Genomic DNA, 144179 nt, shown 5'->3' on the forward strand with positions numbered 1-144179 from the left:
CGCCGCCTTCCACCCGATTGTAGCTGAGATAGGCACCAGATCCCCCGCGACCCCAAGGGGAATAAGCGGTAGAAAAATGGATGGATGAATAGGTGTAAATATACTCCTCCCCTCCTAACCACGCCCCCAACTACGCCCCCGTCCCCAACCTTGGCCCTCACCCAATACCCGACCACACCCCCCAACCCCCACTTCCCGAAATCGGAGGTCTCAAAATTGGCAAGTATGATGTCAAATTAGTTTAGTGTTAGTTTATGGCGATGGTTACAAAGATGGATGGCTGCAATACTGAAGGTCTGAAGAGAGGGCCGTGACATTCTGGAGAGAAGAGTCTGTACAGTAGTCCAACCTTAAAAACTAAAGATGCAATGCAGCTTTTGCCCTGGTTGTGGAACACTGGACCAGCTCTATCTAAATTTTGTAGAGTAATGAGTGTGACTGTCCACAACCAGTCCACAAGGGCTCTCTGGACTTGGACTTGCTGTCTGTGATCCACTATTGGCTGGCTATCCACCAGTTTAGACTCAGTTTCACAGCTGGACAAACAACCATCTTACCTGGAAGTTGACACTAGCGCCACCTGCAGACTCTCCGCAAACACGACGAGTTGAGTTTATACCAAAATGGATACATGGATGATACAGCAGAGGATTGGGAGAATGTCATGTGGTCAGATGAAACCAAGATAGAACTTTATATTAATATATTATACTGTTACTTTTCATTCTGCTATTCAGCAATTCACTGTAATGATGACAATACATTGAATCTAATTTAATTTGCATATCAGTTAACATCATACATATATCTCTTTGGTTTTTCATCATTATATCATTTCATTTTATTCTTGGAATCCTATGTTTTTATTATCAGACCGTAATACTCAATGGTGTCACATACTCTTCTCTTCAGATGCACTGTTGAAGTTTCTAAATCCCGTTGTCCGTGCAGCACAGACAACAGCAAAGGAGCTGTGTGAAGAAATGAATGCGGAGGCTGAACTCAAACAAAAGCGATTGAGAACCACCAAAAGGCACTTCGGTTATGACTCTCCAGATGAGCCCATACAAGATGCACTAAAAGGCCGACTGAAACCCACTACTACCCACCACGCAGTCTGATAGTTTATATATCAATGATGAAATATTAACATTGCAACACATGTCAATACGGCCTTTTTTAGATTACTAAATTGCAAATTTAAATTTCCTGGGAGTTTCTTCTTGAAAACGTCACGTAATGATGACGTATACGTTTGACATCACGGACTGTTAGGAATATGAGCGCTGCGCACACACACACAGCTGAAAGTCGTCTGCTTTAACCGCATATTTACACAGTATTTTGGACATCTACGTTGCTGAATCTTTTGCAATTTGTTCAATTAATATTGGAGAAGTCAAAGTAGAAAGATGGAGTTGGGAAGCTTTAACCTTTAGCCACACAAACACACGGTGATTCCTTGTTTAAAATTCACAGAGGTGAAACTTTACTATAGATCACAGCGAACATGGATCCCGACCGAATGTCAACCAGCAGGTTTCGGTGAGAGAATTTTGGTAAAAAGCCGCTTCTTAACGGAGATCAGCTGAGCATGTGCCGCCCATAAAGCTGCCGTCGACTTCCCTGAGACACTGCACGTCAACACACCCGTGGACGTACACCTCCGACTATCAGGTACTGTTAAACTCACTAAAACACTAGCAACAGAATTATCCTAGTAAATGTGTCTAAAAAAATCTGCTATTTTTTTTTACTTATTTATTTTATTTTTTTTCTAGTCCGTCGCTATCAATATCCTCAAACACAAATCTTTCATCCTCGCTCAAATTTTCGTCGTTTTCTCGGTCCGGATAGCTGTTTTTGTTGGAGGCTCCCATTAAAAACAATGTGAAGATGTGAGGATCCATCAACATGTGACGTCATCGTCTGTGACTTCCGGTAAAGGCAGGGCTTTTCTGTTAGCGACCAAAAGTTGCAAACTTTATCATGGATGTTCTCTACTAAATCTTTTCAGCCAAAATATGGCAATATCGCGAAATGATCAAGTATGACACATAGAATGGACCTGCTATCCAAGTTTAAATAAGAAAATCTCATTTCAGTAGGCCTTTAAAAAATGGAAACATGTTTTGGGGTAGTCGATACAGCCATCTCTTCACTTGATGAGAGATTTCATAGCCCTGGAGAAGTGAATGACAAGTTTGGAGTACTCCTCAATTTCCACAACTTACAAAAAGAAGAGCTGCTACAGCATTGCCAAACCCTGAGTACTACTCTGACCCAGGACAGTCAGCTGGACATTAATGGCACAGATCTTGCAATGGAAATGCAGAATTTCCCACCATTACAATCAAAGAATATGACAAACATGGAACTCTTGACCTTCCTGCACGAGAATAAGCTGGCAGAAATTTACCCCAATATGTGGGTTGCACTGAGAAGCTCTGCCACTCTTCCTGTTTCAGTGGCTGCTGCTGAAAGAAGCTAAGCGCAAACTCAATAAAATCTACCTGAGATCTACTATGATGCAAGCAGGTCTCAGTGGACTTTCCATCGTAAGCATAAATCATGTGGTCTCAAATCAGTTGTCATATGATGATGTTGTAGATGACTTTGCTGCAAGAAAGACTAGGAGAGTAAGGCTGGAGCACAGGGGTCGGGAACCTTTTTGGCTAGGAGAGCCATACAAGCCAAATATTTGAAAAGGTATTTCCGTGAGAGCCATATAATATTTTTTACAACTAAATGCGTGCATTTTTTAAGTAAGACCAACATTTTTAGAGTATAATAAGTCTGTTATTCTTTTTAATAACATTGTTATTCTGAAGTTAACGAGCCATAAATAAAATACTTCTTACCATTAATGCGACTTCTTGTACAGGTGCAGTAGAAACTGGATGGATGGATTAAAATGCAAGAGAATGTTTTATATTTCGAACGTTATTTTTGACACTTTGATTACCAGCGGAATTATTCATTACTTACCATGTTAAGCAATGTCAGCTAGGATTTATCTGAGAGCCAGGTGCAGTCATCAAAAGAGCCACATCTGGTTCTAGAGCCATAGGTTTCCTACCCCTGCTGTAGGTTGATGAGGGGCTGGTGTACAGTCATTTGTAAGTCATTCTAGTTAATGCAATATAAAAAAGCACAAATAGAGAACTCTGTAGATCCCCTTTTTTTGTAATATAGTTGTTAAAGTCATGCTGGTGTTGTGTCTTGAGTGAGGATTGGATCCCAAGATGCAGAGACGGGAGGCGGAGTTGAATCCCAAAAGAAGATTGTCTTTAATAAGTTGAAAAAGGATAACTCAAGGCGATGGGGCAAAAGCGCACACCATGGAAGAGGACTAAACTGAAGGAGGACTCTCGATGGTCAGCAACAGGTTCGACAAAAAACTTCTCTCGCTTACTGGGGAACCTAAAATCTTGCCTAGGGCGCCAGATTGGTTAGGGCCGGGCCTGAACCTCGCTTCCATACTGTGCAGGGGTGTCAAACTCAAATACAGAGTGGGCCAAAATTTAAAACTGAACAAAGCTGCAGGCCAAGGTTGAACAAATTAACCTTTTAATAGGTACCCAAATAATTTTTGCAATGAATATTGAACAAGCAAGGCTTAAATAGGGCAGCACGGTGGTGCAGGGGTTAGTGCATCTGCCTCACAATACGAAGGTCCTGAGTAATCTTGGGTTCAATCCCGGGCTCGGCATTTTTCTGTGTGGAGTTTGCATGTTCTCCCTGTGACTGCGTGGGTTCCCTCCGGGTACTCAGGCTTCCTCCCATGGAACAGGCAGAGCTTATATAACGTAATAGTTCAAAATCAACTTTCAAAAAACAAATGAAAAAACATCAGTTGTGTATTAAATAAAATTTCATTTAAAAAATTAATGCCTCTTTTCTATTTGCAGCCTTCTGAGGTAAATATCAACATTAACTTTTTCCACAGGCTAATAAATTCGAAAATAAAATAAAAATGAAGTGGGCGGGGTTTGGTGGTAGCGGGGGGTGTATATTGTAGCGTTCCAGTAGAGTTAGTGCAGGAAGGGGTTCTGGCTATTTGTTCTGTTGTGTTTATGTTGTGTTACGGTGCGGGTGTTCTCCTGAAATGTGTTTTGTCATTCTTGTTTGGTGTGGGTTCACAGTGTGGCGCGTATTTTTAACAATGTTAAAGTTGTTTATACGGCCACCCTCAGTGTGACCTGTATGGCTGTTGACCAAGTATGTGTGTGTGAAAGCCGCATATATTATGTGACTTGGCTAGCACGCTGTTTATATGGAGGAAAAGAGGACGTGACGACATGTTGTAGAAGACGCTAAAGGCAGTGCCATTAAGGCACTTCTCCCAATATTGTTGTCCGGGTGGAAATCGGGAGAATGGTTGCCCAGGGAGATTTTCGGGAAGGGCACTAAACTTGGGAGTCTCCCGGGAAAATCGGGAGGGTTGGCAAGTATGAGTATTAGCGGTGAATGTGGTATTACCGGCGGGCCAGCTGTAATGTTAATTTGATATTGCCTCAAGGGCCAAATGAAATTAAACGGCGGGCCCCTGCCCTTTTTTGCCTCGTCTTAAAAAGTGCCCTCTGCCCGTAAGTTTTTTATTTTATTTTTTTATTTTTTTGTTTTTTTCTTTAAACAACGTTAATAAATTCCTGTCAGGGATGTAATATAATAAAAAAATTAAAAAAGCGGTACAAAAACTCCACGTTTTCTTGTAATACCGGATTGTTTGAGCCTGCTGCTTCCGCCAGAGAGAGAGAGAGAGGGCGAGTGAGTGAGTAAGTGAGAGGAGAGAGAGCCAACGGCGCCCCTGGCAGACGTGACAGTGGAGCAACTTGAAACTGTGAGTTATGGTCTAGTCGCCGTCCACTTATTCAGCATCTAATATGGGTTATATTTCAGAAAAAACGCTGTATTATTCTATTATTCAATGTGTCAGCTTCTGTTTTTGCCGGACGTCGGAGCACGGCGCGTCAATTCCGCACAGAGCAGAGCGGATCGTGCGAGACAGGAAGTAGTGTACAAAATACAAAATAAAACACAGGGTTAATTTTCAAAATAAAAAGCAATGTGTTTACGGCGGATCACATTTCTCTCACAGTAGAGGTTTCGATATAAAGTTTATTGTGACTTTGCTATTACTGTGTGGGTTAACAAAATTATAATGATAATGATAACAATAATAATGATAATAATTATTATTATTATTAATAATAATAATAATAATTTCAGCATTCTGGGGATATAATATGTAGGTTATCTGTTAGGAATATTACCATCTGTATTTAAACTTGATTCATGTTGATTATGCCTGCAGCACGATGCCAAAAAAAGAAAGGATACAGGAAAGGAAGGAGAAGGAGCGCCAGGATGCAGCTAAGGGTAGCAGACCTCTTAATGCATGGCTAAAACCAAGTACTAGCACCAGAATTCAAGAAAGACCACAGACCTCAGAAAGTGTCACACCTGAGATGGAGGCAAAGACCTTAGAAGCAACACCTGAGAGAAAAGAGGCTTTGGATGCAACTCGTGACACAGCATTCCATGGAAGCCCTGAATTTTAAATTGCTTACTTTTAACAATAAATAGCCCAATAATAAACCAGTGTTTTGTTGCTTTTCATGTCTTCCAAGCCTATGATAATGGGAACTAACTCATTATGACAATAATTTGTTGACACAAAATAAATGGCAATCACTTTTACCTACAAAGGACACGCAGCTAAGTAGTTAGCTTCATATTAGCAAATTTAATTTTACATTTATTTCCATATTGTGTAAAGGATAAAAAAAAATGTCCTGCCCTTTTATGACTTTGAGCCCCTGCCTCTCTATAATCATGTGGTCCTATCGGAGGTAAGAGGTGTACCCAAGTTCAGCCCAGCAAACACGTGGCCCTAGGCAGAGTGGTCATGGGGCGGTACCTACCTGCAGTCGTCCTCAATCAGCTCCAGATGATAACAGCTGTGTTTAATCACCAATGCAGGACACCTGGGTTCTGATCAGCCTGGGCCATAAATCCAGCGGCTTGAACCTTGGCTCACTTTACCTCTGCATAGGACGCTGTCGGGCGGTAAGATGCACACTCCACCTTCTTTCTAACAGAATGCTTGATGTATATACTATAGCAGGGGTCGGGAACCTTTTTGGTTGAGAGAGCCATACAAGCCAAATATTTTCAAAAGTATTTCCGTGAGAGCCATATAATTTATTTATTTTTAACACTGAATACAAAATGCGTGCATTTTTAAGAAAGACCAACATTTTTAGAGTATAGTACGTTTCTTATTCTTTTTAATAACATTGTTACCAACAATAAATAAAACACTTCTTACCATTAATGCGACTTCTTGAACAGGTGTGGTAGAAACCGGATGGATGGATGAAAATGCATGAGAATGTTTTATATTTTGAACGTTATTTTTGACAATACAATGCTGAAATGCTGTCACATACACCTCTGAAATGCTCTCACATAAACAACTGAAATGATATTTTCTCTCACACACACTACTGAAACACTCTTATACACACTACTGAAATGCTCTCACATAAACAACTGAATTGTTTTTCTCTCACACACACTACTGAAAAACTCTTATAGACACGACTGAAATGCTCTCACATACACTACTGAAATGCTCTCTAATAGTCTAATAATCTATTAGGGACGGCGTGGCGCAGTGGCAGAGTGGCCGTGCGCAACCCGAGGATCCCTGGTTCAATACCCATTTAGTACCAACCTCGTCACGTCCGTTGTGTCCTGAGCAAGACACTTCACCCTTGCTCCTGATGGGATGGTTAGCGCCTTGCACGGCGGCTCCCTCCATCAGTGTGTGAATGTGTGTGTAAATGTGGAAGTAGTGTCAAAGCGCTTTGAGTACCTTGAAGGTAGAAAAGCGCTATACAAGTACAACCAATTTATTTATTTATTTAAAACACTACTGAAATGCTCTCACAAACAGAGTGTTTCAGTAGTGTGTGTGAGAAAAAACATTTCAGTTGTTTATGTGAGAGCATTTCAGTAGTGTGTATAAGAGTGTTTCAGTAGTGTGTATAAGAGTGTTTCGGTAGTGTGTGAGAGAAAAACATTTCAGTTTTTTTTGAGAGCATTTCAGTAGTGTATGTAAGAGGTAATTCTGAATAATGTCCTTAACGGCCCCTCATAATTTGCAGTCATTTTACACAGACCATAATAATACTCATACGTTGACATTCCATCAAGCGGTACGGCTTCATACCTCACCAAAGTTGTACTAAAAACATTTTGACAGATTCTGGATCGCCGTGTGTAGTAATGTTCTATTTTCTCAATGGAGCATTTAAAGTTTTGGCGTTGTATAATGACATCATCTTGCAGTCTACCTGCATCACATATGTGTGACTGCCATTTACTGGTCACACTTATCATTACACCATGTACCAAATATAATAGCTGCGAGGTCGGTAAGAAAAACAGAATGATTCCGTTTATTAGGCGCATCGGGTTTTAAGGCGCACTGTTGATTTTTGAGAAAATGAAAAGCTTTTAATTGCGCCTTATAGTCCGAAAAATACGGTATCTCTCTTGTGCTTCACAATACAGACAAATATGAAAACACACACATGAACACAAAACTCAGAATTAAAAGTGTCTACATACTTTGATCTTGTATTGTCCTTTTAGTATCTCTTGGTCAACCTCCACACTATGTCAATGTTTACATTCCTTTGAATTGTTGCATAACTGACAGAAGATTTTCACTGCGTTTTTGGATTCTGATGTGCTCCTCCTTCATCCTCTCTTGCTCATGCAGCACCTCCTCCTGTAATTATAGTAAACACAATTTACAGGTGTGCCTACACATGTTTTGGACAGTGACATAGTTTTTATGATAAACCCCTTGAATACACCAATTAAAGTTAAAGTACCACTGATTGTCACATACACACTAGGTGTGGTGAAATTACCTTCTGCATTCGACCCATTCCCTTGTTCCACCCCCCTGGGATGTGAGGGGATCAGTGAGCAGCGGCCCCCAATTGCAACCCTTGATGCTGAGTGCCAAGCATGAATGTAATGGGTCCCAATTTTACAGTGTTTGGTATGACTCGGCCGGGGTTTGAACTCACGACCTACCAATCTCTGGGTGGACACTCCAACCACAAGGCCACTGAGCAGGTAACTATTAGATTTGGATTGAAATAACCCATATGGGTTGCGTCTTCCCGCTTATCTGAAGTTCAGTCAGGAGCACAGCAGCTTAAGCAGAGAAGCCCAGACCCTCCCTCTCCGAGGCCCCCTCGACCAGCTTCTCCTAGGGGATCACGAGGAGTTCCTAGTCCAGCTGAGAGACATAGTCTCTGCAACCTATCCTGGGTCTTCCCCGAGCCCTGGTTGTCCAGGGGGCATAACCAGGTGCCCGATCCCCCTCTTCCGGCTTATTTTGATGTGGAGGAGCAGCTACTTTACTGTGAGTTCCTCCAGAATGACAGAGTTTCTAACCCTATCTCGAAAGGTAGAGCAGAAGAAACTTATTGTCCTATCAATCACTACCCAAAACTGATGACCATAGGTGAGTTTAGGAATTTACTGTAGATCAAATGGTAAATTAAGAGCTCTGCCTTCCGGCCTCGCTCCCTCTTCACCACAACGGACCGATGCAGGGTCCGCATCACTGCAGATGCTAGTCAAACTCATTATCCAAGTACATCAACTCCTCTACTTGGAGCAAGATCTCTTTGCAGCCCACTTTTTTTCCATTGGAGAACCATATGGACTCGGGACTTTGAGATGCTGATTGTCATCCCAGTTGCTTCAGAATTGGCTGCAAACCGATCAAGTGAGAGCTGAAGATCACGGCCCGATGAAGTCAGAGATCCAGTTCTACAGCCAACAAACCAGTTCTCCTCAACACCCTAAATCTGTCTAGAAATAAGGTCCACATAAGTTAAATATCTCCAAGTTATCTCTTGGAGATATTTTTAAGAAACATGGAGTGTTTTATCACTTTTATGCAGATGACTGCCAAATTTATATGCCGATTTCAAAAAGCCACGGCCCCCTGACACCCCTTCTTAACTGTCTATGTGACGTCAAGGCTTGGTTAGCCCAGAATTTTTTAATAATGAATGAGGGAAAAACGTAAATTTTAGTTTTTGGTCCGGCCCTTACTGACTTGGGACCATTGCAAAATTATGTGCGTCCCAAAGTCACCAGCCTTGGCGTCACTATAGACAGCGATTTTAAACTAGACAAACAAGTCAATGGCGTTTTAAAATCGTGTTTTTATCACCTTCGTCTTTTAGTAAAGGTTAAACCGTTTTTATCTTTTAACCTTTTTGAACAAGTCGTGCATGCTTTTATTTCAAGTCGCCTGGACTACTGCAATGCACTTTATGCTGGCATTAGCCAAAAAGCTCTCTCCCGGTTGCAGTTAGTCCAGAACGCGGCCGCACGACTTTTAACAGGGGCCAGGAAACGTCAGCATATAACCCCAATTCTTCAGAGTTTGCACTGGCTCCCTGTTCATTTTAGAATTGATTTTAAAACATTGCTGTTTGTTTTTAAATCTTTACATGGACTGGCACCTCAATATATCTCGGACCTCATCCAAATTTACATCCCTGCGCGCGCTCTGAGGTCCAAGAGCCAGCTCCAGCTCGTGGTGCCCAAGACCAGACTTAAGACCAGGGGAGACAGGGCCTTCTCTGTGGTCGGCCCTAAGCTCTGGAACACTCTGCCGCTCCATGTTCAAACTGCTTCCACAGTGGAGTGTTTTAAGTCTCGTCTTAAGACCCACTTTTATTCTTTGGCTTTTAACACTAAGTGAGTTGTGTTGTCCTCTGTTCTCTGTTGTCCTCTGTGTTTTTTATACACTTTGATTTTTATTTTACTGTTTTAATTGATTTTACCTTTTAAAATAGTTTTTAATCATATTTGTTTTTATATCTTTTTTATTGGTTTTATTTTTATTCATTTTTTGTTTTATTCAGTCATTGGTGGAGCATAATATTGTTTTTAACATGGCTGTGCAGCACTTTGGAAACTTTATTGTTGTTTAAATGTGCTATATAAATAAAGTGGATTGGATTGGATTGGATGAACAGAATCTGCGACAAAAGGCAGCCCCGGCTGATTACAACCCTTACTGGAAAGGGGTGTGTCTTATTGCTGGCAATGCAAACTAAGCTCTGACGCTGATCATACAGGGATGGGACTGCCAAATTAGGTGGTCCGATGCCCCATACTCTCACAGCCCCCAACGCAGGATTTCAATAAGGACACAAAAACTGACAGTATAGAGTTGGTCCACAGTTACACAACCAGGGCGAAAACCACACTGCTCCACTATAATCGGAGGTTTGACTGTCTTAGACACTCCTCTTCAGTTCTCCTAAATATACAAGTAAGACCAGTACCAGTACCAGTGTTTATTACTAGCTTTAATCTAACAAAAGTTTGATTGACCTTTTACAAATTTCAGACATTTTATCCAGTATGCCTCTATTTCAGGTATTAGAACAAAGGGAAATAATATAAATGGTATCCATCATTCTAAGGTGAAAATCTTTTGTGGTCAATGACTGCCAGGGGTTCGGACACCACTGATTTCACAAACCTCTTGGGAATACTGTGAGGAGGGAAGGAATGATCTGGGACCAATGATGATGACTTCTGACTTACTGTAGTTCCGTTTAGAGCAGACCTTGGCAAGTATGCTATGGTAACGTGCGGAGTTCCATAACACTTCCCTTGTCTCTTTAACTACCATCCTTTGCTCGCCAGAAAGGAAGCCAACAAGCTAAATAATATAAGTTGTGGTTAAATTGCATGTTCAAATCTTGACCAAAAAAAGCATAGGACAATTTGTGTGTGTGTTTGTGTTTGTGTTCATTGACCCGCAATCTGCAGAGCTCCCTCCGCTCTTGGTCGTTCTCTTCAGCTCTGGCTCTAAGCCACGTTTCATTTTGAGAGCGATGTTTTTCTAGCATCTCCTGCAACTCCTGAAACAGACACACACACACACACACACACACACACACACACACACACACACACAAAGATAGAGCATCCATCCATCCATCCATCCATCTTCTTCCGCTTATCCGAGGTCGGGTCGCGGGGGCAACAGCCTAAGCAGGGAAACCCAGACTTCCCTCTCCCAAGCCACTTCGTTTAGCTCTTCCCAGGGAATCCCGAGGCATTCCCAGGCCAGCCGGGAGACATAGTCTTCCCAACGTGTCCTGGGTCTTCCCCGTGGTCTCCTACCAGTTGGACGTGGCATAAAGACCTCCGTAGGGAGGCGTTCGGGTGGCATCCTGACCAGATGCCCGAACCACCTCATCTGGCTCCTCTTGATGTGAAGGAGCAGCGGCTTTACTTTGAGTTCCCCCCGGACGGCAGAGCTTCTCACCCTATCTCTAAGGGAGAGCCCCGCCACCTGGCGGAGGAAACTCATTTCGGCCGCTTGTACCCGTGATCTTATCCTTTCGGTCATGACCCAAAGCTCATGACCATAGGTGAGGATGGGAACGTAGATCGACCGGTAAATTGAGAGCTTTGCCTTCCGGCTCAGCTCCTTCTTCACCACAACGGATCGGTACAACGTCCGCATTACTGAAGACGCCGCACCGATCCGCCTGTCGATCTCACGATCCACTCTTCCCCCACTCGTGAACAAGACTCCTAGGTACTTGAACTCCTCCACTTGGGGCAGGGTCTCCTGCCCAACCCGGAGATGGCACTCCAACATTTTTTCCAAAGATAGAGCACTATAGTTAAATATATTAGACCTATTTTTTTTCTTCTGACACAATACAGATATAAAAGCCCTTGAATATTGGCCGATACCAATATTAATACAGTATCAGCGCGAATCCTAATACCATATTTTCCGGACTATAGGGCGCACCGGATTTTCATACAAAAGGCGCACTGGATTATAGGGCGCATTAAAGAAGTCATATTATTTTTTTCTAAATAGAAAACACTCCCTTGCGGTCTACATAACATGTAACGGTGGTTCTTTGGTTAAAATGTTGCATGGATTATTTTTTACAGATCATCTACAGTCGCTTCCGGATGCGCCGTTTTGTGGCCGGCCTTATTTACGTGGCTCACCTTCGGCAGCGTCTTCTCCCCGTCATCTTTGTTGTAGCGGTGTAGCGTGCAAGGACGGGAGTGGAAGAAGTGTCAAAAGATGGAGCTAACTGTTTTAATAACATTCAGACATTACTTCAATCAATAACGGAGCAGCATCTCGTTATCCGTGGCTCACTAGTGCAACAACAACGCCGGAAATGTTTTGCGTGAAAAACCGTCCGACCGGAACTCTCTAATAACTAAATATCCTTGGGTGAATAATGCAAACTCACTACACCGGTATGTTTTAGCGCTTTCATGGCGAGTTTACTGACATATATAAGTAAGAACTTTACACTACTTTATATTAGAAATGGCAACAGCGGAGGATGAATGTCCCATAACAAGGATATAAAGAAAAAGAAGAAGCTTATCGACTACGGTAGCGGCACGGACTATACAAAGGCGGACCTGCGCACATTTTCAGGACTTATCCAGATCCCAAATACAGATCAGCAGGTACCAGAAGGAAAGAAAAGTTGCTTTTGCATAATATTGTGAAACAAAACGCCAGATATGTCTTACATTATACACACACCATAATAATACTCCCAGGTTGAAGCACAGTACAATCCATTAAACTTCATAGCTTACCAAAGTCGTACTAAAACTTTTCGATAGAATTTTGAGCACCGTCTGTAATGTTGCACATTTTCAATGGACGATATAAAATGTTGGTGTTGCTTACTCAAGTCATATTGCAGTCTACATGGGTTATGGGGCGGCATGGCGTAGTGGGTAGAGCGGCCGTGCCAGAAACCTGAGGGTTGCAGGTTCGCTTCCCACCTATTGACATCCAAATCGCTGCCGTTGTGTCCTTGGGCAGGACACTTCACCCTTTGCCCCCGGTGCCGCTCACACTGGTGAAGGAATGATGAATGAATGATAGGTGGTGGTCGGAGGGGCCGTAGGCGCAAACTGGCAGCCACGCTTCCGTCTGTCTACCCCAGGGCAGCTGTGGCTACAGATGTAGCTTACCACCACCAGGTGTGAATGAATGATGGGTTCCCACTTCTCTGTGAGCGCTTTGAGTATCTAACAATAGAAAAGTGCGATATAAATCTAATCCATTATTATTATTATTAGTATTATCTATTATGTGTGACTGCCATCTACTGGTCACACTTATCGTTTTACCATATAACAAATAAAATAACTTCGAGGTAGGCAAGCACAACCTGTCGAGTTTTGGGAAAATTAAAGGATTTTAATTGCGCCTTATTGTCCGAAAAATATGGTACTTACTTTTACTTGTAAAGTGTAATGTTAGAAAAGGCTTGACCAAATAAAATGACTCGGAACAATGGTAAGATAGAAAAACACAAACTTAATATGCTTTTGAAGTGAAATGGTAATTTGTTTTTTGGAGGAGCTTCTATCCCACATTTTACACTAAAGCCAATATCATTTGATTCTTGTTTTTTTTATTTTTTTTTGTCGTTGTTTTTTTGCTGATAGCTGACTGATAACCCATATCTATCCCGTATCAGTATCAGACTGGGATATCTCAAGTAATGGAGAACGTGTAGTAAATAATGAACCTGTTGATGTTGCTGCTTCTGTGCCTCCATGGCTTCTCTCTCTAATTGAAGAGCAGACGCAGATTTAAACAACGTTTTCTTCTCCCTGCAAAGAGCAATTCAAATATTAGTAATGCAATGAACTTAATTATACAGTTTTTTTTTACCAAAAAACATTGTTGGTTGATCAGTTGTATAGAGCAGGGGTGTCAAACTCAAATACAGAGTGGGCCAAAATTTAAAACTGAACAAAGCCGCGGGCCAAGGTTTAACAAATTAACCTTTTAATAGGAACCCAAACAAGTTTTGCATTGAATATTGAACAAGCAAGGCTTATATAACTTTATAGTGACATGCAAAATTGAGTTTCAAATAATAATAATAATAATTAAAAAATATATCAATGGCATATCAAATAAAATTTAAATACAAATTTAATGCCTCTTTTCTATTTGCAGCCTTCTGAGGTAAAAATCTAAATATATTGTAGTGTCCCGAAAGAGTTAGTGCTGCAAGGGGTTCTGGGTATTTGTTCTGTTGTGTTTATGTTATGTTACAGCGCAGATGTTCTCCCAAAATGTGTTTGTCATTCTTGTTTGGCGTGAGTTCACAGTGTGGCGCATATTTGTAACAGTGTTAAAGTTGTTTATACGGCCACCCTCAGTGTGACCTGTATGGCTGTTGACCAAGTATGCGTTGCATTCACTTATGTGTGTGTAATAGCTGCATATATTATGCGAGTGGGCCTGCACGCTGTTTGTATGGAGGAAATGCGGACGTGACGACAGGTTGTAGAGAATGCGAAAGGCAGTGCCTTTAAGGCACGCCCTCAATATTGTTGTCCGGGTGGAAATCGGGAGAATGCTTGCCCCGGGAGATTTTCGGGAGGGGCACTGAACTTCGGGAGGATTTGGCAAGTGTGAGAAATTGCGGTGTTACAGCGGCACCGCTGCTGTGTAATAACGGAGGGCCAGCTGTAATGTTAATTTGATATTGCCTCAAGGGCCAAATTAAATTACATGGCGGGCCAAATTTGGCCCGCCATGTAATCAGAGTTTGACACCAATGGTATAGAGCATAAACGGTATAAATTTGTGTATTTTCCGGACTATAAACCGCTTCATTTTTTCCTCGATTTGCGGGTTATACAGCCATGCGACTAATCTATATTTTTCTTTGCTTGATGGCCATCAGGGGGCACTCTTGCAGGAAGTGCAAAAACCAAGATAGACGCAAGAGGTCATTGCAAAGAAGAAGACGGAAATTTTTGCTGCACTCACTGCGAAACGCAGCACAACAGGCACCACACAAAAATTATTTTTCACACCCTCATCATGAAAAAGACACTAAGTAAAGCATTTAAAAAAATGCATGTGACAGAATACCCCCCAAACAAAACAAGCGGCAAGCGGGTACAGGTGTGTACTACAGGAATTCAACTACAAAGGTAAAGGTACTGGACAGGAAATGAAACACAAAAACAACGCAAGTCCAAAACAATCACAAGAGAACACATTTGTGCTTTGAGTTGCACATCATCCGGTCAAAAGCTTCACCAATGGTGATTTTTAAACTAATGTCAAAGAAAAACTCCCAAGGGACATAGTCTTTAAAGTTGACAAAAAAGGGTAGAGGATAGAAAGACTAATTGAATAATAGCTGACAGAGTGCTAAGGTAAGTGCCCGGGAAGATTTTTTTAATCTGCTTGTTTTGGAAAGTGTACCATATTACAGATAACAGCCATCAAGAAAACAAATTCAATTTCAGCTATGACTCCTGGAGGTAAAACTAAGTTTGTTGCAGCCACTTGATATCAGTGTGAATGGTGCATTTAAAGGCCTACTGAAATGAGATTTTCTTATTTAAATGGGGATAGCAGGTCCATTCTATGTGTCATACTTGATCATTTCGCGATATTGCCATATTTTGGCTGAAAGGATTTAGTAGAGAACATCCACGATAAAGTTTGCAACTTTTGGTCGCTAATAAAAAAGCTTTGCCTTTACCGGAAGTAGCAGACGATGTGCACGTGACGTCACGGGTTGTAGGGCTCCTCACATCCTCACATTGTTTACAATCATAGCCACCAGCAGCTAGAGCTATTTGGACCGAGAAAGCGACAATTTCCCCATTAATTTGAGCGAGGATGAAAGATTCGTGGATGAGGAAATTTGGAGTGAAGGCCTAGAAAAAAAAAAAGAAAAAAAGGCGAGGGCAGTGAGAGCGATTTAGATGTTTTTAGACACATTTATTGGGATAATTCTGGGAAATCCCTTATCTGCCTATTTTGTTGCTAGTGTTTTAGTGAGTTCATCATCATCATCATTTATTTGTATTCCTTTCATGAAAATGCATATTTACAAGCCATGTACAAGTGACACTTTCATTGTTTAGTTTTTTTGTTTCTTATACATTTCCATGATCAGAAAGGAGCAGATGGAAGAATAATATTCTTATATTTATCTGCCCCCCTTTTTTTTTTAACACAAATTACAGTATTTTGGATTACTTTATAACTGTTCCCTCCACCAACACCCAAACTCCAACATACTTTTCCATTTTCCTTTAAGCATTTTCACAATGACACGTCCAATCTATATAAAAACTCAGTTTGATATAGTTCCAGTTTTCTCTTTTTATAACTCTTCTTACATACAAAGATATTCTTGCAGCTTTTTAAGTCTTTGTTTAGAGAATTCCATGCTTTCACAGCAGCAACAGACAAGCACATATGTTTCAAATTTGTTCGCGCTCTTGGATGTTTAAAGTCATACGGCCTTCTGTGGTTCTCATCTTCAGATGTGAACACAAATAACTTTTGTATGTCCTTTGGAAGAACTTTATTTCTCGCTTTGAACATCATTGATATAGTATTATATTCTACAATGTCTTTTAGTTTTAGTAATCCTGACCTAATGAAGAGTGGATTTGTGTGCTCTATATCCTACTTGAATAATGATTCGAATTGCTCTTTTCTGTGAAAGAAATAAATGCATTATGTTGTTATGATAGGTATTTTCCCAAATTTCTGCACAATAATTGAAATGAGGTAGAATAATTGAGCAATATAACATTCTCATTGTGTTATATTGAAAACTATATTTAACCTTGTTCAAAATAAATAAGCTTTTGGATACCTTATTTTTCACATGCATTGTATGAGCTTTCCATGTCAACTTTTCATCTAAGATGACCCCAAGAAATAGTTAAATAGTACCTTAAAGTCTGAGGGGTGTGGCCATGGGTGTTTTGACGCCAGAGTCTCTGAGAGAAGTCACGGCAGCTACAGGAGGATGCTGGCTCCGCGGATCCCCGGTAAGAGGCGACTTATTTCCACAATTTTCTCACCGAAAACTGCCGGTTGACATGTAGTCAGGATCCATGTTCGCTTGACCGCTCTGATCCATAGTAAAGCTTCACCTCGGGGAATTTTAAACAAGGAAACACCGTGTGTTTGTGTGGCTAAAGGCTAAAAGCTTCCCACTTCCATCTTTCTACTTTGACTTCTCCATTATTAATTGAACGAATTGCAAAAGATTTAGCAACACAGAAGTCCAGAATACTGTGTAATTATGCGATGAAAAGAGAAGACTTTTAGCCGTAAGTGGTGCTGGGCTAATATGTCCCCTCCAACCAATAACGTCACACACACGCGTCATCATTCCGCCACGTTTTCAACAGGAAACTCTGCAGGAAATTTAAAATGGCAATTTAGTAAACTAAAAAGGCCGTATTGGCATGTGTTGCAATGTTAATATTTCATCATTGATATATAAACTACCAGACTGTGTGGTCGGTAGGAGTGGGTTTCAGTAGGCCTTTAAAGCGACACTCTGAGGTGTTTGGGAGGCTTGGATCAGTAGTTTTTCAACCTCTTTAGAGCCGAGGCAGATTTTTTTCATTGGAAAAAATCCGGAGGATAAACTCACTACACCGGTATGTTTTAGTGCTTTCATGGCGAGTTTACTGACAGATATAAGTAAGAACTTTACACTACCTTACATTAGAAATGGCCACAGCGGAGGATGAATGTCCCATGGCACTCAGCATCAAGGGTTGGAATTGGGGGTTAAATCACCATAAATGATTCCCGGCACCGCTGCTGCCCACTGCTCCCCTCACTTCCCAGGGAGTGATCAAGGGGATGGGTCAAATGCAGAGGACAAATTTCACCACACCTAGTGTGTGTGTGACAATCATTGGTACTTTAACTTAACTTAACTTAACATAACAAGAAGATAGAGAAAAAGAAGAAGCTTATCGTCTATGGAGTTGGCACGGGCTACAAAGGCGGACACGAACAATTTTTCAGGATTTATGCAGATCCCAAATACAGATCAGCAGGTACCAGACGGTAAAAAAAGTACTTTTGCGAAATAAAACACCAGATGATATTTCTCAACTTATACACACACCATAAAAATACTCGTATGTTTAATGCGCCGACAATCCATCAAGCGGTGCGGCTTCATAGCTCACCAAAGTCGTACTAAAACATTTTGATAGACATTTGAGCGCTCTGTGTAATGTTCTATATTTTCAATGGAACATATAAAATGTTGGCTTTGTTTACTTGAGACATATTGCCATCATATTGCAGTTTACACGTATCTCTTATGTTTGACTGCCATCTACTGATCCCACTGATCATTACACCATGTACCAAATAAAATTGCTTCGAGGTCGGTAAGCACAACCAGAGTTATTCCGTACATTAGGTTATATGGCGCACTGTCGAGTTTTGAGGGTAAAAAATGATTTTAAGAGTCGGGAAAATACAATATATGACATATCCAATGTAAATTAGCATTGAGCAAGTGCATTTTGAAAAGTGGAGCCTTTATGTACTTTCTATCAGGCATGCTTGCTTTTTTCGGCATGAAATATTACTTTACTTAGAGGGAGTCTGCGACAATTACCGTATTTCCTTGAATTGCCGTAGGGCATATAGTATGCGCCTGCCCTGAATTACTGCCGGGTCAAACTCGCTTCGCAAAATAATTAGCGCATGCTTAGTATTACCGCCGGGTCAAACTCGTGATGTCACGAGTGAAACTTCCCCTGTCATCATTTTCAAAATGGAGGAGGCTGATTTCAAGACCGGTAATTAAAAATCGCATAAAGGGAAGAAGATTAAGAGCTATTCAGGAGGATTTAAGGTCCAAGCTTACATCACACTCAAATTTTACTGCATGCATTTGGTAAGTGCCGGAGTGAGAAGAGGTTTTAAAATCATTAGTGCATGCTTACTTTTACCGCATGCCTTTGGTAAGCGCAGGAGTGAGAAGAGGTTTTAAATTAATTAGCGCCAAGGCGGCAATTCAAGGAAATACGGTACACCTGTTGCCACCCGACATGACATCACATGCAACAACTGTATCGAAATATGGTATCAATTAATTTTATATGAATTGAGACTCGTTGGATGGTATAATTCGGTCAGCAGCTATGAAAGTACATAATTTGGTAACGATACAGGTCAATTAAAAATACAGTGGTCTGGTTACTTTATGTGTTTTTTAGTTTGACGTTATGTATGTGGGTAAAACATTTTTTTTTTCTGAATTCAATAGTTTTCCTAAATTCTGCAAAGTGAAGTAATGTACCGATCCAGTTTCTGGAACTCCTGGTCCAGTAGAGTGAAAGCAGTCTGGATCAATGACATGGCTTTGTCTCGAACTACGCTGAAGTCTCTCTGGACAAAAACCTGCAGCGGGAACAAAAATATTGCAGTTTTAATCACAACATGTATCAACTGCATCAGAAGCCCTCAATAGACGGCCTGTGGGCCACGTCACCTTTGTTTTAGATTTATAAACCTAATTGGTTCTTGAACAGGGTTTGTAAATACATAAACATTTATGAAAAATTCTCAATAAGAAACAATGTAAAAATTAATAATGGGTTCAAGCCTCGACATAAGTCCATAATTTAGTAAAAGTTTGAACACGATCAGGGCCGTAACTAGGATTGGACAAACACCGAGGTCAGAAATTGATGTTTCAAGAGGAGCTTTGAAAGGCTGAAATCATGTGTATCCCAACACCATGTCAATAATATTACCTTGAGCAACACAATACATTTCCAGAATAACAAAAGTTTTCGGGTGAGGTAAGCGATCATATAATATATTATCTAACATATTTGACAATCAGCATGATTTTGTAACAGTCCACTTTTTTTATTAATATGCTGAAGCTTTGCATATTAAATTATCCATCCATCCATCCATCTTCTTCTGCTTATCCGAGGCCGAGTCGCGGGGGCAGCAACCTAAGCAGGGAAGCCCAGACTTTCTTTTCCCCAGCCACTTTGTCCAGCTCCCGAGACGTTCCCAGACCAGCCGAGAGACATAGTCTTCCTAACATGTCCTGGGTCTTCCCCGTGGCCTCCTACCGGTCAGACGTGCACTCAACACCTCCCTAGGGAGGCGTTCGCGTGGCATCCTGACCAGATGCCCCAACCACCTCATCTGGCTCCTCTTGATGTGGAGGAGCAGTGGCTTTACTTTGAGCTCCCCCTGGATGGCAGAGCTTCTCACCCTATCTCTAAGGGAGCGCGCCGTTTGTACCCGTGATCTTGTTCTTTTGGTCATAATCCAAAGCTCATGACCATATGTGAGGATGGGAACTTAGATGGACCGGTAAATTGAGAGCTTTGCCTTCCGGCTCAGCTCCTTCTTCACCACAACGAATCGATACAGCGTCCGCATTACTGAAGACGCCGCACGGATTCGCCTGTCAATCTCACGATCCACTCTTCCCTCACTTGTGAACAAGACTCCGAGGTACTTGAACTCCTCCACTTGGGGTAGTGTCTCCTCCCCAACCCGGAGATGGCACTCCACACTTTTCCGGGTGAGAACCATGGACTCGGACTTGGATTCTCATCCCAGTCGCTTCACACTCGGCTGCGAACCGAACCAGTGAGAGCTGAAGATCCTGGCCAGATGAAGCCGAGACCTAATCCTGCAGCCACCAAACCGGATCCCCTCAACGCCTTGACTGCACTTAGAAATTCTGTCCATAAAAGTTATGAACAGAACCGGTGTGTCCGACTTACTGCCGGCAATGCGGACCAAGCTCTGACACCGATCGTACCGCCACAGTCAGTCCAATACCCCATACAATCTGAGCACTCCCCACAGGACTTCCAGAGGGACACAGTCGAATAAAATCCCCTGAAGAGCAGGGAAGAGCAGGGAAAACTGTGGAACTTGTAGAGAAGAAATAGCCTCTGTGTTTTTTCCTGACCTAGCCTATAGTTCACTCCACCCCGGTATTAAGCACTGACCCAATGCTGCCCGCGGGTCAAAATGTTTGTGGACCCCTGCTTTAGACCATCAAGCCCCTATGATGAAGTTAAGCTCAAGACGCAGTAAATTGAATGACAGGACACGTTGGTCACTGGGTACTTTCTAATATGCTTCTGCCTTGGATACTTTCTAAGTGTAAGTAATATGCAGCTCTAATTCTTTGATTCTTGTTTTTATTGACAAATGTGCTGTTTTGGACTTTAATATTGTTCAATGAAGGACACTTATTATGTACAGGTATGTCTAGCCAGTGTGCTATTGTGTGCTTCGCTGCTGTGTAGCTGCTAGCTCCTAGATTACTTGAGTAAAAGACACAAAAACACCAAACTTGTGTGCTTATTGGAGGGCATTTAGATGTTAACTTTCCAGCTTTGCACAAGAAAACACGCTGCAGGACTCCTTGTATCAGAGATTATATCATTCAAACATGCATATCAATATTATCCGGTACTTCAGATAGCCTGCTAATATCAGACCGATATCAAAAATCAGATCAGGACACCCCTATTTATAATATACTTTGTATTGTGGTTTATGTTATTTGCACCCCCCCCCCCCCCCCCCCCCACGACCCCGACAGGGATAGGTGGTAGTAAAAAGGATGGATGGAGTGTGTGTGTGTGTGTGTGTGTGTTAAGATTCACCTGCACATTAGCATTTGTGCTCTTGAACTGGTTGGCTGGAGAAGTTTTGCTCAGCTCGTAGCGAATATTTGGGATTTTAGTGGGAGTGAAACTGAGTTGTCCAAATCAGAATAAAACAAGAGTATTAAAACAGAAATAGTATCAAAACATAATAAAGTGTACACACGCATGCATGCAAACACACACACACACACACACGCACACACACACACACACACACACACACACACACACACACACACACTTGTATTTGTTACCTTCTTGAGACAACCGAATAATGCCTCTTTAGGACCACCCTTTGTAGATATATAAAGATTTGTGTTTACAACATTACTAATATATACATACATGTAAATGAAAAAAATTCTTGTTGTGAAATATGAGTTTCACAATAAAAAAGGTCACAATTTTACAGAAAAAAAATCGAATTTTGGCAGTATTATAATAGAAGTCCTCATTTTATTCAACGCAAGTCAAAATGTTGCGAGAAAAGCTGAAGATTTGTGCAATATTATGATAAAAGTTGGAATTTTACTCAATACCAGTCCCAATTTTAGCAGAAAAGTAAAAAATGTTGGCATTTTTATGAAAAGAGTCGTAATTTTTCTCGACAAAAGTCAGAATTTTATGAGAATTTTTATGAGGACTCTGAGAATTCATTGATAAAGTCCTTGGGGGGCGGTAGATAACAGCCAGGTATAGAGGCAGCGGTGTGACAGACCTCATGGAAACACCTCAAACGATTTATATTTATTATTTAGGTTAGGACTAAGGTTAAAGTTTTCGTTGTATATTAGTGCGACTCCCCCACCTCTTTTAAGGGGACGAGCAATATGCGCATTCGTATAGTTAGGAGGACAGAGTGCAAAAAAGTCGTCTGGTTTAAGCCAGGTTTCGCTGGGACCGATGACGTTAAGATTGTTGTCTCTAATGACCTCATTAACTAATAACGTTTTGGGAGACAATGATCTTATGTTTAAATAACGCCCATATTATAGGTAGTGGGCTGTTTTGAGGAGTTTTTGATCAAATTATCCATAGTAGCAATATTAATAATGTTGCGTTTATTATGCGTAGTGCACTTAAAATAATTACGACCATATCTAGGAATTGATATGACGCTAATTTTCCGATTGTTTGCTTGGTGCTGCGATAAACTGAACGCATCATAATTTGCCACCTCAGTAGAACGCATGTCCAACTCTAACACAGTCATAGCAGAAAAAACTTGTTCTAACTTAACTGACTCCTCACCCAGACTAGCAGGCTCGCGTCTTCCATTTAAATCCAGCTTCAGGATGGAAGGAAGCGGTGTTCTGTGGGGATTAGCCTTTATCTTTGTTGCTAGCCCCGCTCGGCATCCGCGCTTCTGTTTTTTATCACACCGCTTGCGTGTCTTCCGTAGACGGTCTCCGCTGGTACTATACTCCGCTGCGTCAAAGGCCGCTAGATGTAGCCGGCGAAGTATTCCCATGCTAGCGAGGTGGTCCAACGTACACGCAGCTTTCAGTCCAAAACAGCCCAATCAATCCACATCCAGAATTGTCTGGCAGTCGTAAGTGATCAGGGAGTGTCCACGCTGTAAGCCAGCCATGAAATTTGCAGAATAGAAGTCGTTGTTTTACTCAAGGCAAGTCAAAATGTTACGCAAAAAACTGAACATGTGTGCAATATTACGATAAAAGTTGGAATTTTACTCAATACCGGTCACAATTTTAGCAGAAAAGTAAAAAAAATTATGAAAAGGGTCGTAATTTTACTCGACAAAAGTCACAATTTTATAAAAAAAACCTGTCAAATGTTGGCAATATTATAACAATAATCGTAATTTCACTTGGCTTAATTGTGACAAAAGTCATCATTTTACTAAAAAAAATATTTAAAAAATTGGTAATATTGTGATAAAAGTCAGAATTTTATAAGACAAATGTCACCATTTTGCATTAAAAAGTATTAATTTTACATGAAAAAGTAATAATTTTACAAGAAAATATTGCAATATTACAGAAAGGGAAACAATATGAAAAGTTATTCCCAATTTTATCAGAAACAAGTCGACACATTGTGAGAAAAAGACTGTTGTTAGTTTTTTTTTGTTTGTTTGTTTTTTTTGTTTGTAATTGGTTTTTAATCGTCATTATGTACTTCAATGTGTATATATGAATTTTTTTTTAATACATTTTGGCCAAAGGGGGTGCATTCAATTTCTTACACACACTTACCACATTTATTTGGTTAGGGGGAGCAATTCAAATTTTTACACACACTTGTTATTTCATATGTTGACCAGAGGGGGAGCACTTTTAAAACCCCAACACGCAATCAATTTGAAAAATCCATCCTTTTTGAGACCACTCTAATTTGGATAGACTTCACCACCAGAGGTGCAAATGAGCTGCGATGAGGTGGCGACTTGTCCAGGGTGTACACCGCCCTCCGCCCGATTGTAGCTGAGACAGGCTCCAGTGCCCCCCGCTACCCCGAAGTTAATAAGGGGTAGAAAATGGATGGATGGATGGGTGCAAATGAGACATTCTGTATTATATGCAGTGGTTTTCCGTATTGGGACAACGATTTTTGTCCTAACTAGTTCACCGGTCTTCATATGGAAGGTACTTTTCCTTGTTGATGTCTCAAGAATAGTAGAAATACAAGAACACACACACGCCAACACACACACACACACACACACACACACACACACACACACACACACACACACACACACACAACACACACCTGTAGCTGGTTCCTTGTAGACCGAATTCCAACATAATCTCCTTCATCACTGAGGGTTAAAGAAATTATCTTCAAAAGCGTTAAAATTAAATAAAATTAAATAAATGTTGCAATACCTGGTTGCCTTTCTGAGGGGTTAATGAGTTTCATGACTTTCAGGTCGTTGAACTCCTGCTCTTCGTTCTTTCCTCCAAATATGTACAGCTGTCAACCCCACAAACAGTACTTTAACAAGCAAACAAATCCGTCACATTTATGAGCAGGTATTATGTTTGGCGTACGAACATGGCTGTGAACAATGAAGGCGGTGTGTCCATTTCGCCGTGCCGGAGGAATGCCAACATACAGTGGGATCTTCCACTTCAACTTGGCTGAGGACACAAAGGTTAAAGGGTAATGAAAATGTGCACTTTAGTTAGATGGATACGTACAAAGACAGATGGAGAAAGGTATCTTACGTTTCCAGCTATGAGGACAGTAACTCTATACTGATACAAAAACTACATGCTGACTTTGCACAGCTGGCATCCCAGACCATCTGTGCAAAAGAAACCCAAAAACTTGGGACCTGATATACGAAACTCAAAACCAGTGAAGTTGGCACGTTGTTTAAATGGTAAATAAAAACAGAAAAAAATGATTTGCAAATCCTTTTCAACTTATATTCAATTGAATAGACTGCAAAGACAAGATACTTAACGTTCGAACTGGTAAACTATGTTATTTTTTGCAAATATTTTAATATTTAATTAAACACGAATTGGTATGTCAGACTTAGCCCTACCATAAATTGATTAACGTGGACCCCGACTTAAACAAGTTGAAAAACTTATTCGGGTGTTACCATTTAGTGGTCAATTGTACGGAATATTTACTGTACTGTGCAATCTACTAATAAAAGTATCAATCAATCAATCAAAACCCTGTCTTGGTTTAAATCTTATCTTACTGACAGGGTGCAGTGTGTCTCCCATAACAATGTGACCTCGGACTATGTTAAGGTATCGTGTGGAGTTCCCCAGGGTTCGGTCCTTGGCCCTGCACTCTTCAGCATCTACATGCTGCCGCTAGGTGACATCATACGCAAATACGGTGTTAGCTTTCACTGTTATGCTGATGACACCCAACTCTACATGCCCCTAAAGCGGACTGTAGTCAGTTGGAAGCGTGTCTTAATGAAATTAAACAATGGATGTCTGCTAATTTTTTGCAATTTAACGCCCAAAAAAACGGAAATGCTGATTATCGGTCCTGCTAGACACCGACCTCTATTTAATAATACAACTTTAACATTTGACAACCAAACAATTAAACAAGGTGACTTGGTAAAAAATCTGGGTATTATCTTCAACCCAACTCTCTCCTTTGAGTCACACATTAAAAGCGTTACTAAAACGGCCTTCTTTCATCTCCGTAATATCGCTAAAATTCGCTCCATTCTGTCCACTAAAGACGCTGAGATCATTATCCATCCGTTTTTTACGTCTCGCCTCGACTACTGTAACGTATTCTTTTCGGGGCTCCCCATGTCTAGCATTAAAAGATTACAGTTGGTACAAAATGCGGCTGCTAGACTTTTGACAAGAACAAGAAAGTTTGATCATATTACGCCTGTACTGGCTCACCTGCACTGGCTTCCTGTGCACTTAAGATGTGACTTTAAGGTTTTACTACTTACGTATAAAATACTACACGGTCTAGCTCCAGCCTATTTTGCCGATTGTATTGTACCATATGTCCCGGCAAGAAATCTGCGTTCAAAGGACTCCGGCTTATTAGTGATTCCCAGAGCCCAAAAAAGTCTGCGGGCTATAGAGCGTTTTCCGTTCGGGCTCCAGTACTCTGGAATGCCCTCCCGATAACAGTTCGAGATGCTACCTCAGTAGAAGCATTTAAGTCTCACCTTAAAACTCATCTGTATACTCTAGCCTTTAAATAGACTCCCTTTTTAGACCAGTTGATCTGCCGCTTCTTTTCTTTTTCTCCTATGTCCCCCCCTCCCTTGTGGAGGGGGTCCGGTCCGATGACCATGGATGAAATACTGGCTGTCCAGAGTCGAGACCCAGGATGGACCGCTCGTCGGGACCCAGGATGGACCGCTCGCCTGTGTATCGGTTGGGGACATCTCTACAATGCTGATCCGACTCCGCTTGGGATGGTTTCCTGTGGACGGGACTCTCGCTGCTGTCTTGGATCCGCTTTGAACTGAACTCTCGCGGCTGTGTTGGAGCCACTATGGATTGAACTTTCACAGTATCATGTTAGACCCGCTCGACATCCATTGCTTTCGGTCCCCTAGAAGGGGGCGGGGGTTGCCCACATTTGAGGTCCTCTCCAAGGTTTCTCATAGTCAGCATTGTCACTGGCGTCCCACTGGGTGTGAGTTTTCCTTGCCCTTATGTGGGTTCTTCCGAGGATGTCGTAGTCGTAATGGTTTGTACAGTCCTTTGAGACATTTGGGATTTAGGGCTGTATAAATAAACATTGATTGATTGAATGAAATATTTGCTCATTTGTAATTTGATGCCTGCAACATGTTTCAAAAAAGCTGGCACTGTCATGATCCGTGATCCGGATAATGTTCTCTTTAGTTATGTTTTGTTGGTTTTGGACTCTTTCGGTTCCGGTTTGTTTCCATGGTTACTCATTGTTTTCACCTGCTGCTTGCTCCTGACGCGCACCTGTGTTGTGATTACTTCCTTTATTTAAGCCTGCCTTCTCCCGTCAGTCTGTCTGGGTCCATTGTTTGCGGTAAGCAACAGTCACGTTAATGTTTCTGGTTCCAGTCCGTGTGCTAAGTGCGTTCGGCACGCTGTTCTTGTGTTTCCTGATTCTATGCTAAGTGTTAGCATTAGCTTCCCGTCTATGTCCCACTCTCCTTTGTGGAGGGAGGCCGGTCCGATCCGGTGGCCATGTACTGCTCGCCTGTGTATCGGCTGGGGACATCTCTGCGCTGCTGATCCGCCTCCGCTTGGGATGGTTTCCTGCTGGCTCCGCTGTGAACGGGACTCTCGCTGCTGTGTTGGATCCGCTTTGGACTGGACTCTCGCGACTGTGTTGGATCCATTGTGGATTGAACTTTCACAGTATCATGTTAGACCCGCTCGACATCCATTGCTTTCCACCTCTCCAAGGTTCTCATAGTCATCATTGTCACCGACGTCCCACTGGGTCATTATTGTCACCGATGTCCCACTGGGTGTGAGTTTTCCTTGCCCTTATGTGGGCCTACCGAGGATGTCGTAGTGGTTTGTGCAGCCCTTTGAGACACTAGTGATTTAGGGCTATATAAGTAAACATTGATTGATTGATTGATTGATGATTGGGTATAAAAGCAGCTTCCATGAAATGCTCAGTCATTCACCAACAAGGATGGGGCCAGGGTTCACTTTGTGAACAAATGCGTAAGCAAATTGTCTAACAGTATAAAAAAAACATTTCTCAAAGAGCTACTGCAAGAAATTTAGGGATTTCCCCATCTACGGTCCGTAATACCATCAAAAGGTTCAGCAAATCTGGAGAAATTACTGCATGTAAACGGCAAAGCCCGTGACCTTCAATCCCTCAGGCATCAAAAACTGACATCAGTGTGTAAAGGATATCCCCACATGTGCTCAAGAACACTTCAGAAAACCACTGTCAGAAACTACAGTTTATCGCTACGTCTGTAAGTGCAAGTTAAAACTCTACTATGCAAAGCAAAAGCCATTTATCAACATCACCCAGAAATGCCGCCGGCTTGGCTGGGCCCGAGCTCATCTAAGATGGACTGATGCAAAGTGGAAAAGTGTTCTGTGGTCTGACGAGTCCACATTTCAACAAAATGTTTTTGGAAACTGTAGACGTCGTGTTGTACGGAACAAAGAGAAAAAGAAACATCCGTATTTTTATAGGCGCAAAGTTCAAAATCCAGCATGTGCGATGGTATGGGGGTGTATTAGTGCCCAAGGCATGGGTAACTTACACATCTGTGAAGGCACCATTAATGCTGAAAGGTACATACAGGTTTTGGAGCAACATATGTTGGCATCCAAGCAACATTATCATGGACGCCCCTGCTTATTTCAGCAAGACAATGCCAAGCTACATGTAACAACAGTGTGGCTTTGGAGTAAAAGAGTGCGGGTACTAGACTGGCCTGCCTGTAGTCCAGACCTGTCTCCCATTGAAAATGTGTGGTGCAATATGAAGCCTAAAATACCACAAGGGAGACCCCGAACTGTTGAACAACTTAAGCTGTACATCCAGCAAGAATAGGAAAAAAATACATTGAAAATCTTAAATATTTGGTCTGTTGATAAAAGGAAAGGCCATGAAACACAGTGGTAAACATGCCCCGTGCCAACCTTTTTGCAACGTGTTGCTGTCATTAAATTCTAAGTTCATGTCATGTCTTGTGATCATGTTTTGTTTAGTTATGTTCTGTTTTGCTTAAAGACTCCATTGTTTCCTGTTTTTGCACTTCCTTGTTTGCTTTGTTACCATAAATGATAAATGATAAATGAGTTGTACTTGTATAGCGCTTTTCTACCTTCAAGGTACTCAAAGCGCTTTGACACTACTTCCACATTTACCCATTCACACACACATTCACACACTGATGGAGGGAGCTGTCATGCAAGGCGCTAACCATCACCCATCAGGAGCAAGGGGGAACTGTCTTGCTCAGAACACAACAGACGTGACGAGGTTGGTACTAGGTGGGGATTGAACCAGGTACCCTCGGGTTGCACATGGCCACTCTTCCACTGCGCCACGCAGTGCATTATATCTATATAGACTGCATGGTTTCCCCTAAACTGACAAGATACTTGTGGCGGTGGGGCATGGTTATGGCCGTGGTTACATGACGTCATTGAGTAATTGGAATAAATTGGCTATGATTTTTTTTTTAAAAGACTCAAAACATGTATAAATACATTTAAAACAGTTGTTCCTTTTAATTAGTTTTAACTTGTTTTTTTATCGGTTTGCCATATTTTCAATTCAATTGTCGTTTGTTGAGATTTTATTCAAGTGTTTACAGACTTTTAATGATTTTTTATTAAAACTAGCAACAAATTTAGCATTTTTCTTCAGGTGTTATTATAAAATATACTCGTGTTTAGAGCACTTCAGCGAGCATGATGTCACACTTGCTTGCCGTTGTTTTTTGGTTGGACTTTCGCTTCTTAAAAGCCGTCACTCTCCTCCGCTGTAGTTGGCTGTCTGAGGGTATATCAGCAATATACATAAAAACCACGTCCACATTCGCTCCTGACAATGGCGTGCATTTTGTTCACGGTATAGCTCGGTTGGTAGAGCGACTGTGCCAGCAACCCGAGGGTTGCAGGCTCGATCCCCGCCTCCGCCATCCCTGTCACCGCCGTCGTGTCCTTGGGCAAGAGTCTTAACCCACCTGCTCCCAGTGCCACCCACACTGGGTTAAATGTAAAAATTAGATATTGGTTTTCACTATGTAAAGCGCTTTGAGTCACTAGAGAAAAAGCGCTATAGAAATATAATTCACTCACTCACATACGGTTTCGGCAGCCGTTTTTGATCCATCTTTATTCAGTTGTCAAGTTTTCGGTACATCACCTGTGCGCAAATAATAGGCTACATATTTAAATTGATACTGTAACAACTGTAACGAATGTTGATGTTTTACGTGTCCGTGTGGTTTGTAAATACACCGTCCTTGCCTGAAAGGTGATTGGTGGAGAATGGGCAAGTAATGTTGTGTGTCTGGGGAAGAGCAGACACACGAGAAGAAAGCGTTCGCATGGTAGGTAAAACCTTTTGGGAATGTGCCATTTTTTACTAAAAGATTGGTAATAAAAGTTAAATATAGTGTCACACTTTGTGTGATTTATTTTTTGGTCTACAATAAATTGTTTCTTTACTTTGTTCTCGAATTGTTTCAAAGTGTGGCAGTACTAAAAATGCCGGGGTGCTCCGCCAAATTTAATTACATTAAGGGAATCCCGGTGTGAAGTGTCTTGTGTCTTGCCCAAGGACACAGTGGCAGCGACTAGGACGGCGGAAGCCGGAATCGAACCCGGAAACCTCAAGCCGCTGGCACGACCGCCCTACCATCTATTTTTTTTCGAGGTGAGGGAAATTTATAAAACAGCAATTCCACTGTGATATGGCACCATGTTTACAATTAATAACCTAACAAAAATAAAAGTGAAAATATTTCAGAATAATTTCCACCAATACATTATATTATCAAACTATATTGACCCACTTCTAACCTTATGTTTACAGTGATAGTGTCATTGATAATAAACAGATAAAAAAATGTATACATCTGCGATGAGGTGGCGACTTGTCCAGGGTGTACCCCACCCTCCACCCGAATGCAGCCGAGAGGCTCCAGCAACCCCTGCCACCCCAAAAGGGACAAGCGGAAGAAAGTGGATGAATGAATGGATGGATGGAAAATGTATAAACTGTGATAACAAGCCAGGCTTTTGAATGGCTCAAGATCCGGTCTTCTCAGAAAATCTGCACGCAAACTGTAAAGATTTGACACCACTGAGCGTGCGCACACTCTTGCATCAATGCTAAAAGGTTTCTTCAAACTAAATAACCATAGCAATTAACTTAAAAAAAAAATAATTCTACATTGTGGTTATTTTCAGCAATATTTTACATACCAGGAAATAAACCAAAAAATACAAACAATATGTAAAAAACATACTGAAGGTAAAAGAATATATTTGAACTCACAATACCGCTTGTAGTTGGTTGATTTGAGTGGAAGTGGCAGGCAAACTGTTATATCTGCGGCCTAATCAACGTTTTGCTGTGCTACTTTGTTGGTTAAAAAAAGTGAGTATCGCTGATTTCTCCGCTGGCCGGGTATTGCTCCACTGCCACTTTCTGCTTTTGTAAATCACAAGTTGTGATTGGATACCTGGGAGTGACATGTGAGTATCCAATCAGTCAATTCAACGTGAGGCTAGTCAACAACTTGTGATCTGATCAGCTATCACAACTGTCTGTTAAATAAATGTCCTTCGTTCATTAAACTGCACAGCCGCCGCTAATGTTGGTTCAGAAGGCCCCTGTCAGAATTCATACAGCGCTGATAACAAGCTAGCTGAGTTCTGATTGGTTAAAAAACAACAACATAGTAGCCTAATATGACATGAAAAGAATATGGTGAATACTTTTATATATTTATGGAGAGTCAATCAAAAATAAAACAACTTTTATTAATTAATTATTAATTGTAATTATTAATATAATTAAATATTAATTAAACCATGCCAACCAATTAGTTTTCACCTTGTCCCCATGTCACGCACCGGTTTTCACTAATCACCACGGTATTATTCAAGCCACAGTTGCCAGGTAGTCAGCCTGGCGACATCACCCTTTATCACCTTCTACAAACCCATGATATCCATGCTGATGATCCTCTTCCTTTCTAAGTAAGTGATCGTTATTCATGCCATAGATTTAAAGTTTTGTTCTCATGTCCATAGTTTACGTTCTAGAATTAGTTTTGTTTTCATAGCCAAGTTTGTTCTCCGCCTTGTGTGCGCCTCTCGTTTGTTCCTTTTTATGAGTAAAATTACTGTAAATATGTCTTTACCTTCACGCCGTGTCCACTCCAATCGCTTTGCACCTCGGGAAAACAAACCACGCCGCAGTCCACGCCTTGACAGTTAATGATTATTTGCAAAAAAAATTAAATTTCTCAGTTCGAACATTAAATATCTTGTCTTTGCAGTCTATTCAATTGAATATACACTGAAAGTGTCAGGCTTTCCCCTGACAGTTTGTCTATGTTTTAGTTTTTTCCTCTGCATTTGTCTGTTTCCTCTGTGTTAAGTATCTCCTGTCTTTAGTTCCTGTCTAGTGCTCTTATTTTGTCAGCTTCCTGTCTTGTTCCCTGACTGCTGTGTTCCTCCTCAGCTGCGGCTGATTGGCACCTGGTCACACCTGTTGCCAATCAGCCTGCTCCTATTTGTACCTGCTTTGTCTTGTGTCAGTTGCTGGATCATTGTATTGTCATTTGGACTTGTCGTTGCCATATGTTGCTCTTGTCGTGTCGATGTGATTCTTTTCAGCTATTACCTGTCATGCTACATTTTGTCCTGGTTGTCGTAGCGGTAAGCTGTTCTTGTTAGCCATTAGTTATTTCCAGTTTTTCTGTTTGCTATCCACTAGCTTCCATGCTAAAGTTCCTTTTTGTTTTGTAGCTTCCAATGCTAGCTCCCTTAGTTTGTTATTCCGCCCACGTGCGTGCTTTTTGTTTGTTCTTGTTTGGTTTTAATTAAATCATGTTTTCATATTCTATGCCTGCCTCCGTCTCTGCATCTTGGGGTTCAACACCAACTAACTGTGACAGAAAGGGATTTGCAAATCATTGTATTCTGTTTTTTATTTACGAATTACGCATCGTGCCAACTTCACTGGTTTTGGGTTTTGTACTAGACTGTATACAAATGATAACAAGTGCAAAAACAGGTGCACAGCACCATATTTAAAAGAGGATTTTGTTTGTACTACCAGCTGTCATGGAGACACTCATTTGCTGAACATCCACGGCATCATGCTCCAACCTGTGGTGTTTTGATATGTTGTAAAACATGCAGCACACTAATATAATCTGCACTACCTTTTCTGGGTGCAGCATGTTGAGCTTTTCCACCCACCATACAAAATACCTCCAGACTAAACTGATGCTAGATAGCTGGAAGAAGCATTGTAAATTGTACTCACCAATACTGAATTTATGAATTTCATTGGATGACGTCCCTGTGCCATCATCGTTTATGCTTTTTCCTCCAAACAAGTAAACATCCTCCGATGGATATGAAAAAAACAACAACAAATAAGCATGTTGGCAACCACATCCAAACAAGTGACAAACATTTTGCGCTCCACTTTGTGGGTTAGAATAAACAAATATTAGAAATGCTGGACTGTTTATGAAGGGTTTAGGCGCAAAAAACTATAAACGCCAGACCAATCAGTGCATCGAAATTTGATTACCGTATTTTCTGGACCATAGGGCGCACTGGCTTATAAGGCGCACTGCCGATGAATGGTCTGTTTTCGATCTTTTTTCATATACAAGGAATACTGGATTATAGGGCGCATTAAAGGAGTCATATTTTTTTTTTTCTAAATGTAAAACACTTCCTTTTGGTCTACATAACATGTAATGGTGGTTTTTCGGTCAAAATCTTGCATAGATTATGTTTTACAGATCATCTTTCTGCTGCTTTCTGACAGTCACTTCAGGATGCACCGTTTTGTGGGCGGTCTTATTTACGTGGCTCACTTTCGGCAGCGTCTTCTCTCAGTCATCTTTGTTCTACCGGTGTAGCGTGCAAGGACGGGTATCCAAACTTTACTTAATACTGGAGAATGTGTCCCGTGAAAAACCGGCCATCTGGTCACTCTCTAAAAACTAAAGTTCCTTGGGTGAATAATGTATACTCACTACACCGGTATGTTTTAGCGCTTTCATGGCGAGTTTACTGACAGATGTAAGTAAGAACTTTACACTATACTTTATATTAAAAATGGCAACAGCGGAGGATGAATGTCCCATAACAAGAAGATAAACAAAAAGAAGACGCTTATCGACTATGGTGTTGACACGGACTACAAAGGATGGCACGGGCAATTTTTTAGGACTTATGCAGATCCCAAATACAGATCAGCAGGTACCAGAAGGTAAGAACAGTTGCTTTTGCATAATATTGCGAATAAAATGCCAGATAATATGTCTTACCTTACAATCCATCAAGCGGGGCTGCTTCATAGTGTCACGGCCAGGCCGCATTCCAATGTGCCCCTCCCCCCCTGTTTACCTGTATCTCACATTTTTTGTAAGGGGCGCCGGAAGTTGGCAGACCTGTCGGCGATCCTGTTCTGTCTCCCTGTAATGTATGTCTGCTCTTGAATGGGATTGTGCTGAAAATTTTAATTTCCCCTCGGGGATTAATAAAGTATTTGTGATTCCGATTTCTGATTCTGTTTCTGGTTTCAGTCTTTCATCCACACGGAAACAGTGTTGCGGTTGGTCTGAAGCCATAGTTTTTGACAACGGGGGTCTTCAGAGTGGAAAAAGTCGGATAACGCGACCTTGTGGTTATCGCGGGTAAAGGTGAACTATTACTTGTTGATAACAATGACATCTTTGTGTCATCATGTGACCAGAAAAAAAGAGCGAACAGCTACTGTTTGAATATATAATAATAATAATAATAAATACAAACCCCGTTTCCATATGAGTTGGGAAATTGTGTTAGAGGTAAATATAAACGGAATACAATGATTTGCAAAACCTTTTCAACCCATATTCAATTGAATGCACTACAAAGACAAGATATTTGATGTTCAAAACTCATAAACTTTATTTTTTTTTGCAAATAATAATTAACTTAGAATTTCATGGCCGCAACACGTGTCAAAGTAGTTGGGGAAGGGCATGTTCACCACTGTGTTACATCACCTTTTCTTTTAATAACACTCCCAACGTATAGGAGCCGAGGTAAACTAATTGTTGAAGCTTTGACGTTGGAATTCTTTCCCATTTTTGTTTTATGTAGAGCTTCAGTCGTTCAACAGTCCGGGGTCTCCGCTGTCGTATTTTACGCTTCATAATGCGCCACACATTTTTGATGGGAGACAGGTCTGGACAACAGGCGGGCCAGGAAAGTACCCGCACTGTTTTTTTTACGAAGCCACGCTGAATGTGGCGCATTATCTTGCTGAAATAAGCAGGGGCGTCCATGAAAAAGACGGCGCTTCGATAGCAGCATATGTTGTTCCAAAACCTGTATGTACCTTTCAGCATTAATGGTGCCTTCACAGATGTGTAAGTTACTCATGCCTTGGGCACTAATGCACCCCCATACCATCACAGATGCTGGCTTTTCAACTTTGCATCAATATCAGTCTGGACGGTTCGCTTCCCATTTGGTCCGGATGACACCATGTAGAATATTTCCAAAAACTATTTGAAATGTGGACTCGTCAGACCACAGAACACTTTTCCACTTTGCATCAGTCCATCTTAGATGATCTCGGGCCCAGAGAAGCCGGCAGCGTTCCTGGATGTTGTTGATAAATGGCTTTCGTTTTGCATAGTAGAGCTTTAACTTGCACTTACAGATGTAGCGACGAACTGTGTTTAGTGACAGTGGTTTTCTGAAGTGTTCCTGAGCCCATGTGGTGATATCCTTTAGAGATTGATGTCGGTTTTTGATACAGTGCCGTCTGAGGGATCGAAGGTCACGGTCATTTAATGTTGGTTTCCGGCCATGTCGCTTACGTGGAGTGATTTCTCCAGATTCTCTGAACCTTTTGATGATATTATGGACCATAGATGTTGAAATCCCCAAATTTCTTGCAATTGCACTTTGAGAAACGTTGTTCTTAAACTGTTTGACTATTTGCTCACGCAGTTGTGGACAAAGGGGTGTACCTCGCCCCATCCTTTCTTGTGAAAGACTGAGCATTTTTTGGGAATTTGTTTTTATACCCAATCATCGCACCCACCTGTTCCCAATTAGCCTGCACACCTGTGGGATGTTCCAAATAAGTGTATGATGAGCATTCCTTTAACTTTATCAGTATGTATTGCCACCTTTCCCAAATTCTTTGTCACGTGTTGCTGGCATCAAATTCTAAAGTTAATGATTTGAAAAAAAAAAAAAAAGTTTATCAGTTTGAACATCAAATATGTTGTCTTTGTAGCATATTCAACTGAATATGGGTTGAAAATGATTTGCAAATCATTGTATTCCGTTTATATTTACATCTAACACAATTTCCCAACTCATATTGAAACGGGGTTTGTACATTGCATGTGAGTTTCTTAGTGTGTGTGTGTGTGTGTGTGTGTGTGTGTGTGTGTGTGTGTGTGTGTGTGTGTGTGTGTGTGTGTGTGTGTGTGTGTGTGTGTGTGTGTGTGTGTACTTTGTCATGGTGTGCCGTCACTGTTTGTCGACTACAGGCAGCAGGTAATTCTCCCTTTGTCTGCCATTTGTGCCACACCAGGTTTTCTGTAATTTAAAGAAATGGTTCTATTGTTTTTTCTAGTAAGATGTTATGCTATTTTGTACAATAGAAAATAGCAATTTATGTTGAAATTGCGTGTGAATGCTAAAAAACTGAGGCCGAACTGAAATGCTAACAGGTAGCACGCTAGCCAATTCGCATCAAGTAACAAAATATATGACTCTACGTTGTAAACCCGAAAAACATGATAGCATACTAACATGCTAACATCAGCATGCCAGAAAAATAGGAAGAGCAATCTATAGAGAAACTGTGTGTGAATCCTGAAAAACGGAAGCCGAACTGAAATGCTAACAGGTAGCATGCTATCCAATTAGCGTCAAGAAAGAAAACATATGGCTAGGTTGTATACCTGCAAAAAAAGTAGGCATACTAACATGCTAACATTAGCATGCCAAAAAAATAGAAACAGCAATTTATGTAGAATTTGCGTGTGAACGCTGAAAAATGGAAATCAAACCGAAATGCTAACAGTTAGCACACTAGCCACTTAGAGTCAAGTAAGAAAATGTATGACTCAAGCTTGTATAGCTGCAAAAATATGCGAGCATACTAACATGCTAACTTTAGCATGCTAAAAAATATAAAGAGCAATTTATGTGGAAATTGCGTGAGAATGTTGAAAAGCTGAAGCCGAACTGAAATGCTAACAGGTAGCATGCTATCCAATTAAAACCAAGTAAGAAAAGTTATGACTCTAGCTTGTATACCTGCAAAAATATGCGAGCATACTAACATGCTAACATTAGCATGCTTAAAAAATAGAAAGAGCAATTTATGTAGAATTTGCGTGTGAATACTGAAAAATGGAAACCAAACCGAAATGCTAACAGGTAGCACACTAGCCAATTAGAGTCAAGTAAGAAAATGTATGACTCTAGCTTGTATACCTGCAAAAATATGCGAGCATACTAACATGCTAACATTAGCATGCTAAAAAATAGAAAGAGCAATTTATGTAGAAATTGCGTGTGAATGCTGAAAAACTGAAGCCGAACTGAAATGCTAACAGGTAGCATGCTATCCAATTAGCGTCAAGTAAGAAAATATATGACTCTAGGTTGTGTACCTGCAGAAAAAAATGCGAGCATACAAACATGCGAACATTAGCATGCTAAAAAATAGAAAGAACAATTTATGTAGAAATTGCATGTAAATGCTGAAAAACTGTAGTCAAATAACTAAATATGTGAGTCTAGGTTAGAGGTGTCAAACATACGGCCCGAGGGCCGGATCAGGCCCGCGAACAGATTTTATCCATTTGTTAAGTATAAAAATTAACCTGAAATTTTTGAATGAAATAAACAGCTGTTCTAAATGTGTCCACTGGATGTCGCAATAGCAATTCTTTGTGTCTTTGTCAATGATGCTACATATGTAAAAAAAAAATAAACCACATGATGTTAAGTACATCAGTCGAGGGAAATGATCAAACTACATAAATAACATCCCGTAATTTGATTTTGATATCATTTTTTTATCTCGATAGATTGAAAATGAAGACTAATGAGTTGATTGATGAACATTAACACATAATTTATATAGAAAATATAAATAACAACAAATAAAAATGGAATACTATTAAGCGCAACATGTACTGTTAGTGTACAAACCCAACAACATTATGATTTGTACAATTTCAGAATGTGATTGTTCTATTTTTACATTTTTAGTCTTTATTTTTAAGTTATCGTGCCGTAATTTATGCAGTGGCCCACTTGGGAGTAGATTTTTCTCCATGTAGTTCCCAATCTAAAATGAGTTTGACACCCCTGCTCTAGGTTGTATACCTGCAAAAAAAATGCTAGCATGCTAACATGCTAACATTCGCATGCTAAAATTTAGCATGTGCGAAATAACAACTGTTTTTTTTAGCATACTAACATGCTAACATTAGCAGTCCAGCCCACTTTGGAGTAGATTTTTGTCCACGTGGCTCCCAATTTAAAATGAGTTTGACACCCCTGCTCTAGGTTGTATACCTGCAAAAAAATGCTAGCATGCTAACATGCTAACATTCGCATGCTAAAATCTAGCGTGTGCGAAATAACAGTTTTTTTTAGCATACTAACATGCTAACATTAGCATGCTAAAAAAACAGAAAAGGGCAATTTATGTGGAAATTGCGTGTGAATGCTGAAAAATGGAAAAAGTTGAAAAAATGCTAGCATGCTAACATGCTAACATTCGCATGCTAAAATCTAGCATGTGGGAAATAACTAGAGCAGTGGTGTCAAACTCATTTTAGATTGGGGGCCACATGGACAAAAATCTACTCCCAAGTGGGCCGGATTCACGCAATTTCCCAAAAAATGCCAGCATGCTAACATGCTAACATTCGCATGCTAAAATCTAGCATGTGCGAAATAACAAGAGTTTTTTTAGCATACTAACATGCTAACATTAGCATTCTAAAAAAATAGAAAGAGCAATTTATGTGGAAATTGCGTGTGAATGCTGAAAAATGAAAAAAGTTGAAAAAATGCTAACATGCTAACATTCGCATGCTAAAATCTAGCATGTGCGAAATAACAACAGTTTTTTTAGCATACTAACATACTAACATTAGCATGCTAAAAAAATACAAAGAGCAATTTATGTGGAAATTGCGTGAATCCGACCCACTTGGGAGTAGATTTTTGTCCATGTGGCTCCCAACCTAAAATGAGTTTGACAACCCTGCTCTAGGTTGTATACCTACAAAAAATGCTAGCATACTAACATGTTAACATTCGCATGCTAAAATCTAGCATGTGCGAAATAACAATACATTTGAATCTGAGGCAAACATTTGCTAAAAAACCTAGCATGCTAACAGTTAGCATAGGTCAAGTAACGAAATATTTGACTCTGAGGTATATACCAACAAAAATTTTCTAGCATGATGATGATTCCCAGAGGGTTCAAACCATCTTACCTGGGTTGAGGACATGAAGGTCTTTACAGAAGTCATCACTTGCTCCGTAACCACCAAACATAAAAATCTGATCACCAACCAGAGCAAAATGCTGATCCAACCTACACACACACACACACGCACGCACGCACGCACGCACGCACGCACGCACGCACGCACGCACGCACACACACACACACACACACACACACACACACACACACACACACACACATTAATTTTAATTTGGTGCTACATTCAGCGAACCCTACTTCAAAATACTGAAAAGTCTCACAAGGGTGGAGGCGTTGAGCCGCTTGTCTTAACCGGTGTCCAGGTGTGAGACACTGAATCATGTTTAAAATACATAACATCATTTGGACATATTTAAAAAGGGACAAACGGTAAAAAATGCATGGATGGATAAACATTCCCATCCTGAGGGTTAAAGGAAAACTGCACTTTTTTGGAATTTTGCCCACATCTACGGTCCTCCAAAAAGGTTTCTCGTAGACATTCACATTGTCATCCCACTGGGTTGTGAGTTTTTCCTTGCCCTTATGTGAGCTCTGAACCCAGGATGTCGTTGCGGCTTGTGCAGCCCTTTGAGACACTTGTGATTTAGGGCTATATAAATACAAACCCTGTTTCCATATGAGTTGGGAAATGCGTTGGATGTAAATTTAAACGGAATACGATGATTTGCAAATTATTTTCAACCCATATTCAATTGAAGACATCATATTTGATGTTCAAACTGATAAACTTTTTCTTTTGCAAATAATCATTAACTTTAGAACTTGATGCAAAGCAACACGTGACAAAGAAGTTGGGAAAAGTGGCAATAAATACGGATAAAGTTGAGGAATGCTCATCAAACACTTATTTTCAAAATCCTTTTCAAAAAGGATTTTGAAAAGGATTTTAGTCCAGAAAATATGGTATGTCACCAGACGACCAGCCGTTGTCAAAGGCAGTAGCAAGGGCTATTCAACTTGAGTCTGCAGAAGCGTTAGCATCCCAGTTAACTGGCTCCTACCTCTCCCTTGCACACTTTACCCCACTGGCAAAGACCTAGATGCTCACACCCACCCCCGTGGAATATGTGGCTCTTCCTCCTACTCCACCCATGCATCAACCTGAACAGCCATTGGCCAAAGGTGGACCACTTCTCTAAAGTGTGCCACTCTGTGCCCGCCTCTGCCCCACTTATCACCCCACCCTCCATCATCAGTGGGCTCCTGTTCCATGCCATTCAAGTTTTGTACTGTTGTGCTGGACACTGCTGCCTCCAAGTCACTGCTAAATGAGTCTATGACCACACTGCAAAAAGTCAATGTTCAAAAACAAGAAAAAAAAATACAAAAATGAGGGGTATTTTATTTGAACTAAGCAAAATGATCTGCCAATAGAACAGGAACATTTGACTTATCAAGACTTTCCAAAACAAATCAAATCAGCTAACCTCAATGAACCCAAATATACCTTAAAATAAGTATATTCTCACTAATAACAAGTGCACTTTTCTTGGTAGGAAAAAAAAACTGAGTTTTTTGCTCAATATGTTGAAAAGTATTCTTAAATGGAGTCAATTGCTAGTGCAATCATCTTAGTTTAGTCTTTATTTGAAGGGACAATGTACAGAAACATGAACCTCCAAGACATTTCTGTACCAAATTATAGCTAAATAGCTCATTTCCATCTGCAGTCCCTGGCTAACTAAATTAAAGGGATACAAAAATTATGCAATAAAATGATGACAACAAAATCATACCATATCATGTAACCAAATTAAGAAAAGTCATAAAATGCCCTTTCGTGGACACATACTTAATATACAATACAACAACACCTTATTTACATCATCACCCAAAGACAATACATGCTCTTGTTCACATCTTTCATCATCTGTAAAAAGAACCATGATTTTAACAGACACACCTCACAATTTACAACAAAAATGCTGTCATGGATAGAAATAATGCACATCACGTTGATCTGTCAAACATAGTGCTTAGTGACCGTGTGAGCAGCTTTGATTGCTCCAAAGCCACTTTTTAACTTCAATTATGAATGAAGAGTAATCTGTTAGACTTTTCAAGTTTTCAATCTTGATATAATGATATGCGCTAGGCATTATGATTTTTGTTTCGTGCTTGAAGTAAGAAATTATTACTTTAAAAAAGCATTTTTATACTTGTGAGTGTTGATGACACAGCTTTGCAACAGTTGATATTCTAGTTTCAAGCATGTTTTACTCAATATAGGTCATCACATCTCAGTAACAAGCTGTAATATCTTACTGAGATCATTTAGGACCAAAACCCCTAAAAGAAGTACAAAACTCTAACATAAAATCTGCTTAGTGAGAAGAATGATCTTATCAGAAAGAAAATAAGCAAAAATCACCCTTTTTTGAGATATTTCATCTTACTTAGATTTCACTTTTTGCAGTGCAGGCGTCTCTCTCCATGACGGTCAAATTAAAGCAAGACTGGGTGTGCCACGAAGCCAAGCCCTCTGAGACACCTGGCCCACCTGACCAAGGTATGCAAGATGACCCTGTGCAGCCTGTGCCTCGTCCTGTCAGGCCCCCGCCAAAGGTCCTTCTACTTGGAGGACTAAGATCTGCTTAGCACTCAGCTTGTAAAACTTGTAGCCCATCTTCTGTATATTCAGTCTCAAAAATATAAGGATCAATCAATCAATCAATGTTTACTTATATAGCCCTAAATCACTAGTTTCTCAAAGGGCTGCACAAACCACTACGACATCCTCGGTAGGCCCACATAAGGGCAAGGAAAACTCACACCCATGGACATCGGTGACAATAATGACCCAGTGGGACGTCGGTGACAATGATGAGTATGAGAACCTTGGAGAGGAGGTAAGCAATGGATGTTGAGCGGGTCTAACATGATACTGTGAAAGTTCAATCCATAATGGATCCAACACAGTCGCGAGAGTCCAGTCCAAAGCGGATCCAACACAGCAGCGAGAGTCCCGTTCACAGCGGAGCCAGCAGGAAACCATCCCAAGCGGAGGTGGATTAGCAGTGCAGAGATGTCCCCAGCCGATACACAGGCAAGCAGTACATGGCCACCGGATCGGACCGGACCCCCTCCACAAGGGAGAGTGGGACATAGGAGAAAAAGAAAAGAAGCGGCAGATCAACTGGTCTAAAAAGGGAGTCTATTTAAAGGCTAGAGTATACAAATGAGTTTTAAGGTGAGACTTAAATGCTTCTACTCAGGTGGCATCTCCAACTGTTACCGGGAGGGCATTCCAGAGTACTGGAGCCCGAAATGAAAAAGCTCTATAGCCCGCAGACTTTTTTTGGGCTTTGGGAATCACTAATAAGCCGGAGTCCTTTGAACGCAGATTTCTTGCCGGGACATATGGTACAATACAATCGGCAAGATAGGATGGAGGTAGACCGTGTAGTATTTTATATTTGACCCAAAGTACCGTATTTCCCTGAATTGCCGCAGGGCATATAGTATGCGCCTGCCTTGAATTACTGCCGGGTCAAACTCGCTTCCCAAAATAATTAGCGCATGCTTAGTATTACCGCCTGGTCAAACTCGTGACGTCACACTTTTCCAGGTAATTTGAAATCGCATTAAGGGAAGAAGATTAAAAGTTATTCAGTAGGATTCAAGGTCCAAGCTTACATCACACTCAAATTTTTACTGCATACCTTTGATAAGTGCTGGAGTGAGAAGAGGTTTAAAAATAATTAGCGCATGCTTACTTTTACCGCATGCCTTTGGTAAGCGCAGGAGTGAGAAGAGGTTTTAAATTAATCAAGGAAATACGGTAGTCATTATTTTCCTTCATTAAGTCCTTCTTGATTATGAATTGAATTGAATTATATTTATATAGCGCTTTTCTCTAGTGATTCAAAGCGCTTTACATAGTGAAACCCAATATCTAAGTTACATTTTTCAAACCAGTGTGGGTGGCACTGGGAGCAGGTGGGTAAAGTGTCTTGCCCAAGGACACAACGACAGTGACTAGGTTGGCCAGAAGCGGGGATTGAACCCGGAACCCTCAAGTTGCTGGTACGGCTGCTTTACCAACCGACTAAACCGCCCCGATTAGTGGTGGTAGTTGTTGAAAGAAGTAGCCTTAATTGCTATACGCTCTGTAAAATCGATGCGCCCAAGAAAGAAGTTACAGTAATGCTTAAAAATGAAAAAAATACTGTGAATATTAGACGTTATCGTGAATTAGCCTGTTTCTACATACTTACAGCATGTATATAAAACATTGTTAGAGGGGGTTTAGAGGGCTTTATAGATGTAACAGGTAAATCCCCATTACCTGCATCGTTAGCTGCCTCTTGCTAGCAGTTTTTCACTATTGAAAACGCACAAGAAAGAGAAAGACAGGTGTATTCTTTCGTATGACGGGCAAAATTCCAAAACAAGTACAGTTTTTCTTTAAGTTAGTTATTACGAAAAAACTAATGATTGATCATTTGAAGCAGTGAAGAGAATGAAAATGGATCCACTGTGTATGTGGTTCTATTATTTTAACCTGTGTTGAAAACCATGAGGTCATCGGTTAGCGTTCCGGCCAGTGTGCCCCCATAGACGTAGATATTGTCTCCCACAGCCACGGAGCTGTGTCTCAGAGTTCTCACGGTAACAATCCCAGTTGTCAAGTAATCCCAGGTGAGAGACACTGATAGAAAACAGAAGATTCAGAACTATTCTAAAGACGAGGAATGTGCAAAAGCAGGTTTGAGGTCAGATCTGCTACATTACTGCTCACCAATGTCAAAACTGTAGACTCCTGGAAGACATTCAGGAGCTTTGGGATTGGACAGTCCTCCAAACAGATACAGTTTCCCTTTAACGACACTGAAGAGGATGAAAAAATGGTTACAGTCAAGTAAAATCTGTGTTGCCCTTTTACAATACAGATTTTTGTTTTAATTTAAAATATAATGCTATATTACCAGAGGGTGTGTCCTTCCCTGGCTGAAGGAACTTCTCCATTCTGAGGAATCTCCTCCCATTTTATGTCATCTGGGGAAACTGCAAAACTTTATTGCATCAATGCTGTAGCGCACGTATTATTCCGTCACTTTGTGAGTCTCCACTATTTCCACATTACAGATTTAAACCATTCCATCTAAGGGTAGGGGAAAAAGATCGATTTTTACAATGCACAACGATTCAAACGTGGACGATTCTGAATCAAAACAGAATCTGGTGAGGGCGGTCGCATTTTTTTCCGCACCCTCTTCTCCCAGCTTGCTCCCTTTGTTTTTGTCTTGTCTGAACTTTTTTGAAGCCTCTTTTTTTGCGCTATCCTCAAATCTAAACATCAGGCATGAGTATGATCAGCTGGACTCTCGACGCAATTGACAGAATCGTGGAAAACCTCTAGCTATTTGGAACCGTGATCGCCGGGCACTTGCTGATTGGGCTGGACATTGCTCTGGTGTATCGTCAAATTCATAAGACGGTGGCAGCCACTCAAGGAGCCCAAAGGCTGTTCGTCACAATGGATGGTTTGGGCAAATTGAATTTCAGAGCATCCAGCATGGACGAATAGAGCAGACAAGTCATTGTTTACGTCTGCTCGAGAAAAACAAACATCCTATTCTACGATTTGACTCTCTCGAACGGCCTTGACGCTGTGGAAACAGGACCAGGCTGTTCTGAAAAACACCCCCGAGGACACCTCAATGATAGACGCTTTTGACCTCCCTCCCTCCTCAACGACACCTGGAGTCAGACTTAGATCGGCCTCAGTCTAAAAAACATTACATTATCACACCCAAGACAATTGGGCATACACGCAAACACCCCCCACCCCCACCGCTTTTTCCCCTTGGTGTGATGGTTGGATGGCAGCGCTTAAAGCAGCAGGGCCCAAACTCCCCGCCCCTCTGTTGCGAGTTTGTCGTGATTAAATGTAATGTGTTTATGTGTGCATTGCACAGAGTTTTTTTCCCCACTCCAGACTGAGCCTCTTTAGGTGCCCAGTCTAGATTGTATTTTTTTACTCATATTCTTCCCCAGCATTTTACCTTTTCCCATCTTTTACGGGGCGCCTCGTGGCGATCCATCAGCGTTCCTGTTCTGTAACCCTGTACACTGTTTCTTTGTCTAATCTTGAACGGGTTTGTGCTGTAAACAAAAAAATTGTTGTACTTGATGCATTGACAATAAAGACCTACCTAAGTATAGTATTAACCATATCAGAAATTTATGCTGCCGACTGACAATTTACAAATACTAATCATTCGTGAGAGGGATCGGACAATACCAATACTAAATAAATGTGTTTATGATGAGTGCTATGGACAGTGTAACAATAGCAACACAATATCTAAACTCGTTCCTTATTGTCTTTTACTACATACATTTTTTAAAAATCAAAACAATCAATAGAAAAAACTTTACAAGAATAAATTGATCAGTAATGTGCCATCAGGCCCAGCAAGGCCTTCTCTGCTGGTCTAAAAGTATTCATAAAAATAACCACAATGTGGTTATTTTTAGTTTTAGTTTGTATCCAATCAGAATGCAGCTAGTTTATGTTGCCATGCTGTACGAAATCTCCCCAGAGCCTCCAGAATCAGTTGTGTCTGTGCACTGTAAGTGTACGGGCACATAGAGTGATAGACAAATGCTATAGCCAATCAGATCACTAGTTGTTGTCAGTAAGGCCTTCTAGCTGCCCTTACGCTGTGATTGGACACTCACTTGGGAGTCACAAGTGAGTATCCAATCACAAGTTGCGAAAACAGGAAGTTGCACCGGAGCCATACAAGCCATAAAAAGCCACAGAAAACTTACGGGTACTCAAAAAGAAGGAGAGCAAAATGTTGATTAGGTGGTAGATATATTTTTGCAAGGCCATTTTCAAGAAGGATACTTAAGAGAAAGTAGATCTTGTGAGACAGAGTGAAATGGTTTGCCCGCGACTTTCACACGAATCAACCGACTACGAGACAACTACTGATTATGAGCTGTACAACTGGCTTATACGGCGTTGAATGGGTTACAATTTTTTTTTCATATTTTATACAATTATTTACATTTTGACAGTACCACTAAGATATATTTTAATTGCTGAAGCAGGTTTATTGAATGTTAAATTCGCCGAAAAATAGATTGTTTCGTACACTGTTGAGGGGATTCAATTCCGAGTAGTGTGCAAGTGGGTTTCTGTATAATGGGTCATTTGATATGTATTGGATTGTATTTCTGGCTCATATGTATGTCAAAGACTCAATGAACAACTGCTAAAAAAAACTGTCAATAATATACTGTACAATTACATTACATAAGTAAAAACTACTATCTACTACTGTTTTAAATCATTTGGTGTTTGCTATCAAAGTATTCCTGTGTCCACAGAATTATTCCCTGAGTTTGTAAACATTTCCAAATATATATACATACAGTATATACATGTATATATATACATACAGTATATACATGTATACATGTATATACATATATATATATACATATACACATATACATATATATACATACATATACAAATACACACATACATATATACACAAATATACTGTACATACAGATACATATATACACATACATACATATATATATACACACACACATACATATATATACACACATACATATATATATACACACACACACATACACATACATATACACACATACATATATATATACACTCACACACATATATATATATACAGTATATATATATATATATATATATATATATATATATATACAAACACACACATACATATATATATTAGGAAGATGAAAAATATCAACCTAATTACTCTAGTATCAAGCATACCAGTGTTGCTACTGATACTTAGAATTTGCTTGATCACTGCTACCCAAGAATGAACAAAAAATACTCTCAACAAATGAGAAATACAATCTTAGAGAACAATGTAACTTAAAATATTTGCACTAACGCACAACACTTAAGACTTTCGGCATATCAATATGTAGAATTAATTAAGCAAATATGTCAAACAATGAACTAATATGATCCAGTTTAAGAAATTGTTCAAATCCAAAGTGCTTACAAAGTATAAGGAAGAGGAATACTGATAAAAACCTGAACCAGGTTGATAAATGACACATAATCCATCACAGTCAGTCAATTATGTAAACCGTACAGTAAACTAACACCTATTCATGTGAACTGTTTTGATGTCATTCTATTTATTAATTCATTGCTGTTGTGTTTAAGATCGAAGTGAACAATTGTGTGAGAAGTTATTTCCAGACATGAAAGGGGTAAGATTAAATAAGATCTGCTTCCTCCGACCCCTTCTGGGAAATGTTAGAATGGGAAGCTGTAAACATGTAACTGTTCGAAACATCACTTCAGTATTACCTTCTTTTAATCCTCATTGTTGTTGCCGTTTTGTTTTGGGTTTCTTCTTCTTCTTCTTCTTCTACTTTTTAAAATGTGTTCAAAATAAATATTTTCAATATAATTGTTGTTGCAAACATTCTTTTGTAGACCTTTGTGGATACTCCAGTCCAAATTTGAAACAAACCAAATCAATTATAGTGTGGTGTAAATTCTGGGTTTGTACCTGTGAGCATGTAGAAGTCATTGAAGTAAACAGTACTGTCCTCCTAAATTAGTCACGAGAGAAAAATTCACATGAAAAAAACCACCAATCACAAAATGTTTTTATTTTGTGTGAAGTCACCTCTTGGGTGATGTTGGAGGCTCCTCCAAAGAGAAAGGCAATGTTTCCCGCCACAGCTAAAGCATGACCATATCTGTCACAAAAACACAACGCAGGGAAGGAAATCAAACAACAAGCAACCACAGCAAAAAAGGATACACCCATCTGGAGGTCTTTCAGGCCAAGGACCTCAAAACTGAGAGTGAGCAAGGACTTGCTACCAGTGGTGTGACGTCAGGGCCAGCAAGGCCTTCTCCGCTGGCATAACATAACCACGAATCATGATCGTAATTAAAGATAAAAGTATTTTTAAATGTACTTTTCCTAAATTTTTTGGTTAGCGGGGGTGTGTACTGTAACCTCCCGGAAGAGGTAGTGCTGCAAAGGATTCTGGGTATTTGTTCTGTTGTGTTTATGTTGTGTTACGGTGCGGATGTTCTCCCGAAATGTGTTTGTCATTCTTGTTTGGTGTGGGTTCACAGTGTGGTGCATATTTGTAACAGTGTTTAAGTTGTTTATATGGCCACCCTCAGTGTGACCTGTATGGCTGTTGAGCAAGTATGCTTGCATTCACTTGTGTGTGTGTTTGTAAATGCAGCATATATTATGGGACTGTGCCGGCACGCTGTTTGTATGGAGGGGAAAGTGGATGTGTCGACAGGTTGCAGAGGACGCTCAAGGCACGCCCCCAATATTGTTGTCCGGGTGGAAATCGGGAGAAATACGGGAGATTGGTTGCCCCGGTAGATTTTCGGGAGGGGCACTGAATTTTGGGAGTCTCCCGGTAAAATCGGGAGGGTTGGCAAGTATGGCTTAGAACCTTTATTGTTATTTGGCATAGTTTTCTGCATGTTAAGCTGTAACTGTTCTAAAATAAATGTGTTCCAAAAGGAAGAGAGTAAATGAACATGTGTAAATGGTAGGGGTGTAACGGCATGTGTATTTGTATTGAACCGTTTCCGTATGGGGGTTTCGGTTCGGTTCGGAGGTGTACCGAACAAGTACACATGCAAACAGCGACCGGGCTAGGACAACAAGTAAAAGCCAGAGCTGGAAGACCCTGCTGCCTCGTTAAGATCTCCCGTTTGAGAACACTTTGGCTGCGCGATACAACAATGGAGGACGGAGGTTTGCCGACATTGTTCAGCAGCTGCTTCTGACAACACGTCAAACATGTGTTGCACCTTTCCTGCTTCCGGCTCCCAGACCGTTGTCGAGGAGCACTTGGGAGACACTCCTCCAGGGCTGATGTATTCTCGGGGTCAACACCCTTCACTCTACCCAGCAGTGGGTCTCCACAGCTCCGGACTCCAGGGTAAAGGAAGAGCCTGGCGATTGGTTGCAAATCGTGGCTTTATTGAAATCTTGCACACAGGCAATCCAACAAAACACTAGCCACTCCCTGCACTCAGCTACTGCTCCCTCACCTCGCTCACCCACACACTCACCTCACATCCTGTCACATATTAAAGGGTCACACACATACGCTACTCTCATAACACATGCTAACCCATTTGAAGCGTAACCATCCCCATTCAAGCAGCTTCTCCTCGGTGAGTCAGGCAGGGCTAAAACAATAACAAATGTTTTTATAGCAGCAGATTTAAGTCCATATTGCATTAAAATCTAGATTTTGACCCACTTCTATGGTGGAAGAACAATGAGCCCATATATCCTCTTACTGCCAAGTTAGCCAGGCTACGGGGGAAAAGAAAAGTGAATCTGAGGCTGAGTTGACCTGAAACTGTTTAATATTGCACTTTTTATATGGAGAAGAAAAGTTGTGTCATTTTTTTTAATCTGAGCAACAACTTGAGGCAGTTTAATGTTGATTAACGTGGACCCCGACTTAAACAAGTTGAAAAACTTATTGGGGTGTTACCATTTAGTGGTCAATTGTATGGAATATGTACTGTACTGTGCAATATACTAAAAAAAAGTATATGGCACACAATGGTTTGCCTCCCCTTTGGTCCCGATGACAAGTTGTCAAATATTTCCAAAAACAATTTGAATTGTGGACTCGTCAGACCACAGAACACTTTTCCACTTTGCATCAGTCCATTTTAGGTGATTTCGGGCCCAGAAAAGCCGGCAGCGTTTCTGGATGTTGTTGATAAATGGGTTTCGCTTTGCATAGTAGAGGTTTAACTTGCACTTACAGATCTAGGGACAAACTGTACTTAGTGACATTGGTTTTCTGAAGTGTTCCTGAGCCCATGTGGAGATATCCTTTAGAGATTGGTGTCGTTTTTTGATACAGTGCCGTCTGAGGGATCGAAGGTCACGGTCATTCAATGTTGGTTTCCGGCCATGCCGCTTATGTGGATTGATTGCTCCAGGTTCTCTGAACCTTTTGATGATATTATGGACCGTAGATGTTGAAATCCCTAAATTACTTGCAATTGCACTTTGAAAAACGTTGTTCTCAAACTGTTTGACTATTTGCTCACGCAGTTGTGGACAAAGGGGTTTACCTCGCCCCATCCTTTCTTGTGAAAGACTGAGCATTTTTTGGGAAGCTGTTTTTATACCCAATCATGGCACCCACCTGTTCCCAATTAGCCTGCACACCTGTGGGATGTTCCAAACAAGTATTTGATGAGCATTCCTCAACTTTATAAATATTTATTGCCACCTTTCCCAACTTCTTTGTGACGTGTTGCTGGCATCAAATTCTAAAGTTATGATTATTTGCAACAACAAAAAAATGTTTATCAAATTTGTTGTCTTTGTAGCATATTCAACTGAATATGGGTTGAAAATGATTTGCAAATCATTGTATTCCGTTTATATTTACATCTAACACAATTTCCTAACTCATACGGAAACAGGGTTTGTATATTTGTACCATTTATTGATTAACGTGGACCCCGACTTAAACAAGTTGAAAAACGTATTCGGGTGTTACCATTTAGTGGTCATTTGTACAGAATATGTACTGTACTGTGCAATCTAATAATAAAAGTTTCAATCAATCAATCAATCTATCAAGAGTGCAGGTTTAAAGTCTTCGCTATAAAGAAACAATGCAACCCACCTGGGACTTGGGACCTGCCCCTTCATCTCTTTCTCCACCCAGTGTCCGCTGGCCAAGGCCATCTTTCTGTGTACACACATATAACTATTAAAGACAAGAGGAATATTCCAACAATGAGTCAGTAAAAGCAGGTAGTACCAATAACTTATCTACAAAGAGTCACATTTTGTGTCCCACAACTAAACGTGCCATTTTTTTAACAGTTGGTATTACAGTATTTGCTCTTAGTGGGATGAAACCTACCTTAGTTTAGCTTCGGGGCTGATCTTTTTTGGCTACCCAAAAGAAAATATTCACTTGACGCTGCACTAAACCACAGATGGCTGCTCAAGTGACAGGCAGGCAACACTTTCCTCCGCAGGTAACCTAGTTGCCTAGCAATGCCAACAAACATAGTGACTGAACTGAGCAATTTGACCTGGGGTGTCCACATTTTTTGACTTGAGGGCCACATTGGGCTAAAAAAAATTTGGCCGGCTGCATGTAAGGTAACAATTTATATACAAATATGTACAACCTATACATGAAAATGTGTACATATATAAATACAAATTGTATTAATATATGATATACATGTATTCATCCATCCATTTTGTACCGCTTGTTACTCTTGGGGATACAGAGTTAGGGTTAGGGCCAGTTAGTGTTGCCAATCAGCCTAACCCCAGGTGCATATATACATATATACATATATACATATATATATATATATATATATATATATATATATATATATATATATATATACAAACCCCGTTGGGAAATTGTGTTAGATGTAAATATAAACGGAATACAATGATTTGCAAGTCATTTTCAACCCATATTCAGTTGAATATGCTACAAAGACAACATAGTTGATGTTAAAACTAAAAAAAACATGGTTTTTTTTGTGCAAATAATCATTAACTTTAGAATTTGATGCCAGAAACACGTGACAAAAAAGTTTAGAAAGGTGGCAATAAATACTGATAAAGTTGAGTAGTGCTCATCAAACACTTATTTGGAACATCCCACAGGTGTGCAGGCTAATTGGGAACAGGTGTGTGCCATGATTGGGTATGAAAACAGCTTGCATGAAATCCTAAGTCATTCACAAATAAGGATGGGGCGAGGGTCACCAATTCGTAAGCAAATTGTCGAACAATTTTAGAACAACATTTCTCAACGAACTATTGCAAGGAATTTAGGGATTTTACCATCTACGGTCCGTAAAATCATCAAAAGGTGCAGAGAATCTGGAGAAATGACTGCACGTATGCGATGATATTACGGACCTTTGATCCCTCAGGCGGTACTGCATCAAAAACCGACATCAGTCTGTAAAGGATATCACCACATGGGCTCAGGAACAATTCATAAAACCACTGTCAGTAACTACAGTTGGTCGCTACATCTGTAAGTGCAAGTTAAATCTCTACTATGCAAAGCGAAAGCCATTTATCAACAACACAAAGGAACGCCGCCGGCTTCGCTGGGCCCGAGCTCATCTATGATGGACTGATGCAAAGTGGAAAAGTGTTCTGTGGTCTGACGAGTCCACATTTCAAATTATATTTGGAACCAGTGGACGTGGTGTCCTCTGGAACAAAGAGTAAAATAACCATCCGGATTGCTATAGGCGCAAAATTCAAACGCCAGCATCTGTGATGGTATGGGGGTGTATTAGTGCCCAAGGCATGGGTAACTTACACATCTGTGAAGGCACCATTAATGCTGAATGGTCCACACAGGTTTTGGAGCAACATATGTTGATATCCAAGCAACGTTGTCATGGACGCCCCTGTTTATTTCAGCAAAACAATGTCAAGCCACGTGTTACAACAGCGTGGCTTCGTAGTAAAAGAGTGCGGGTACTTTCCTGGCCCGCCTGCAGTCCATCATGAAGCGTAAAATACGACAGTGGAGACCCCGGACTGTTGAACGACTGGAGCTCTACATAAAACAAGAATGGGAAATAATTCCACTTTCAAGGCTTCAACAAATAGTTTCTTCAGTTCCCAAATGTTTATTGGGTGTTGTTAAAAGAAAATGTGATGTAACACAGTGGTGAACATGCCCTTTCCCAACTACTTTTGCACGTGTTGCTGCCATGAAATTCTAAGTTAATTATTATTTACAAAAAAGAAAAAAAAAAATGAGTTTGAACATCTAATATCTTTCTTTGTAGTGCATTCAACTGAATAAGGGTTGAAAAGGATTTGCAAATCAATGTATTCCGTTTATATTTACATCCAACATAATTTCCCAACTCATATGGAAACGGGGTTTGTATATATATATACATATATATATATATATATATATATATATATATATATATGTATAAATGTATATATATGTATATATATGTGTGTATATATGTATATATATATGTACATATGTATGTACATATATGTATGTATGTATATGTATATATTTATGTATATATATGTATGTATGTATGTATGTATATATTTATATATATAAGTAAGAACTTTATAAATATATATATGTATAAATGTATATATATATGTGTGTATATATGTATGTATGTATATATATGTATATATGTATGTGCATATATGTATATATTTATGTTTATATGTATATATATGTATGTATGTATATATGTATATATGTACATGTATATATATATAAGTAAGAACTTTGCACTACTTTATATTACAAATGGCAATGGCGGAGGATGAATGTCCCATAACAAGAAGATAGAGAAAGAGAAGCTTATCGACTACAGTGTCACCACGGACTACAAAGGCGGGCAGGCACAATTTTTCAGGATTTATGCAGATCCCAAATACAGATCAGCAGGTACCAGAAGGTAAAACAACTTGCTTTTGCATAATATTGCGAAACAAAACGCTAGATAACATGTCTTACCTTATACAGACACCATAATAATACTCGTATGTTGAAGCACAGTAGAATCCATCAAGCCGTGCAGCTTCATAGCATACCAAAGTCGTACTAAAACATTTTGATTGATTTTTGAGCGCTTTGTGTAATGTTCCATATTTTCAATGGAACATATAAAATGTTGGTGTTGTTTACTTGAGTAATATTGCCATCATATTGCAGTCTACATGTATATATTATGTTTGACTGCCATCTACAGGTCACACTTATCATTACACCATGTACCAAATAAAATAGCTGAGAGGTCGGTAAGCAAAACCAGAATGATTTCGCACATTAAGCGCACCATTTTATTAGGCGCAGTCGATTTTGAGGAAGAAAAAGGATTTTAAGTGCGCCTTTTAGTTTGGAAAATACAGTATTTGTTTTTAAGATGTAATTTTGACATGTTGTTTAATGATAAATGTATACTATTCAATTCTATTGTAATTACAATTAATTATTTATTGGCATTAACTGTGGTAAAATGTACGCATGCAGCAGAAAAATGCTCTGAATTAAAAATATATATTGTTATTGTTTTACTATACTATTTATACTATGTGTTTTGCACTATATTTGGCTCTATCCGCCTATACCTATTTGATGTTTTATTATGTATAACTTACATTTATACACAACTCCAATTATAAATGTGCTTTCCACCAAAAACATTACATTCTCTTTTTGTTTTTCTAAATCCTTGTCACGCAAATGAAACTTTTCATAATCACAGACAGTACACTTGTGAAATGATGAAGTAGAATCACATGGCATTGAATACATTTGAACATCTAAATCAATCAAAAACATAAAATGTGATAGATAAAGAAAAAAAATTATATTATCATTGTATTGTTCACATTTAGGTCTTCACGGTGGCAGAAGGGTTAGTGCGTCTGCCTCACAATACGAAGTTCCTGCAGTCCTGGGTTCAAATCCAGGCTCGGGATCTTTCTGTGTGGAGTTTGCATGTTCTCCCTGTGAATGCGTGGGTTCCCTCTGGGTACTCCGGCTTCCTCCCACTTCCAAAGACATGCACCTGGGGATAGGTTGATTGGCAACACTAAATTGGCCCTAGTGTGTGAATGTTGTCTGTCTTTCTGTGTTGGCCCTGCGATGAGATGGCGACTTGTCCAGGGTGTACCCCGCCTTCCGCCCGATTGTAGCTGAGATAGGCGCCAGCGCCCCCCACGACTCCAAAAGGGAATAAGCGGTAGAAAATGGATGGATGGATGTTCACATTTAAGAATTAATTCGGGTGCTGATTGATGATCAGTGGCAGTCACGTTTTTATTTCCCGCATCATCTCCGAGAACCACTGTTACTTACACGTGATCTGGTTTAAAGACACACCAACCGGAAAGTAATTTCAGAATTTCAGAATAAGAGAAGCATGTGAGACATTTACTGAGGAACATTTGCAGTTTACTGTTCGTACCTCATATTCACGCGTATACTATATTTTTCATTCCCCACCAAACATTAATAAAAATTATTAATTTCAATCAAGTTCATTGTTCGTATACTAAGATGATGGATTGTGAAAATACTGTGCATGTACTTCCGATAAAGCCAGGCAATGAGACAGGAAACAGTAGGAATTCTAAAAGAAAATAAGATAAATAACGTAATCAAGCATGCAAAAATAAGGCTTGAATACACCTGTGAAGTTTTATAATATTGTTCCAATATGTAATAGTAAATTTGTATTTTTTTTTCTTGCATTTATTTGATTTTGACCTCATTTTAATTAAATACATTACTTTATATTTAAAAATTACCCGGAAGTGCTGTTTTCTTTTTCTGTCTAACTTTCCAATTCCCGTCCATAATCGTCCAGTGAACCGCTGACTGACCTGACTTAATATCCACACCGAGACAACCGCGGGGAGGTTTTTTTTTTCCAATTAATATTATACTGAATATTAATATTATTATTTTATTCAAACCCCGTCTTTTCAAGGAGACATCCTGGAAGCGCTCGGGGAACCGCGAATATCAACGCGGCAAGGATGCTTCGTGACCCGCTGCAGGTGTGAAGAGATGCCGGGGGAGCCGCCGGTGGGCAGCGGCCGAGTGGTGCTGGTCAAGAAGATCATCATGAAGGACGGAGCGGCGGTGCGTAGACAAGCCGCCATTTTTTTCCATTTCTTTTTCCACGAACGCTATCAAGCGTATTTAAAGTTAGCCGTCTAAATATATGGATTGAATACCGATGAATAATAACATATAGCCTCCACTTTATCTTTGCTATGTTGACGCCGACAACGAGTATACTTGTCCTAATAATTCATGAACGCACACCTGACCTTTTTAAATGAGCTGAAATACCATTCTAATGAAATACATCATGACGTCACAGAAGGTAATGAAGGGTGTATAGGAGAAAAAAAGGGTTCATATGTTAGCGAGAGCCATGGTGGAGTGTTTAGGATGGAGCCGTTGTCTATTACATAACATTTTGCCTCCTGCTTGCTCTGCCAGCATCCATTTTAAAGGCCTACTGAAATGAGATTTTCTTATTTAAACGGGGATAGCAGGTCCATTCTATGTGTCATACTTGATCATTTCACGATATCGCCATAATTTTGCTGACAAAATGTAGTAGAAAACATCGACGATAAAGTTCGCAACTTTTGGTCGCTAATAAAAAAGCCTTGCCTGTACCGGAAGTAGAAGCCGATGTGCAAGTGACGTCACCTACTGAAATGAGATTTTCTTATTTAAACGGGGATAGCAGGTCCATTCTATGTGTCATACTTGATCATTTCACGTTATCGCCATCATTTTGCTGACAAATTTTATTAGAAAACATCGACGATAAAGTTCGCCACTTTTGGTCCCTAATAAAAAAGTACCGGAAGTAGAAGCCGATGTGCAAGTGACGTCACCGGTGTGAGGGCTCTGTCACACAAAAACTTTCCCCCCATTTACTTCCGGGGTCATGTTTCCTTGTACGTCACACTTCGGGTTTGACTGCCCGTGGCTGAAGGATACAAATTAAAAAAATTCACGATATACCATATTTCCTTAACTTACCGCCGGGGCGCTAGTTAATTTAAAAACCTCTTCTCACTCCTGTGCTTACCAAAGGCATGTGGTAAAAGTAAGCATGCGCTAATTATTTTAAAACCTCTTCTCACTTACCAAAGGTATGCAGTAAAAATTTGAGTGTGATGTAAGCTTGGACCTTAAAGGCCTACTGAAACCCACTACTACCCACCACGCAGTCTGATAGCAAGGTTATCCTCGTTGTTGCTGTCTTTCTTTGTGAGGACATTGTTGATTGTCGTGTCACGTACAGATGTACTTTGTGGACGCCGTAAGTTTTTGCTGTCGTCCAGCATTCTGTCTCTGTTTACTTTGTAGCCAGTTCAGTTTGACTTTCGTTTTGTGTAGCCTTTTACTAGCAAGCTGGTCTCGCTTTGCTTGACTTTTTCAATTCTAAGAGAGACAAAAGTCAAATAGAATTTGAAAATCCAAGAAAATATTTTAAAGACCTGGTCTTCACTTGTTTAAATGAATTCATTTATTTTTTTACTTTGCTTCCTATAACTTTCAGAAAGACAATTTTTGAGAAAAATACAAAAATGATTAAAAATTATATTATGATTTTTAAACACGTATACCTTTTCACCTTTTAAAGGCCTACTGAAACCCACTACTACCCACCACGCAGTCTGATAGTTTATATGTCAATGATGATATCGTAACATTGCAACACATGTCAATACGGCCTTTTTAGTTTACTAAATTGCAATTTTAAATTTCCCGGGAGTTTTTTCTTGAAAACGTCGCGTAATGATGACGTGTACGCTTGACGTCACGGGCTGTTAGGAAATATGAGTGCTGGACACACACACAGCTAAAAGTCGTCTGCTTTAACGGCATAATTACACAGTATTTTGGAGATCTGTGTTGCTGAATCCTTTGCAATTTGTTCAATTAATATTGGAGAAGTCAAAGTAGAAAGATGGAGTTGGGAAGCTTTAGCCTTTAGCCACACAAACACACGGTGATTCCTTGTTTAAAATTCACGGAGGTTAAACTTTACTATGGATCCCAACCGAATGTCAACAAGCAGGTTTCGGTGAGAAAATTGTGGTAAAAAGTCGCTTCTTACCGGAGTTCAGCTGAGCTTGTGCCGCCCATAAAGCTGCCGTCGACTTCGCTGAGACACTGGCGTCAACACACCCGTGGACACACCCCTCCGACTATCAGGTACTGTTAAACTCACTAAAACACTCGCAACACAATAGAAAGATAAGGGATTTCCCAGAATTATCCTAGTAAATGTGTCTAAAAACATCTGAATCCGTACCAATTTTATTTTTTAACTTTTTTTTTTTTTTCTAGTCCATCGCTATTAATATCCTCAAACACAAATCTGTTATCCTCGCTCAAATTAATGGGGAAATTGTAGTTTTCTCGGTCCGAATAGCTGTTTTTGTTGGAGGCTCCCATTAAAAACAATGTGAAGATGTGAGGAGCCATCAACATGTGACGTCATCGTCTGCGACTTCCGGTAAAGGCAGGGCTTTTCTCTTAGCACCGAAAGTTGCAAACTTTATCGTGGATGTTCTCTACTAAATCCTTTCAGCAAGAATAGGGCAATATCACAAAATGATCAAGTATGACACATAGAATGGACCTGCTATCTCATTTCAGTAGGCCTTTAAACGGGGATAGCAGGTCCATTTTATGTGTCATACTTGATCATTTCGTGATATTGCTATATTTTTACTGAAAGGACTTAGTAGAGAACATCAACGATAAAGTTTGCAACTTTTGGTCGCTAATAAAAAAGCCTTGCCTTTACCGGAAGTAGCAGACGATGTGCGCGTGACGTCACGGGTTGTAGAGCTCCTCACATCCACACATTGTTTACAATCATGGCCACCAGCAGCTAGAGCGATTCGGACCGAGAAAGCGCCGATTTCCCCATTAAATTGAGCGAGGATGAAAGATTCGTGGATGAGGATAGTGAGAGTGAAGGACTAAAAAAAAAAAAAAAAAAAGAAAAAAAAAAAAGGAAAGGGCAGTGGGAGCGATTCAGATGTTATTAGACACATTTACTAGGATTATTCTGGAAAATTCCTTATCTGCTTATTGTGTTACTAGTGTTTAAGTGAGATTATATGGTACCTGAAAGTCGGAGGGGTGTGGCCACGGGTGTGGTGACCGCCAGTGTCTCCGGTGGGAGGAGGTAAGAGAGTCCGCAGCTGCAGGAGGACGCAAGCTCCGCTCATGTCTGCGGTAAGAGCCGACTTAATACCACAATTTTCTCACCGAAACCTACCGGTTGACATGTGGCCGGGAACCATGTTCGCTTTACCGCTCTGTTCCATAGTAAACCTTCAGCTTTGGGAATGTAAACAAGGAAACACCGGCTGTGTTTGTTGCTAAAGGCAGCTGCAATACACCGCTTCCCACCAACATCTTTCTACTTTGAATTCTCCATTATTAATTGAACAAATTGCAAAAGATTCAGCAACACAGATGTCCAGAATACTGTGTAATTATGCGATTAAAGCAGACTACTTATAGCTTGGATCGGGCTGGAACAAAATGTCCGCTACAATCCGAGACGTCACGCGCACGCGTCATCATACCAGCGTTTTCAACAGGATACTTTGCGGGAAATTTTAAATTGCAATTTGGTACACTAGACCGGCCGTATTGACATGTGTTGCAATGTTAATATTTCATCATTGATATATAAACTATCAGACTGCGTGGTGAGTAGTAGTGGGTTTCAGTAGGCCTTAAACATCTACTTTCAACTCTACGCACTAGAATCTATAAACACTCCTAAATAATTGAATTAATAATGGTATATTTGTATTGTGTTGTTTATCAGTGGATATGATCAAGCCTATACTGTAGGCCAGTGGTTCTCAACCTTTTTTCAGTGATGTACCCCCTGTGAAAATGTTTTTAATTCTAGTACCCCCTAATCAGAGCAAAGCATTTTTGGTTGAAAAAAAGACATACGGATTTAAAATACAGCACTATGTCATCAGTTTCTGATTTATTAAATTGTATAACAGTGCAAAAAAAAATAATTTCTCCCATTCCCCCACTTGTTTACCTGTATCTCACCTTTTTTGTGAAGGGCGCTGGAAGCCGGCAGACCCGTCAGTGATCCTGTTCTGTCTCCCTGTAATTTTTGTCTGATCTTGAATGGGATTGTGCTGAAAATAGTAATTTTCCTGAAAGAATAAATAAAGTACTATCTAATCTATTCTAATCTGAACCAATCTAAACTAATCTAATCTAATCTAAATATTGCTAATTTGTAATGGTCTTTCTTGAACTATTTGGAAAAAAATATATAAAAATAACTAAAAACTTGTTGAAAAATAAACATTGATTCAATTATAAAGACTGTGCGCTCCAGCTCAATTGTTGGAGTGGTCCTCTCCCAAACTGATGGTTTTAGGTTTACTCCCTGGCCAACTGTGACCATGTTGAAGTACCCTTGCGCAAGATACTGAACCCTCAGTTGTTCCTAATGTTGCGTCATCATTAGGTGTCAAAGCGCTATACATTAACCATGTCTTTGGCACAATTGGTGGCACAATTGGAATAGGTAGGCCAGGGGCACTACACAATGCAGTGGAAGTTATATCAGCGGTACCTGCAACATAAGCTTTGAACAAAATGTCTACCTTTTACTGCAATGTGTAATGTCAGTAACTAAGGTGGTGAGGTCATGCCTGTTATATATTATCTGGTGTATTATCACTACGACACCAAAGACACTGAGGTGTTCTACAAGTCTTCACAAGCTGTGCACAGCTATCTGTGACACTACACTTTGATGTTATTGTAAACAACGAAATACAAAGGGATTGTGCGTCTCACTGAAATGTATATTCTCATTCATCAGGTCATTGTGTTCTCGAGGCGCTGAATACCTCGCCACGGGACTGGCAAATTGTCTTAGAAAATGTTTCGCCTCTCATCCGAACAGGCTTATTCAATCCATGCTCACAGACGTCGATCATTGAAATGTTTTTGTATTTTTAATGTTGTTCTCTTTGTGTGTGTTAGCTCCAGCAGGGCATGGGCCGGCCCAGTGTGTACCATGCAGTGGTGGTCATCTTTTTGGAGTTCTTCGCCTGGGGTTTGCTGACTACACCTATGCTCACAGTGAGTTGTTGCTCCGCCGGTGTTCTGTTATGTTCATATTTAAGTAAAATTTCCGTCCCCGTTTATTGCGTTTTTATTGGTTGACTTCAAAGCAATTAACTTTCCGGTACAATTTCTTACATTTTGATTTGTCAAAAGTTTAATCAATCACATATATTGCATTTCCGGTATTAGGACTCCTGCGTGTTATTGTTTTCGGCATGGCGACCAAAAAACCCTAAAAGCCAAGCTTCAACGAAAAGTGGCTACAGGAGCCACTTTTTAGCAAATGGCTCACATATGAGTATGCAAAGATGTTTTGCACGCCATGTAAACGGGCTAAGAAAAAGCACACCTTTACGACCGGGGGCATTGATTTTCAAAGATCCAGCCTCACCAGGCATCAAGAAAAATAATTGTACACCTTTCCTGCTTGTCGGCTCCCAGACCGTGGTCGAGGAGCGCGGGGGAGACGTTCCTTCCAGGGCCGATGTTTTGTCGGGGCTAACACCCTTCACTTTACCCAGCATTGACCCACTACAGATCTACTCTTGGCTCGGAATGACGAAGCCGTTGATTCGTTCTTTATTTATGTTTTCCACAAAGCCAACCCAACTTCCAACATGCTATTAAAATTCCTGGACATGCTAGCGCTCCCTCTACTTGCTCATTCATTTACACACGTCACCCACCCCACATACCGCCATTCTTAAAGGAGCACGCAGACACACACGTACGCTACTCTCACAACAATCAGTTCACTAGTTGCCCGAATCGGCTGGGAAGCAGTCGACCAGCTTTTTTGGCGCTCTGAAAAAAACAGAGGAAGCAAGTAAAGACAGTGTTATTAGCCAGCTGCGGACTGTGTATTACTTGGCCAAAGAGACCATCCCCTCGTCGAAGTTCCCAAGCCTGATTGAGTTGCAAAAGTCCAATGGTGCCAGCATACCTGCAGTTTATGGCCATCACGAAGCCAGAGATGAAATGCTCGAGGCATTGAGTGCCACTGTATTAAATGACATTGAAACTAACTTGCCAAATTCTAAGTTTGTTGGCATTATTTGCCACGAAAGTGTAGATGTGGCGGTTTTTAAACGACTGATGATCTACATACAGGTGAGAATAATCAATTCAATTTGTCATATGCTTGTATGCCCTGGCATTCAATTATTATAATTTCATGACCGAAGCAAAACACTTTTTACACTTTTTATACTGAAATAAATACAAAACAACTTATTAAATAAATATATAGACAAAAATGTGCCGGCAGCGGTAAAGTTTAGATTCATGAAGGAAAGAAGAAAGTGAATGAATGTTTATAACTGAATACATTTAAATATGCATAACAATTTGTTTTTCAAATAATTGTTTTTACCAATTAATGTTTATGACAACCTTTTTCCAAAACAGAATATAGAATGTGAGATACAACAAGATAATGCATACGTTTGTCATTTGTTTTCAAAACGGTTAAAAAATGTGGGACCCCAAAAATTAACTCTGGGACCCCATTTTTATGACTTGATGGAGTCCCATTTTGAAAGTTCCTACTGCCAACACTGCCTTGAAGTTTATACTTTTACTGTTTGCTCATAATCAATGCAGGCAATGTCTGTATTGTGTGTGTGTGTATATATATATATATATATATATATATATATATATATATATATATATATATATATATATATATATATATATATATATATATGTGTATATATATATATATATATATATATATATATTTATGGGGTTAGGTTAGGGTTATATCTATAATAATGTCTTTAAAGTAGACTTTTTTTTACTGAAATTGGGACTTTTGTCAAGGCTAAAACCAATTTTTCATGTTTATATTGTTTGTTACGGGAAATTCTTCTTCACTGTACAAACATTTTGATTTCAAGAACCAGTTAAGTTCGTCAATTGAGGTTCCACTGTACAATACTAATGGATGGTTGTAAAAGATATGGGTGGTGTCAGCTAAGGTGCCGTTTTACGGAGCTCCGTAATTCCCTACATTAAAGTTAAAAACATTACAAATGTCATATATAATAATGAGGACGTTATTTATCACAAGACTAATTTGTTGTATTGCCATTGTTTTTCATTGTAGGTGCTACATGAAACATTCCCCCAGCACACGTTCTTAATGAATGGACTCATTCAAGGCGTAAAGGTAAGCATTATTTATTAGTCAGTGATTCTAAACAATAACACAAAGAACTTTAAAAAATAAAATAAATGATTTCCAGTTTTAATTTCATGCTATTTAGCTATTATCCACAACACCCTAACATCCAATGAACAATTTTAGATGTTATGGGAAATGACATGTACATTACATATACCAGACATACACCATATACTATGCTGGGGTTTGGGCAGGTCTAGAACACATTAAATACATTATTTACGGGAAGATGACTCAGTATATGATCATTGCTCATGAAGGTTTAGTCATAAAAATCCTGATGGGATTTTTTTTGTGACAAATTATCCCTATAAGGAATGTGATACAATTGAATCATCTTGGCGTTAACGTCATCCATCTATTCATTTTATGCTGCTTGGCCACTCAATAGCTAGCAACCAACTGAAAAACAACTGAACCCCACATAAGCAAGCACCTTAGTAATGAAGGCAAAAAAAAACTCCTAAGGAAGAAGTCTTGAACAAAACCAAGATTCAGTGGGATTCAGGTGTCTGCCTTGACTGGTTGGGTTGTGATAGGTCAGATACGCTTTTTTCCACTGTAGCGAACCCTGGTGGTGGAGCTGGTTTAGTGTGGAACTCGTATTGGTCACTAACTGACTCTACACCAGCTGTAGTTTCTTTGGTCTGAGGCTGGGCTCTCTTAGGATACAGCTATTCAACGCTTCAGTTTGGTGGAATCTGATTCGACTATCAACCTTGCAGTAAAATCGTCAGACATTGCAAAAGGCAAGATTGTTTTATAAATATCTCTGCCATTCCTTTATTGTTTGATTTCAACATTTCCAGACTTATGGGGATCCGAAAATACACAAAAACAAGTACCAACAGGTAAAAAATTAAAAATATTCCCTGTAATAAATATGAAAACAAAATGATCTTTTAGCAATCATTTACTACATTGTTTGACAAAATATTGTCAGACTTGACATTTACCGAAACATAAGTGCTGCTCTTGCTCTCATTTTTACAACCAATACCAGGTCAAGTTGAAATGTGGGTAACTTAAAGTAAATCCTCCCGCACTACATTATGCAAACGGTCCAGCCCAGCAATCTTTTGGAACCAGGTGAGAACAAATAAAAACACCTCTAGCTCTGTGGAGCCTTGATAAAGGAAAACTAAAGCGCAGAGAACCTTCTCCGAAGCAGGTTAAAAGGAACAGAGGGCAGTAAAGACAGAAAAAAGGATAGAGGGAATGGGAAAAAGATTAGAAAATAATCTTTTTAACAAGAGCTGTATCCAATAGCGCTAACCATAAAATGTATTATTAATTATATTATTACTAAGAAGAAATTTGCAATTTAAGTCTCAAAATCATTGTTTTTTATTGCAGTTTTTTTCTCCTGTCACTGACTCAACTTTTTTCTGTCAAGGGTCTTCTGTCGTTCATGTCTGCTCCCCTGATTGGTGCATTGTCAGATGTGTGGGGGAGACGATCTTTCCTGTTGGTCACCGTCTTCTTCACCTGTGCCCCAATACCCCTCATGAGACTCAGCCCCTGGTAGATCACATGTTTTACAATTTACAGCTCAATCATATTGTGTTTTTTGCCTGAATGCATTAGCTATTCAATCGGTGCGTTTATTGTTTGCCTACTATTGTGGTTGCATCGTCAATTTTCCATCAATTTTCAAAACCATTTATTAGATTATAGAAACCACTGTAATTACCTTGAACTGCACTGATGTAATCTTCCTCAACCTACAGGTGGTACTTTGCCATGATCTCCATGTCTGGAGCATTCTCTGTCACCTTCTCAGTCATATTTGCCTACGTTGCAGATGTAACAGATGAAAGAGAGAGGAGTACAGCTTACGGTCTGGTCAGTACCTGAATTTTGTATGAATATGCATTGTCGGAAATATGATGATTAGAGCTGGCTTTGACTAAGAATTTTCATAATTTAAACTAATACGCTTAGTTTTGCCCATAGTAGATGATCAGTCAAATCTATAGCGTTGCTAATGGGGATGTATCTCAACACACTGTACTACAACCTGGTCATTAGGTGTCAGTTAATTGTGTTAGATGTAAATATAAACGGAATAAAATGATTTGCAAATCATTTTCAACCCATATTCAGTTGAATATGCTACAAAGACGACATATTTGATGTTCAAACTGATAAACACTTTTTTTTTTTGCAAATCATTAACTTTAGAATTTGATGCCAGCAACACGTGACAAAGAAGTTGGGAAAGGTGGCAATAAATACTGATAAAGTTGAGGAATTCTCATCAAACACTTATTTGGAACATCCCACAGGTGTGCAGGCTAATTGAGAACAGGTGGGTGCCATGATTGGGTATAGACGCAGCTTCCGTGAAATGCTCAGTCATTCACAAACAAGGATTGGGAAACGGTCACCACTTTGTGAACAAATGCGTGAGCAAATTGTCAAACAGTTCAAGAACAACATTTCTCAACGGGCTATTGCAAGAAATTGAGGTTCGGAGAATCTGGAGAACTCACTGGACGTAAGTGATGAAATAACGGACCTCCGTTCCCTCAGGCGGTACTGCCTCAAAAAGTGACATCAGTGTGTAAAGGATATCACCACATCGGCTCAGGAACATTACAGAAAACCACTGTCAGTAACTAGAGTGTGTCGCTACATCTGTAAGTGCAAGTTAAAACTACTATGCAAAGCCAAAGCCATTTATCAACAACACCCAGAAACGCTGCCGGCTTTGCTGGGGCCGAGCTCAGCTAAGATGGACTGATGTGAAGTGGAAAAGTGTTCTGTGGTCTGAAGAGTCCACATTTCAAATTGTTTTTTGGAAACGGTGAACTTCGTGGGTAACTTACACATCTGTGAAGGCACCATTAATGCTGAAAGGTACACACAGGTTTTGGAGCAACATATGTTGCCATTCAAACAACATTATCATGAACGTCCTTGCTTATTTCATCAAGACAATGCCAAGTCACTTGTTACAACAGCGTGGTTTCATAGTAAAAGAGTACGGGTACTAGACTGGATTGCCTGTAGTCGAGACCTGTCTTCCATTGAAAATGTGTGGCGCATTATGAAGCTTAAAATACCACAACGGAGACTCCGGACTGTTGAACAACTTAAGCTGTACATAAAACAAGAATGGGAAAGAATTCCAACCGAAAAGCTTAAAAAATGTGTCTCCTTAGTTCCCAAAGGTTTATTGAGTGTTGTTAAAAGGAAAGGGTGAACATGCCCTTTCCCAACTACTTTGGCACGTGTTGCAGCCATAAAATCCTAAGTTAATTATTATTTGCAAAAAAAAATTAAGTTTATGAGTTTGAACATGAAATATCTTGTCTTTGTAGTGCATTCAAATGAATATGGGTTGAAAAGGATTTGCAAATCATTGAATTCTGTTTATATTTACATCTAACACAATTTCCCAACTCATATGGAAACGGGGTTTGTACATGCAGCCTTTACAGAAAGGAAGAAAAATAATAACAAGGAATTTGATAGTAATGTGATCTTCCCAAAGTTAATAAAATAAATATAAAGCTATGAATCAAACACAAACATAATATTTAAGCCTAAAATATGGTTATACAATTAAAAATAACAATGAAATCCACTGTTATTACCTATCATAAGTCTTCACTATAATGTTATTTCAACACAGACTATTTCTCTTACGCACCTGCCATCAAAAGTCTAAAGACCAACGGCACAATAAAAGAACTTCTTCATCCTATTGATTTTAGTAATCAGTCTGACCTTAGCCTTGTTTGTTGTATGTGCTGGTTTATGTGTTAAGTCAATGATAATCACTGTGATTATTCATATCATTTGACTAGGTTTAAACCTGCTAGATGGTAAGTATGTTCAATATAACTTTTGAATACAGGTAAAGTCAAGACTAAGATTATTAATTCAGTATTAATATTTGATTGGGCCCCAAGACCCTCTTTACTGGGAAGGTTGTGCCCTGAGGGCAAAAAGGTCAGGAACCCCCATCCATAAGACGGTGCTCTATTGTTTTTTGGAATTTGCTGCAAACATGTGAGTCTCTTCCTAGTTTATTTAACTGAACTTTGACTCGAGGGCTGCCAGTTGAATAGTCCTTCTCTAGAGTGATCTGAAGGAGATAAACAACAAACTCGATGAGGAGCATGATGTATGATATTAAAATGTTATCAAAATCTACCAGCAATCATGTCAAAGAACTGAAGGGTTAAATTGTATCAGATTGCATACAAAACATTTGGCTGGAAAAAAAAAGGGATGCTGCAAAGAAGCAGAAGGATGAAAAGGATCAGAATATTTTGCAATTGGCGCACATGAGTTGGAGCACAACGCGAACATGAATGATGTGATTGTGACCAGGCTTCACATTACACGCAGGGCAACTGCGAACAAAAGAGGGGAACAAGTAGGAATGGGTGGTGCTTCAACAGAGCAACAGGTGGCCAACTTTCAATCAAAGGGGGTGGATGTGGATGTCAACAACATCGATACAAGTATTCTAATGTCTGTCTGCCAGCATCATACAGTTCACCAACAAAAACTATTAAACATCATTGCTGTAACAGAGAACTAAGCTGAAAGGAGAGAATGAAGCAACGCCGACATAGAAAGCGCTTAATCTGAGGTACCTGGGAACACTCAAGCCTCTCTGAGCGTCAGCTGCAAATTCTTCAACCACAGAAAGTCGCAGTACTTGTTCTTTAAACTGAACACATATTGAAGGCTATGTCTTCCTCCATCACTGGTCACTGGTGACGTAACTTCCTGTCAAGCTCGCACAAACTGTCATATTGAACCTTTGACATTTTTTGACAATTTTCTGGTTTACTCATTTTTATTTTGGATTACAAACTCATTGTAAAGCTTTTTTGGAGAACGACCCTTGCGAGATATTTCAAGAAAAGAAAGACACAAAGAATGATATAGTCTGACGGAATTGAATCCTCAACAATTGACTGTGACTATAATTCAAGAGTCTTTATTGTTATTTCACATTGTGTCCAAGACACACAGAAAACAGAAACTAAGTTTTCCTCTTTCTGCAGTGTGTTACAATGGAGTAACAATAATAATAAAACAGTGGAGAGAATATACAGTATAAAGATACATTTAAAATGTAAAAAATAAAAGTGCATAAGCATATAAAGTATGTACAAGAAACAACTCTGCAAGCATTCTCAAATGTACAGAAAATATGACCAACAACACTGTAAAAGTAATACAACACTACAATAATGACATTGACTTTGACAAGTGACATTGGCTAATCGATTTCATTCAGTGAATAATATCATGATCTGGATCAGTGTTTCATCTAAATACGCCCTGCCGGACATTTCTACATCATTGTGTTAACCTGCTTAGTAATGTATGATCTGCGGATGGTTGGAGGAGCTTTTTATATCCAATGATCCAGACGATGATCTCACCGACATCTCCCCAAATATTCGCCAATGTTACTCTCTCCTTTTGGGTATTAAGTCTTCTTTACAGGCACAAGATCTGTGCCAAATACAAGGTGTGCCGCCCTGAAAGGATCGTTACTTTAACACAGCACGCCGTCTGAGCTGTGTAGTATGTTTAGGAGTGCTCGTAAAACACAGCTTGTAAGCTAAAACAAGGATTTTTTCATCTTAACTTTATTTAACCAGATGTGAGAGGCAATTTGAGTTAGCTTGAATTTTGTGTTTGTTTACTTATTCTTACCTTGCATTTATTATTTTGCGTGTTGTTTCTTTTTATGTTTGCCTGGCTTAGGTATTTATTAACCATCATGTCTATTTAATATTTTAAAATTTCCTATAATCCTGTAGTGTTTTTAAATCATCAGTATGAAATAAATATATTTGATTATACTTTAATCAGATGTAGACTGCTGGTGCCAGCAAAACAGTAGATTGTACACATTTTACAAACATTTCAATTCGGGGGGTCGTGAATCAATTTTGGTCTGTTTGGAAACATCTGAAATGTCAGAAAATAATAGCACTTTTTTTTAAATTAAATATACATTTCTTTGAGATGTTTATACTCTCATATTTACTCATACATCAATCTTTAACATCTTGACTTATTGTCTCTTCATTTATTATTAATTCTATGTAATCTTATTTTATATGTAATTATGTTAATTATTTGTATTATCTTATTTTTATTTTGTTTTTTTTCCTTGCACTCGCTTATATATCCCATTATCCGAACCCTCCAGGTGTCTGCTACATTTGCTGCCAGCCTGGTGACCAGCCCAGCAATTGGAGCGTACTTGTCAGCCTGGTATGGAGACAACCTGGTGGTCCTGGTGGCCACACTAATCGCCCTTGCGGACATCTGCTTCATCCTGCTGGCTGTGCCTGAGTCTTTGCCTGACAAAATGAGGCTCAATACCTGGGGAGCGCCTATATCCTGGGAGCAAGCGGATCCTTTTGCTGTAAGTAACACAATATGGGCTTCTACTAAATCTTACTTCATGCTTTATCCATTGAGAAATTAATAAAAATGTTACTTGGAATGGGTCATGGACCAGTTTGACATGGCTGCCACCGACAAGACACAGGTTGACACAATATGTTTACATGCACTAAAGAAAACCAAATTATTGCAGGAATTTGATTTTCTAAAACACATATAAACACCAAATTTAATTGTGTTTGGCTTATTAAAAATCGTAATAACAAACCTAGATTATTTGATTGGAAATATAATTTTGTAAATAGTCAAAAGAATCCACCAAAAGCTCTTTTACCAAATACAGTCTGTACATGAGGAACAGTTAAAACATACAAATTGTTAGAGCGTAATGCATAAGAGCTGTTTTTCTTTGTAACGAAGTACACAAGTATGGAGGCATGTATATAAACCTAAAAGAGCCTCAGCCAATGTGTGTATCTGCGTGCACTCAATGAAGATAAGTCTGATTTCATATAGAGTTGACAGTTGTGGGTGAGACTACGACAGCCATTAACAAATCATAGTGCTGAGGGAAAAACAGTGTCAAAGGACTGGAGGCATTTAAATGAAGCGCTAAAATAAAATCACGTCTCCATAATCGATTATGGGCAAGATTGTCGCTGTCACCAATTTCTTTTCTAACTTTAAGAGAGAAGCAGTTTTTATTTCTAAAAAAGAAACCAAGCTTTACCCTAAGTTTAGAGACCAAGTTGTTGGTATGGATTTTAAATGAAAGCTTCTTGTAATTTGTAATTGTAATTTAAGACCTGCTCTATAAGGTTTCCATTTGATGTTACAATAATTGGAATATTTTCCAGTAGCACCCTTGAATGAGAGAAAACCATTGCCTTGCTGTTATCTGTACTTAAAACCAATTTATGATCAAATAAGCCTGGATGACATCAAAAGCAGCTTGTAAAAACTCAAAAGCCTGAGTGATGGAGGTTGAACAGTATTCCTTCCACCGATCCACAGCATCCCCAGTTGAGGTCAGCAGCACACCGTCCTCACCTCACACGGTGTTAACAGCGCACTGCTTCTTCCTCCTGAGGCGATACATGGTAGTCCAAAATCACTTCAAAGCTGTCCTAAAGTTGTTCTCCATGGCTTCTCCCCCCATGTCCGAGTTTTTGCCTCTCCAACCGCTTAAGCCGCCCACCACTTGGCCTGTCGATACCTGTCTGCTGCCTCCAGAGTCCCATGAGCCAAAATGACTCCTCCTTCAGCTTGATGGCATCCCTCACTGCTGGTATCCACCGGCATGTTCTGGGATTATCGCCACGGTAGGCACCGACCGCTTGCGGCCACAGCTGTGATCAGCTGCCCCGACGTAGAGGCACGAACCATGGTCTACTCGGACTCATGTCCAGCGCCTCCCTTGGAACATGTTTGAAGTTTTTCCAGACGTGGGAATTTAAACTCTTTCTGACGGGAGACTCTGCCAGACATTCACAGCAAACCCTCATTATGCATTTAGCCTGCCAGGTCTATGCGACATCCTATCCACCCTTGGAGCCAATTCACCACCAGGTGGTGATCGGTTGAAAGCTCCACCCCGACATTCACCCGAATGTCCAAGACATGGCAGCGCAAATTTGATGATACAACTACAAAGTCAATTATCCAACTGCGGCCTTGGGTATTCCGGTGGAGAAATTTTGCTCACTGGGGGAAAAAAAGCAATGCAAAATATAAAGTTTGGCTCTCTTGCTGCTATCTTTTTTTGGAATTGTGCCTATCATTAAGAAAGACATGACGACGGATGTATTTTTTTTCTTTAATGCATTCTAACTTATAAATAAATGTAAAATAAATGTCTGCTTACAATGGAGCCAATTGGAGGTCCTCTATTCCACCCATAAAACCTAATAATTAACCATACAAAAACCACCAACAATAATCCATTCATATTTTGTGATTTGAATGTTAAAGTATTAGCGATATTGTTCTCATAAGCGCAAACGCAGACAAACTCACGTGCCGGGATCTGTAGCTTATGTGCCTATGTTGACATCATAAGCTGTTGAGCTGTTACTTTCCCTCGGTGATCATGAAAGTTTATTCTAGATCAGGGGTCACCAACCTTTTTGAAACCAAGAGCTACTTCTTGGGTACTGATTGATGCGAAGGGCTACCAGTTTTACACTTTACATTTTAAGTTTTTATATATATGCGGCATGGCGTAGTGGGTATAGCGGCCGTGCCAGAAACCTGAGGGTTGCAGGTTCGCTTCCCAACAATGGACATCAAAGTCGCTGCCGTTGTGTCCTTGGTCAGGACACTTCACCCTTTGCCCCCGGTGCCGCTCACACCGGTGAATGAATGATGAATGAATGATTGGTGGTGGTCGGAGGGGTCGGAGGGGCCGTAGGCGCAAACTGGCAGCCACGCTTCCGTCAGTCTACCCCAGGGCAGCTGTGGCTACAGATGTAGCTTAGCACCATCACATGTGAATGAATGATGGGTTCCCACTTCTCTGTGAGCGCTTTGAGTATATAACAATAGAAAAGCGCGATATAAATCTAATCCATTATTATATATATATATATATATATATATATATATATATATACATATATATATATATATATATGTATATATATATATATATATACACACACACAGATATATATATATACTGTACATATAGTCATTTGTAAGTTACATGTAAGTGTGATTTAAACAAGAATAGCTAAATAAATAAATAAATATATATATACATATATATATATATATATATATATATATATATATATATATATATATATATATATATATATATATATAAAATGGGTATTTATGTCTGTCATTCCATCGTACGTTTTTTTTCCTTTTACGGAAGGTTTTTTGTAGAGAATAAATGATGAAAAAAAAACACTTAATTGAACGGTTTAAAAGAGGAGAAAACACGAAAAAAATGTAAATTAAATGAACCAAAGTGAACCATTAAATGAACCAAAATATGACTTATTATATCTGTGTAAAATATTGGACACAGTGTGTTGTCAAGCTTATGAGATGCGATGCAAGTGTAAGCCACTGTGACGCCACAGTGACACTATTGTTAATTTTTTAATTTTTTGTGTAAATGTTTTTAATGATAATATCAATGAGGGATTTTAATCACTGCTATTTTGAAATTGTTACTAATATTGATAATATTCATTTTTGTTTCACTACTTTTAGATTGTACCATGTCATGTTTGTGTGTGCTCAATTGCTCTGTTTATTGCTATTATGAATGTTGCTGGGTTGGGTTTGGTTTTGGAATTGGATTGCATTGTTATGGTATTGTTGTGTATTGTTTTGTTGGAATGATTAATCAATTAATTTAAAAAACCATCTGGTCCTTGCGGGCACCGCGTTGGTGACCCCTGTTCTAGATTATAAATAATGCCTCTTACCTTGAGAGTAGAAGGATGAGGACAAACTCTGACAAGTTGGTACACTTTGACAGCCAATTTAGACCCGGTAATGGCGACAACGACATAAAAAGATGCTTGGTTCCCCCCCCTTTTTGTTTGCGAGAATTATAAGTCATTCTTCATCTAAAGGGGAAGATAGCAAGATTATATCAGTTGGCATCTTAATGACAGCAGACATTGTAGAGTAAGTGATGTTTATTATGTTTTTTGGCTATCATGAAGTCTGCAATGAGTAATAATCAGTGATGTTGAAAAAAGCAAACGTGATACGTTTTTTAAATTAAGTGCCATGTATGCTTAAAATGAACAAAATATATAAATATTATAAACGTGCCCGCATTACATATATACTTACAGTGTGTGTATAGAACATCAATGGAGGTATTTGGATGTTTTTTAAGGGCTTTATGGACATAATAGAGTGACTTCCATATGCCCCATTGTAAGCGGACATTTGTTCGCATTTATTTACTAGTTAGAATGCATTAAAAAAGAAAAACATGTGTTCTTGTCTAACATAAGGATTGTGAATGATAGGCAAAATTGAAAAAGAAGAGCAGTTCTTTTTTATTATTGCTAACATACAATAGCTGATCCCATAGGCAGGCAAATGAAATTGCGATCATTTTAACTAGTACAAGCGTTCAACAAACTAGACTTTAACGGACCAAAATAGACATGAAGCAGTAAATGCATTTCCACTTCGAAGCAGACAGTCAACAAGTGATCACCATTTCCGATGAATGCCTTTCAAATGTCGACCACAAACGCCGATTTCCTTCTGGCTGTCAATGGATTTAATTTTAGTCCCTCTGGCTGGCAAGCGGCTGGCAACTAATTATGTGTCGCCACATCCTTAGTATATTTAGATTGAAGTGTTAGATTTGCATGAAACACGTCAATCTGTTTTGCATGCAAAGGACACACTGCACTGGACAGACAGGTGCGATGTGTCTGTACTGTCTGTCCAGTGCAGACACTTTTCCGTTCTGGACATAGACAGGCATGAGCAAAAATATCTTAACACTCCACAACACAGTACCAATTTTGTAATTAAGGAGGCTTTACCTGGACTGTATTTCAAAGATTATTGCAGAATTAGACATACAATGCATTTGCATCAATTGGATACATTGATTTGTCTAACTTGTGTATTTCTAACTCTTTCTCTGTTTAGTCTCTGAGGAAGGTGGGCCAGGACACCACTGTCTTACTTATCTGTATCACTGTTTTCCTCTCATACCTGCCAGAGGCTGGACAGTACTCTAGCTTCTTCCTCTATCTGAGACAGGTAAGACAGACAATTTTGCGATAATAGTTGATTACTACAGCAAAGGGGAAAATACGTATTTGATACCCCCATGTTAATAAAGCCAGTATGTAACAACAGTATTCCTAACACTGAACCTGACACTATTTTGGGATAATTTAATGTTAATCTTTTCGAGTGTCCAATAACGCATGAAAAGTCACTAGATGTGACTCTAGTTCACCGTTAAACGTTACATAAAAAATTATATATTTTATTACTAAACAAATTAACATTTATTAACACATGAACACAAACAAACATAACATTGGTACCATAAAGTACCTGTATCGATTGCCAGGTACCGGGAATTGGTACCGTATCGATTCAAATGTAAAAGGTACCCATCACTAAAAAAGACACAAGGGGCAAATACGGTACTGAAAAGGACATCACCTCGACAACAAGAAAATAAGAGAGATCCCCCGAAAAGGCTTGATGCAGTTTGAAAACATCAACAATAACAACTCTACAGTAATAACATAGATTATGCCAAATTATGCCATTTTTAAAAATATATTTCATACTTTTTGATCACCAATAAGTAATTGCATATTGTCTATAAAACATTAGTTATACGATGGGTCATTCAGTCCAAAATATACTCCTGTAACAATTATACTCCAGTGTTTATAGTTACTTAAGTTTTTATTTTACTTATCTTTATTTAATCTTAAATTACCAAATTTTTCGGATCATAAATTGCTCCGGAGTATATGTCGCACCGGCCGAAAATGCATAATAAAGAAGGGAAAAAACATATATACTTCGCACTGGAGTATAAGTCGCATTTTTGGGGGGAATCTATTTTATAAATTCCAACACCAAGAATAGAAATTTGAAAGGCAATTTAAAATGAATAAAGAATAGTGAACAACAGGCTGAATAAGTGTACGTTATATGACGCATAGGCCCTGCGATGAGGTGGCGACTTGTCGAGGGTGTAAACCGCCTTCCGCCCGATTGTAGCTGAAATAGGCGCCAGCGCCCCCCGCGACCCCAAAAGGGAATAAGCGATAGAAAATGGATGGATGGATATATGACGCATAAATAACCAACTGAGAACGTACCTGGTATGTTAACGTAACATATTATGGTAAGAGTCATTCAAATAACTATAACATATAGAACATGCGCCCTGCGATGAGATGGCGACTTGTCCAGGGTGTACACCGCCTTCCGCCTGATTGTAGCCGAGATAGGCGCCAGCGCCCCCCACGACACCAAAAAGGGAATAAGCGGTAGAAAATGGATGGATGGATATAGAACATGCTATACGTTCACCAAACAATCTGTCACTCCTAATCGATAAATCCGCTGAAATCTTCTTCCTCGATGTCGCTTCTAAACAACTCTGCCAACTCCAAAGGTATGCGCCGCTTCCTCTTGTCGTTTTCTGCTGCATATTTCACTACGTCCAGCTTGTAATCTGCAGTACATGATTTCCTTTTCGGTGCCATTTTGTTCAGCCCTTCTCAGTTTTTATAAGTTGCCGCCAACGATGAAACGATCCATTTTAATAGCTACGGCAGTAGCATATAGCATATTAGCATTCCATGACCCACAATGCACTTCTGCCATGACCCTCCCCTGCCGAATTCTTACTGGTTGACGTGTATGTGACGATTGCTGACGTGTGTGTGACGATTGCTGGCATTTTCCCCGTCTCTTCTGCGAATGAGACAAATAATATTATTTGATATTTTACGGTAATGTGTTAATAATTTCACACGTACTGTAAGTCGCTCCGGAGTATATGTCACTCCCCAAACTATGAAAAAAACTGCGACTTATAGTCTGAAAAATACGGTATATATTATAAAACAAATTACTTACATTCGTATTCATTTCTTATTAACATTGTACAATCTATGTTGTACGTTTTTAGACATTTATTTGCTTATTGATTTCCTTTCTGTTCCTTACACAGTAAGGGAACAACATTTAAAATGTAAGCAAACACAATATTGTGAAGTCCATCCATCCATTTTCTACCGCTTATTCCCTTTCGGGGTCGCGGGGGGCGCTGGGTTCTATCTCAGCTACAATCGGGCGGAAGGCAGGGTACACCCTGGACAAGTCGCCACCTCATCGCAGAATATTGTGAAGTCTTAACATGTAAAGATTATGGTGTGCATTAAGTATTTGTAATAGACATACCCCATATGACAAGCGGGTATGAATAAATAAGCTTTGCTTCATCCTACTTCTTTTTTTATACCAGTTGAGTTGTGCAAATGTAACCATGTGATGTTTCTCAACTGTTAAGCATGTCTAAAACAAACCATATCATACCAAGTTGGCAACACATTCTATGGCAGACACGTTAAGGTTGAGTTACGATGCCATCTACTGTACAATCTACATTCACACGCAATCACATTATAATGTATTTGTAAGCGATAGCTACAGGTAGCGCCAAATCAATTTGGTACGGTCCAAACATGCTGTGACAAATAAATGAATGTATGGGAAACACTAAATCTTATATTCAACAGAAAATTGGCAGAGTAGAGGCTTTCTGTTTCATTATTACACCTTTGCAGTATTTTGTGAAAATGCTGGATAATATTTTATTTTGTGTTTCACCACAGGTCATCAATTTTTCCTCAACAACCATTGCTGTTTTTATTGGGGTTGTTGGCATCCTATCCATTGTCGCACAGGTAAGGAATCAAGGTGTTTGTTTGTTTGTCCAGTAAAACACATGATTGGAACAAAATTGGTTACTGAGGGTACTGTAATGACTAGAGTACATAATATGCATGAATTGAATTTAAATGTCTTCTTTTTTTCATTCCTAGACTCTCCTACTCACACTGCTGATGAGGACGCTGGGTAATAAAAACACTGTTCTACTGGGTTTGGGCTTCCAGATCCTTCAGTTGGCCTGGTATGGCCTTGGATCAGAGCCTTGGTGAGATTTATAATTTGCCTTTTGTTATATCTAACCACTTTGGATTTCTCATGTAAAACTTTAAGACATAATCATCAACTTTATCCATGCATGTGTTTGTGTCTCTTTGCTATGTGTCACCAGGATGATGTGGGCCGCTGGTGCTGTGGCAGCCATGTCCTCCATCACCTTCCCTGCAGTCTCAGCTCTGGTGTCACAGTCTGCAGATCCTGATAAGCAAGGTGACAAAAACAATCTTGTCAACTTTCCGCCACATTTTCATCTGCCACACATCAAAGTGTGTCATAGATTTTGCTAATGGGACTTGTGTTGTTCTTGACAGTCACCATGTTTTAAATAAGGAATGTCAAACTTGTTTTTATTAAGAGCCAAATCACAATCATGGCTGTCCTCAGATGGCAAGGAGTGAATATATAGAAATATGAATATATAATAGCCTGGTTACACAATTTGTATGGGCAACTGTTTTTGATTATTATATTTTTTACTAACACATAAATGGTTAAGTTGATTTCAAATCGAAAATCTAGGTGACAAGCAGATATTTAAGTATTTATTTTTGATAAGTGTGAAAAAACAAAAATGCTTGGAAAATCTTGCATGATCAAATATTTACATGTAGAACATTCACAATGGCATGCAGTACACTTTTCTGTCAATATTTAAAGAACAAATACATTTAGCCAGAATTAGCTTTATTATTTACATTATTTCACAGGCCGCGTAAAATGATTTGATGGGGCAATTAAAATGCAGAAATGCAGTAGAACATTCACAATGGCATGCAGTACACTTTTCTGTCAATATTTAAAGAACAAATACATTTAGCCAGAATTAGCTTTATTATTTACATTATTTCACAGGCCGCATAAAATGATTTGATGGGGCAATTAAAATGCAGCAGACCACATAAAAGGATGTGGCAAGCCACATAAAATGACATGGTGAGCCGTTTTAAATGTGGCAGACCACATAATATGACAAGGCGTATCACATAAAATGTGATACGCCTTAAGATTTGGCAGACTACATAAAAAGATGTGGCAGGCCAAGTTAAATAATGTGATGGATGTGGAGAGCCAATCAAAAAAATGTGTCAGATGACATAGAATTAAATGGCGGGCCACGTAAAATGTGGCAGACCACACAATGAAGTGGCACGCTACATTACAAATGCCAATCAAAAAATGTGGCAGATCACATAAAATAACATGGTGGGCCAGTTAAGAAATGTGGCAGATCACATAAAAAAATCATGGGGGGCCTTGGGTTTGATAACTGTGCTTGTGCCCCCACAGGTGTAGCCCAGGGAATGATAACAGGAATCAGAGGCCTGTGTAATGGTTTGGGTCCAGCTCTGTATGGATTCATCTTCTTCCTTTTTAATGTGGAGCTCAACACCATGGACCCCATCCAGGGAGATTTTGACCCCCTGCCTCTGCACAGTCCTACTGAGGTACGTACACCATAAGGTAGCGGCACCCATTCTTTTTCCACTCAGGGCTGTGTTCAGAAAGGTTTAAGGATGCAACGAGGGCCACTTTGATACATATAGTGCATAAAATATGCAAATATCTTGCATCTCTACTAATTAGGTAAATATTTAATAATATATATATGTCCTTTTTAATTAGAGTGCACAGAGAAACTGAGTTGCTGTGACAACAAGGACACTAAGGATTCTACTTTGCATTAGTTGTCTGAAAAAATTGCACACACCTTACAGTGATGCTTTCGCAAATTATTTTTTAAAAATATTGGCCGGCATAGCTCGGTTGGTAAAGTGGCCGTGCCAGCAACTTGAGGGTTCCAGGTTCGATTCTCGCTTTCACCATCCCGTCCTTGGGCAAGACACTTTTCTCACCTGGTCCCAGTGTCACTCACCCACACTGGTTTAAATGTAACTTAGATATTGGGTTTCACTATGTACAGTGCTTTGAGTCACTAGAGAAAAGCGCTATATAAATATAATTCACTTCACTTCACTAACGGTTAAACACAACGATAAATTTAGCCATTATGTGATAGTTTCAGCTTTTGGACGGCAGTATCCAATCCAGGAGGTCTGGCCAGTATTAGACTAATTCCATGACTATTGAGGGGTATGACGCTACAACATAATCACGGTTCAACACATATCTCGGTTTTAAGGTCACGGTTTGTTAAATGTTTTTTTAAATTAAGTATAAAAAAACTGCTAGCAGACCATTCTCACAATATGAATAACATCTGCATTTACATAATAACAATATAGATAGGTGTACCAATTCGATATCACCAAAAAAAACAAAACAAGTATGGGATTATATGGCTCCTACCTGAGTTGCTACTTTATCGTGGTGGAGGAGTTTGCGTCTCTCAATGATCCTAGGAGCTATGTTGTCTGGCACTTTTATGCTTCCTGGTAGGGTCTCACAGGACAAACACATCCTATGTGAGGGACCAGATAAAGAGTACCTCAAAGACTTCTATGAATACCAAAAATGGAGGACAAAGGTTTCCCTCGCCCAGACGCGGATCACTGGGGCCCCCCTCTAGAGCCAGTCCTTGAGGTGGGGCTCTGTGACGAGCGCCTGGTGGCCGGGTCTGCCCCGATGGTGCCCGGCTGGGAACAGCCCAAAGAGGCAACTTGAGTCCCCCCTCCATTGGACTCACCACCCATTGGAGGGGGCATAGAAGTCGGGTGATCTGTGAGCTGGATGTCAGCCGAAGGCAGGGCCCTTGGCGGTCAGATCTTCGGCTACAGAAGCTATCTCTTGGGACGTGGAATGTTACCTTGCAGGGGCGGAAAGGAGCCTGAACTAGTGCCCGAGGTAGAGAAAGTCCAGTTGGATGTAGTCGGTCTCACTTAGACACACAGTAAGAGCTCTGGAACAGTCCTCTCGATGGGGGCTGGACTCTCTTCCACTCTGGCATTGCCAGCAGTTAGAGGCCACGGGTGGGGGTGGCGATGCTCTTTGCCCCGCGACTCAGAGCCTACACGCTGGAGTTTAACCCAATTTCTAGGCGCAGTCAGGGCGTTGAGGGGATCCACTTGGTCGCAAGGTTCGGTCTCTGCTTTTTGCAGATGATGTGGTCCTGCTGTCTTCATCTGAACAGGATGTTCAGCTCTTACTGGATCGGTTCGCAGCTGAGTCTGAAGAAACTGGGATGACAATCAACATTTCCAAGTCTACGGTTCTCGCTCGGAAAAGAGGGAGTGCCATCTCCGAGTGAGGGAGGAGATCCTGCCCCTAGTGGAAGAGTTCAAATACCTTGGCATCTTGTTCACGAACGAGGGAAGAGTGAATCGTGAGATCGACAGGCGGATCGGTGCAGCATCTGTAGTGATGCGGAACATGTATCGGTCTGTCGTGGCGAAGATGCAGTCGAAAGGCAAAGCTCTCAATTTACCGGTCCTTTTCGTCACCTATGGTCATGAGTTTCGGGTTAAGACCGAAAGCACAGGATCACGGGTACAAGCGACCGAAATTAGTTTCTTCTATGGGCAGCGGGGCTCTCCCTTAGAGATAGGATGAGACGCTCTTTCATTCGGTAGGAGCTCGGTAGCTGCTCCTCCCCATCGAGAAGAGCCAGATGAGGTGTTTCGGACATCTGGTCAGAATGCCCTCTGAACGCCTCCGTGACCCAGGACATGGTAGAGGTTAATTGCTGGCCTCAGAACGCCTCGGGTTCCCCTGCAAAGTGCTGGACGAAGTGGCTAGGGAGAGGGAAGTCTGGGCTTCTCTGCTTAGACTGCTGCTACGGATAAGCGGAAGAAAATGGATGATGGGATTGTATAGTCCATCCATCCATCTATTTTCTACCGCTTGCCCCTTTCGGTTGTGTGTTTAACTGCTGATATAAACTCAGATACAAGCAATATCTGGACAGCCAGCAGGACAACCAGTTACCTTCTAACTGTCCTTTGTTAAGATTGGTGTTTTATTGCATTTTAGTCAAGTCATTTACAAAAAGGTAAACGTGGTAGGCTACTTTGAGCTAGCAGCTACACAACTGATAAGAACACAAAATAGACAATCGTAAGTTTTAATAATTGAACAGTATTTCGGTCAATAACAGCACATTTGTCAATATAAACAAGTCTCAAATAATGGTAGTTGCATATTACTACAGTAGAGGTCTTCAATGGGTACTCAGCAGAGATGCTGTAGGGGAATCGTGAAATGTGTGATTGATTCGACTTTTTTATGTATATTTGTTATATTTTCCCTGCAATTTGTCAACAAATGAAAATGTCTGTAAGTACACATTAACGTTGATCCAACACACTGTAGTGTAGTTTAGAAATGGCATTGGCATGGCCACCCCCTCTCAGGTTTAAAATAAAAACATGAACAAATAATTATATTCTATTCATGTTAGCATTTACAATTGCTAGTGCTCTAATTACCAGCTGGTGATTAGCACGCCAGTTTTCAGCTAGCAATTATTGTGCTAGTTGAATATGTTTTTTTTTTGCACATTAACAAGGTACCTTTTAGGACCAGATTAATTCAAAACTTAATCACAATTATATACACGATATATAGCAGACGGTCCTCGCTCCTTGTCTCCATCAGTTTAAGGGTCCTTGACTTGGAAAAGGTTGAAGACCACTGACTTAGAGATACAAGGTTTTCAAAGCAGAATTGTATTAGAAAGTATCTAGTAACTGCCCCAAGTGGAGGAGTTCAAGTATCTCGGAGTCTTCTTCCCAAGTGAGGAAAGAGTGGATCGTGAGATCGACAGGCGGATCGGTGCGGCGTTTTCAGTAATGCGGACGCTGTATCGATCCGTTGTGGTGGTGAAGGAGCTTACCCAGAAGGAAAAGCTCTCAATTTACCGGTCGATCTACGTTCCCATCCTCACCTATGGTCATGAGCTTTGGGTTATGACTGAAAGGACAAGATCACGCGTACAAGGGCCGAAAAGCGTTTTCTCCGCCGGGTAGTGGGGCTTTCCATTAGAGATAGGGTGAGAAGCTCTGCCATCCGAGAGGAACTCAAAGTAAAGCCGCTGCTCCTCCACATCGAGAGGAGCCAGATGAGGTGGTTCGCGCAGCTGGTCAGGATGCCACCCGAAAGCCTCCCTAGGGAGATGTTTTAGGCACGTTCGACCGGTAGGAGGCCACGAAGAAGACCCAGGACACATTGGGAAGACTATGTCTCCCGACTCAGGGATCCCCCGGGAAGAGGTGGACAAAGTGGCTGGGGAGAGGTAAGTCTGGGTTTCCCTGCTTAGGCTGCTGCGCCCGCGAAGTATCTAGTAACAAACGTGGCCGCATCATCAAATCATGAGCTCTACTTATTGATTTACTACAGCAAATAGGTGACGCCAAAAAAAAAAAGATCACTTCACTTCAACTTAAAAACAGCATAAATCAGATCCAGATGGTTAATAAAACATAGTTCAGTGGTTTTCATATCTAATATTGTTCTCTGTTTAACTAATTTGACCGGTTCAAACCTTGTCTAACATTCCACACTACAAAATATGTAAAAGTATGTAAGATTTCTGCTGATATATCAGATCAATATCGGTGTCCTATCATTAGCTGCAAAAGTTGTATTAAGATATGCCTAAATAAAATCGTCTATAAGTGTCCGATTGGACCTAGGGCTGGGAGATATATCGATATATCGCGGGTTTGTCTCTGTGCTATATAGAAAATTAGTATATCGGGATATCCGTGTAAACATTTTCACGCAGTTGCTTTTAAGCTGTGGGCATTACATTGCAGGCTTTTATCGCTCTTTGTTGTCTCGCCTTTTCACAGACAACAAGCGCACCTTCTTACATACGTCACATACATATACGCCCTCGCGGAGCAGAGAGGTAGCGGCATGGGTAACGTTAGCTATGGTGCGAGTGGTGATACGAGAGAAAGAAGGTGCGAATCTAGTACCAAATGAAGGAATAATTAATTCCCAAGAAAAAAAATCAGGGGGTCCATTGTCTGGCGGTAGTTTGGCTTCAAAAGTGGGAATATGTCAAACAGACAACCGGAATTTGTCAAGTGTGGGGCAAAAGCGTTGCTACAAAAAGTAGCATTACTGCTAATATATAGCATCATTTGAAAAGTCACCTGCTAGAGCAGGGGTCGGGAACCTTTTTGGCTGAGAGAGCCATGAAAGCCAAAGATTTTAAAATGTATTTCCGTGAGAGCCATATAATATTTTCTAACACTGAATACAACTAAATGCATGCATTTTTTTTATTAATAACAACATTTGTAGAGTACAATAAGTCTCCTATTATTTTGAATAACAGCTAACCACTAATAAATAAAATACTTCTAATAAGTAATGAGACTACTTGAACAGGTGCGGTAGAAAATGGATGGATGAATTAAAATGCATATATTTTGAATGTTCTTTTTAACACTGTGATTGCCAGCAAAATTATTCATTACTTATTGTGTTAAGCAATGTCAGCTAAGATTTATCTGAGAGCCAGATGCAGTCATCAAAAGAGCCACATCTGGCTCTAGAGCCACAGGTTCCCTACCCCTGTGCTAGAGAATGAAGAGCGCTTGAAACTCTGCATGTCAACATCTCTGTTCGGTGCCACACTAAAAAAATGCCGATGAAACCATTTCTACATCAACACCAATTGAAAAAAATATTTAACAACAGAAGGAGATAATGTCCGCAGTAACCTACCACATAGCAAAAGACGAACACTGTTTGATTTCCTATTATGCAGCTCATTTTTATTTGACACTTATTGAAATATATTGTGTGACATCATGTATAAAAGGGCACTTTATTTGTTTTAAACTATTGTAGTGGCGTTCTGTACAAAAAGTGCACTTTAATTTAGTGTTGTTTTGATGTCATCTTAGTAACATCATGCACAAAAGTGCACTAATAGCTTGTTTTAAAATGTCTGACAATCTTGCACTTTCTGTTTTGAAATGACATGAATGTTTGTGCCACTGCTTAATAGCTGTTTTATAAATATAGTTTTAGTAAATTGACTTAGCTGTGATTTCCTTCTCTGCGTGAAGGTTTAAAATGAGCATATATTAATGCAGTATGCACAAGAATGTTTTAATGTAGACACATAGAATCATCATACTGCTGTGATTATATGCCTCAAGTGTTCATTCAAGGCTAAGGCAAAATATCGAAATATATATGGTGTATCGTGACATGGCCTAAAAATATCGAGATATTAAAAAAAGGCCATATTGCCCAGCCCTAATTGGACCACCTCATTACAACCACCGCCGGAAGAAACAATTGATGGATAAAATGTTAAAAGTAACTTTTCGTGTTCCTTTTAGCAATCCCTCATCCCTGGCCCACCTTTCCTATTGGGAGCTTGTACTGTGGTCGTCGCCTTCCTCGTTGCTCTGTTCATACCAGAGAAAGCACCTGCCGCCGCATCTTCTCCGCTCCCTCTCAGCGATAAGCCCCATCCTGGAAGCAAGGAGTCGCTCTCCACGCTGGCAGGCGTCCATATTAACACTCCTCTGCCGGGCAGCGATGAAGAATCTCCTCCCGCAACGAGCGAGGAGGACTTTGAGCCCCTGTTGCAGGACAGCATCGTTTGACCCGTGGAAGGAAACCCATTGACACTTTGCTGGAAAACAAGAAGAGCACATTTGGTTTGCTGCAGGGTGAGTGTACCTCCATTGTCTTGTTGTTGTAGACTCACAGCAAGAAGTGCCAATAGCGTTGTTGCTTTGCCAGAAGGTGCAACATTTTACTGAACAGTTTGGTATAAAGGCAGCTGTCCAAGTGCTCCAAATGTGAAGCCATCGTTTAACTGGATGAAGACGGACACTTTTTTTTTGGCTGAAGAAGATCAAAGAAAGGGAAGGTAATGTTTTTAAAGACGATTCATCCAATTAACACCGTACGATATATGAACCCCAAAGAACGATACTGATTTTTAGACATTGTTGAAAACTTATCTATAATGAGCAACGACTTCTACTTCAGGTCCACGTTTTCTCTTTGATTTGTTTAATTTCACAATTCTATTGGATTGTGAAACTGAAAGAAGACGATGTACTTTAGCATTGTTGTTGCATAGATTCTGGTGCTAACGGTAGATTCCTCTAAATAATTCTGTATAATATACTGTAATAACACAAGTATTCTACCAATATCGTCGTGAATGTACTCCCAAGTTTTATCACCAAAGTCCTGAAACGGCTATAAATGTCAGTAAATATGTTTAAAAGGTCCTGCTTAAAACCATTTTTGAGGAAGTCCTAGTCACTGAGACTGCAATTGCTGGAAAGCCAAGAAACTACTTAGAAGATTGAGGACAACATGTCAGTTTAATTGTAGCTAATAGCCAGAATGTACACAATTGTTTGCTTCAAGACAACATGTGAATGATGAAGTAATGAGGGATTACATTTCAGCAGTAGCACTGAATGCAGTACTACAACAACTACTAGTACCACTACTAAAGTACTACTTTTGAAACCACAATATCAAGCTTGTCTTGTCAAAGATTGCGTGAAGAGGTCAGAGAGTAAACATATGCCTAATAATAAAAGTTGTAATTATGTTTTAACAATCTGCATAGACTTGGGAAATACACCATAAGTTTTATTTGTACTAAACTACTCCCAAGACAGCCCAAACATGTTCTCAGCTCTTAGTTATATTTTTAAATCATCAAAATCTCATTGTTTATTGCTTCTGAAAATGATGCAACCGATGATCAATATTTTTAGTACAAAACTGTCCAAACCCATATCATAATTACAATAAAAAAGTGCACAGTGTTGTTTGATTGTGGCTGTAAACACTGTAAATGTTGTACATAGACTCAATGTTAGTGATGAAAACTGTACATGCGATTTACTTTAAATAAAAAGTATGTTTCTTCTGAATGTGGGGAAAAATAAACATGTTGGTTAACAAAAATTAAAACAGAACACATGAATGCCAGCCTCGTGATTTATTTATAGCGTGTTAGCCAAGCCCTTAGCGCGAGAAGCACAAAAATCCTGAAAAGGCAAGTGAAAAAAAATAAAAGCCCACTGGAAAATAAAAATGAAAAAGACAGTGGAAAACAATAATAAAAAGTGCTATAAAAGGGCTATTCAAAAAAATTAAAAGGCCAGTGAAAAAAAAAATATTCAAATGAATAAGCCAGTGAAAAAGTTGGCTGTGGTTCTTGACCATTTTTTTTTTTTTTTTTTTTTTACCTCGGGGCCCAACTTTTCCACTACAAAAGGGCCAAGGTCCCACTCAAATATTAAGTCTAAATTAGTAATCCTTTTCTGGATTTTGTATGTATATCCAACCTACTTACAGTTTACAACCTTGTCTAATGATGTGAAACCATGTGTTAATCACAAAGATTGTTAGGCTTAGTTCAGGCTGATTGGAAAAATATGTTGTAACCACTGCACAAGGTACTCATGATGAAAAATGAATGTACTTGAAATGTCGTGCTAAGATAAATTAACTTAATAGTAGATATGTCGCTTAACTTAACTGTCAATAAGATTAAAGTCCAAATAAAAATACACCTTCGCCACTTAAGTCATATTTTTTGCGCTTAAGAATCGTCTTCATGACTTTTGTCCCAGACTTCTTCTGTATGTTTAATACTGTCATTACTGCCACAAGTGGTCGAAAAGTCTATTAAAACTGAGTACCGCTGCGGCCCATACGGACTACAGTTGAGAAACAGATATTTTTTGGCGGCCCTCCAAAGGGCGCTCGCCGCCCAACAATGGGCCCCTCCCTATACAAATCATAAAATAGGTGAATAAATCAGAAAATATTAGCTTAAATCCTAAAATAACTAATCAAATCATGAAATCATTAATGAATCATGATATATTACATTTTTTTAATTTAATTGTAAATTTAAATTTATTTATAAATTAATATTTTTAAATTGTGAAACCATTCAATTGTGAAATAATTTATTGTATAGTGAAATGACTAAATGAAAAGTGAAACGATCAAACAAATCTTAAAATAAATAAATCAGGAAGTATTTAATTAAATCTTAAATTAATTAATTAAAACGTGAAATAGTTAAATTGTGAAATACTTAATTTAATCATTAATTTTGGTTCTGAAATAATCAAATGCATTTATAAATAATTTAATAATGAAACAATTCAATCGTGAAATAATTGAATGAATCATAAAATGTTTGCTTAAATCCTGAAATAACTAATTAAGTCATGAAATCATTAATGAATCATAATAGAATAAATTTGTGATATAATGAAATAAATAAGTCATTAAATATTTATTTTATTAAATCGTGAAATAATTCATTGGATAGTGAAATGGTTAATTAAAAAGTGAAATGATCAATCAAATCTTGAACTAAATAAATCATGAAATATTTAGATAAATTATGTAATAATGTATTACATTTTTAAATAATTAGTTAAATTGTTTGCCTCATTTGTCACTTAATGTTAAAGTTGAAACCAAGTACAAATCAATATCAGACAGATTTAGCACAATAAAGGATTGAGGACGAGTTATTATTGGTAAAAAGGAAATGCAAATAAAATTGTCATTTTTAAGGTGCCAGAAAAGAAGTTGAAGGATATTATTTTGCCTCTAGATGGCAACATTTCTTTACATGCACTATGGTTTTTTCTAGTGTTGAATGACCCCAAGTAACACAAGTTGCTCCATTGGTGTTAAATATTTTCTACTTTAGACATAGTTTAACAAAATGATTGTCTACTTGTGAATGGCAGACTTATCTAACTATGCTAACCATTCCAAATGGAAAGTGTCGATAACATGTAGCATCCATCTATCTATATATATATATATATATATATATATATATATATATATATATATATATATATATATATATATATATATATATATATATACTATCATGGCGTTCACATTGTAGTGTCGCTGGGGGGGGTACTGGTTCCACTTGTTTGGGCCATGTTCCCATAATACCTTATCTCACTTTTTTGTTAATTCTAAATCTGAATCTAAATCTTTAATCAAAATGTGAGCGCTAAATCTCTTGGCAAGTGTGAAGATGAATATTTATAGAAATGCCTATTTTCCGACAATCTGAGGCCTTTTAGCCGCATCCACAACTCTGCCTGTCAGTGCACAACACTCCTACATCTTTCTTACTGCAGAAGAAGGAACAATTACTCATTGATTATTGACATTCAATACTGATAATGATGCATATTGTTAAAAACGTTAGCTCCAAACGTGTGTTGCGTAAAGACATATTTGAAAACAAGTCACTCACACAGCTGATCACCTCATTTCCACTTTTGACAATGAATGGAATTGATTCTTACACCGAGGCAATCATCGTAAATAAACCTAATTCTACTTGTACATGTCTTTCAGCATGTCTTACCTCATGATTGTCACATATGAACAATACTTTGCTCTAAATGACGCAATCACTAATGCTAATTTGCTGCAGCAACCAGTTCACATGCTCGCTTTGGATCTGTTCTAAAGAATATGCCTAAATTGTGAGCTAAATGATAAAAACAAAATCATAGTGGGTGTGAAGTCACAGTTTGGGCAAAAGTTTGGATGCAGCGCATGCCAATATAATTCTTTTATTATCCATCTATCCATTTTCTACCGCTTATTCCCTTCGGGGTCGCGGGGGGTGCTGAAGCCTATCTCAGCTACAATCGGGCGGAAGGCGGGGTACACCCTGGACAAGTCGCCATCTTATCACAGGGCCAACACAGATAGACATTCACATATTCACACTCACATTCACACACTAGGGCCAATTTTAGTGTTGCCAATCAACCTATCCCCAGGTGCATGTCTTTGGAGGTGGGAGGAAGCCGGAGTACCCGGAGGGAACCCACGCAGTCACGGGGAGAACATGCAAACTCCACACAGAAAGATCCCGAGCCCGGGATTGAACCCTGGACTACTCAGGACCTTCGTATGGTGAGGCACATGCCCTAACCCCTCTCCCACCGTGCTGCCCTTCTTTTATTATGATACTTTAATATGTTACAAACATGGAAGTGAAGTGATCAGCTGTTTTGAGCATCTTGTTTTCTAATTTGCCTTTTTGGTTTGGAACTAACATTTTTAACAATATGCAACTTTATTGGTATTGATTGTCATTTATCACCTGTCCTGTTTTCTTCTTTTACAGTAAGAAAGGTGTAGGAGTGTCATGTACTGAGAGGCAAAGATGTGGGCTCGGCTTTGCAGCTTAGAGGCCTCGGATTGGTGTAATATTGACATTCTATAATTATTGATCTTTATACTCACATTTATAAATAAGACTTAGATTTAATTCAGGATTTAGATGTAACATGTAGTGCTCACATTTACCGTATTTTCCTGACCATTGGGCGCACCGGATTATAAAACGCACTGCTGATGAGCGGGTCTAGTCAGGTTTATTTTCATACAAAAGACACACCGGATTATAGGGCGCATTAAAAGAGTCATATTATTTTTTTTTTCTAATGTAAAACACTTCCTTGTGGTCTACATATCATGTAATGGAGGTTCTTTGGTCAAAATGTTGCATAGGTTAAGTTTTACAGATCATCTTCAAGCCGCTTTCCGACAGTCTTTTCAGGATGCGCCGTTTTGCGGGCGGTCTTATTTACGTGGTTCACCTTCGGCAGCGTCTATTGCCCGTCATCTGTGTTGTAGCGGTGTAGCGTGCAAGGATGAGAGTGAAAGAAGTGTCAAAAGATGGACCTAACTGTTTTAATGACATTCAGACTTTACTTAAATCACTAACGGAGCAGCATCTCCTCATCCGGAAACAACACCAGAAATGTGTCTCGTGGAAAAACGTCCGCCAAGAACTCTCTAATAACTAAAGTTCCTCGGGTGAATAATGTAAACTCACTACACCGGTATGTTTTAGTGCTTTCATGGCGAGTTTACCGACATATATAAGTAAAAACTTTACGCTACTTTCTATTAGAAATGGCAACAACGGAGGATGAATGTGCCATAACAAGAGGATAGAGGAACAAGAAGAAGCTTATCAACTATGGTGTCGGACTACAAAGGCGTACTTGTGCAAATTTTCAAGACTTTTGCAGATCCCAAATACAGAACAGAAGGTAAGAAAAGTTGCTTTTATATATATATATATATATATATATATATATATATATATATTATTTGGACACACCTTCTCATTCAATGTGTTTTCTTTATTTTCATGACTGATTAAATTGTAGATTGTCATTGAACGCATCAAAACTATGAATGAACACATGTAACAAAAAAGGTGATATAACTGAAAACATATTTTATGTTGTAGTTTCTTCAAAATGTAATGTATATATATATATATATATATACATGTATATATATGTAGATATGTGTGTATATGTGTATATATATTTAAGTGTGTATGTATGTATGTATGTGTGTATATGTATGTATATATATATGTGTGTAAATATATATACATGTGTATATGTACACACACATATATGTGTATATATATGTGTGTGTATATATATATATGTATATATATATATATATGGATGAGTGCGTGTATATATATATATATATATATATATGTATAGTGTAGTTATTTGAACTTGTATTTATTTGTAACAAAAAGGTGATATAACTGAAAACATATTTTATGTTGTAGTTTCTTCAAAATGTATATGTATATATATACATATATATATATATATATATATATATATATATATATATATATATATACATGTATATATATGTAGATATGTGTGTGTACGTGTATATATATGTATGTGTGTATGCATGTATGTATGTATGTGTATGTGTATGTATATATATATATGTATATATATATGTGTAAATATATATACATGTGTATATGTACACACACATATATGTATATATATCTATATATATATATATGGATGAGTGCGTGTATATATATATATATATATATATATATATATATATATATATATATATGTATATATATACATATATGTATATATATATATATATATATATATATATATATACATATATGTATATATATATATATATATATATATATATATATATATATATATATATATATACATATATGTATGTATAGTGTAGTTATTTGAACTTGTATTTATTTTATTTTTTTTGAGTTTGGTTATCTATATTTTTGTTTTAGGTCAAGTTTATGTAAATGTGTTCCTTTAAATCTCCAATAAACATTAACAAAAAAGAAAAGAAAAGACCCTCCCAATGATTGTAGCCACGCAGCAGGTAGACCACAAGTTCTGGCTGACCGATTATAAAGAGACTTGTGTCTTCGGGCTAGTCTTGCTGCCCAAGTTGAAGGCGGTGATAAATGTAGCTGCAGCTGTGTTGCACCTTGGCTTAGACGCTGTTGCGCTGCACCCAGCTGCAAAACAGGCTCGACGGCGCTTCTCAGTGCGATGAAGAGGTGTGCCATTTTGATTAGCCCTGCCGTCAAATTAATCATGCCATTGGATTGGCAGCACCTGAAAAAGTGTGATGCTTAGAGAAGCGACACTCAAATGTATTCCTGACGACGGCACAGTTGACCCCAGTACATGTCATATGCCACGAAACGGTGAAGCTGTGATCATGGACCGGCTCCAGCATGTGGGGAGGATCCTTGCAGAGTCCGGGGATGGGTAGACGCTTTGACAGCCGTCTCCATGCTGAACCCGTTCACCACAGGTCTCAAACTCAAGGCCCGAGGGCCAGATCTGGCCCGCGACATCATTTTATCTGGCCCGCAAACACCTGGAAATAAAGTACTTAATATTTTCTCACAAAATGTAATTGATTTTTTTCATTTTGTCAGAAAAAATATATGTACTACTTGAAATTGCATACCTTTTAAACTTGACTGTTATCCAATATTGCAACAAATATTACAGTATATTATCATACTTTCCAAACAACTTTTTGTCTAAATAAAAATACTTAACTTTACAGCAAACTACCCATCAAATGGATAAAAATTACGATATATTTTACTTTAAATTGAACAAAAACAACTACAAATTGGGAACAGGTGAGTGCCATGATTGGGTTTAAAAACAGCTTCCATGAAATGCTAAGTAATTCACAAACACGGATGAGGCGAGGGTCACTAATTTGTAAGCAAATTGTCGAGCAGTTTTAGAACAACATTTCTCAACTAGCTATTGCAATGAATTTAGGGATTTTACCATCTACGGTCCATAAAATCATCAAAAGATTCAGAGAATCTGGAGAAATCACTGCACGTAAGCGATATTACGGACCTTTGATCCCTCAGGCGGTACTGCATCAAAAAAACGACATCAGTGTGTAAAGGATATCACCATATGGGCTCAGGAACACTTCATAAAACCACTGTCAGTAACTACAGTTGGTCGCTACATCTGTAAGTGCAAGTTAAAACTCTACTATGCAAAGCGAAAGACATTTATCAACAACACCCAGGAACACCGCCGGCTTCGCTGGGCCCAACGAGTTCACATTTCAAATTATATTTGGAAACTGTGGACGTGGTGTCCTCCGGAACAAAGAGGAAAATAACCATCCGGATTGTTATAGGCGCCAAGTTCAAAAGCCAGCATCTGTGATGGTATGGGGGTGTATTAGTGCCCAAGGCATGGGTAACTTACACATCTGTGAAGGAACCATTAATGATGAATGGTCCATACAGGTTTTGGAGCAACATGTGTTGTCATCCAAGCAACATTATCATGGACGCCCCTGCTTATTTCGGCAAAACAATGCCAAGTCACGTGTTACAACAGCGTGGCTTCGTAGTAAAAGACTGAGGGTACTTTCCTGGCCCGCCTGCGGTCCAGACATGTCTCCCATCGAAAATGTGTGGCGCATTATGGAGCGTAAAATACGACAACAAAACCCCGGGCTGTTGAACTACTTAAGCTGTACTTCAAGCAAGAATGGTAAAGAATTCCACTTTCAAAGCTTCAACAATTAGTTTCCTCAGTTTCCAAACGTTTGAGTGTTGTTAAAAGAAATGTGATGTAATACAGTGGTGAACATGCCCTTTCCCAACTACTTTGGCACGTGTTGCAGCCATGAAATTCTAAGTTAATTATTATTTGCAAAAAAAAAAAAAGTTTATGAGTTTGAACATCTAATATCTTGTCTTTGTAGTGCATTCAATTGAAAATGGGTTGAAAATTATTTGCAAATCATTGTATTCCGTTTATATTTACATCTAACACAATTTCCCAACTCATATGGAAACAAGGTTTGTACTATTTTCAGCGTTAAAATTCTATTTACTGAGCGGCAATTTTTTGACTGTAAAATCTATGCTTGTTGTTTTTTAATGGGTTTTTTTAATGGTGTATTAATGTAAATGCAAAGATTGTATATTTGTTTTTTACGGTAGAAAAGCTGGCAGCTAAGTTGCCCGAATAAAAAAAAAAAGGCTACTGTTTTTCCATTAACAATATAATGTTGTAAAAAACAATGTAAATTTAGCAAAAAATATTCTGTCAACTTATCTGCCAGCTTTTCTGTAAAAACAAAAACAAAAAACAGTGGTCCTGTTTTTCCATTTACCGTAAAATGTTGTTGTGGATGACGTTCCCTGTCGCCGCTCGGGTTCCACTGACCACCCAGGAAGGACATCTCTCTAGCAGGTTTGACGCTTTTATTTTTCAATAACAGATGTATTTTTCACCGTCGTCGCTCCCACTGCTCGCGCTCCGTGTCTTGCTCCTCGTCTCTCGCGTCTTGCTGTCTGCTTCTCTCTAGCCACTGCTGCGGACACTCTACCTCCTTCTGCCTCGATCCCTCCTCCTTCTCCCCTTTTATACAGTGTGAGGAGATACATTAATCGTGTCCCGGTGTGCGATCCACGCACCTGAATCTTATTGCAGCATCGCTCCCGGTACGCCCCGCCTCTCCGCTCGGTCGTCATCTCCGTCTCCTCGCCGCCATCTTGGGCAGGGCTCCGGCGTGCCCCGCCCCGCTGCTCGTTCGCCGGCTGCGCATCCCCACAGTTATAAAAAAATCAACATTATTTTACATTAAATAAACATATGTAAATGTGCACATGCTGGCAAGATGGATAAATCATGGCATAATAAATGGGTTATTGTCAGGCTTGTCCCTGACAGTTTGGTCTATGTCTTAGTTTTTCCTCTGCATTTGTCTTTGTTTCCTGTCTTTAGTTCCTGTCAGCACTCTTATTTTGGTTCTGTTTCCTGTTTGTCTCCCTGAGTGCTGTGTCCCCTCAGCTGTGGCTGATTGGCACCTGGTGTCAATCAGCCAGACACTATTTAGACCTGTTTTCTCCTCCGGTCAGTGCTGGTTTATTGCTGTGTCGATGTCACCACTACCTGTTCATGTCATTATTACTTATCGTTGTAGCTGTGCCTACTTCTGTTCACTCATAGTTCCGTCGTGTCACAGTAAGTGTTTTTGTTCTTAGCCAAGTTTGTTATCCGCCTCATGCGCGCCTTTTGTTGGTACCCCTTTTGTTTGTTCTTGTTTTAGTGTTTAATTAGATAATGTTTTCTTACTCAGTGCCTGCCACCATCTCTGCATCTTGGGGTTCTTCACAAACACAATCCGACAGTTATACTTGTATATCTACCTTCAAGGTACTCAAAGCGCTTTTGACACTATTTCCACATTCACCCATTCACACACACATTCACACACTGATGGTGGGAGCTGCCATGCAAGGCCCTAACCACGACCCATCAGGAGCAAGGGTGAAGTACTTGCTCAAGGACACAACGGACGTGACTAGGAACCAGGAACCTTCAGGTTGCTGGCACGGCCGTTCAACCAACTGTGCCACTTAAAAATACAACTGCGGAAACTTCAGATTGTTTTCTTTGTTTTACTTCGGCCCAAAGTAGAAAAAGCATATTCTGAAAATGTACATATCACAAATAATCCTCTTAACAAAACACTTCACGTTAGTTTAAATTCTGAGGGCAGAAAATGGTGCCCACTGCAAAAACGGAAATCTAAGTAAAATTGAATATCTCAAATAAGGGGGATATTTGCTTATTTTCTGTCTGATAAGATCATTCTTCTCACTAAGCAGATTTTATGTCAGAGTGTTTTACTTGTTTTAAGTGTTTTGGTCCTAAATTACGTCAGTGTTGCTGAGATTTTATGACCTATATTGAGTAAAACATGCTTGAAACTAGAATATCAACACTCACAAGTATAAAACTGCTTTTTCAAAGTAATCATTTCTTATTTCAAGGATGAACTAAACAAATCATGACTTTGACACAATTGTGTCTCATTTTAAAGGCCTACTGAAACCCACTACTACCGACCACGCAGTCTGATAGTTTATATATCAATGATGAAATATTAACATTGCAACACATGCCATTACGGCCTTTTTAGTTTACTAAATTGCAATTTTAAATGTCCCGAGGAGTTTCTTGTTAAAAAACGCCGTGGAATGATGACGCGTGTTTGTGACGTTATTGGTTGGAGGGGACATATTAGCCCAGCACCACTCACGGCTAAAAGTCGTCTCTTTTCATCGCATAATTACACAGTATTTTGGACATCTGTGTTGCTGAATCTTTTGCAATTTGTTCAATAAATAATGGAGACGTCAAAGAAGAATGCTGTTGGTGGAAAGCGGTGGATTGCAGCTGCCTTTAGCACCGAGACACAGACGGTGTTTCTTTGTTTGTTGTGAAGCTTTAACACAGAGCGGTCAAGCGAACATGTTTCCCTACGTCAACCAGCAGGTTTTTGGATGGGAAATTTGTGATATTAAGTCGGCTCTTGAGTGGATTATACGACCTCATCCTGTAGCTGTCAAAAAGGCAGCTGTGATCTTGGCTCCTCGGCTTCTCTCAGAGACACTGGCGTTCACCGCAGCCCTCCGAATTTCAGGTATGACTTTACAATCTCACTAAAACACTATTAACACAATAAGCAGGTAAGGGATTTTCCAGAATTATCCTAGTAAATGTGTCTAATAACATCTGAATCGCTTCCACTGCCGTCGCAAGGAGCCGTCGCCCTTTTTTTTTTGTGCTTCACTCTAACTTTCCTCATCCACAAATTTTCATCCTCGCTCAAATTAATGGGGAAATTGTCGCTTTCTTGTTCCGAATTGTTCTTGCTACTGGTGGCTATGATTATAAACAATGTGAGGATGTGAGGAGCCCTACAACCAGTGACGTCACGCGCACATCGTCTGGTACTTCCGGTACAGGCAAGGCTTTTTTATTAACGACCAAAAGTTGCGAACTTTATCGTCGATGTTCTCTAATATTTAGTTAATATTCAAACATTTTACATGTGAAATTTAAAAAAATGTGAACAGAAATAGTTAATGCATATTCAGATAAATTCTTCAAAATTACAATAAAAAAATGGGTTGGGGTTCGGGATATATATATATATATATATATATGTATTTATCTGTAAATATATATACATATATATATATATATATATATATACTCCTTGCGCACTAATGACTGAAAGAGCATATATATATATATATGTGTGTGTATATATATATATATATTGTTGGCGTGCTGACATGCTAACTTTAGCACACTGACAGTTAACAAGTGTCACATACCAAATTGTATGACTGTAGGGTAAACGGTTGCAAAACCAACTCAAAAAGTTAGCTAGTTAATGTTAGCATGTTGGCAAGCTAGCGTTATCATGCTAACAGTTAGCTTGTGTCACATTCTAAGGTATATGACTCTAAGGTGTAAGGCTGAGGTATTAGCATAAAAAGAGTAGAATCACCCCAAAAAATTAGCATTTTTATGACTGCAAAGTGTATCGCTGCGGATTTGGAAAAAAAAGTTAGCACTTTTTAGTTAGTGTGCTAACAAGCTAACGTTAGCACACCAACAGTTAACAAGTGTCACATACCAAGAGATATGACTGTAGGGTAAACGGTTGCAAACTTAGCTCAAAAAGCTAGCACTTTAATGTTAGCATGCTAATAATTAAACATGCAAACGGTTAGCATGTGTCAAAAAAGTTAGCACTTAATTGTTAGCATGCTAACGGTAGCACACCAACAGTTAACAAGTGTCACATACCAAGTTGTATGACTGTAAGGTAAACGGTTCCAAACTTAGCTCAAAAAGCTAGAACCTTAATGTTAGCATGCTAAAATTAAACATGCAAACGGTTAGCATGTGTCAAAAAAGTTAGCACTTTATTGTTAGCATGCTAACATGCTAATGTTAGCACACTAACAGTTAACAAGTGTCACATACCAAGTTGTATGACTGTAGGGTGAACGGTTGCAAACTTAGCTCAAAAAGCTAGCACTTTAATGTTAGCATGCTAAAATCAAACATGCAAACAGTTGGCATGTGTCAAAAAAGTTAGCACTTTATTGTTAGCACACTAACAATTAACAAGTGTCACATACCTAAGGTAAACGGTTCCAAACTTAGCTCAAAAAGCGAAAACTTTAATGTTAGCATGCTAAAATTAAACATGCAAACGGTTAGCATGTGTCAAAAACTTAGCACTTTATTGTTAGCATGCTAACATGCTAATATTAACACACTAACAGTTAACAAGTGTCACATACCAAGTTGTATGACTGTAAGGTAAACGGTTCCAAACTTAGCTCAAAAAGCTAACACTTTCAAGTTAGCATGCTAAAATCAAACATGCAAAGGGTTAGCATGTGTCAAATAATGGGCTGCCCATTCACATGCTGGCGCTGGCATGAGAGCAGGCTCATAAATTTGCTTCTACTCAGTAGGGTGGGCTTGTCTGCAGTCTGCCATCAAATATAAGCCAATCAGAAGACGCGACCTGAGATTGACGTCATCACCTTTCGCTTTCCTCACTTTTGTTCATTTCTTTTCATATTTCCTGCTGACGTCACTCTAGTCTGTGTGTCCCCCCCCCCCCCCCTCTCTACACCTCCCCCGCCCCCTCCGGTTCTTTTCTGTGTGTTCAGTGAATCGCATCAAATTCTTTTGTGATGCTAAACTTTGCCCAGAAAAAGTTCGACACGGACAGTTTGAAGGTTTCTGTTGGGACAAAATCAAATGTTGATAGCTTCCACGCCGTTGAGCTTTTGAAGTTTGTGTTCTCGGCGAGAACTTTTGGACTTCCACGAGTCGGCGTGCCGGGTGTTGTTTTACCGGATCTTCCGCCCTCTTTGCGCCTGAGGAATGTGCACTTTGCCGCTCGGTGCTCGATGGGACTTCTCAAACCGGACCTGCGGATGATTCCCGGGCATGAGAAGAAGCTGGGCGGCCCGGACCCTCCTGAGCACCGCATATAGCCCGGGATTAGCGCTTCCTTTCCGGGCATGGACGGTGGCCGGGTCGGGCTCCAGCCGGCGTCGGGCGGCGGCGGGTGGGTCGTGGTGGAGGCCCGGCTGCAGGGTGGAGCACCGTGGGGATTCACCCTTCAGGGCGGCCTGGAGCACGGAGAACCGCTCATCATCTCCAAGGTACGACAAGTCAGCCTTTACAGCCGGGGTCACCAACACGGTGCCCGCAGGCAGCAGGTAGCCCGTAAGGACCAGATGAGTAGCCCGCTGGCTTGTTCTAAAAATAGCTCAAATAGCAGCACTTACCAGTGAGCTGCCTCAATTTTTCAAATTGTATTTATTTACTAGCAAGATGGTCTCACTTTGCTTGATATTTTTAATTCCAAGAGAGACAAAACTCAAATAGAATTTGAAAATCCAAGAAAATATTATAAAGACTTGGTCTTCACTTGTTTAAATAAATTAATTCATTTTTTTTTACTCTGCCTCCTATAACTTTCATTAAGACAATTTTAGAAAAAAAATACGACCTTAAAAATTATTTTAGGATTTTTAAACACATATATCTTTTTACCTTTTAAATTCCTTCCTCTCCTTTCCTGACAATTTAAATCAATGTTCAAGTTTTTTATTTTTCATTGTAAAGAATAATACATACATTTTACCGTGTTTCCTTGAATTGCCGCTGGGGAGCTAATTATTTTAAAACCTCTTGTCACCCCTGCGCTTACCAAAGGCATGCGGTAAAAGTAAGCATGCGCTAATTCAGGGGTCACCAACGTGGTGCCCTCTGGCTTGTTCTAAAAATAGCTCAAATAGCAGCACTTACCAGTGAGCTGCTTCTATTTTTTTAAATTGTATTTATTTACTAGCAAGCTGGTCTCGCTTTGCTTGACATTTTCAATTCTAAGAGAGACAAAAACTCAAATAGAATTTGAAAATCCAAGAAAATATTTTAAAGACTTGGTCTTCACTTGTTTAAATAAATTATTTTATTTTTTTACTTTGCTTCTTATAACTTTCATTAAGACCATTTTAGAGAAAAAATGCAACCTTAAAAATGATTTTGGGATTTTTAAACACATATACCTTTTTACCTTTTAAATTCCTTCCTCTTCTTTCCTGACAATTTAAATTAATGTTCAAGTATTTCAATTTTTTTTGTAAAGAATGAAAAATACATTTTACCGGATTTCCTTGAATTGCCGCTGGGGAGCTAATTATTTTAAAACGTCTTGTCACCCCTGCGCTTACCAAAGGCATGCGGTAAAAGTAAGCATGGCTAATTCAGGGGTCACTAACGTGGTGCCCGCTGGCCTGTTCTAAAAATAGCTCAAATAGCAGCACTTACCAGTGAGCTGCCTCTATTTTTCAAATTGTATTTATTACTAGCTGGCTGGTCTCACTTTGCTTGACATTTTTAATTCTAAGAGAGACCAAACTCAAATAGAATTTGAAAATCCAAGAAAATATTTTAAAGGCCTACTGAAACCCACTACTACCGATCACACGGTCAGATAGTTCAGTGTTTTTCAACCTTTTTTAAGGCAAGGCACATTTTTGTCATAAAAAAAAATCCAGAGGCACACCACCAGCAGAAAACGTTAAAAAATGTATTTTGTGTAAGCAAGCAAGTCTATCCACATTGTTGCTGTCCTTCTTTGTGTGAACATTGTTGATTGTCGTGTCACGTACAGATGTACTTTGTGGACGCCGTAAGTTTTTGCTGTCGTCCAGCATTCTGTCTCTGTTTACTTTGTAGCCAGTTCAGTTTGACTTGCGTTTTGCGTAGCCTTTTACTAGCAAGCTGGTCTCGCTTTGCTTGACATTTACAATTCTAAGAGAGACAAAACTCAAATAGAATTTGAAAATCCAAGAAAATATTTTAAAGGCCTACTGAAACCCACTACTACCGACCACGCAGTCAGATAGTTCAGTGTTTTTCAACCTTTTTTAAGGCAAGGCACAGTTTTGTCATGAAAAAAAATCCGGAGGCACACCACCAGCAGAAAACGTTAAAAAATGTACTTTGTGTTAGCAAGCAAGGCTATCCATGTTGTTGCTGTCCTTCTTTGTGTGGACATTGTTGATTGTCGTGTCATGTACGGATGTACTTTGTGTACGCCGTAAGTTTTTGCTGTCTTCCAGCATATTGTCTCTGTTTACTTTGTAGCCAGTTCAGTTTGACTTTCGTTTTGCGTAGCCTTTTACTAGCAAGCTGGTCTCGCTTTGCTTGACTTTTTCAATTCTAAGAGAGACAAAACTCAAATAGAATTTGAAAATCCAAGAACATATTTTAAAGACTTGGTCTTCACTTGTTTAAATACATTTGGTTATTTTTTACTTTGCTTCTTATAACTTTCAAAAAGACAATTTTAGAGAAAAAATACAACCTTAAAAATGATTTTAGGATTTTTAAACACATATACCTTATTACCTTTTAAATTCCCTGCTCTTCTTTCCTGACAATTTAAATCAATGTTCAAGTTGTGTTTTTTTCATTGTAAAGAATAAGAATGACATTTTACCGTATTTCCTTGAATTTAAAACCTCTTCGCACTCCTGCGCTTACCAAAGGCATGCGGTAAAAGTAAGCATGCGCTAATACAGGGGTCACCAACGTGGTGCCCGCGGGCAGCAGGTAGCCCGTAAGGACCAGATGAGTCGCCCGCTGGCCTGTTCTAAAAATAGCTCAAATAGCAGCACTTACCAGTGAGCTGCCTCTATTTTTTAAATCGTATTTTTTTTACTATAGCAAGCTGGTCTCGCTTTGCTTGACATTTTCAATTCTAAGAGAGACAAAACTCAAATAGAATTTGAAAATCCATGAAAATATTTGTTCAGTGTTTTTCAACTTTTTTTTAAGGCAAGGCACATTTTTGTCATAAAAAAAAAATCCGGAGGCACACCACCAGCAGAAAACGTTAAAAAATTTACTTTGTGTAAGCAAGCAAGACTATCTACGTTGTTGCTGTCCTTCTTTGTGTGGACATTGTTGATTGTCGTGTCACGTACAGATGTAATTTGAAAATCCAAGAAAATATTTTAAAGACTTGGTCTTCACTTGTTTAAATAAATTCATTTCTTTTTTTACTTTGCTTCTTATAACTTTCAGAAAGACAATTTTAGAGGAAAAAATACAACCTTAAAAATGATTTTAGGATTTTTAAACACATATACCTTTTTATCTTTTAAATTCATTCCTCTTCTTTCCTGACAATTTAAATCAATGTTCAAGTAATTTTTTTTATTGTAAAGAATAATACATACATTTTACCGTATTTCCTTGAATTGCCGCCGGGGAGATAATTAATTTAAAACCTCTTCTCACTCCTGCGCTTACCAAAGGCATGCTGTAAAAGTAAGCATGCGCTAATTATTTTAAAACCTCTTCTCACTCCGGCACTTACCAGGCGCATACTATATGCCCTGCGGCAATTCAAGGAAATACGGTAGTCTAATTCTTCATTTTAGCTTCTGTTTTTTCTACGAAGAATATTTGTGAAATATTTCTTTAAACTTATAATGATTAAAATAAAATCAAAAATATTCTGGCAAATCTAGAAAATCTGTGGAATCAAATTTAAATTTTATTTCAAAGTCTTTTGAATTTCATTTAACATTTTTGTTCTGGAAGATCTAGAATAAATAATGCTTCAAATATAGCTTAGTCCAATGTGTTATATATTCTAACAAAGTGCAGATTGGATTTTAACCTATTTAAAACATGTCATCAAAATTCTAAAATTAGTCTTAATTAGGAAAAAATTACTAATGATGTTCCATAAAAAAATGTTTACTATTTTTTTTCAAAAAGATTTAAATTAGCTAGTTTTTCTCTTCATTTTTTTGGGTTGAATTTTGAATTTTAAAGAGTCGAAATTGAAGATAAACTATGTTTCAAAATTAAATTTTCATTTCTTTCGTGTTTTCTTCTCTTTTAAAACGTTGAATTAAGTGTTTTTTTCATCATTTATTCTCTACGAAAACCTTCCGTAAAAGGAAAAAAAATGTACGACGGAATGACAGACAGAAATACCCATTTTTTAAATATATATAGATTTATTTATTAAAGGTAAATTGAGCAAATTGGCAATTTCTGGCAATTTATTTAAGTGTGTATCAAACTGGTAGCCCTTCGCATTAATCAGTACCCAAGAAGTAGCTCTTGGTTTCAAAAAGGTTGGTGACCCCTGTTATAAATTATATATTATTATTTATAATTATTTCAGTGGTGGTCCGTGCAGTCAAAGTAGACATTTTACCAGGGTAATGCCAACAATCTGTCCCAATTCCCGACGGAAATATTGCTGCGAAACTTTACCAATACGTAATACATGTGGCATAATTACTTAGTAAACGATCTTGCAAGAAGCATAAACAAGAGAAACCTACAACGTAGGACTCGTCGATTGCCATTTTGAAGTTCCTTGGAGTAGGAGTCGGATTCGGCTGCATATCTGGCAACCTCAGTCATGAAGAGTGGGAGGGGGCGACATAATTGTTTGGGATTGCAGTACCATTACTGGCCACTATACTACATATGTCTCCTTTAACGGCCTACTGAAAAGAGATTTTCTTATTTCTATGTGTCATACTTGTTCATTTCGCAATATTGCCATATTTTTGCTGAAAGGATTTAGTAGACGATAAAGTTCGCAACTTTTGGTCTCTAATAAAAAAGCCTTGCCTTTACTGGAAGTATGTGCGCGTGACCTCACCGGTGTGAGGGCTCCTCACATCCTCACATTATAATGTGAGCCACCAGCAGTAAGAGCAATTCGGACCGAGAAAGCGACAATTTCCCCATTAATTTGAGCGAGGATGAAAGATTCGTGGATGAGGAAAGTTAGAGTGAAGGACTAGAAAAAAATAATAAAATAAAAAGCGACGGCTCCGGGCGGGCAGTGTTAGCGTTTCAGATGTAATTAGACACATTTACTAGGATAATTCTGGAAGATCCCTTATCTGCTTATTGTTTTAATAGTGTTTTAGTGAGATTGTAAAGACATACCTCAAAGTCGGATGGCTGCGGTGAACACGCAGTGTCTCAGAGAGAAGCCTAGGAGCCAAGCTCACAGCTGCCTTTTTTGACAGCTAGTGCAGGAGGACGAATAATCCACTGATGTCGCCGGTAAGATATATATATCACAATTTTCCCATCCAAAAACATGCTGGTTGATATAGAGAAATATGTTCGCTTGACCGTTCTGTGTTAAAGCTTCACAACAAACAAAGAAACACCGGCTGTGTCTCGGTGCTAAAGACAGCTGCAAACCACCTTTTTCCACCAACAGCATTCTTATTTGACGTCCCCATTATTAATTGAACAAATTGCTAAACATTCAACAACACAGATTTCCAAATTACTGTGTAATCATGCGATGAAAAGAGATGGCTTTTAGCCGTAAGTGGTGCTGGGCTAATATGTCCCCTCCAACCCGAAACGTCACAAACACACATCATCATTCCGCGACATTTTCGACAAGAAACTCCGCAGGAAATTTAAAATTGTAATTTAGTAAACTAAAAAGGCCGTATTGGCATGTGTTGCAATGTTAATATTTCATCATTGATATATAAACTATCAGACTGCGTGGTGGGTAGTAGTGGGTTTCAGTAGGCCTTTAACCTTCCTCTTGTGTTAGATTTCTGTTACCATCTCTTAATTTTTTTTATCTTTTTTTTGAATTTTTTATATATATAACGTTTTAATTTTCCTGAGGGAACTCTCCTGAAGGAATTAAAAAAGTACTATCCATCTATTATGTTAACGGGTCGGTTTTTACCCATGTCTTAAATCAGCTGTAAAATACACTAAAACAATTACCGTATTTCCTTGAATTGCCGCAGGGCATATAGTATGCGCCTGCCTTGAATTACTGCCGGGTCAAACTCGCTTCCCAAAATAATTAGCGCATGCTTAGTGTTACCGTCTGGTCAAACTCGTGACGTCACGAGTGGCACTTCCCCTGTCATCATTTTCAAAATGGAGGAGGCTGATTTCAATACCGGTAATTTGAAATCACATAAAGGGAAGAAGATTAAGAGCTATTCAGTAGGATTTAAGGTCCAAGCTTACATCACACTCAAATTTTTACTGCATACCTTTGGTAAGTGCCGGAGTGAGAAGAGGTTTTAGAATAATTAACGCATGCTTACTTTTACCGCATGCCTTTGGTAAGCGCAGGAGTGAGAAGAGGTTTTAAATTAATTAGCGCCCCGGCGGCAATTCAAGGAAATAAGGTATCTATTATACAATTTGTTTCTCATCTCTTGGTTACCCACTTTACTACATATGGCTCCTTTAACCTTCCTTTTGTGTTAGATTTCTGTAATTTTAATTAATTTTTTATCTTTTTATGTTTTATATATAATGTTTTATTTTCCTGAGAGAATTCTCCTGAAGGAATTAATAAAGTACTATCTATCTATTATGTTAATGGCTGGGTTTTGACCCATGTCTTAAATCAGCTGTAAAATACACTAAAAACAATAATTATTTATTATACAATTTGTTTCTCATCTGTTGGTTCCCCTGTTAGGCTTCCTTATCCATGAAAATATTGGTTTTAATATTTTTGGTGTGGGCCATTGGGCCTTTTTTTTTTGGCAATATAGCCCTCGATTTCAATGAAAAAATGGTAAAATGAACCTCAAGAGAATTATATAAATACATAAAAGGTTGTTGTGTTACCTGACTATTACTGAGGGGTATTAGAACGCATCTCTTTGAATTAAGTTGTTGTATTTATTATTTCCTTTTAATAATTTTATACTGAATTGACTGACTTTACATGTCTGGACATGCCCGTCTTTGTTTGTTTTTGTACTGGATAACAAGTTAAAAATGAGCTCACATGTTTGGGAGGGGAGCTGGCTGTCAATTTGTTCAGTTTTGGCTCTAATTATTAATTGATAATCTTATTTTTATAACTGGGTCAAAACCGACCCTAACAACACTAAAGGCCTACTGAAACCCACTACTACCCACCACGCAGTCTGATAGTTTATATATCAACTATAAAATATTAACATTGCAACACATGCCAATACGGCCTTTTTAGTTTACTAAATTGCAATTTTAAATTTCCCGGGAGTTTCTTGTTGAAAACGTTGCGTAATGATGACGTGTAAGCGTGACGTCACGGACTGTAAGGAAATATTAGCGCTGCGCACACACACAGCTAAAAGTCGTCTGCTTTAACCGCATAATTACACAGTATTTTGGACATCTGTGTTGCTGAATCTTTTGCAATTGGTTCAATTAATAATTGAGAAGTCAAAGTAGAAAGATGGAGTTGGGAAGCTTTTGCCTTTAGCCACACAAACACACGGTGATTCCTTGTTTAAAATTCCCGGAGGTGAAGCTTTACTATGGATCAGAGTGGTCAAGCGAACATGGATCCCGACCAAATGTCAACCAGCAGTTTTCAGTGAGAAAATTGTGGTAAAAAGTCGCCACTTACCGGAGATCAGCTGAGCTTGTGCCGTCCATACAGCTGGCGTCAACTTCCATCAGACACTGGCCTCAAGACACCTGTGGAAACACCCTTCCGACTATCAGGTACTATTAAACTCACTAAAACACCAGCAACAGAATAGAAAGAGAAGGGAATTCCCAGAATTATCCTAGTAAATGTGTCTAAAAACATCTGAATCCGTCCCAATGCGATCACTTTTTTTTTTTAACTTGATTTATTTTTTTCTAGTCCGTCGCTATCAATATCCTCAAACACAAATCTTTCATCCTCACTCAAATTAATGGGGACATATTCGTTTTCTCGGTCCGAATAGCTCTTACTGCTGGTGGCTCCCATTAAAATCAATGTGAATATGTGAGGAGCCCTCACACTTGTGACGCCATCGTCTGCTACTTCCGTTAAAGGCAGGGCTTTTTTATTAGCGACCAAAAGTTGCAAACTTTATCGTCGATGTTCGCTACTAAATCCTTTTAGCAAAAATATGGCAATATCTCGAAATGATCAAGTATGACACATAGAATGGACCTGCTATCCCCGTTCAAATAAGAAAATCTCATTTCAGTAGGCCTTTAAGGTCATTATTTCAACCAGAGCATTTCATAACTTAGTGAAAAAAAATAATGTTTAGTTTTTTTGAAATAGAGGTTACCGACAAAGTCAAAAAGCTTTGATGCAAAAAAAAAAGTGGTTCTTTTATGTAATTAAAAACTAAAACGGGTCAGTGCTGACCTTAACACAAGACGAAGGTTAAGTTTGAAAAAAAATTCTCGAGGATGCACCACACAGGAGGAAGTTATCTTTCTAATATCGAGGTTTTATACGCACTAGGGGTGTGGGAAAAAATCGATTCGAATACGAGTCGAATCGTTGAAGAAAGAAATGAAAATTTAATTTTGAAACATAGTTTATCTTCAATTTTTTTTTATAAATTTTTTTTTTTTTTTTTTTTACATCAATCCAACAATCCACTACACAGCAATACCATAACGATGCAATCCAATTCCAAAACCAAACCTGACCCAGCAACACTCAGAACTGCAATAAACAGAGCAATTGAGAGGAGACACAAACACGACACAGAACAAACCAAAAGTAGTGAAACAAAAATGAATATTATCAACAACAGTATCAATATTAATTATCGTTTCAGCATAGCAGTGATTAGAAATCCCTCATTGACATTATCATTAGACATTTATGAAAATAAAATAAAAACAATAGTGTCACAGTGGCTTACACTTGCATAAGTTTGATAACACTTCTGTGTCCAATGTTTTCACAAAGATAAAATAAGTCATATTTTTGGTTTGTTTAATAGTTAAAACAAATTTACATTATTGCAATCAGTGGATAAAACATTGTCCTTTACAATTATAAAAGCTTTTTTTTTTTTTTTAATCTACTACTCTGCTAGCATGTCAGCAGACTGGGGTAGATCCTGCTGAAATCCTATGTATTGAATGAATACAGAATTGTTTTGAATCGGAAAAATATCGTTTCTGAATCGAGAACAAAAAAAAAATCGATATATTATCGAATCGTGACCCCAAGAATCGATATTGAATCGAATCGTGGGACACCCAAATATTCACAACCCTAATACGCACCCAAAGTTAGTTTGTCCGTGAGCTTTTATCGACTTGGCATTCTGTAATGTTTGGCCTGTATAAAAACTGACTTGACGGTCAAGATACAGAACACATTCAGCAGCTGTCTCTAGTCTCCTCTATTCGAATCGCTCATATGGATCAATTCCACCAATTTTAATTATTTTTTAAGGAGGCAAGCGTGTGGAACAGGGTTGAGTTTGATTCGGTACAGTCCCTTAATTATTTTCTCTCGTACGATCCATTTTAATCCAGTTTGCAGCTCTCTCTCACAATACTGCCGGTTGAGTACAGCCATGTAAACAAAAACTTTGTCCAGCAACAATGGCCACCCAGCCCCCACAATGCATTGTGAAATCTCGTGCCATTTCGAGCCCGACACCATCATGTCACTGATAGGCAGCTGGTTTTATTTGAGCAATTTACACAACTGCTGCCTCTCTGTTGGACTCCCATGATGCTTATGATACTTTGTGGATTATTATTAAAATGAAAATACTTTAATTACAAGGCGACAAGGTAGACACACAATATACTTTTTGGCAGAAGAAACATTAAATATGGTTCTGGTTATTTAAAGGCCTACTGAAATGAGATTTTCTTATTCAAACGGGGATAGCAGGTCCATTCTATGTGTCATACTTGATCATTTTGCGATATTGCCATATTTTTGCTGAAAGGATTTAGTAGAGAACATCGACGATAAAGTTCGCAACATTTGGTCGCTAATAAGAAAGCCTTGCCTGTACCGGAAGTAGCAGACGATGTGGGCGTGACGTCACCGTTGTGAAAGCTCCTCACATCCTCACATTGTTTATAATCATAGCCACCAGCAGCTAGAGCGATTCGGACCGAGAAAGCGACGATTTCCCCTTTAATTTGAGCAAGAATGAAAGATTCGTGGATGAGGAAAGTTAGAGTGAAGGACTAGGGGGGAAAAAAGGCGAGGGCAGTGAGAGCGATTCAGATGTTATTAAACACATTTACTAGGATACTTCTGGAAAATCCCTTATCTGGTTATTGTGTTACTAGTAATTTAGTGAGATTATAAAGTCATACCTGAAAGTCGGAGGGGTGTGGTGACCGCCAGTGTCTCTGATGGAAGCCATGGAGGAGCCAAGAAAGTCGCAGCTGCCTTTTTGACAGCTGCTGCACGAGGACGCAAACTCCGCTCATGTCTCCGGCAAGAGCCGACTTATTACCACAATTTTCTCGCCGAAACCTGCTGGTTGACATGTGGTCGGGAAACATGTTCGCTTGAACGCTCTGTTCCATATTAAAGCTTAACAAACAAAGAAACACCGGCTGCGTTTTGGTTGCTAAAAGCAGCTGCAATACACCGCTTTCCACCAACAGCATTCTTCTTTGACGTCTCCATTATTAATTGAACAATTTGCAAAAGATTCAGCAACATAGATGTCTAGAATACTGTGTAAATATGCGATTAAAGCAGACGACTTTTAGCCGTGAGTGGTGCTGGGATAAAATATCCGCTCCAACCAATAACGTCACAAGCACGCATCAACATACGAGTCATCGTTCCGCGACGTTTTCAACAGGAAACTTTGCGGGAAGTTTAAACTTGCAATTTAGTAAACTAAAAAGGCCGTATTGGCATGTGTTGCAATGTTAATATTTCATCATTGATATATAAACTATCAGACTGCGTGGTCGGTAGTAGTGGGTTTCAGTAGGCCTTTAAGGGTTCTGTTATTGGTATTTAAATGTTTATACAAAACCCTCAAACCAGTGAAGTTGGCAACATTGTGTAAGTCGTAAATAAAAACAGAATACAACGAATTGCTAATCCTTTTCAATTTATATTCAATTGAATAGACTGCAAGAGAAGAGCAGGCCTCACGGTGGCAGAGGGGTTAGTGCGTCTGCCTCACAATACGAAGTTCCTGCAGTCCTGGGTTCAAATCCAGGCTCGGGATCTTTCTGTGTGGAGTTTGCATGTTCTCCCCGTGAATGCGTGGGTTCCCTCCGGGTACTCCGGCTTCCTCCCACTTCCAAAGACATGCACCTGGGGATAGGTTGATTGGCAACACTAAATTGGCCCTAGTGTGTGAATGTGAGAATGAATGTTGTCTGTCTATCTGTGTTGGCCCTGCGATGAGGTGGCGACTTGTCCAGGGTGTACCCTGCCTTCCGCCCGATTGTAGCTGAGATAGGCGCCAGCGCCCCCCGCGACCCCGAAAGGGAATAAGCGGTAGAAAATGGATGGATGGATGGATGCAAGAGAAGATAGTTAATGTTGTATTTTTTGCAAATTACCATTAACTTAGAATTTAATGGCAGCAACACATTGCCAAAAAGTTGGCAAAGGGGCATTTTTACCACTGTGCTACATGGCCTTTCCTTTTAACAACACTCAGTAAACGTTTGGGAACTGAGGAGACCCATTTTTGAAGCTTTTCTGGTGGAATTCTTTCCCATTCTTGCTTGATGTACAGCTTAAGTTGTTCAACAGTCCGGTGTCTCTGTTGTCATATTTTAGGCTTCATATTGCGCCACACATTTTCAATGGGAGACAGGTCTGGACTACAGGCAGGCCAGTCTAGTACCCGCACTCTTTTACTATGAAGCCACGCTGTTGTAACACATCACATATTTTGGCTTTTGAACTTTGCGCCTTTACGAATCCGCATGGTTCTTTTCTTCTTTGGTCCAGAGGACACAACGTCCACATTTTCCAAAAGCAATATGAAATGTGGACTCTTCAGACCACAGAACACCTGTGGTCCATCTTAGATGAGCGTGGCCCCAGTGAAGCCGGCGGCGTTTCTGGGTGTTGTTGATAAAAAGCATTCGCTTTGCATAGTAGAGTTTTAACTTGCACTTACAGATTTATTGACCAACTGTAGTTACTAACAGTGGTTTTCTGAAGTGTTCCTGAGCCCATGTGGTGATATCATTTACAAATTGATGTTGCTTTTTGATGCAGTACCGCCTGAGGGATTGAAGGTCCGTAATATCAACACTTACGTGCAGTGATTTCTCTAGATTCTCTGAACCTTTTGATGATATTACGGCCCGTAGATGGGGAAAACCCTAAATTCCTTGCAATAGCTGGTTGAGAAATGTTGTTCTTAAACTATTCGACAATTTGCTCACGCATTTGTTCACAAAGTGGGGACCCTCGCCCCATCCTTGTTCGTGAATGACTGCTGATTTCATGGAAGCTGCTTTTATACCCAATCATGCCACCCACCTGTTCCCAATTAGCTTGTTCACCTGTGGTATTTTCCAAATAAGTGTTTGATGAGCATTCCTCAACTTTCCCAGTCTTTTTTGCTACTTGTGTCAGCGTTTTTGAAACATGTTGCAGGCATCAAATTCCAAATGAGCTAATATTTGCAAAAAATAACAAATGTTTCCAGTTCAACGTTAGGTTGTTAAGGATTTGCAAATCATTGTGTTCTGTTTTTATTTACGATTTACACAACGTGCCAACTTCACTGGTTTGGGCTTTTGTATTTGTTTATTATCTTTCTTTTTTTTTTTGTAAATATTTTAGAGTAGAGATCTTCAACTGTGAGCAAACTGTGGGAATTATGTTGCGTTTTTTTTTTTTTTTTTTTTTTAAATAATAATAATATTATATCACAGTTAGGTCACTTGACTGTTTTGTGGTCCAAACAAACTACATTCATCCTTCTGTCACTTACGCTCACGTCTTGTTCATTTTCTCATACAAGCTGGGAAATGAGCAGTAATTATTTCCCTTCCAGCTGTCATGGCCTCATTTTTATTAAAACAATAAAGATCAGCAGGGGAGCTCGCCATGAAATGTGCGAGGGTGTTTCCCTGGGACCAAAGTCAAATGGCTGTAAAATAGGACGAAGACATGAAATAGAGAATACAGGTTTTGGGGAAAATGCACCATTAGTCAATTTTGTGGCGGTAGAAATATAATGGGGAACTTCGGGACAGTGCAGAAAAATAACCATCATATCCTGAAACACTTTGACGTCAGAAGGGTTTGAATTAGTTAAGAAATGCGGAAGTAGTTGTGAATCAAAAAATGAGACTTATAATAATAATAATGCTTAAGAATATGATTATGAAATAAACACACCTTTTATTTGTTGATGCAATTTGTGTCATTGTTATCAAATTCTACAATACCAGACACCTTTTTATGTAGAATCTTTTGTGTAATGTACCAAATGTGTGATGCTGCTAGACATAAAAATAATAACAATGATCACTTTCCAAAAAGACTATTTCATCTGGGCATTTCCTGGCTTGTTCTAAGCTGGGAAATGTTTCAATTGTACACGTTTCAGCTCAGGCTAAATAGTCTTAATGAGTTGAATCTGGTGGTCTCGTGACTTGCATTAAACCTGCTGGAATGAATGGTGGCTCAGCATTCATTTATAAAGGCTACACCCTACGGGTGTCCAAACATTTGGACCGGGGGGGCCGCATTAGGCCTAAAAATTATATATATATATATATATATATATATATATATATATATATATATATATATATATATATATATCAGGGATGCACCGAAATGAAAATTTGCGGCCGAAACCGAATAAAATTTGAGCGCTTGGCCGATGGCCGAATACCAAATACCGAATAATAAATCCAGTTTTTCACAACTTTTTTATATTGCATAAATAGCCTAGAATACATTTTTAGACATGTTTTTCAAATAAAGTATTTTTTTATTGAATATTGACATTTTTTAATATTCCAGTAGCCTTTGCTTTTCAAAAAAAGCACCGTTTTTCATTTATATTAGGCCTTCAACAAAACATGCATTCCCCCCAAAAAATAAAGTGCATTAAAGTGGATAAACCCACAACAAATGAATTATTGTCCTTTTGGCAAAAGTCTGCTTAGCCACAGTAGATAGGCTAAAAATGTAAACAGAAGGCTCAAGTAAATCTCAATTAAGTGTGTGCTTGTAACCTCCTACACTTATACAGGTAGCCTACACAACAGGCTAATAATGTAAACAGAGGACCCACTAAATCTCAATAAGTGTGTGCTTGTAACCTCATACACTTATACAGGTACACAACATATCCCAGGCCAGAACAGATTTGTCAATAACAGTACTTCAGCTTCAGAATAAAAAGAAGGAAACTAACTATCTATAAAACAATTTAAATGTAACACTGCACGTTGGTTGATTGCGTCACCGCGTCAAAAAAATTCCGTCTTTGCGTCACACGCCACTATTTGGCCTTGCTTTTAACTCATTCCACCGAAGGCCGAATGTGGCTTTTTTTGCCATATTCGGTTACCGATTAATCGGTGCATCCCTAATATATATATATATTTATATATATATATATATGAGTTTGGAAATTGTGTTAGGTGTAAATATAACAGAATACAATGATTTGCAAATCATTTTCGACCCATATTCAGTTAACATATTTGATGTTCAAACTGATAAAAACATTTTTTTTGCAAATAATCATTAACTTTAGAATTTGATGCCAGAAACACGTGTCAAAGAAGTTAGGAAAGGCTGGCTTATACGGTGTTGAATGGGTGCTACAAAATGAATGGGTGCTACAAATTGTGAGTTTAACTATTTTATTTCTTTTTTTTTTCATGTTTTATTTTGTTTTATACAATTATTTAAATTTTCTAGCATGATGATGATTCCCAGAGGGTTCAGACCATCTTACCTGGGTTGAGGACATGAAGGTCTTTACAGAAGTCATCACTTGCTCCGTAACCACCAAACATAAAAATCTGATCACCAACCAGAGCAAAATGCTGATTCAACCTACACACACACACACACACACACACACACACACGCACATATTAATTTTGATTTGGTGCTACATTCAGCGAACGCTCCTTCGAAATACTGAAAAGTCTCACAAGGATGGAGGCGTTGAGCCGCTTGTCTTAACGGGTGTCCAGGTGTGAGACACTGAATCATGTTTAAAATACATAACATCATTTGGACATAGTTAAAAGGGACAAGAGGTAGAAAATGCATGGATGGGTAAACATTCCCATCCTGAGGGTTAAAGGAAAACTGCACTTTTTCGGAATTTTGCCCACATCTACGGTCCTCTCCAAGGTTTCTCATAGACATTCACATTGTCATCCCACTGGGTTGTGAGTTTTTCCTTGCCCTTATGTGGGCTCTGAACCAAGGATGTCGTTAGGGCTATATAAATACAAACCCCGTTTCCATATGAGTTGGGAAATTGTGTTAGATGTAAATATAAACGGAATACAATGATTTGCAAATCATTTTCAACCCATATTCAGTTGAATATGCTACAAAGACAACATATTTGATGTTCAAACTGATAAACATTTTTTTTTTGTGCAAATAATCATTAGCTTTAGAATTTGATGCCAGCAACACGTGACAAAGAAGTTAGGAAAGGTGGCAATAAATACTGATAAAGTTGAGAAATTCTCATCAAACACTTATATGGTACATCCCACAGGTGTGCAGGCTAATTGGGAACACAAATAAGGATGGGGCGAGGGTCACCAATTTGTAAGCAAATTGTCGAACAATTTTAGAACAACATTTCTCAACGAGCTATTGCAAGTCATTTAGGGATTTTACCATCTACGGTCCGTAAAATCATCAAAAGGTTCAGAGAATCTGGAGAAATCACTACACATAAGTGATGATATCACGGACCGTTGATCCCTCAGGCGATACTGCATCAAAAACAGACATCAGTGTGTAAAGGACATCACCACATGAGCTCAGGAACACTTCATAAAACCATTGTCAGTAACTACAGTTGGTTGCTACATCTGTAAGTGCAAGTTAAAACTCTACTATGCAAAGCAAAACCCATTTATCAACAACAACAAGGAACACCGCTGGCTTCGCTGGACCCGAGCTCATCTAAGATGGACTGATGCAAAGTGGAAAGGTGTTCTGTGGTCTGACGAGTCCACATTTCAAATTATATTTGGAAACTGTGGACGTGGGGTCTTCCGGAACAAAGAGGAAAATAACCATCCAAATTGTTATAGGCGCGAAGTTCAAAAGCCAGCATCTGTGATGGTATGGGGGTGTATTAGTGTCCAAGGCATGGGTAACTTACAGATCTGTGAAGGCATCATTAATGCTGAATGGTCCATACGGGTTTTGGAGCAACATATGTTGTCATCCAAGCAACGTTATCATGGACGCCCCTGCTTATTTCAGCAAGACAATGCCAAGCCACGTGTTACAACAGCGTGGTTTCGTAGTAAAAGAGTGCGGGTACTTTCCTGGCCTGTCTCCCATCGAAAATGTGTGGCGCATTATGAAGCGTAAAATACGACAGCGGAGACCCCGGTCTGATGAACGACTAAAGCTCTACATAAAACAAGAATGGGAAAGAATTCCACTTTCAAAGCTTCAACAATTAGTTTCCTCAGTTCCCAAAACGTTTATTGAGTGTTGTTAAAAGAAAAGGTGATGTAACACAGTGGTGAACATGCCCTTTCCCAACTACTTTGGCATATGTTGCAGCCATGAAATTGTAAGTTAATTACTATTTGCAAAAAGAAATTGAGTTTATGTGTTTGAACACCAAATTGTTTTTGTAGTGCATTCAACTGAATAGGGGTTGTAAAGGATTTGCTAATTGTTGTATTCCGTTTATATTTACATCAAACACAATTTCCCAACTCATGGAAACGGGGTTTTTATATATATATATATATATATATATATATATATATATATATATATATATATATATATATATATATATATATATATTTAAATGTAGAATAAAGTCAAAGTGTTGTTGTAAAGATGAATTGTACTGTTAAGTAGCACATTTGCCAAAATCCAGTGGTTTCATAGTAAGGCTCACATTTAGGGATCAAAGAGTCTTTTGACACATAATGCTCTACTGTGTGCAAATGACTCACCGGACTACTAGCTTCATTGTCCCAGCGACACTTTTTCTACAAAGGCATACAGTCAGTAGGAGACAAGAAGGAAGGAAGAAGTAGCTTTCTAACTACAGGTAGATATGTCCTAGAATCTATATCGTGATATAGATTATTATTGCAGCTTTTGGCGATTAACAATATATATCACAATATTATTTAATTTGGAATTCTAAATGATAATAGAATAATTTCAAAACAGGTTACAAAGGCTCCTTAAAAAGCTGCTGACGTATGCTGTAACATATTGCGTTTATTTCCAGTTGTAGTATTTTTTAAAAACTATTATTACCGTATTTTCCGTACTGTAAGGCGCACTTAAAATAATTTTTTTCCTTAAAAAACTCGACAGTGCGCCTTATAATCCGGTGCGCCTAATGTAAGGAATACATTTGGTTGAGCTTACCCACCTCGAAGCTATTTTATTTGGTGCATGATGTAATGATAATTTTGACCAATAGATGGCAGTCAAACATAAGAGATAAGTGTAGGCTGCACTATAATGGCAATATGTCTCCAGTAAACAACACCGACATTTGTAAATGTTCAATTGTATAATATAGAATAACATAGAATATTACACACGACGCTCAAAAATCTGTCAACATTTTTTAGTACGACGTTGGTAAGCTATGAAGCCGCACCGCTTGATGGATTGTCGGCACATTGAACATACGGGTATTATTATGGTGTGTGTATAAGGTAAGACAGATAATCTGGTGTTTTGTTTCGCAATATTATGCAAAAGCAAGTTGTTTTACCTTCTGGTACCTGCTGATCTGTATTTGGGATCTGCATAAATCCTGAAAAATTGTGCCTGCCCGCCTTTGTAGTCCGTGCCAATCATCTGTAGTCGATGAGCTTCTTCTTTTTCTCTAATTTATTGTTATGGGACATTCATCCTCCGCTGTTGCCATTTCTAAAATAAAGTAATGTAAAGTTTATACTTATATCAGTCGGTAAAGTCGCCATGAAAGCGCTAAAACATACCGGTGTAGTGAGTTTACATTATTCACCCAAGGAACTTTAGTTATTAGAGTTCCGGTCAGACGTTTTTTCACATTTACGGTGTTGTTGTTTCCTGATGAGGAGATGCTGCTCCGTTTTTGATTCCAGTAAAGTCTGAATGTCATTAAAACAGTTAGCTCCATCTTTTGACACTTCTTCCACTCCCGTCCTTGCACGCTACACCGCTACAAGACGCTGCCGAAGGTGAGCCACGTAAATAAGACTGCGACTGTCTTGAAGATGATCAGTAAAACATAATCCATGCAATATTTTGACCAAAGAACCACCATTACATGTCATGTAGACCACAAGGAAGTGTTTTACATTTAGAAAAAAATATATATATATGACTCTTTTAATGCGCCTACTTATCAGGTTAGGGTTAGGGTTAGGATCAGGTTAGGATTCGGGTTAGGGTTAGGTTAGGTTGCCTTATATAAGAAAAAAGATCAAAAATAGACCATTAATCGGCGGAGCGCCCTATGGTCCGGAAAATACTGTACCTCAATACACATGACAAAAGTGCCACATTTTAAAGGCCTACTGAAACCCACTACTACCAACCACGCTGTCTGATAGTTTATATATTAGTGATGGAATATTAACATTCCAACACATACCAATACGGCCGGTTTAGTTTACTGAATTACAATTTTAAATTTCCCGCGGAGTTTCTTGTTGAAAACGTCGCGGAATGATGTATGGTGACGCGGGTTTGTGACGTCTCGGGTTGGAGGGGACATATTAGCGCAGCACCACACACGGCTAAAAGTCGTCTCTTTTCATCACATAATTACACAGTATTTTGAAAATCTGTGTTGCTGAGTCTTTCGCAATTTGTTCAATTAGTAATGGAGACTATAAAGAAGAATGCTGTTGGTGGAAAGCGGTGGATTGGAGCTCCCTTTAGCACCGAGACACAGCCTGTGTTTCTTTGTTTGTTGTGAAGCTTTAACACAGAGCGGTCAAGCAAACATGTTTCTCTACGTCAACCAGCAAGTTTTTGGGTGGGAAAATTGTGATATTAAGTCGGCTCTTACCGGAGACTTCAGCGGATTATGCGACTTCCTCCTGCAGCTGTCAAAAAGGCAGCTGTGATCTTGGCTCCTGGATTGGCTTCTCTGAGAGACACTGGCATTCACCGCAGCCATCTGAATTTCAGATATGACTTTACAATCTCACTAAAACACTATTAAAAAATAAGCAGATAAGGGATTTTCCAGAATTATCCTCGTAAATGTGTCTAATAAAATCTGAATCGCTCACACTGCCGTCGCCTGGAGCCGTCACCTTTTTTTTTTTTTTTTTTTAGTGCTTCACTCTAACTTTCCTCATCCATGAATCTTTCATCCTCGCTCAAATTAATGCGGAAATTGTCGCTTTCTCGGTCCGAATAGCTCTTGCTGCTGATGGCTCACATTATAAACAATGTGAGGATGTGAGGAGCCCTCACACCGGTGATGTCACGCGCACATCGTCTGCTACTTCCGGTAAAGGCAATGCTTTTTTATTAGCGACCAAAAGTTGCGAACTTTATCGTCGATGTTCTCTACTAAATCCTTTCAGCAAAAATATGGCAATATCGCAAAATGATCAAGTATGACGCATAGAATGGACCTGCTATCCCCGTTTAAATAAGAAAATCTAATTTCAGTAGGCCTTTAATAGCGCCTTGAAAGGAAGTGAAGTGAAGTGAATTATATTTATATAGCGCTTTTCTCAAGTGACTCAAAGCGCTTTACATAGTGAAACCCAATATCTAAGTTACATTTAAACCAGTGTGGGTGGCACTGGGAGCAGGTGGGTAAAGTGTCTTGCCCAAGGACACAACGGCAGTGACTAGGATGGCAGAAGCAGGAATCGAACCTGCAACCCTCAAATTGCTGGCACGGCCACTCTACCAACCGAGCTATGCCGCCCCATAGGAGAACTGCACTTTCTTGGAGATTTTGCCCATAGGGTTGCAGGTTCGATTCCCGCTTCCGCCATCCTAGTCACTACCGTTGTGTCCTTGAGCAAGACACTTTACCCACATGTAAAAATGTAACTTAGATATTGGATTTCACTATGTAAAGTGCTTTGAGTCACTAGAGAAAAGCGCTGTATAAATATAATTCACTTCACTTCACTTCACTTACAGATGTAGCGACCAACTGTAGTTACTGACAGTGGTTTTATGAAGTGTTACTGAGCCCATGTGGTGATATTCTTTACAAACTGATGTTGGTTTTTGATGCAGTACCGCCTGAGGGATCAAAGGTCTGTAATGCCATCGCTTACATGTAGTGATTTCTCCAGATTCTCTGAACCTTTTGATGATTTTACGGACCGTAGATGGTAAAATCCCTAAATTCATTGCAATAGCTCGTTGAGAAATGTTGTTTCTAAAACTGTTGGACAATTTGCTTACAAAGTGGTGACCTTCGCCCCATCCTTGTTTATAAATTACTTAGCATTTCAGGGAAGCTGCTTTTACACCCAATCTTGGCACCCACCTGTTCCCAATTAGCCTGCACACTTTTGGGATGTTCCAAATAAGTGTTCGATGAGCATTCCTCAACTTTATCAGTATATATTGCCACCTTTTCTAATTGGCAACAAATTCTAAAGTTAATGATTATTTGCAAAAAAAAATGTTTATCAGTTTGAACATCAAATATGTGGTCTTTGTAGCATATTCAACTGAATATGGGTTGAAAATGATTTGCAAATCATTGTATTCCGTTTATATTTACATCTAACACAATTTCCCAACTCATATTTAAACGGGATTTGTAGTTGTCAGCTCTCATAAAGTCTGTCATGATTAGTGGTAGCTGTTGTTGTTGACGGAAGTAGCGTTCGTTGCTATACTGTACAACTTAAAATAATCCAAAATACTTTAAATATTCATGTTATCATGAATGTGCAGGGTTACATGTATATAAAACTTTGTTAAAAGTTTTTTGTGTTTGTTTTACAGAGGTTTTTAGGCAAAATATATGAATGTCCATTACCTGCATTGTTAGCCGCCTTGTGCTAGCAGTGTTTTACTCTTCAGAACCCACAGAAAAGAGAAATGCGTTTGTTTTTGTCTCACTTTAGGATTAGGAATGATGGGTAAAATTCCAGAAAAAAAAGTGCAGTTTTCCTTGAAAAATGTTGTGTGAGGGACAGAACACATTGAAAAGTGTAAAAGTAGGGTGTGATACACCCTGATAGAAATTCTTGGCAGTTGTTTTATCTGAAGAGGCCCAGAGAGGCAGAATCTAATGTTTCACAACTGTGCGAGATGACTTTGGCATTCACAAGAACCGCCTCGGATCACAACACTTTTTAGGGTTTGTTCCAGATCGGGAAGATATGTCAAGTTTCTCCCTGATTGTGTTCATAAGGTGGCTGTACTGTACTGTAATGTGTAAAAGGGGAACTGCACTTTTTTTTGGAAGTTTGCTTATTGTTCACAATCATGATGTCATTATTATCGATTAGGATGTTAAAAATGACAAAACACGCTTGGAAATTTCAATGGGAGTCACCAAAACTCTACATCAAAACCCTCCATCAACGTATTATATACACAGTGCGAGTCCATACATAATGTAGTAGCAAACATGATCATAACATTATGTAATATGTTCAATATTTACTGTATTTTGGTCATTTTAATCAATAGGAGGACTTCTTTCTCTTGCGCGTTTATAAAACCCAAAACCAGTGAAGTTGGCACGTTGTGTAAATACTAAATAAAAACAGAATACAATGATTTGCAAATCCTTTCAACTTATATTCAATTGAATAGACTGCCAAGACAAGATATTTAACATTCGAACTGGTAAATGTTGTTATTTTTTTGCAAATATTAGCTCATTTGGAATTTGATGCCTGTAACATGTTTCAAAAAAGCTGGCACAAGTGGCAAAAAAGACTGAGAACGTTGAGGAATGCTCATCAAACACTTATTTGGAACATCCCACAGGTGAACAGGTGGGTGCCATGATTGGGTATAAAAGCAGCTTCCATGAAATGCTCAGTCATTCACAAACAAAGATGGGGCGAGGGTCACCACTTTGTGGACAATGCGTGAGCAAATAGTCGAACAGTTTAAGAACAACTTTTCTCAACGAGATATTGCAAGGAATTTAGGGATTTCACCATCTAAGGTCCGTAATATCATCAAAAGGTTCATAGAATGTGGAGAAATCCCTGCACGTAACATGACTTTGGATTCCTCAGGCTGTACTGCATCAAAAAGTGACATCAGTGGGCTCAGGAACACTTCTGAAAACCACTGTCAGTAACTACAGTTGGTCGCTACATCTGTAAGAGCAAGTTAAAACTCTACGATGCAAAGCGAAAGGTATTTATCAACAACACCCAGAAACGCCGTCGGCTTCGCTGGGCCCGAGCTCATCTAAGATGGACAGATGCGAAGTGGAAACGTGTTCTGTGGTCTGAGGAGTCCACGTTTCAAATTGTTTTTGGAAACTGTGGAAGCCGTGTCCTTCGGAACAAAGAGGAAAAGAACCATCCGGACTGTTATAGGCGCAAAGTTCAAAAGCCAGCATCTGTGATGGTGTATTAGTGCCCAAGGCATGGGTAAGTTACACATCTGTGGATGCACCATTACTGCTGAAAAGGTACATACAGGTTTTGGAGCAACATATGTTGCCATCCAAGCAACGTTATCATGGACGCCCCTGCTTATTTCAGCAAGACAATGCCACGCAATGTGTTACAACAGCATTGCTTTGTAGTAAAGGAGTGCGGATACTAGACTGGCCTCTCTGTAATCCAGACCTGTCTCCCATTTAAAATGTGTGGCCAGGCGTACACATAAATAGTGTCGATACCAAGGGTGGTATCAGTATATAATTGAGACTAGAGTGATTTATATTTTTTGTTTTAAAAACAGATTGTGTTTTTTGTCATCATTTTTACATTCAGGGACTGGTTCCCTGGACACAGGAGGGCAAAAACTAACGGATTAAAAAGAGTAGTAGATATAGTTTTCACTTGTGTTTAGTTGTTTAGTTAGCTTGGTTGGTAGAATGGCTGTGCCAGCAACTTGAGGGTTCCAGGTCCGAACCCCGCTTCCGCCATCTTAGTCACTGCCGTTGTGTCCTTGGGCAAGACACTTTACCCACCTGCTCCCAGTGCCACCCACGCTTGTTTAAATGTAACTTAGATATTGGGTTTCACTATGTACAAGCGCTTTGAGTCACTGGAGAAAAGCGCTATAGAAATATACTTCACAGTTATTGTGCAAAACCAATGCTCAAAGACATTTAGACCTTGACAGGACACATCTACACTTGATAGGCGCACATGTAGGCGCCCACTGGCTTACTCACTGACAGGCAGCTAAGAGCCATCATCAACACGCCCGATAAAGCTCTGAGGCGATGCTGATACACACACACACACACACACACACACACACAATTACTAAACTGTGTATGTGTGTGTGTGTGTGTGTGTGTGTGTGTGGGATGATTTATCGCACTTGTTACATTCTTGCTTGTGGATAATCTTAAAAGTGCCGTTAACAGTCGGGCTGTGACATCTTGCCATTAGTAAAAGATACTCATTTTGACGATCATTTAGTTTAAGATGGTGTGTGTCCAAAGGTGGGTTGAGTAGCAAAACAACAGTGGTCGGTCCTCACAACTACAGAAGTAAAATATTTTTTTTACTTAGTGTGTTTTGCATTCTGAAGTGAGGTTGCAACTCTTTACTCCCATCTAGTGCTAGATATCTTTTTTCCATCCTTCTTGCTATAGTGGAAAGGGGGGCCCTCACAACCTACCGACCAAACGTGGGTCCACACAAAGTAGGAAAGACATGTATAAGTGTGTGTGGGATGAATTATCGCACTTGTTACATTTTTGCTCGTGGATAATCTTAAAATTGCTTTAAACAGTCGGGTTGTGACATATTGCCAAAAGTAAAAGATACTTTTTTTGAAGATCATTTAGTGTAAGATAATGTGTGACCAGAGGTGGGTTGAGTAGCAAAGCAACAGCGGTCGGTCCTCACAACTACGGAAGTAAAATATTTTTTTTACTTAATGTGTTTTGCATTCTGAAGTGAGGTTGCAACTCTTTACTCCCATCTAGTGCTAGATATATTTTTTCCATCCTTCCTGCTATAGTGGAAAGGGGGGCCCTCACAACCTATTGACCTAATGTAGGTCCACACAAAGTAAGCAAGACATGTATATGTGTGTGTGGGATGAATTATCACACTTGTTACATTCATGCTTGTGGATAATCTTAAAAGTCCCGTAAACAGTCGGGCTGTGACATCTTGCCAAAAGTAAAATATACTTATTTTGACGATCATTGAGCGTTAGATAATATGTGACCAGAGGTGGGTTGAGTAGCAAAGCAACAGCGGTCGGTCCTCACAACTACAGAAGTAAAATATATATTTTTTTACTTTGTGTGTTTTGCATTCTGAAGTGAGGTTGCAACTCTTTACTCCCATCTAGTGCTAGATATATTTTTTTCATCCTTCTAGCTATAGTGGAAAGGGGGGCCCTCACAACCTACTGACCAAATGTGGGTCCACACAAAGTAAGCAAGACATGTATATGTGTGTGTGGGATGAATTATCGCACTTGTTACATTCTTGCTTGTGGATAATCTTAAAAGTGCGGTAAACAGTCGGGCTGTGACATCTTGCCAAAAGTAAAAGATACTTATTTAGATGATCATTGAGCGTTAGATAATATGTGACCAGAGGTGGGTTGAGTAGCAAAGCAACAGCGGTCGGTCCTCACAACTACAGAAGTAAAATATATTTTTTTTTACTTTGTGTGTTTTGCATTCTGAAGTGAGGTTGCAACTCTTTACTCCCATCTAGTGCTAGATATTTTTTTTTTTCATCCTTCTAGCTATAGTGGAAAGGGGGGCCCTCACAACCTATTGACCTAATGTAGGTCCACACAAAGTAAGCAAGACATGTATATGTGTGTGGGATGAATTATCACACTTGTTACATTCTTACTTGTGGATAATCTTAAAAGTCCCGTTAACAGTCGGGCTGTGACATCTTGCCAAGAGTAAAAGATACTTATTTTGATGATCATTTAGCGTTAGATAATATATGACCAGAGGTGGGTTGAGTAGCAAGACAACAGTGGTCGGTCCTCACAACTACAGAAGTAAAATATTTTTTTTACTTAATGTGTTTTGCATTCTGAAGTGAGGTTGCAACTCTTTACTCCCATCTAGTGCTAGATATATTTTTTCCATCCTTCTTGCTATAGTGGGAAGGGGGGCCCTCACAACCTACTGACCATACGTGGGTCCACACAAAGTAGGAAAGACATGTATAAGTGTGTGTGGGATGAATTATCGCACTTGTTACATTTTTGCTTGTGGATAATCTTAAAATTGCTTTAAACAGTCGGGTTGTGACATATTGCCAAAAGTAAAAGATACTTTTTTTGAAGATCATTTAGTGTAAGATGATGTGTGACCAGAGGTGGGTTGAGTAGCAAAGCAACAGCGGTCGGTCCTCACAACTACAGAAGTAAAATGTTTTTTTTTACTTGGTGTGTTTTGCATTCTGAAGTGAGGTTGCAACTCTACTCCCATGTAGTGCTCGATATATTTTTTTCATCCTTCTAGCTATAGTGGAAAGGGGGGCCCTCACAACCTACTGACCAAATGTGGGTCCACACAAAGTAGGCAAGACATGTATATGTGTGTGTGGGATGAATTATCGCACTTGTTACATTATTGCTTGTGGATAAACTTAAAAGTGCGGTAAACAGTCGGGCTGTGACATCTTGCCAAAAGTAAAATATACTTATTTTGATGATCATTTAGCGTAAGATAATATGTGACCAGAGGTGGGTTGAGTAGCAGAGCAACAGCGGTCGGTCCTCACAACTACAGAAGTTAAATAATTTTTTTTTTTACTTTGCGTGTTTTGCATTCTGAAGTGAGGTTGTAACTCTCTACTCCCATCTAGTGCTAGATATATTTTTTTCATCGTTATAGCTATAGTGGAAAGGGGGGCCCTCACAACCTAACGTGGGTCCACACAAAGTAGGCAAGACATGTAAGTGTGTGTTTGTGTGTACTTGTTACATTCTTGCTTGCGGATAATCTTAAAAGTGCCGTAAACAGTCGGGCTGTGACATCTTGCCAAAAGTAAAAATACTTATTTTGATGATCATTTATTGTAGGATAATGTGTGACCAGAGGTGGGTGGAGTAGCAAAATATTATAATTAAGTACGAGAGCTGTTACTTTACAGCTGGGGTGTCAAACTGGTTTTCATTGAGGGCCACATCGCAGCTATGGTTGTCCTCAGAGGACCACTTTTAACAATGAGTAATATATGAATATACACATGTGTATATATATATGTTATACATTAACAATATATATTTTTTACATATGCAGCAAAAAAATATTTAAACTTTACTTTAATAACCGGCAGCTCAGTCACCAGAATTTTACAGTAAAAGCAGCGGATTTTTTTACAGCATATAAAAAAATGTAATAAATAGAATGGAATGGAGAAACAGTACCACTGTTTTTAGCGTTAAAATTCAAGCAATAGAGCCGCCTTTTTTTTTTCTTCTATAGAATCTTGTTGTTTCAATGTTTTTTTGTTTTTATTTTTATTTTTTAGTGTCTTACTGTATATGGGAAAAAAAACAGTGCCAAAGTTTTACAGTTAAAAAATTCAGTCGGTGGAATTTAACAGTAAAAATTATTGTGAATTTCACAGTCTATAACGTTGTTTTGACATCATATGGCAAGCGGATATTTAAGTACAGTATTTACCTGTATACACAAAAAAAGAGTTGAAGTAAGTGGAAAGGTTCATTGTCAACAGTTAGTGTCACATTTATCCTATAGTGTATTTAATTTAGCTATGTAATTAATTATGCAGCCCCAGATCAAGTCAAATAGTTTTGGTGGACCCCTCAGATTATATTTAATTTTCTCTATGTCAAGGTGTGGACTTTGGTGTGGTTTGTTTTCCCGAGGTGCAAAGCGACTGGATCAGACACGATGTGAAGGTAATGACATACTTTTAATCTTATTTCGAAAAAAGGAACAAACGAAAGGCAGAGGTACAAAACTTGACTATGAAAACTAAAACTTCCACCAAGGCAAAACTATGGACAACAAAAACAAAAACACTTACTGTGACTGAGAAAGAGCATGGATCATCGGCATGGATAACATGGGTGTGTAGGAGGTGATGTCGCCAGGCTGACTGCCTGGCAACTACAGGCTTAAATGCTGTGGTGATTAACAGGTGCATGAGTCCAAATGAACCAGGTGCGTGACACGACAGGTGAAAACTAATTGGTAGTCATGGTGACAAAACAAACAAGAGTGCGGAAAAACAGGAACTAATGGGGTCAAAAACAAAACAGAACATAACTAATGATCACAAAGACATGACACTTTAAATCTAAGAAAAACATCAGGTCCTTAAGCCACAGGGGCAATCTGTGATTTCCACTCCAATAAAATCCTTCTACGAGCTATTAGTGATGCAAAGGCGATACCATCACTAAAACTCTGCTGAATTATTTGATAATTTGGTGCATCCATCCATCCATCCATCCATCCATCATCTTCCGCTTATCCGAGGTCGGTTCGCGGGGGCAGCAGCCTAAGCAGGGAAGCCCAGACTTCCCTCTCTCCAGCCACTTCGTCTAGCTCTTCCCGGGGGATCCCGAGGCATTCCCAGGCCAGCCGGGAGACATAGTCTTCCCAACGTGTCCTGGGTCTTCCCCGTGGCCTCCTACCAGCTGGAAGTGCCCTAAACACCTCCCTAGGGAGGCGTTCGGGTGGCATCCTGACCAGATGCCCGAACCACCTCATCTGGCTCCTCTCGATGTGAAGGAGCAGCGGCTTTACGTTGAGTTCCTCCCGGATGGCAGAGCTTCTCACCCTATCTCTAAGGGAAAGCCCCGCCACCCGGCGGAGGAAACTCATTTCGGCCGCTTGTACCCGTGATCTTATCCTTTCGGTCATGACCCAAAGCTCATGACCATAGGTGAGGATGGGAACGTAGATCGACCGGTAAATTGAGAGCTTTGCCTTCCGGCTCAGCTCTTTCTTCCCCACAACGGATCGATACAACGTCCGCATTACTGAAGACGCCGCACCGATCCGCCTGTCGATCTCACGATCCACTCTTCCCCCACTCGTGAACAAGACTCCTAGGTACTTGAACTCCTCCACTTTGGGCAGGGTCTCCTCCCCAACCCGGAAATGGCATTCCACCCTTTTCCGGGCGAGAACCATGGACTCGGACTTGGAGGTGCTGATTCTCATTCCGGTCGCTTCACACTCGGCTGCGAACCGATCCAGTGAGAGCTGAAGATCCCGGCCAGATGAAGCCATCAGGACTACATCATCTGCAAAAAGCAAAGACCTAATCCCATGGCCACCAAAGCGGATCCCCTCAACGCCGTGGCTGCGCCTAGAAATTTGGTGCAATTCCAAAAATAGCCAATACTACACAAGGCGTCAATTTAAAATTTAGTGCATCTGCAAGATGTTTAAAGTTATTAATCCAGTCGGCTTTTAGACAGGGACAGGAGCAGAACACGTCTGTCATGTTTGCAGGAGTTGATTACATGTATCTGCAATATTGGCATACATTTTGGAAAGTTTAGTGTTAGTAAAATATATGCGATGGACAACCTTAAACTGTATTGTATTAAGTTTTGAACAAGATGTGCTATCATTTACAGTTGTGATCAAAATTATTCAACCCCCACACAATTTTGGTGTTTTAGCAAGTTGGACATTCATTCCGTATTTTGTTTATAGTCAAATCAAATAAAGATGTGTCAAATAGACGAATGCAACTTAAATTGTAACACTGTATTTTACAAAATACCAAAAAAGGAAATTTTTCTTAATGTCTCATTGACAAAATGATTCAACCCCCTAGTTACATGCATCTTTAGTACTTAGTAGAACACCCTTTGGCAGTAATTACATCCTTCAAACGTGATACATAACCGGACACAAGCTTCTTGCAACGATCTACAGGTATTTTAGCCCATTCCTCTTGGGCAAAGGCCTCCAGTTCATTCATATTCTTGGGCTTGCGTGCTGCAACTGCCTTCTTCAAGTCCCACCACAGGTTTTCTATAGGACTTAGGTCTGGCGACTGTGAAGGCCACTCCAGAGTCTTCCAGCCCTTCTTCGGCAACCACTCTGATGTTGATTTGGAGATATGCTTGGGATCGTTGTCCTGTTGGAAGGTCCAATGTCTCCCAAGCCTCAGCTTCGTCACTGACTTCATGACATTTGCAGCTAATATATCCTGGTTGGAAATAGAATTCATAATGCCTTGAACGCGCTGGAGATTCCCGGTACCTGAGGCAGAGAAACAGCCCCAGGGCATGATTGACCCCCCACCATGCTTAACAGTAGGAAAGGTGTTCTTCTCTTTGTAAGCTTCATTTTTTTCTCCTCCAGACATAACGTTTTTTCATAGGCCCAAAGAGTTCCAGTTTTATCTCATCACTCCATAGAGCAGTTTCCCAAAACCTTTGGGGTTTGTCCAGATGATTTTTGGCATACTGGAGTCTATTTTCTTGTGCCTGGTAGTCAGAAGTGGGGTGCGCCTGGGAGTTCTGGCATGGAGGCCTTCATCTCGTAGTGCGCGCCTTATTGTCTGGGACGAAACCTGCGTTCCCCCCTCTGCAATGTCCTGTTGTAGTTCCTCAGCTGTTACCCGGGGGTTTTTCACCACTGTACGCTTCAAATACCAAACAGCAGTTGCACACAGCATCCTCTTTCTACCACGCCCAGGTAGTGTTTCCACTGTGCCTTTAGCTTTAAACTTGCAAATTATGCTCCTAACTGTGTCTCTTGGAATGTGTAATGTCTTTGCTATTTTCTTATATCCATATCCTTTCTTATGAAGAGAAATTACCTCCTCTCTTGACTTCTTTGACCACTCCCTGGACTTCACCATGTTGCAAATACACCATTGACCATCTACAAGAAGCCGAGCGTCACAGTCTTTTTCAATCAGTTTAATTGTTGCTCGTTATGGTTCTAATCACATCTACAGGTGTTTTCAACACCTCTTTGAAAAGTCCTTATTCACATTCTGTTCTTAAGAGTTATGATCTTCAAGGGGTTGAATAATTTTGGCAATGAGAAATGAAGAGAAATGACATTTGGTGACGTTTGGTATGTTACAAAATATAATGTTGTAATTCAAGTTGAATTTGTCTATTTGACGCATCTTTATTTGATATGACTATAAACAAAATACGGAATAAATGTCCTACTTGCTAAAACACCAAAATTGTGTGGGGGTTGAATAATTTTGATCACAACTGTATTTGTATCAATTCAGATTTCCAGTCATTGTCAACCAAAACTTCATTTTTGAAAGCATTCGTACTTTTCTTTGTAAAAAAAATAGTCTTTGAAATGTCTTTTTGCCATTTGTAGTTTCCTTCAAAAATTGTGACAACTGTTAGATGATCACAAAGTGTCAGTTTTTTACAGACCACTGGCAGTATTATTTTAAAAATCATTGGTAAATATATCATCAGTAAGTCCTGTGATTCTGCTTGGCCTTGTGATATTTGGATATAAATTCAGGCTCTACATTGTATCAATGAAATCACCAATGGTGTTTTACTTATTAGGGTTCAAGGGATCAATGTTGAAGTCTTCACATAAAATTACTTTTTAAGTGATTTCAGTGAAAGTTGCCTTGATCCAGTCCTCAAACCTTTACTGCTTGACTTAGGTGTTCTACTGTATATATACAGCTGATCAATACATGTTTACTTTTTTCATATCATGTTCCATGGTTATGCATTTCAAGATATTATAAACAGCAAATGAGATATGCAACACTAAATTGAGGGACAAGCGGTAGAAAATGGATGGATGTATTTACAACTTCCTAGTTCAGGTTCCTCATCAAGTGAACTGATACTCCTCCTCTGTTCTTGTTGTTTCTGTTGATATAACTCAGTTCATATCCTTCCAGATCAAAATCTATTCCTTGTAAGTTCCAATATGATTGGAAAATAATAATTTCAGTTCATCCAGGACAGCTCGAAGGGGAAAGGGTATGCTGCCGGCAAATTTTGTAGATCAGTCTTCTCCATTGAACACGGTGGATAAATGGATATACTCATTCATGAACGGATTATAAGACAAGAAAAACTTGAAAATATATACAGTACACCCCCCCAACCCCGCCCCCGGACGCCTGGTCTCCAGAATTCGAAGGTCTTAATGTTGGCAAGTATGCCTGTGAGCAGCAGTAGTGGCCTTGCTCGGGAAACATTTGGTGATCTAACCTCCAATTCCAACCCTTGATGCAGAGTGCCAAGAAGGGAGGAAATGGGTCCCATTTTTATAGTCTTTGGTATGACTCGGCCGAGGTTTGAACTCACCACCTTCCAGTCTCAGGGCGGACACTCTAATCACAAGCACACTGAACAGGTCTCAAGGAGAGGAGTAGAGGAGTATATATGACCCACCTTAAAGGGGAACATTATCAGAATATCAAAAGGGTTAAAAACAATAAAAATCAGTTCCCAGTGGCTTGTTTTATTTTTCGAAGTTTTTTTCAAAATTTAACACCTCCCGGAATATCCCTAAAAAAAGCTTTAAAGTTCTTGATTTTCGCTATTTGCGATGCGACTGTCCGTTTCCCTGTGACGTCATACAGGGCTGGCAATACAAACAACATGGCGGTTACCACAGCAAGATATAGCGACATTAGCTCGGATTTAGACTCGGATTTCAGCGGTTTAAGCGATTCAACAGATTACGCATGTATTGAAACGGATGGTCGGAGTATGGAGGCAGATAGCGAAAACAAAATTGAAGAAGAAACTGAAGCTATTGAGCGAATAGCTATTGACGCTATTCGGCCATAGCTTGTGTGTACCTAATGAAGTGGCCCATAGCACGGCTGCCTTATTAGCATCGCCGGTAAAATTTGCGGACCAAACGATCAGGACTTTCACATCTTGTGTCACTGGAGCAACTTAAATATGTCGATTGGTAAGTGTTTGTTTTGCATTAAATGTGGGTATCTAGTTTCAAATGTACATACAGCTAGCATAAATAGCATGTTAGCATCGATTAGCGTAGCATGTTAGCATCGATTAGCTGGCAGTCATGCTGCGACCAAATATGTCTGATTAGCACATAAGTCAACAACATCAACAAAACTCACCTTTGTGATTTCGTTGACTTAATCGTTGCAAATGCATCTGCAGGTTATCCATACATCTCTGTGCCATGTCTGTCTTAGCATCGCCGGTCAGATGTGCAGACACTCTGGCACATTCAATGGGGGTCTGGCGGCAGATTTCTAGCCAGTGGTGCAACTTGAATCCCTCCCTGTTAGTGTTGTTACACCCTCCGACAACACACCGACGAGGCATGATGTCTCCAAGGTTCAAAAAAATAGTCGAAAAAACGGAAAATAACAGAGCTGAGACCCGGTGTTTGTAATGTGTTGAAAATGAAAATGGCGGGTGTGTTACCTCGGTGACGTCACGTTCTGACGTCATCGCTACAAGACCGATAAACAGAAATGCGTTTAATTCGCCAAAATTCACCCATTTAGAGTTCGGAAATCGGTTAAAAAAATACATGGTCTTTTTTCTGCGACATCAAGGTATATATTGACTCTTGCATAGGTTTGGTGATAATGTTCCCCTTTAAAGGCCTACTGAAATGAGATTTTCTTATTTAAACGGGGATAGCAGGTCCATTCTATGTGTCATACTTGATCATTTCGCGATATTGCCATATTTTTGCTGAAAGGATTTAGTAGAGAACATCCACGATAAAGTTCGCAACTTTCGATGCTAAGAGAAAAGCCTTGCCTGTACCGGAAGTCGCCGACGATGACGTCACATGTTGATGGCTCCTCACATATTCACATTGATTTTAATGGGTGCCTCCAACAAAAACAGCTATTCGGACCGAGAAAACGACAATTTCCCCATTAATTTGAGCGAGGATGAAAGATTCGTGTTTGAGGATATTGATAGCGACGGACTAGAAAAAAAAAAAACACGATTGCATTGGGACGGATTCAGATGTTTTTAGACACATTTACTAGGATAATTCTGGAAAATCCCTTATCTTTCTATTGTGTTGCTAGTGTTTTAGTGAGTATAACAGTACCTGATAGTCGGAGTTGAAGACAAGATTAAAGACAATGCGTCCCAGCTACATCGGGGTTATAGTAACACAGATACGACTGTATATACGGCGGATACTGCAAATATCCAAAATAGTTTATCTCGTTTTGATGAAATAACATTAGAAGGATTGTTACAACGTGTAAATGGAATAAAACAAACAACATGTTTACTTGACCCACTTCCTGGGAAACTTATCAAGGAGCTTTTTGTATTATTAGGTCCATCAGTGCTAAATATTATAAACTTATCACTTTCCTCGGGCACTGTTCCCGTTGCATTCAAAAAAGCGTTTATTCATCCTCTCCTTAAAAGACCTAACCTCGATCCTGACCTCATGGTAAACTACCGACCGGTGTCTCACCTTCCCTTTATTTCGAAAATCCTCCAAAAAATTGTTGCAGAGCAGCTAAATGAACACTTAGCGTTTAACAATCTATGTGAAACCTTTCAATCCGGTTTCAGGGCAAATCACTCGACTGAGACAGCCCTCGCAAAATTGACTAATGATCTATTGCTAACGATGGACTCTGATGCGTCATCTATGTTGCTGCTCCTCGATCTTAGCGCTGCTTTCGATACCGTCGATCATAATATTTTATTAGAGCGTATCAAAATACGAATTGGTATGTCAGACTCAGCCCTGTCATGGTTTAACTCTTATCTTACTGATAGGATGCAGTGCGTCTCCCATAACAGTGTGACCTCGGACTATGTTAAGGTAACGTGTGGAGTTCCCCAGGGTTCGGTCCTTGGCCCTGTACTCTTCAGCATCTACATGCTGCCGCTGGGTGACGTCATACGCAAATACGGTATTAGCTTTCACTGTTATGCTGATGACACCCAACTCTACATGCCCCTAAAGCTGACCAACGCGCCGGACTGTAGTCAGTTGGAAGCGTGTCTTAATGAAATTAAACAATGGATGTCCGCTAACTTTTTGCAACTTAATGCCCAAAAAACGGAAATGCTGATTATCGGTCCTGCTAGACACCGACCTCTATTTAATAATACAACTTTAACATTTGACAACCAAATAATAAAACAAGGTGACTCTGTAAAAAATCTGGGTATTATCTTCGACCCAACTCTCTCCTTTAAGTCACACATTAAAAGCGTTACTAAAACGGCCTTCTTTCATCTCCGTAATATCGCTAAAATTCGCTCCATTCTGTCCACTAAAGACGCCGAGATCATTATCCATGCGTTTGTTACGTCTCGCCTCGATTACTGTAACGTATTATTTTCGGGTCTCCCCATGTCTAGCATTAAAAGATTACAGTTGGTACAAAATGCGGCTGCTAGACTTTTGACAAGAACAAGAAAGTTTGATCATATTACGCCTGTACTGGCTCACCTGCACTGGCTTCCTGTGCACTTAAGATGTGACTTTAAGGTTTTACTACTTACGTATTAAATACTACACGGTCTAGCTCCAGCCTATCTTGCCGATTGTATTGTACCGTTGTCCCGGCAAGAAATCTGCGTTCAAAAGACTCCGGCTTATTAGTGATTCCTAGAGCCCAAAAAAAGTCTGCGGGCTATAGAGCGTTTCCATTCGGGCTCCAGTACTCTGGAATGCCCTCCCGGTAACAGTTCGAGATGCTACCTCAGTAGAAGCATTTAAGTCTCACCTTAAAACTCATCTGTATACTGTAGCCTTTAAATAGACCTCCTTTTTAGACCAGTTGATCTGCCGCTTCTTTTCTTTCTCCTATGTCCCCCCCTCCCTTGTGGTCCGATGACCATGGATGAAGTACCGGCTGTCCAGAGTCGAGACCCAGGATGGACCGCTCGTCGGGACCCAGGATGGACCGCTCGCCTGTATCGGTTGGGGACATCTCTACGCTGCTGATCCGCTTGAGATGGTTTCCTGTGGACGGGACTCTCGCTGCTGTCTTGGATCCGCTTGAACTGAACTCTCGCGGCTGTGTTGGAGCCACTATGGATTGAACTTTCACAGTATCATGTTAGACCCGCTCGACATCCATTGCTTTCGGTCCCCTAGAGGGGGGGGGGTTGCCCACATCTGAGGTCCTCTCCAAGGTTTCTCATAGTCAGCATTGTCACTGGCGTCCCACTGGATGTGAATTCTCCCTGCCCACTGGGTGTGAGTTTTCCTTGCCCTTTTGTGGGTTCTTCCGAGGATGTTGTAGTCGTAATGATTTGTGCAGTCCTTTGAGACATTTGTGATTTGGGGCTATATAAATAAACATTGATTGATTGATTGATTGTACATCCACGGGTGTCTCGACGCGTAGTGTCTCAGGGAAGTCGACGGCAGCTTTATGGGCGGCACAAGCTGAGCTGATATCCGGTAAGAAGCGACTTTTTAACACAATTTTCTCACCGAAACCTGCTGGTTGACATTCGGTTGGGATTCATGTTCGCTGTGATCCATAGTAAAGTTTCACCTCCGTGAATTTTAAACAAGGAATCACCGTGTGTTTGCGTGGCTAAAGGCTAAAGCTTCCCAACTCCATCTTTCTACTTTGACTCCTCCAATATTAACTGAACAAATTGCAAAGGATTCAGAAACGCAGATGTCCAAAATACTGTGTAATTATGCGGTTAAAGCAGACGACTTTTAGCTGTGTGTGTGTGCAGCGCTCATATTCCTAACTCATTATGCAACGTTTTCAAGAAAAAACTCCAGGGAAATTTTAAATTGCAATTAAGTAAACTAAAAAGGCCGTATTGGCATGTGTTGTAATGTTAATATTTCATCACTGATATATAAACTATCAGACTGCGTGGTCGCTAGTAGTGGGTTTCAGTAGGCCTTTAACCTGAGGTCGGTTGGTCAGAAAGTGATTTATCCACAAACAGATGAGGGATGGGTAGACCCAGGAAGCTCAGCTTTTCCACCAGGATGTCAGGGATGAGGGAGTTGAACGCCGAGCTTTAGTTGACGGACAGCATTCTGACATAGGTATCCAGGAGTTCCAGATGTTCCACGGAACACTGGAGAACAGTGTCCATGCCTCCCTGTGTGGACCTTCTGGTGTGGATCCAAGTTCTGGGGGAGGCAGAACTTGGATATATTGGAGAACAAGCCTTCCAAAACACTTCATAACCACAGACGTCAGTGCCGCTAATCTGTAGTCATTTAAGTCTTTTATGGCTGTCTTCTTGGGAGCCTGAAGGCAGGGCCGGACTTGGGCTTGTGCCAGGGATGAATTGAATACCTCTGTCAGTACTCATACCAGCTGGTCTGCATAGGCCCGGGTCCATAACAAATGTTGCTTGACACTATATCGAACTACGAATTATTGCCGATAAACATTATTGCCATTATTTTTTCCAGACCAAATTAAACATTGATTTAATGATAATATATACTATTATTGTATGTATATCCTTTCAAATGCAATCAACTTGTATTCCTGGTGTATTTTACCATTGTGGAAAGAGATTATTCTAGATCAGGGGTAGGGAACCTATGGCACGCGAGCCAGATGTGGCTCTTTTGATGACTGCATCCGGCTCCTGTTTAAATCTGAGCTGACATTGCTTGACACGATAAATAATGAATAATTCCACTTGTAATCACAGTGTTAGAAATAACGTTCAAAATATAAAATATGCTCATGCATTTGAATCCATCCATCCTTTTTTCTACCGCACTTGTTCAAGAAGTTGCATTGAGGGTAAGAAGTAATTTATTTATTATTGGTTAGTGTAGGGCATGGGTGTCAAACTCTGGCCCGCAGGCCAAATTTGGTCCGCCATGTAATTTATTTTGGCCCTTGAGACAATATTAAATTAACATTAGAGCTGGCCCGTCGGTATTATACAGCGGCGGCGCATTCACCGCTAATTCTAATACTTGCCAACCCTCACGATTTTCCCAGGGGACTCCCGAATTTCAGTGCCTCCCCCACCCCAAAAATCTACCGGGGCAAGCATTCTCCCGAATTTCTCCCGATTTCCACTCGGACAACAATACCGACGGCGTGCCTTAAAGGTACTGCTTTTAGCGTCCTCGACAACCTGTTGTTATGTCCGCTTTTCCGCCATACAATCAGCGTGCCGGCCCAGTCACAAAATATATGCAGATTCTACACACACACACAAGTGAATGCAAGGCATTACTTGGTCAACAGCCATACAGGTCACACTGAGGGTGGCCTTATAAACAACTTTAACACTGTTACAAATATGCACCACACTGTGAACCCACACCAAACAAGAATGACAAACACATTTCGGGAGAACATTCGCACTATAACACAACATCGACACAACAGGACAAATACCCAGAACCCCTTGCAGCACTAACTCTTCCGGGACACTACAATATACACCCCTGCTACCAACAAACCTCGATTTTGCACGTCAGTATAAAATTATATAAGCCTTGCTTGTTCAATATTCAATGCAAAACTTGTTTTGGTCCCTATTAAAAGGTTAAGTTATTCAACTTTGGCCCGCAGCTTTGTTCAGTTTAGAATTTTGGCCCACTCTGTATTTGTGTTTGACACCCCTGGTGTAGGGCTTGCCCTCCTGGGGGTTCTTCAGACCACCAAGCACCGACATGAGAGCCTGTTTCAGGGTTACAATAAGGATTTATTTTTCAATAAGTCTTTCAGTTGCTTTCCAGCAATTGTCTTTTTCCTCCGTCTCTCCTCCTGGCTGCTGCTTATAAACAGAGCAACAGGGAATTAGATAACATGGCCCAAGTGGGCCATCTACGCACCTGTCGCTGATTTCAAGGCCGATCCTGGCAACACCCTGCTTCGCTGCAGGCCCGCAGGCCACGCCCCTCCACAGTTAGCTTCAGAATAACAATATTATTACAAAGAATAAGAGATCTATTATACTCTAGAAATGTTGGCCTTACTTAAAAATGCACGCTTTTAGTTGTGTTTAGTGTTAAAAAAATATTATATGGCTCTTACGGAAATACCGTATTTCCTTGAATTGCCGCAGGGCATATTTGATTGATTGATACTTTCATTAGTAGATTGCACAGTTCAGTACATATTCCGTACAATTGACCACTAAATGGTAACACCCGAATAAGTTTTTCAACTTGTTTGAGTCGGGGTCCACGTTAATCAATTCATGGTATGCGCCTGCCTTGAATTACTGCCGGGTCAAACTCGCTTCGCAAAATAATTAGCGCATGCTTCGTATCACCGCCTGGTCAAACTCGTGACGTCACGAGGGAAACTTCCCCTGTCATCATTTTCAAACTGGAAGAGGCAGATTTCAATACCGGTAATTTGAAATCGCATAAAGGGAAGAAGTTAAGAGCTACTCAGTAGGATTTAAGGTCCAAGCTTACATCACACTCAACTTTTTACTGCATGCCTTTGGTAAGTGCCGGAGTGAGAAGAAGTTTTAGAATAATTAGCGCATGCTTACTTTTACTGCATGCCTTTGGTAAGCGCAAGAGTGAGAAGAGGTTTTAAATTAATTAGCGCCCCGGCGGAAATTCAAGGAAATACGGTATATTTTAAAATATTTGTTTTTTTGGCTCTCTCAGCCAAGAACGTTCCAGACCCCTGTTCTAGATTGTACCTAAAGTCATGACTGTTTTTTTTTTATTGACTATTGACTATTTTATTGGTAATGGGACAAGCAGTAGAAAATGGATGGATGGTACTTTTTCGTCACTTATTGTTTGTCTTTGGTACCCCAATGTATATATTGTTTTATTTTTGCAAAAATATTTATACATCTATTTTTATATTGCTCTATTTATCTTTGGTATGAACATTATTATGTAAACTCAAAGTTATTATTATTTTTGGTTCTTTGTTGTTGCTGTTTTTGTATTACAACATTGTATTATTTGATCATGTTGTAATCTTTTGTTTTGTGATTGTGTGATGTTTTTTGCCAGGACCCCAGGAAGAATAGTCTCCACTGCGGTGTGGACTAATTAGGGATCCTTAATAAAGTAAACTAAATGAAAACATTTACATCTCTAAGTTAAACAATACAAACAAATAACAATAAAATATACTTTGTCTGTTAGGAAAATGTTGCACTTTAATAACAATTACAACCGAAAGCAATAAAATATCTAATGGACCTCAACAATAAATAAAATAGCTAATGTCTTGACGAACAAAGTTGAACTTTAATATTGAACCTGTAGGCAGAGGTTGAGTTGTACATTTCTTCACTGACAAATTAAGTTAGGACCTTCTTAAACAAAAGTGCAAAATAACAATATAAACACTACAATTTAAACCGATGTATTTGTTATGGTGGGGTCGCATATTAATCCTTCCCCCAAGATGCAGACGGAATTCCGGAAGCAGCGTGCGGGTAGGAAACATATTTATTATCTCTAAATCAGGCAAAATTCTGGAAAGCGTGCGGGAAGCCAAGGAAAAGCTGATGAGAAAGCTTAGCTTGCAAACAATAATCAAAAGGTATATTAAAGTAACTTGTTGGATAACGCAAAGCAAACAGCCAGACCGAGTGTGGCGTAAGGCAGTCAGAAATAGCTCTCTGATTAGTGCCCGGGAGCAGGTGAGCGTCCCCAACACTAATCAGAGGCAGGTGAAAATCATCAGCACCCATGGCAACCAAGATAAACAAACATAGGGGTGCTGAAATCAAGTTAAGGGAGTGTTACACTAAATAAAACATAATCCGGGCAATGGATCATCACAGTATTAACTTGTATATGCAAAACAAAATTACGTTTGTCAGATTGCGAGTGAGGAAGCTTTCCATGTCACTTTTCATCTAAGATGACCCCCACAAATCTGATTTCAGTCACCTTTTCAATTTTCCCATTGTTTTATGGATAAACTAACTTCTATCTTTCTTTTATTACTGAATACCATAAATTTAGTCTTTTCCAAATTTAAAGATAATTTATTTATATCAAACCTCTTCAATATTATCGGCTAAGATTTTCAAGTCATCTCCTGAACAGCATAAATTTGTATCGTCGGCGAATAATACGCACAGTAAAATTTTCGAAACCTCACAAATATCATTTATACAAACCCTGTTTCCATATGAGTTGGGAAATTGTGTTAGATGTAAATATAAACGGAATACAATGATTTGCAAATCATTTTCAACCCATATTCAGTTGAATGCACTACAAAGTCAATATATTTGATATATATATATATTTGATGTTCAAACTCATAAACTTTATTCATATTTTTTTCAAATAATAATTAACTTAGAATTAATATTTGGGACGGCGTGGCGCAGTGGAAGAGTGGCCGTGCGCAACCCGAGGGTCCCTGGTTCAAATCCCACCTAGAACCAACCTTGTCACGTCCGTTGTGTCCTGAGCAAGACACTTCACCCTTGCTCCTGATGGTTGCTGGTTGGCGCCTAGCATGGCAGCTCCCTCCATCAGTGTGTGAATGTGTGTGTGAATGGGTAAATGTGGAAGTAGTGTCAAAGCGCTTTGAGTACCTTGAAGGTAGAAAAGCGCTATACAAGTACAACCCATTTATCATTTAATTTCATGGCTGCAACACGTGCCAAAGTAGTTGGGAAAGGGCATGTTCACCACTGTGTTACAATGTCGAATATTTCCAAAAACAATTTGAAATGTGGACTCGTCAGACCACAGAACACTTTTCCACTTTGCATCAGTCCATCTTAGATGATCCCGGGCCCAGAGAAGCCGGCGGCGTTTCTGGATGTTGTTGATAAATGGCTTTCGCTTTGCATAGTAGAGCTTTAACTTGCACTTACAGCTGTAGCGGCAAACTGTATTTAGTGACAGTGGTTTTCTGAAGTGTTCCTGAGCCCATGTGGTGATATCCTTTAGAGATTGAGGTCGATTTTTGATACAGTGCTGTCTGAGGGATCGAAGGTCACGGTCATCCAAGCCGCTTACGTGGAAGGATTTCTCCAGATTCTCTGAACCTTTTGATGATATTATGGACCGTAGATGTTGAAATCCCTAAATTTCTTGTAATTGCACTTTGAGAAACGTTGTTCTTATACTGTTTGACTATTTGCTCACACAGTTGTGGACAAAAGGGTGTACCTCGCCCCATCCTTTCCTGTTAAAGACTGAACATTTTTTGGGAAGCTGTTTTTATACCCAATCATGTCACCCACCTGTTCCCAATTAGCCTGCACACATTTGAGAGGGTTTCACGGTGGCAGAGGGGTTAGTGCGTCTGCCTCACAATACGAAGGTCCTGCAGTCCTGGGTTCAAATCCAGGCTCGGGATCTTTCTGTGTGGAGTTTGCATGTTCTCCCCGTGAATGCGTGGGTTCCCTCCGGGTACTCCGGCTTCCTCCCACCTCCAAAGACATGCACCTGGGGATAGGTTGATTGGCAACACTAAATTGGCCCTAGTGTGTGAATGTGACTGTGAGTGTTGTCTGTCTATCTGTGTTGGCCCTGTGATGAGGTGGCGACTTGTCCAGGGTGTACCCCGCCTTCCGCCCGATAGTAGCTGAGATAGGCGCCAGTGCCCCCCGCAACCCCGAAAGGGAATAAGCGGTAGAAAATGGATGGATGGATGGACATTTGGGGTGTTCCAAATAAGTGTTTGATGAGCATTCCTCAACTTTATCAGTATTTATTGCCACCTTTCCCAACTTCTTTGTCACGTGTTGCTGGCATCAAATTCTAAAGTTAATGATTATTTGCAACAAAAAAAAATGTTTATCAGTTTGAACGTCTAATATGTTGTCTTTGTAGCATATTCAACTGAATATGGGTTGAAAATGATTTGCAAATCATTGTATTCCGTTTATATTTACATCTAACACAATTTCCCAACTCATATGGAAACGGGTTTTGTAGTATGAATGTAGGAATAGTTTGAATGTTGGAAAGGTTTGAATGTTGAAAAGCTCACGCGGAACTGAAAGGCTAATGGAACGTAGGATGAACGTAGACATGGTTTAAATGTTGAAATCGTTTAAAGTAACGCTGGAATGGTTTGAATGTTGAAGAGTTTGCGTTGCCAGGGAAACTGGAATTTGGTTTGGAACTTGGAGAAAGTGTTAGTTTGAATGTCCGGGATGAGTGGAATGTGTTGATGTTGGAATGGTTTAAACAGGTTGAAAAATGTGGGAATATGTTTAACTTGGAAAAATGTCCTATTCATTTCAATGGGAACTTCCTGGAAATGTGTTTTTTTGGGGAAAAGCGGGATGTGGGGGGTGGCCTGCGGGCCTGCAGCGAAGCGGGGTGTGCCAGAACCGACCTCGAAGTCAGCGACAGGTGCTTAGATGGCCCACCCGGACCTTGTTATCTAATCACCTGTCGCTCTGTATAACCAGCGAACCGGGAGGAGAGACGTTGATGTGGGAATATGTTTATCTTGGAGAAATGTTTTATTCATTTCAATGGGAATTTCCCTGGAAATGTGGGTTTTTTGGGAAAAGCGGGATGTGAAAGGGGGAGTGGCCTGCGGGCCTGCAGCGAAGCAGGGTGTGCCAGGACCGGCCTCAAAGTCAGCGACAGGTGCGTAGATGGCCCACCTGGACCTTGTTATCTAATCACCTGTCGCTCTGTATAAGCAGCGAACTGGGAGGAGAGACGTTGTTGGAGCTGGAGCAAGAGGGTGCCAGTGGGGGGTCGAAGGGGCTTCCCGCAAAGCCCCCACCGATTCCCCCTCGGCAGTGTCGGATGAACCCGCGTCGCCAAGTCATTGAGTTTCCAATAATTTCTACAACTCTTATTTTTTTGTGATTGGTCACAAAAAACATTCATGAAGTTTGGTTCTTTTATGACAGGGGTGTCAAACTCATTTTAGATTGAGGGCCACATGGAGAAAAATCTACTCCCAAGTGGTCCAGACTGGTAAAATCCCTGCATGATAACTTAAAAATAAAGACACCTTCAGGTTGTTTTCTGTGTTTAAAAATAGAAGAAGCACATTCTGAAAATGTACAAATCATAATGTTGTGGTTTTTTTACACTTACATGTTGCGGTTAATAGTATTCTATCTTCATTTGTCGTTATTTATATTTTCTGAATGAGTGATGTGATAATGTTCATCGGTCAACTCAATGGTGTTCATTTTCAATCAATCAAGATAAAAAAAATATCAAAATCAAATTACAGTATGTAATGTATGTAGTTTGATCATTTTCCTCGATTGATGTACTAACATCATGTGGTTTATTTTGTACATATGTACCATCATGTACAGCAGGGCTCGGCAAACTCAAAGAACCATTCTGACCCGTTTCACAAAATAAAGAAAACTATGGGAGCCACAAGACTCTTTTGAAATTTAAAATGAAATAACACAGCGTACAAAGTTTTTTTTTTTGCTTTGTGGTATGTATTAACCAGGGGTCTCAGACACGCGGCCCTCACCTTAATATGAAAATTCAATATTAGTTTTATGTGAATGCCGCTTGACAACATCACATTTGCCAACCATCTCAATTGTCCCGGGAGACTACCGAGTTTCAGAGCAACCATTTTCTCGACTGTCTGCTGGTTTTCACCCAAACAACAATAATAAGGGCGTGCTATGATGACAATAAGCCCTCCACAACCGCAACAAACAGCTAACCAGCCCGTTAACATGTTGTATGAGGCTTCTGCAGACACACATAAGCGACTGCAAGGCATACTTGCTCAACAGCCATACAGGTTACACTGAGGGTTGTGATATAAACAACATTAACACTCTTAGTAATATGCGCCACACTGTGAAACCACACCAAACAAGAATTTCAGGAGAACATCCGCACCGTAACAGAACATAAACACAACAGAACAAATACCCAGAATCCCAAGTATCCCGAACTCTTCCGCGGTACATTATACACCCCCGCTACCACCAAACCCCGTCCCCCCCCAACCCCGCCCACCTCAACCGACACTTCTGTGTGTGAATGCACAAAGGTGAGCTTTGTTGATGTTATTGACTTGTTGGAGTGCTACTCAGGCATATTTGGTCAGTGCATGACTGCAAGCTAATCAATGATATCATTCTATTTAAGCTAGCTGTATGTACGTATTGCATTGAGACCTCCGAATTCGGGAGATGGGGTGAGGGAGGGTGGTGGGGTTAAAGTTGGGGGGGGTATGTGGTAGCAGGAGTGTATATTGTAGCGTCCCGTAAGAGTTAGTGCTGCAAGGCGTTGTGGGTATTTGTTCTGTTGTGTTTATGTTCTGTTACGGTGCGGACGTTCTCCCGAAATGTGTTTTGTCATTCTTGTTTGGTGTGGGTTCACAGTGTGGCGCATATTTGTAACAGTGTTAAAGTTGTTTATACCGCCACCCTCGGTGTGACCTGTATGACCTTGCGTTCACTTACGTGTGTCTGTAAAAGCCGCACATATTGTGTGACTGGGCTGACCTGTGTTTCTATGGAGGAAAAGCGGACGTGACGACAGTTTCTAAAGGACGCTAAAGGCAGTGCCTTTAGGGCATGTCCCCAATTTTGTTGTTCTGGAGGCACTGAAATTCGGGAGTCTCCCGGAAAAATCGAGAGGGTTGGCAAGTATGCTCACAGCTCATACTTCTACATCCGTGTTAATGTGTGTGTCTTTTGCAGGTTGAACACGGCGGTAAGGCGGACAGTTTGAAGCGCCCCCTGCAGGTGGGGGATGAGATTATCATGATAAATGACATCGAGCTGACTGGATATCGACATGAGGCAATCGCTCTGGTCAAAGGATCGTACAAGACTCTGCACATCACCGTCCGCAGGTAAGGACGTCCGTGTGCGTGCATAATGACATCAAATGAGTGGGGTTTAGACAAAGAAACAACCCCAAATTTGGTCATGATGCTACCACTAGTTTTCCCCAATGCTTTGATTTATAGCAACTAGGGTTTTACGGTATACTGGTATTAGCCACCGGCCCTGTCGTCGTCACGTCTTGTCATTGCTGGTTTACAAGCAGACGAGCATGTTCGGCAGCGCACAATCACTGAGTACTTCGAAACAGACATAGTGTGTAGACAGAAAAGGGAGAACGGACCCATTTTGGCTTAAAAACTAACGATAAAGGTGAAGTTATAACACTGAAACAAACGCCCACCAGAAGAGGTGCTTTAAGACATGGCTAGCGGCTAAAGTCCAGCCCCAATCGGCAGTGTTTTAGCTACTTCTAAATCACTAATCCTTGTCTCAAGTAGCGACAAATAAAGTAAGTTTCTTACAAGTATCATCCCTGCAGGACGAGGAATTGCTGAACATGTTTCACTACACACCTTAGCTCACCGGCGTCAAAATGTGGTGGCTCTACACCTAACATCCACTGTAATGATACCAAGTACAGTGGCGTATCTAGTCGATAAAACTATGATTACGTCGATATCTTTTGGCATCACAACATCTTCTTTCGTTTTTTTTTGTTTTTTTTATATTGTATTTATAAACTCAGGAAACACATCCCTGGAGACATGAGGACTTTGAATATGACCAATGTATGATCCTGTAACCACTTGGTATCGGATTGATACCCAAATTTGTGGTATCATCCAAAAGTAATGTAAAGTATCAAACAACAGAAGAATAAGTGATTGTTATATTTGAACAGAAGTGTAGATAGAACATGTTAAAAGAAAAAGTAAGCAGA

The 144179-nt window shown here is 39.6% G+C and overlaps 3 protein-coding genes across 5 annotated transcripts in view; 2 read left to right on the top strand and 1 right to left on the bottom strand.

The window, feature by feature from the left end:
- Positions 1-7059: 7059 nt before the first annotated feature.
- Positions 7060-51198, bottom strand: zmp:0000001301 (uncharacterized). The gene is made up of 18 exons (XM_061877241.1): positions 51001-51198; positions 47982-48054; positions 47862-47901; positions 44241-44319; positions 44054-44142; positions 43817-43963; positions 39570-39621; positions 39296-39396; positions 36277-36362; positions 33064-33145; positions 24628-24713; positions 24459-24546; positions 24343-24391; positions 21604-21694; positions 19251-19351; positions 13665-13749; positions 10881-10985; positions 7060-7804 (listed from the first exon to the last, which is right to left on the bottom strand). The coding sequence occupies exons 1-18, from the start codon at positions 51078-51080 to the stop codon at positions 7700-7702; spliced, it is 1539 nt and encodes a 512-aa protein (XP_061733225.1). The 5' UTR covers positions 51081-51198; the 3' UTR covers positions 7060-7699.
- A 4520-nt stretch (positions 51199-55718) lies between these two features.
- Positions 55719-86198, top strand: mfsd14ba (major facilitator superfamily domain containing 14Ba). 3 transcript variants are annotated; one of them, XR_009802457.1, is made up of 13 exons: positions 55719-56013; positions 60952-61050; positions 63146-63208; positions 64620-64747; positions 64954-65068; positions 69417-69635; positions 74258-74371; positions 76984-77055; positions 77194-77306; positions 77430-77527; positions 78605-78762; positions 84577-84912; positions 84986-86198. XR_009802457.1 is itself a non-coding variant. In XM_061876891.1 (13 exons), exons 2-13 carry the CDS (start codon positions 55939-55941, stop codon positions 84844-84846), a joined length of 1524 nt encoding a protein of 507 aa, XP_061732875.1. In that variant the 5' UTR covers positions 55721-55787; positions 55859-55938; the 3' UTR covers positions 84847-86198. The 3 variants fall into 3 exon arrangements, 2 of the variants coding, with proteins under 2 accessions (XP_061732874.1, XP_061732875.1); XM_061876891.1 differs by having other exon boundaries at positions 55721-55787; positions 55859-56013; positions 84577-86198; XM_061876890.1 differs by having other exon boundaries at positions 84577-86198.
- Positions 86199-98511: 12313 nt separating this feature from the next.
- The window catches only part of shroom3 (shroom family member 3), a 214179-nt gene continuing 168511 nt past the window's right edge, over positions 98512-144179 (top strand). Inside the window, 2 exon segments of the mRNA XM_061876895.1 lie at positions 98512-98672; positions 143150-143304. Coding sequence (XP_061732879.1) covers positions 98529-98672; positions 143150-143304 — 299 coding nt within the window. The 5' untranslated portion in view covers positions 98512-98528.

The sequence above is a fragment of the Nerophis ophidion genome, linkage group LG17 (assembly GCF_033978795.1).
Source record: "Nerophis ophidion isolate RoL-2023_Sa linkage group LG17, RoL_Noph_v1.0, whole genome shotgun sequence".
Lineage (NCBI taxonomy): Eukaryota > Metazoa > Chordata > Actinopteri > Syngnathiformes > Syngnathidae > Nerophis > Nerophis ophidion.

What these genes read in the sequence shown, in the direction of transcription:
- zmp:0000001301 (XM_061877241.1), bottom strand. Translation starts at nt 51,080, where the DNA reads ATGTGTGTACACAGAAAGATGGCCTTGGCCAGCGGACACTGGGTGGAG. An exon ending in AGGGAAGGACACACCCTCTG is followed by an intron (nt 44,143 to 44,240) that starts GTAATATAGCAT and finishes CATCCTCTTCAG; the next exon opens with TGTCGTTAAAGGGAAACTGT. An exon ending in TGACGGCACACCATGACAAA is followed by an intron (nt 33,146 to 36,276) that starts GTACACACACAC and finishes TATCCATCGGAG; the next exon opens with GATGTTTACTTGTTTGGAGG.
- mfsd14ba (XM_061876890.1), top strand. Translation starts at nt 55,939, where the DNA reads ATGCCGGGGGAGCCGCCGGTGGGCAGCGGCCGAGTGGTGCTGGTCAAG. An exon ending in TCATGAAGGACGGAGCGGCG is followed by an intron (nt 56,014 to 60,951) that starts GTGCGTAGACAA and finishes TGTGTGTGTTAG; the next exon opens with CTCCAGCAGGGCATGGGCCG. An exon ending in CTCTGCACAGTCCTACTGAG is followed by an intron (nt 78,763 to 84,576) that starts GTACGTACACCA and finishes TGTTCCTTTTAG; the next exon opens with CAATCCCTCATCCCTGGCCC.